At 35.4% G+C, this 118,269-nt stretch overlaps 14 protein-coding genes across 14 annotated transcripts; all 14 read left to right on the forward strand.

The window, feature by feature from the left end:
- Positions 1-1,064: 1,064 nt before the first annotated feature.
- LOC119254423 (olfactory receptor 10AG1-like) lies at positions 1,065-2,019 on the forward strand. The gene is given in 2 exon segments (XM_037521523.1): positions 1,065-1,870; positions 1,872-2,019. Coding segments are annotated over 2 exon segments (954 nt in total).
- A 7,955-nt stretch (positions 2,020-9,974) lies between these two features.
- On the forward strand, positions 9,975-10,964 carry LOC119254252 (olfactory receptor 10AG1-like). Its single transcript, XM_037521367.1, has one exon. The coding sequence runs from the start codon at positions 9,975-9,977 to the stop codon at positions 10,962-10,964; it is 990 nt and encodes a 329-aa protein (XP_037377264.1).
- Positions 10,965-18,224: 7,260 nt separating this feature from the next.
- Positions 18,225-19,181, forward strand: LOC119254253 (olfactory receptor 10AG1-like). The gene has a single exon (XM_037521369.1). It carries the CDS (start codon positions 18,225-18,227, stop codon positions 19,179-19,181), a length of 957 nt encoding a protein of 318 aa, XP_037377266.1.
- A 7,197-nt stretch (positions 19,182-26,378) lies between these two features.
- Positions 26,379-26,963, forward strand: LOC119254254 (olfactory receptor 10AG1-like). The gene has a single exon (XM_037521370.1). It carries the CDS (start codon positions 26,379-26,381, stop codon positions 26,961-26,963), a length of 585 nt encoding a protein of 194 aa, XP_037377267.1.
- A 10,100-nt stretch (positions 26,964-37,063) lies between these two features.
- Positions 37,064-38,020, forward strand: LOC119254255 (olfactory receptor 10AG1-like). Its single transcript, XM_037521371.1, has one exon. It carries the CDS (start codon positions 37,064-37,066, stop codon positions 38,018-38,020), a length of 957 nt encoding a protein of 318 aa, XP_037377268.1.
- A 2,711-nt stretch (positions 38,021-40,731) lies between these two features.
- On the forward strand, positions 40,732-45,294 carry LOC119254256 (olfactory receptor 10AG1-like). The gene is made up of 3 exons (XM_037521372.1): positions 40,732-40,740; positions 43,986-44,054; positions 44,377-45,294. Exons 1-3 carry the CDS (start codon positions 40,732-40,734, stop codon positions 45,292-45,294), a joined length of 996 nt encoding a protein of 331 aa, XP_037377269.1.
- Positions 45,295-53,071: 7,777 nt separating this feature from the next.
- LOC119254257 (olfactory receptor 10AG1-like) lies at positions 53,072-54,030 on the forward strand. The gene is given in 3 exon segments (XM_037521373.1): positions 53,072-53,344; positions 53,346-53,486; positions 53,488-54,030. Coding segments are annotated over 3 exon segments (957 nt in total).
- An 8,457-nt stretch (positions 54,031-62,487) lies between these two features.
- LOC119254258 (olfactory receptor 10AG1-like) lies at positions 62,488-63,444 on the forward strand. The gene has a single exon (XM_037521374.1). The coding sequence runs from the start codon at positions 62,488-62,490 to the stop codon at positions 63,442-63,444; it is 957 nt and encodes a 318-aa protein (XP_037377271.1).
- An 11,604-nt stretch (positions 63,445-75,048) lies between these two features.
- Positions 75,049-76,005, forward strand: LOC119254259 (olfactory receptor 10AG1-like). The gene has a single exon (XM_037521375.1). The coding sequence runs from the start codon at positions 75,049-75,051 to the stop codon at positions 76,003-76,005; it is 957 nt and encodes a 318-aa protein (XP_037377272.1).
- Positions 76,006-82,480: 6,475 nt separating this feature from the next.
- LOC119254261 (olfactory receptor 10AG1-like) lies at positions 82,481-83,437 on the forward strand. Its single transcript, XM_037521376.1, has one exon. The coding sequence runs from the start codon at positions 82,481-82,483 to the stop codon at positions 83,435-83,437; it is 957 nt and encodes a 318-aa protein (XP_037377273.1).
- A 7,100-nt stretch (positions 83,438-90,537) lies between these two features.
- LOC119254262 (olfactory receptor 10AG1-like) lies at positions 90,538-91,494 on the forward strand. The gene has a single exon (XM_037521377.1). It carries the CDS (start codon positions 90,538-90,540, stop codon positions 91,492-91,494), a length of 957 nt encoding a protein of 318 aa, XP_037377274.1.
- A 6,264-nt stretch (positions 91,495-97,758) lies between these two features.
- LOC119254263 (olfactory receptor 10AG1-like) lies at positions 97,759-98,715 on the forward strand. The gene has a single exon (XM_037521378.1). It carries the CDS (start codon positions 97,759-97,761, stop codon positions 98,713-98,715), a length of 957 nt encoding a protein of 318 aa, XP_037377275.1.
- A 5,333-nt stretch (positions 98,716-104,048) lies between these two features.
- Positions 104,049-105,005, forward strand: LOC119254264 (olfactory receptor 10AG1-like). Its single transcript, XM_037521380.1, has one exon. The coding sequence runs from the start codon at positions 104,049-104,051 to the stop codon at positions 105,003-105,005; it is 957 nt and encodes a 318-aa protein (XP_037377277.1).
- A 7,366-nt stretch (positions 105,006-112,371) lies between these two features.
- LOC119254265 (olfactory receptor 10AG1-like) lies at positions 112,372-113,328 on the forward strand. Its single transcript, XM_037521381.1, has one exon. It carries the CDS (start codon positions 112,372-112,374, stop codon positions 113,326-113,328), a length of 957 nt encoding a protein of 318 aa, XP_037377278.1.
- Positions 113,329-118,269: the final 4,941 nt, after the last annotated feature.

The following is a 118,269-nucleotide window of genomic DNA, read 5'->3' on the forward strand; positions in this document are numbered from 1 at the left end:
CAATCCCAGGCCAGCCAGGGAGCAACCCACATGGCACAGAAGATCTCTCCTGTCTCTCCTGCTGCTCACCTCAGCAGTGTATTTCAGCAGATCTTTCTGTTCTGTTCCCCACTCTGTCTCTGGTGAACCCTCTTACCCACTACACCTTTGACCTACACCCCAGTTTTTACATGCATAAATAAATAAAAATAAATCTTTAAAAAATACATGTAGGGAAGATGATATAAATCTTTGAAGTCTGAGAAGATATAAAATGTGAAAATAACAAATTGTGAAAAAAGGAAAAAATAAAGGACACTAGAGAAACCAAGACAACTAGAAACAAAGCCTAGAAATAATAAATTTATTTCATCGGTATGGATTTATGGGTGGGAAGAGGAACTTGGTATCTTAGACAAAAAAAAGGAAATAATATTCTATAGGCATTTAAGATGAAATTGGTCTGGAAAATGAAGAAAGTTCCAATCTATGACAATGCAATTTGGGACATAGTGACAATTTGTGAGTAAAGTCACTGTTTCACACTGATGGATAATATAAAGACTGGATGGAAACAACAAAAGGTCTAGGGTTCAGCAGAGTGTGGAAAATACTGAACATGATTGATTTAAAAATGTTTAGGTATTGAAGGAGCTGATTAAGTTAAGTCTATACTGCCTTTAGTACTGCATTTATAAATTCAGATATAGGTGATTAGCGACCACATTAATCAGGCAGGAGGAAAATTTCCTATTAGAGAAGATTACATTTTACCTAGAGCTGTTTGAGAATAGGCTCCCTGACATGTTTGCTCTTTTTTCCCCCTTTTTACTGTCGTCTGCTTTGTCTTGTTACTCATATCCCTAATCCTTAATAAGAGCAGGAGGAATACACTTTCTGTTTTTATCCTGGATTTTTAAGATATTGGATTTGAAATATATTAGCAAAAATACAAAACAATCAAGAAAACTGGATATCTCTTCTGTATCAGTGGATTTGAAATCACTGATTTAGTATGTCCCACTTTTCAGCTAGGACCAAAGGAATGAACTGACTTCCAAGTTATGAAATCATTTTGTCCATAAATGGAATTCGCAGGACAAAATTCCCCACAGGGCAATCACATTACTTTGGTGGAATTCATGCTGGTTGGGTTTTCTGATCTTCCCAAACTTCAAGGATTACTTTTTGCTATATTTCTAATACTCTATATTATTATTCTTATGGGAAATAGCCTCATTATCATAATAACTGAGGTTGATCCTTCACTGCAGACCCCCATGTACTTTTTTCTTGGGAATTTTTCCTTTTTGGAAATATGTTATGTGTCAGTTACTCTCCCCAGGTTATTAACAGATCTCTGTGGACAAAATAGAAAAATTTCCTTTCTGGCCTGTGCAATTCAAATGTATTTCTTCCTGATCTTGGGAGCCACTGAGTGCTTTATCCTCACTGCCATGGCTTATGACAGGTATGTTGCTATTTGCAATCCATTACTCTACCCTGTCATCATGAACAACAGGCTGTGTATCCAACTGGCAGCTGTCTGCTGGACCACTTCAATTCCAATACATACAGGTTTCACTTCTGCACTCTTCACAACACCCTTCTGTGGATGTAACCAGTTGAATCACTTTTTCTGTGATGTCCCTCCAGTTGTTCAGCTTGCTTGTGGAGACACGTTAATGTTTCAGATGTTGATTTATATGATTGCTGCATTTGTTGTCACTGTGCCTTTTGCATTGATACTTAGATCTTATGTAAAAATAGTCTCCACCATCCTGAAGCTGCCATCCGCAACTGGGAGAGCCAAGGCCTCCTCAACTTGTTCTTCCCATCTCATGGTTGTGACTTTATTCTTTGGATCAGGCATCATTGTGTATATAAAACCAATCTACTCACTCAACAGGAATGGACAAGTTCTTTTCTCTTTTTTATACCATTTTGATACCCGCATTTAACCCCATTATATATTGTCTGAGAAACAAAGATGTTATGGTGGCTTTGGGAAAATTCCTACAGAAATGGATTGTGTTATGACTCAAAAACATAACTTCTTAAAAATTGTTTTCCTATTTATCACAGTCTCCATTTGGTTTTTCTTCAATTATTTTAAGAAAATGAATTATTCTAAAGAGTGATCTCATATTCTTATGTCTCATAAAATGAACAAAGCAGTTATTTTCATAGACTAAATTATTTCCAAACTTAAACCAAAGATATATCTGATGGAACACAATGAAATCATTAAAGATTGCTTGGGCCATTTAAAATATTTCAGATATTTTCTTCATTCTCTTTTTACAAAAACATGATTCATCTATATATCTCCAGAATCATTGTATATCTGCAAAGTAATAGACATCTAATTAAATCTGTTGGTCTGAAAGAATGACAAATGGCTTGATGTAACTATTGATGTTTTATTTGCTTCCCATCAATATTTCCATTATATCATTTGAAGTTTTATAAAGAAAAGAAGAATCAGATCTTGACAAGCTTAAGGTTATCAGTATGCTAAAGAAGTTGGTATTCCCTCTGTTTTTATTGGTAAATCCTCAATTAATCCTCTTAAGATGAGTTCCCATATGCAAAAGGGGACCACAGTCACTGAGTTCCAGAATTCAGTTTTCCTCTGGAATGCAACTTCATTCCCTCTCCTTTTATAGTATGAACTTAAATAACTTGTTTTTAATTTTCATGTACAGGATTTAAATGTAAGTAACAAATGATAAGTGTTGTGGGGGAGGGGAAGTATTTGAGTAACTGAAGAAAGAATTTTTATATTAAACTATTTGAATGTTAGCTCTGGGTATATGTGTTTTTATTGCCTCCAACTAGCTTCATAAAGTGGAATTTATGAAATTGGTAATTTACTCAATTACCAATTTTAAAGGGAATTTATAAGATTTACTGATAAAATAATAGCTACAGGAATTTAAGAAAGTTAATTTATATGTTAAAGTTGTAAGATTTAAAAGCCCCCCTTGGTCATCAGTTTTTCCACATCATTTCTCTTTTACATGATCTGCATTCTTAGCCCCCATAATGCTATAAAAGAAAACTCTAATAAATAGAATGAGCAATGAGAGTATTTACGAAGGACACTTCAGAAATATAAAGCATCCTAAGATACCACAGTGCACACCTCTTTGCCAACAAACTGGAAAATTGTACAAATTAGTAGAAGCAACAATCTTGTGAGAATGAATCAAAAAGAAATAGAAAACCTGAACAGCCAATTACAAGCCAAAAAAAACCCTGAAAAATAATAAAAATCTCATTCAAAAAACAGAAATCCAAGACGAGATGGATTTACTTGTGAGTTCTACATGTTCAATAAGAAAATAACACCTAGCCTTCGAAACCCCTCCCCCAAGTAGAGGAAGATAGAACGATCCCCTAACACATTCTGTGAGGACATTACTCAGTCATCAAAAGCCGTGAGGACCTCACAAAAGAACACCACAAACCAATATCCCTAATCAACACAGATACCAAATGGAGACAATTTGAGAGAATAATGTAGCTCTTAAGTCAAATGATAAAAAAAAAATACTGGACATTTAAATAACAGACAATTTGATAAAGAAATATATTTTAAAAAAGGGGAAAATCAATAAACACCCTGAGGGCTCAGAATTTAAGCAGGAGAAGGGAGGGAAAGTGACAGGGGTCACAAGATGGTGGGACAGAGGGACATCACCAGAAATAGAGAGGAAACTGTAGAGTAACCATGGGGAAAGACCACACCTCAGACAGAATGCAAGGGAAACATGCCAGCAATCAAAAAAAAAAAACAGAAAATTTAAATATGAAATAGAATCTATTTTAGTATATTAATATATTGCTTTATCTTCTTGCAAGTTGCTTTAATCACATTTTAGGAATATAGCTCTATTTACATCTATAAATCACCGATCATATGCATTCTTTTTATTTAATCCAAACATTTCCCTTATCTTTATAAAATTTACCAAAGACTCATAGCAACAATAAAATTAGCTCTACTTTTTCTTTACTATTAGTTTCAAAACTCATAACTTCATTTTCCCATCCATGCCTTCTAACACAGATAACTGGAGACTAGGTGTACTATATCCCCTTGTGCAAATTATTTTGCTTTCTTCATAAATTTTACTCCTTATTTTACTTCTGCTTATATTATTATAGTATATTTTAACTCAAGAATCAAAGATTAAACATACACACTTTCCTTTCTTGTGATCAAATTCATTTGTGAACTAAATCTTCTGAACTTGAAATATATACTGTAAATCTAGTCCATCTTTCACATGTATAATAGTGATGAAAATGTAAAATTGATAAATGTATATAAAGATAAATTATATCCCTCTTGTGATCAATGGTGTTAAGAACAAATGGAATGGTGTATGAGCCCCAGGGAATTTCCAAGTTATATTCTTTGAGGTAAAGGCATTTACCTCAAAATATTTCAATCACTTGAAATTTAATATTCTCAGATTTCATACATAGATCTAGTCCAGTGTTAGCACTGGGGACTCCTTCTACAGCCTCTCCCTATGGAGACTTCCTTTACTACCCAGAGATGAGAGGGTGGGGAGCCATACAGAGGAGTGGCCAGGGACTAATGCTCCTTATTCCCCAGAAACAGAAACTTCAGTGCATCTAATTCAGCCAGACACAGACATAGTTATCTCCTAATTACCACCAGATTATTGATCTTAAAACAAGTCTTAAAGCAATAATGTCCCCATATTGAGTAGCAGGTTGCTTCCTACCTAAGGTGAACTGTTGATTTAAGAAAATAGGAGATCAAGAAAAAATAATAGTTGAATTTATTACTCAGTAATTAAAACCAGAAATTTATATGATATGGCATTTTATTCTTTATAAAAGACCACACCATGATTTCTCTATTATATGAATAAGGTAAACAGCAATAATTTTACTTCTGCGTATTTTTTGTAGTGTATTTTTAACTCAAATCAAAAGATTAAAATATATGCTTTCCTTTCTTGTGATCAAATTCATTTGTGAGCTAAATCTTCTGAACTTAAACTATATACTGTAAATGTAGTCCATCTTTCATTTTAATAATGGTGAGGAAGATGCAAAATTGGTATGAAATCAACTTGAGTAGTGAAGATTTATATTACAAGTTTTACTTATATTCTCAGGACATTAATTTAAAAAATCATATCTTATTTAATATTTATGAAGCCTATTTATTAAATGTGGAGTTGGCATCACACCGCTAAGTGTTAGGTCATCTGGGTCATGTACTAGATTTTTGACACTGGGCAAGTTTTTTCTTTTTTTTTTTTTTAATATTTATTTATTGATTGATACAAGCACTGGGTACAGTCAGAAGTGCGGGAGGGTGAAAGGATTCACCAGAGCCAGAGCGGGGAGCAGAACAGGCAGACCGACGAAATACACTGCTGAGGGGAGCAGCAGGCCCGGCAGGAGAGGTCTGTCGCACCATGTGGGACTCTCGCCAGAGGCTGAGGATGGAACTGGCACTACAGAGGCTGCAGGCAGCTTCACAGCCCAGCGCTCAACTGCTGCGCCACCAGGGGAGGCCCACTGGGCAAGATTTTTAACCTTTCTATGCATGCTTTTTTTTATGCAAAATGTGAATAATAATGGTAACTTCTTTATTAAAATTGTAACAAATGAGAAAGTGCAAGTAAGGTTATTAACACCATGAATGGCAGGTAACAAATGTTCAAAAATTGTTAATAACAGTAAAAGTTTCTTTTTTTTTTAATAATAAATTTTATTTTTATATTCCCCATACAATTGCAGCCCCCCCATTCTGACCCCAATCCCTCCCCTCCCACCCCCGCCCCCTAAAAGTGTCTCTGGTTCGTAGTTTTTTGTTGATTTTGATTTTCACTTTCTTATAATTATTCGTTTTCCTGGTCCCTTATTTAAGTTTTCTAGATTCCTGCAATGAGTGAGACCATCCGGTATTTTTCTTTTTCTTTTTGGCTTATTTCGCTGAGCATGATCCCTTCCAGTGCCATCCATGTTGCTGCAAATTGCATGTGTTTATCTTTTTTGAATGCTGAGTAATATTCCATGGTATATATGTACCACATCTTCTTGATCCAGTCATCTATTTTTGGGCATTTGGGTTGTTTCCAAAGCTTAGCTATTGTAAACAGTGCTGCTATAAACATAGGGGTGCAGGTGTTCTTTGGAATGGATGTTTCTGTGTCCTTTGGGTAAATACCTAGGAGTGGAATTGCTGGATCATATGGAAGCTCTATGTTTAGTAGGTCCAGAAATCTCCACACAGCTCTCCACAGTGGTTGGACCAGTTTGCACTCCCACCAACAGTGCGGAAGAGTTCCTTTTTCTCCACACCCTCGCCAACATTTGTTGTTGCTAGTTTTTTTAATATGTGCCATTCTCACTGGTGTAAGATGGTATCTCATGGTAGTTTTGATTTGCATTTCCCTGATGACAAGTGATGTTGAACATTTTTTCATATGCCTGTTGGCCATTTGCATTTCCTCTTCAGAGAAGTTTCTTTTTAGCTCTTCTGCCCATTTTTTGACTGGATTCTTTTCTTTGTTGTTGTTAAGTCTCATCAGCTCTTTGCAGATTTTTGTGATCAGTCCTTTATCATTAGTGTTGGGTGCAAAAATGTTCTCCCAGTTGGTGGGGTTTCTCTTTGTTTTTGTTATTGTCTCTTTTGCTGTGCAGAAGCTCTTTAATTTGATGTAGTCCCAGCTGTTTATCTTCGCCTTCACTATCACTGCTTCTTTAACCAGATCTCTCTACACTGCCTAGTCAAGTCAGTTCCTGTTAAAAGTAGAAATGGTAATGGGAAAGTTCAACTTCCCACGTTGAAACTCTCAATGTACCTATAGTTATGAATGGAGAGAAAATGTCAAGTCAGAAAAGAAAACAATCAAAGTTTCCTTGGGATATGCCTTCATATATAAAATAAGATTTGAGTTGGACTTTTAAATATGATTTTATTTGCATTTCTATAAATGTGTATTTTTTTTATGTGCTCGAAATACAAGAAACTGGTACTGATTAGACAGAAAGCTAAAAGTAAAGCCAAATAAGATAAAGCTTTTTTTTTCTTCCAGATATTGTTCTTGGTTTGTATCCAGAAAACATAGAACTGTCTACTAATTTTAAGCTTAGTATTCCTGCAAGATCAATACCCTGTTCTTTCTTTCCTCTGCTAGTTTGAGAAAGGTCCAGTCCATGACTGGATAAAAGATGAGCAAACTTCAAGATGAAAGAAAAAAAAAATTAAATAAATATGAAAATGACCATATACCAATGCCTAATAGAACTATAACTCCATCTTTTAAGCCAAACGTTTAAATTTAGATTATGCTCTTAACTCTCAAAATAATTCCCTGAGTTATATATTACTATGACTGTGTATATTTTCAACAAGGATAACAAAGCTCCATATTTAGTGTAAGGACAGATTACAAAAATATATCCAATTTTCTTTTTTAAAAAAAATATTTTCTTACATCAGTGTTTACTTTTGTACAGTGTCTAATTTTCATTTTAAGTAACTTCACATGACATACTTTGGTCAGTACCAAATGTTAAGTGTGGTGGTAAGTACCCAGGGTGTGCTTGTTAAAATTAGTGGGAAATCATTTCCAATGTCCCATTGGCTAATATTTATAAGCCACTCACACAGGTAAGCACTGGACAATCTTTTGGAATAAGGAATAGAATGAGGGTATGAGGGTCAATATTGTCTGCAGTAATTTTGATTCCCTTTTTTTAAAAGTGAAAATACCAGAATGATTCTGTGATCCCCTCATATCTGACAAAAACCTCAGTGTAATGTCACTTCCTTATGAATGTAACTCTCTAGCAAGACCAGGCAACAATTTCCACACAGAAACTGCACTTTCTAGGGTGACATCTGACTTCCTCATCTATGTGACCACTCTATAAGCTTTGTGAAGACATGACTGAACTCATATTATTCCCCTTTATTATTTTAAATAGCCTAGCTCTTGACACAATTTGCATTGTATGGTTACTTAGTATTCATAATAACTATAACAATTACTATATTGTATACATTACCATAATGTTTGTTGATTATACAATAACCAATTTGTTATAGAATGCAACCAATATACTATTAGTAGTAAAAACTACAGTAATTACTATATTGTATATTGTATATGTAACTATATTGTATCTTGGTTAATGCGTGAGACATCTATGAAATTTTTGGGTTCATGAAAATTTAATTTTCTTTTGCAGTATAGTTTCTGAATGAGAAAGCAAACCTATATAGGGGAGGTGATATAATTTGAAAGTTGAGAAGATGTAAAATGGGAAAACAACGCTGGGTGATAAGAAAAGAAAATAAGTGACACCAAAGAAACAAAGGTAGAGATGGCAAGAGAAGAACAGGGGTGTGCACTCAATTTCAGGATATAGAACATATCACTAAATCAAAAAAGGCCCAGGTTTATGATTCCTCCTATCGATATTTGAGTCATAAACACAGAGAAGACTTAGAGAGATTTCTCTTTAGGGTGTACTGTGAAAAAGTATAATCAGATTGCAGATTTCTGTGAACTGTTTAAGATTAGTGATAAAAAAGAAACTACATTTATAAATTATAAGTTCTATCATTTGTTTGGGATTTATCTGTAGTAAGTAGAATTTGTTGTCTCAGGGGAAGATATGAGGTTGGATTTTAAAGGAAGTTAAGATGAGTTTTTTTTTTTTTTTTTAGGAAACAGAATAAGTTTCAAACACATACAATGTGGATTTAGCAGTATGTGGCAATGTGTGAAAAAGGTGTTTGTTTTTCATTAGTGAGTGGTACAAAGGTTGCATGGAACCAACAAAAGTGAGGTGGAGGATTCATCTCAGTGCAGGACAGACTGTACATACTTGATCTACAAATGCTTAATTATTGAAGAAGCTCATATGACTAAGCCTCCACTGCAGTTCTCACTGTTTCTAAATTCAGATAAGTAGAGTGTGTATTATACACAGTGTATATTACATTCACATAACATTATTTACATTGTATACATTATATATTATGTTTTGATAAAATTAGAATATAGATAGATAGATGATAGCTATTCAGGCCTCATATTAGAGATGGAAGGAGGATATGCATGTAATAACAGACTTTACCTTTAATAGGTGCCATGAGTGAACTAACTGATGAGATTTTCTTAAACTTTTTTTTTCCTTTCTGAGCTGAATTACTGCCTAAAGAGATAATTTTATGCCATTATTCTTGATATCTAAAATTTTCAATATACTTAGAGTTATTAAAATTTGAGGGAATATTATGGAACTGATGATATATTATGCAAAATTCTTATATTAGGCCACATTCTAGACTTTATGTGGACATAGGACTTGCTAAGACAAATTATTCCTAATACAAGTGCCTGGGGAGTGGCCAGGTGGGCTTAAGTGGACCAGTCAGTCAAGACTCACTGACTCACCTTGTTCCAGGGCTGCCGGAGAGTGACTCACAAGAGAAATGCAAGAATGCAAGAATAAAAAGAACAAATTAAAAGGTTCTAGGTAGAAGGGGAAAAAAGCAAATAGAAACCAAATTTATGAGGAAGGAAAACATTTCTCTTTTAGAAAAGGTTCCAGGTTACCTAGAACTGTTTGAGACTAGGCTCCCAGACATGATTTGCTCTGACTTTATTGTTCTCTGCTTTACTTATTACTGATATATCCTTAATCAAAAATATGATCAAGAGGAAAAGGGTTTCTGATTTTATATGCAGGAATTTTCAAATATTGGTATTGAAATATATTATCAAATACATGAAGCAAGGAAACTGGCATGTATCCTGTGTCAGTGGATATAAATCATTCATTTAACTTTAAATCATTATATTTTTAACCATTATACAATAATTTTAAGAAGATTTAATTTTTAAATTAATTTAAATTTCCCACTGTTTAGCCAGGTGGAAAGGATTGAATGACTTCTAAGCCTTGAAATCATTTGTTTGTAAATGGAACACAAAGGACAAACTTCCCCACTGGGGAACCACACAGCATTGGTGGACTTCATCCTGATTGGGTTTTCTGATCTTCCCAAACTTCAAGGATTACTTTTTGGTTTATTTCTGATAATCTATGCCTTTATTCTTATGGGAAATAGCCTCATTATAACGATAACTAAGGTTGATCCTTCCCTTCACACCCCCATGTATTTCTTCCTTAGGAATTTTTCCTTTTTGGAAATATGTTACGTTTCAGTGACTCTCCCCAGATTGTTAGCAGATCTCTGGAGAAAATATGGAAATATTTCCTTTCTGGCCTGTGCTATTCAAATGTATTTCTTTCTGATATTGGCAGACACTGAGTGCTTTATTCTCACTGCCATGGCTTATGACAGGTATGTTGCCATTTGCTACCCATTACTCTTCCCTGTCATCATGAACAACAGGCTGTGTGTTCAACTGGCACTTGTCTGCTGGACCGCTGCAATTCCAATACACATAGGGTCCACCTCCGTGATCTTCACTCTACCCTTCTGTGAAAATAACCAGATGAATCACTTTTTCTGTGATGTTCCTCCAATTGTTCAACTTGTTTGTGGGGACACCTTTGTAATTGAAATGTTGACTTATGTGATTGCTGTATTAGTTGTCACAATTCCCTTTTTGTTGATACTTGTATCTTATGTGAAAATAATCTCCACCATCCTAAAGCTGCCATCAGCAACTGGGAGAACCAAGGCCTTCTCGACTTGTTCTTCCCATCTCATGGTTGTGACTTTATTCTTTGGATCAGGCATCATTGTGTATTTGAGACCTAAGTCCACTCACTCATCAGGAATGGACAAATACTTTTCCCTTTTTTATACTATTTTGACACCTTTGTTTAACCCCATTATATATTGTCTGAGAAACAAGGATGTAATGATGGCATTGGAAAAATTCCTGCAGAAATGGATTATGGTGTGGTTCATAACTTCTAAAAATCCATCATATACATAACATCAATTCTTAAAAACTGTTTCTTCATTTTTTTAATTTTTTTAAATTTTATTTTTATATTCCCCATATAATTGCAACCCCCTTATTTTGACCCCATTCCCTCCTTTTCCCGCCCCCCACCCCCATAGTGTATCTCTGGTTCATAGCTGTTTGTTGATTTTGATATTTTCTTTCTTATAGCTATTCTTTTTCCTGGTCCCTTATTTAAGTATTCTAGATTCCTGCTATGAGTGAGACCATCCGGTATTTTTCTTTTTCTTTCTGGCTTATTTCGCTGAGCATGATCCCTTCCAGCTCCATCCATGTTGCTGCAAATTGCATGTGTTTATCTTTTTTGAATGCTGAGTAATATTCCATGGTATATATGTACCACATCTTCTTGATCCAGTCATCTATGTTTGGGGATTTGGATTGCTTCCATAGCTTAGCTATTGTAAATAGTGCTGATACAAACATAGGGGTGATTTATTTCTCAATAAAACTGGAAAAAAATTGTTTCTTATTTATCATAGTCTCCCTTTGGTTTTTAAATTGCTTTAAAACCCTGAGTTATTCTTACTGAGTGATCTCATATTGTTTTGTCTCATAAAATAAATTCAGCCATCATTTTCATGGAGCAATCTATTCTGAAACTCTATGTAGTATATAGAAACATCTTTAAAACACACTGTACTCATTAAAGGTTGTTACTACTTCTATTGTTGTTAAGATCTCAGAATATCATCATTATATTTGTAATTCATATGTATATTTCCAGAAACAATATATTTTCTGTAAGATAACAGACTTCTGATTAAATGCATTAGGCTGAAAGGATGACTAATATCACAAGTTTAATTATTTTTGTTTTAATCCATTAGATAACTAACATGACCTGAGCCAGAACCAAAGTAATAACAGTAAAAAATATTTTAAAAAGATATGTTCACTGTTTTATCCAAATATAAGTATAATTTCAAAATAAAATATTCCTATTTCTTAACTTTTACTTTTACCTTCAATAATGCATACATGGTATATTTACTCCCAAAAGTTAAGCCAGGTAAGTTCATATTATACTCATAAAATGAGATATTCAATATTGATTTGTTCCAACATTCCATATTTGATGTAAATAATACACATGACCCCTTAAAGCTGTCATGCTTTTGAGAACCTTAATATTCATGTCTGAGTCACTAAGATCAGCTTCAGTCCAAAAAAAAAAGCTGCAATATACATTTAATAACATTTAGTGAGTAGTATGTTCCTCCATTTCACTGTTTTCTCATAATGTAATTTTGATAGAGAATATTCCAGACCCAGTGTACTATATTCACTTGTCCAAATTCATATACATTTCTTATATCAGCCCCTATAACTAAGGATATGTTATTTCTCTGATAAATATTGCACCTTAACAACAAACTAGGTTACGCATAAGTTTAGGGGACCTACCCAGTTTCATTTATTGAAATAAAGAAATTGGTTCTAATAATTTGAAAATTGGTTTGACAGATTTCATACATATAGTCTAACATTGAGACTGTGAATGTCTCCTGCAGCCTTTCCCAATTGGGAACTAACTCCAGTCCCCAGGGATGGAGAGATTGGGGAGAAAGGGACAGAAGAGTGGTCAGGGGACTAATGCCTCTCATCCCTATTCTCCCAGAGAGTGAAGCTTCCATGAATCACTACTCCATCCTGAGACAGACTTGCTATCTCCTACCTACCCCTAATACCAGACTTTTGTGTTTAAAAATTTATACTTGCTGACAAAAGAATAGGTGTAGGATCAAGAAAGTTAAACTTATATATATATAAAGTTGTAAGATTTAAAAATCCCTATTGGTCATTTAGGTTTTCCCACATCATTTGTCTTTTACATTTTCTGCATTTTTAGTCCCCTAATGGGGTAAGAGAAAATTCTAACCAATAGAATCATTAATAAAAGAATTACAAAAGGATAGTTCAGAAATACAAAGCATCATGAGGCTACAGTGCACATCTCTTTGCCAACAAATTGGAAAATTGTGGAAAGTACTGAAAGAATATGACCTTGTGAGGCTTAATTAGGAAGAAATTGAAAACTTGAATAGACCGATTACAAGCAAAACAGTTGTAAGCATCATCAAAAATTTCATAAAAACAGAAGTCCAGGACCAGATGGAATTACTAGTGAGTGCTACACGTTCAGTGTACCTGCTCCCCAAAACAGATGTAGATGGAATGCTCCCCAAAACATTCTGTGATGTGATGGCATTACTCAATCACCGAAAGCAGTGAGGACCTCCCAAAAGAATACGACAAACCCAGTATACCTGCTGAATACAAACACCAAATGGAGGTAACTGGGGAGCATAACATGTAGCAGAGTAAGTAAATGATAAATTAACAAAGACTGGACATCTAAATTGGAGACAATTTGGTAAAGCGAAATATTAAACAAAATAAAAATCAGTGGAAATCAATAAGCACCCTAAGGGCTCAGAATGTGATCAGAATCAGGGAGGGAAAGTGACAGGGGGCACAAGGATGGTGGAGCAGGGGAGGGCACACCACCAGAAATAGGGAGGAGACTGCAGTGTCCTGATGGGAAAAGACCACACCTCAGAGTGCAAGGGAAATATGCCAGCAACCAAAAACCAAAATAAACAGAACATTTGAATATGAAATAAAATCCATTTCGATATATTACTATATTATATTATCCTCTTGCAAGTTGCTTTAATCACATTTTAGAAATATAGCTCTAATGATATCTATTAAACACTGACATTTCCCATTCTTTCTATTCAATCCAAACATTTCTCTTCTTTTTATAAAGTTTACTAAAGGTTCATAGCAGCAGTAAAATTAACTCTACTTTGTCTTTCCTATTAGTTTCAAAACTCTCATAAGGTCATTTTCCCATCCATGCCTTCTTGACTCAGATAACTGGAGACTAGGTGTACTACATCCTCTTGTGCAAATTATTTGCATTCTTAATAAATTTTACTCATGCAGTTTTCTTATAGTGTATTTTTAACTCAAGAATCAAAAGATTAAAAGTACACACTTCCTTCCCTTGTGATCAAGTTCATTTTTGAGCTAAATCTTCTGAACTTGAAATATATATGTAAATGTAGTCCATCTTTCATTTTTATAATAGTAATGAATATGCAAAAGTGATATATGTAAATAAAGATAAATTCCTCATGTGATCAAAAGACCTAAACAGCAGATGAGAGGCCATATGAACTTCAAAGACTTTCCAGGGTATATTCTTTGTGGGAAAGTCATGATGTTCAATCATTTGATCTTTAGTATCCTCAGATTTCATACATAGATCTAGTCTAGTGTTAGCACTAGGAACAACTTCTTCAGCCTCTCCACATAGAGACTTGCTCTACTCCACAGAGATGAGAAGGTGGGGAACCAGGGACAGAGGATTGGCCAGGGGCTAATGCTCCTTTTCCCCACAGACAGAACCTTCACTGCATCTAAGCCAGGCACACAGTCTTGGCTATCTCCTAATTACCATCAGATTATTGAGCTTAAAACAAGTTTTGAAGCAATAATGTCCCCCAGTGAATAAGAGGCTGTTTCCTACCTGAGGTGAACTGTTGATTTAGAGAATAGGAGTTCAAGGAAAAATCATAGTAGTTGAATTTATTACTCAATAGTTAAAACCAGAAGTTTATATGATGTAACACTCTATAAAAGACCACACCATGATTTCTCCATAATATGAAAAAGGTAAGCAGCGATAATTTTACTCCTATTTTATTGTAGTGTATTTTTTACTTGAATCAAAAGATTACAATATACACTTCCTTTTCTTGTGACTAAATTCACTTGTGAGCCAAATCTCCTAAACTTGAAATATATATACTGTAAATGTAGTCCCTAACTCATTTTTATAATACTAAAGAAAATGTAAAATTGGTATTAAAACAACTTGCTGTGGTGAAGAGTTTTATTACTAGCTTTACTATTATTTGCAGGACATTAAATTCAAAAATCCTTTCTTATTTAATATTTATGAAACCCATTGGTTAAGCATGTGGAGTTGGCATCACACTGCTGAGTTTTAGGTCACCTGGGTCAGGGAATAGATTGTTGATACTGAGCAAGTTTTTTAACCTTTCTGTGCATTTGGTTTTTATGCAAAATGTGAATAATAATGGTACCTATTTTAATCAAATTGTAACAATGAGAAAATATGAGTAAGGTTATTAACACCATGAATGGCAGGCAACAAATATTCAAAAATTGTTAATAACAGTGGAAATTTCTAAAAGCAGATCTCTCTATAATGTCTAGTTATGCCAGTTCCTGTTAAAACAGAAAATAGGCAAACTGAGCATTCAAATTTCATTTTTGAAACTGTCATTGTACTCATAGTTCTGAATGGAAAAAATAGATGAAGTCAGAAAAGAACATAAACTTTTCTTGTATATACTCTCATATATTAAATAAGGTATAAGTTAGACTTTAAATATACTTTTATTTGTATTTCTATTAAAATGTATTTATTTTATGTACTCAAAATACATGAGACTGCTACAGATGACAGAGAAAACTAGAAGTAAAGACCAATAAGATAAAGATTTTTTTTTCTTTTTTTCCAGATATTATTCCTGGCTGGTATCCACACAACATACAACGGTCTACTCATTTAAGCTTAGTATTCCTGCCACATTAATACTCTGTAATTTCTTTCCTCTACTAGATTGGGAAACATCTACACCACGACTGGTTAAAGATAAGCAAACTTCAAGATGAAAGAAAAAGAATATCAGTGAAAATAATCATCAGTTCAATAAGTATAACAATCATATAACAATGCCTAATAGAACTACAACTGCATCATATAAGATAACCTGTTAAATACATTATGCTTCTTACCTCTCAAAATAATTCCCTGAGTTATATATTACTATTACTGTATATATTTTCAATAAGGATAACTAAACTCTAATAATTAGAATAAGGACATATTACCAAAATATATCTAATTTTCTTTTTAAAAACTTTTTAAAAATTATTTTCTTACATCTGTGCTCATTTTTGTACAGTGTGCACTTTTCATTTTTAGTAACTCAGTATTAGGTTCTTTGGTCAGTGTGTTGGTTAGTACCGAGGGCGTGCTTGTTGAGTTCAGTGGGAAATCATTTTAAATGCCCATCAGCAAGTTTTCATAAACCACTCACACAGGTAAGCACTGGACAATCTTTTGGGATATGGAACTGAATAAGGATATGAGGGCCAACGTCGTCTGCAATAATTTTTATTCTCTTTCTTTAAAAGTGAAAATACCAGGATGATTCTGTGATCCCCTCATATCTGACAAAATCTGAGTGTTGTCACTTCCTTATGAATGTGACTCTCCAGCAAGACCAGGTAACTCTTTTCACACAGAAACTGCACTTTCTAGGGTGACATCTGACTTCTCCATTTGATATGACCACTCTGTAACCTCTGCAAAGAGATAACTGAACTCATGTTATTCCCCACTATTATTTTAAATACCCTCGCTCTTGACACATTTTGCATTTTATGGTTACTTAGTACATATTCATAAAAACTACAGTGATTACTATATTGTATATTGCATATATTACTATATTTGATATTGTTTATACAATAACCAATTGGTTATACAATATAACCAATATATTATTATTCATAATAAGTTACAGTAATTACTATATTGTATATCATATATATTACTATATTATATATTGGTTACTGCCTGAAACATCTATGAAACATTTTGGGTTAATGAAAATTTAATTTTCCTTTGCAGTATAGTTTCTAAAAGAGAAAGCAAACATATATAGGGAAAGCAATATAACTTGAAAGTTTGTGAAGATATAAAATGGGAAAACAACAAAAATGGGGCATACAATGAGAAAATAAATGACATCAGAGAAACAAAGCTAGAGATGGCAAGAAAAGAACAGGGATGTGCACTCAATTTCCGGTTACAGAAAATGTTATTGAATCGCAAAGGACCCAGGTCTTTGATCCCTTCTGTTGATATTTGAGCCATAAATACAGATAATCCATCATAGGAAGCTTTCTTGTTAGGGTGTGCTGTGAAAAAAAATATAATCAGAATGCATGTTTCCATGTACCGTGAAGAAAGACATTTAAGATTAGTGAGAAATAAGAAACCACATTCAGAAATTATAAATTCTATCATTTGTTGGGGATTTCCCTATAGGAAGTGGAATTTGGTGTCTTAGAGGAAGATGAAGTTTATAAAAGAAGTTAAAATGAGTTTTTCTAGGAAATGGAATGTTTCAAACATATGACGATATGGATTTAGTAGTATGTGACAATATGTGAAAAAAGGTGTTTGTTTTGCATTAGTGAGTGGTATAGAGGGTACATGGAAACAACAAAATTGAGGTGGAGGATTCAGCGCAGTCTGAATATATGTTTATTATTGAAGGACCTCGTGTGTTACTAAGTCTCCATTGCATTTCTCATTTTACTTCTAAATTCAGAAGAGACAATTTTATCCTATTACTGCTAATATCTAAAAATTGGAATATACTTAGAGTTTTTACAATTTGGAGGGACTATTATGGAACTGATGACATATTATGCAAAATTATTTATTATTCCAACTTCTAGAGTTTATGTGCATGCAGCATGTGCTAAGATATATTATTCCTAATATAGTTTCTGGGGAGTGGCCAGGTGGGCTGAAGTGGACCAGGCATTGGAGACTCACTGATCACTTTGTCCTTGGGCTGCCTGAGAGTGACTCACAGAAGAAACATCAAAAATAACATGCAAGAATCCTATGAACAAATTAAATGTTCTGGGCAGAAGGAGAAAAATGTTATGAAAGCAAATAGAGACCAAATTTATGAGGAAGAGAACATTTCTCTATTAGTAAAGGTCCCAGGCTACCCAGAGCTGTTTGAGACTATGTTCCCAGATATGTTTTACTCTGAGTTTATTGTTCTCTGTTTTGTCTTTCACTGACATGTTTGTAATCAAAAATACGATTAAGTGTAAAAGTTTCTGAATTATATTCAGGAATTTTAGAATATTGGTATTGAAATGTATTGTCAAAAACGTGAAGCAAGAAAATTGGTGTTTAACCTATGTCACTGGATATAAAATCATTGACTTAAATTATTAAAACACTTTATCTTAAAACATTTTTTAAAAAAACATTTAAGATGATTAATTTAATGTAAATTAATTTAAATTTCCCGCTTTTCAGCTAGGTGGTCATGATTGAATGACTTCTGAGCCTTGAAATCATTTTGTTTATAAATGGAAAACACAGGACAAAATTCCCCACTGGGAAACCACACTACACTGGTGGAATTCATCCTGATTGGGTTTTCTGATCTTCCCAAGCTTCAAGGATTACTTTTTGGTGTATTTCTGATACTCTATATCTTTATTCTTATGGGAAATAGCCTTATTATCGTGATAACTAAGGTTGATCCTTCACTGCAGACCCCCATGTATTTTTTCCTTAGGAATTTTTCCTTTTTGGAAATATGTTATGTGTCAGTTACTCTCCCCAGATTGTTAGCAGATCTCTGGAGACAATATGGAAATATTTCCTTTCTGGCCTGTGCTATTCAAATGTATTTCTTTCTGATATTGGCAGACACTGAGTGCTTTATTCTCACTGCCATGGCTTATGACAGATATGTTGCCATTTGCAACCCATTACTCTACCCTGTCATCATGAACAATAAGCTGTGTATTCAGCTGGCACTTATTTGCTGGACCACTGCGGTTCCAATGCAGATAGGATTACTCTCCGTGATCTTCTCTTCACCATTCTGTGAAAATAACCAGATGAATCACTTTTTCTGTGATGTTCCTCCAATTGTTCAACTTATTTGTGGGGACACCTTTGTAATTGAGATGTTGGCTTATGTGATTGCTGCGTTTGTTGTCATTATACCTTTTTTGTTGATCTTGGGATCCTATATGAAAATAATCTCCACCATCCTAAAGCTGCCATCAGCAACTGGGAGAACCAAGGCCTTCTCAACTTGTTCTTCCCATCTCATGGTTGTGACTTTATTCTTTGGATCAGGCATCATTGTGTACTTCAGGCCCAAGTCCACTCACTCATCAGGACTGGACAAATACTTTTCTCTTATGTACAGTATCTTGATACCCGTGTTTAACCCCATTATATATTGTCTGAGAAACAAAGATGTTATGGTGGCCTTGGGAAAATTTCTACAGAAATGGATTGTGCTGTGATTCATAACTTCTAATCATTTATAACATTCATAACATCATTTCTTAAAAATTGTTTCTAATTTATTATAGTTTCCATTTGGTTTTTCAATTACTCTAAAAACCTTAATTACTCTGAATGTGTACTCATATTTTTATCTCTTATAAAATAAACTCAAGCCATTATTTTTACAGAATAAATTATTCTGAAACTTTATCCAGGGTATAGAAATATCTTTAAAACAAATTGGACTCATTAACATTTGTTTCTTCTGTTGTTGTTGCTAAGATTTCATTATATTATCAACATTATAATTGTAATTCATCTTTATATGTCCAGAAGCATTATATATTCTGTAAGATAACAGACTTCTAATTAAATGCATTAGACTGAAAGGATGACAAGTTTAAAAGTACATATTTTTAAAAAGAATATTTTCAGTGTTTTCCAAATATAAATAAAATTTCAAAATACACTTCGTACTACTTAATTTTTATTTTTACACTTAATAATGTATACATGATATATTTAACTCCCCCAAAGTTAAGCCAGATAAGTTCATGTTATACTCATAAAATAAGCTACTGTGTATTGATTTGTTCAAACATAATATATTTGATGTAAAAAAATTCACATGTGAATTTTTAAATGTGCCATGCTTTTGAGTACCTTAATATTAACATCTGAGTCACTAAGATGAGCTTTTGTCCAAAAAACTGTGCAATATACATCTAATAACATTTTGTGAGTTGTATAAACATCTAATTATATATGCTAGATTACATGGAATGGGTGACCAAGAGCAAGCACTTAACTATTGATGTTTTGCCTGCTTATGTCCAATGCTTGCATTACAATAATATAAAGGGATATAAAGAAAAGAATAATTCAAGTCCAACAATGTTAAGAATAGGTAACATATTAAAGAAATTGAAAATCCCTCTTCCTTCATTAGGAATTCTTCAGCTAATTCCTTAAAAATGACTTCAAGTATGCAAAAGATCTTAGTTCTAAAATTCAGTAGTTCTCTATCAAGCAATTTTACCTTCACTCTCATTGTATTAGTTTAAATAGCTTTATTATAATTTTCATATAGGCGAAGGAAAAAAAAACACACATAATGTTTTGAGAGATTTTGTAATTAAATAACCTAGCTGTAAATTGTGTTTCCAAATTATGGAATCTCTGGGGGTTCTGTGTCAATGTTTCTGTTAATGTGCAAGATCTTTACAATAAACAAGACAAATGACTTGGAGTCAAAGAGTTGATAACCAGAAAACAGTACAGTGTCTTCAGTCCATCAGCCTGTTCTGTTCCCTGCTCTGTCTCTGGTGAATTATCTTACCCACGGCACCTCTGGCCTGTATCCCAGTTCTTGAATAAATAAATAAATCTTAAAAAAAAAAACTTTAAAAAAAGTATGCAATGGAGTTAAATTGTTGTGTTAGAAAGGTCAAATTGAAGCTATATTGGAGTGACAGAGTGTTGCATTTGAAATATTTTACTTTGTTGCAGGCATATTGGGTAGATGAAGCCAACAATAGATCAAGCCAACTCAGTATAAAAGACCACCAACTTGGAGAACATTTTTGCACCCAACACTAATGATAAAGGACTGATCACAAAAATCTGCAAAGAGCTGATGAGACTCAACAAAAACAAAGAAAATAATCCAGTCAAAAAATGGGCAGAAGAGCTAAAAAGAAACTTCTCTGAAGAGGAAATGCAAATGGCCAACAGGCATATGAAAAAATGTTCAACATCACTTGTCATCAGGGAAATGCAAATCAAAACTACCATGAGATACCATCTTACACCAGTGAGAATGGCACATATTAAAAAAACTAGCAACAACAAATGTTGGCGAGGGTGTGGAGAAAAAGGAACTCTTCTGCACTGTTGGTGGGAGTGCAAACTGGTCCAACCACTGTGGAGAGCTGTGTGGAGATTTCTGGACCTACTAAACATAGAGCTTCCATATGATCCAGCAATTCCACTCCTAGGTATTTACCCAAAGGACACAGAAACATCCATTCCAAAGAACACCTGCACCCTTATGTTTATAGCAGCACTGTTTACAATAGCTAAGCTTTGGAAACAACCCAAATGCCCAAAAATAGATGACTGGATCAAGAAGATGTGGTACATATATACCATGGAATATTACTCAGCATTCAAAAAAGATAAACACATGCAATTTGCAGCAACATGGATGGCACTGGAAGGGATCATGCTCAGCGAAATAAGCCAAAAAGAAAAAGAAAAATACCGGATGGTCTCACTCATAGCAGGAATCTAGAAAACTTAAATAAGGGACCAGGAAAACGAATAACTATGAGAAAGTGAAAATCAAAATCAACAAAAAACTACGAACCAGAGACACTTTTAGGGGGGGGGGGTGGGAGGGGAGGGATTGGGGTCAGAATGGGGGGGCTGCAATTGTATGGGGAATATAAAAATAAAATTTATTATTAAAAAAAAATAAAAAATAATAATTTAAGCAAAAAAAAATAAATAAAGTAAGTCTTTAATGCCTTTGTCCAGTTAAAAAAAAAAAAAAAGAAAAAGATGAGCAGGATTCTAGCAGTCAAACCTTATGACCAACCTTGAGTGTGCAATGTACTTCATGTCTCCTGAACAGCATTATTCATAGTTACATATTTATTGATGCCTAATAAATTAGCAATGAATGCATGAATTAATGATTTACAAAGTTTACCAAAGAGTCACAGCACAATAAAATTTCTTCTGCTTTCTCTCTTAAAACTCTCTTAGAGTTTTTAAAACCGCTTAATGTTATTTTCCCTTTCACTCCTTCTCAACAGAAAAAAATCAAGACTCAGTGAACTATCTTTGTATTAACTTCATTTTTTCCTTATACAAGTCACTGTTAATAAAGATAAATTATATGCTGATTTGAGCAGAGTGCCTTAAAAAAAAAAAAAAACTGTGATTCATGAGCTCAAGAGACTATCCAAGTTATGTTGTCTGAGGCAAGGAAATTTTTTTTTTAATGATTTGAAATTTGGGCAATTTCATGCATAGTTACAGCTTATCATTAACACTGTGAAGCCTTCTACCTTGAGCCAAATGGGGAGTCTCCAGAGATGGAGTGGATGGAGAGACAGGGACAGAGAAATCAGGGGCTTATACTCCACAGCCCATACACCCCAGAGGCAAATCTGAACTGCATCACTGATCCAACTGGACAGCCCTGATGATCTCCTAGTTGCCACCTGATAAACAGGTCAAGGAGTTTAAAATACAACATGTTCTGGAGGAAAACTGTCCTCTCAGTGAACAAGGGACAATTTACCACCTAAGATTCACTGGACTGATGTGAAACATGAGATCAAGAATAATAGTTGTTGAATTTGTTACTTGATAATAAAACCCAGAAATTTACATGACTTGACATCCTGTTTTTAAAACAGCAACAAGGAGATGTCTCCATAATGTGTACCAGGTAGGCAGAGATTATTTGATCATGCTTATTTTATGATAGTGTATTTTTTAATTATAATTTTATTATTTTATAGTATATTTAAAACTCAAAATATAGTCATTAAAATATATTTTCCTTACTTCTCATAAAATTCATTGTTAATATAAAATTTTGAACTTGTAATAATCACTGAAACTGTACCTATAGTAGTATAAAACATATACATTGGACATGAAACACTTGGTTTTTGTAAAAAAATTATGTTATGATTTTATTTATATTTTGCAAAATAACACATTAAAAATCACTTCTTATTGAATGCTTGATGAAAACCATTCAATTTTGATTAAGTATGTGGAGTCAGCATCACCCTGCTGAGTGTTATGTCACCTGGTCAGGTACTAACTTCTTGACATTTGGAATGATACTTAACTCTCTATGCATCAGGTTTTTATTCAAAATGTGAACAATAACAGCATCTACTTTTTCAGAATGTAATAACTAAGAAAATTCAGTATGTTTATTAGCAGTGTGGTTTTAATATAATGAATATTGAAAAACAGTTACTATAAAAATATTTTCAAATAACCAGAACTTTCAATGCAGCATATCTATGACAGTTCCTGTTAAAAAAGAATATTGGTAAAGGGAAAATTGCACAGACAATATTAAATCTGCCAACATACCCCAAATTTTTATGGAGAGAGTAAACAAAATTCAGAAAAGAAAATAATCAAACAATGTTATTCAGGGATATGATGCCAATATTATATAAGACTTGATATAGAAATTTAAATTTAATTTTATTTGTATTTCTATAATATGTGTATGCTCATGTACTCAAAAGACCAGATACTGGTATGGATGAGAGTAAAAATAGCTGTAAAAGTTCCATGAGTTCCAATGATTTCTCTCCGGTTTTTGCTGCTTGTTTGCTTCCTTCAGCATAACTTAGTAATTCTGGCAATGTAATACCTTGTTATTTCTTTCCTCTGATAGGTTGGAAAATGTCTACCCCATGACTGCATGAAAAATGAGCAAACTTCAAAATGAAGAAAAGGGATGTCAGCTAAAATTATAATGATAAATGCAATAAGTACGATAATGATCTTGTAATGATGTCTAATAGAACTACAATTGCATCTTTTAAGTAACCCTGCTAAATAGATATTCTCCTCAATCTCAAAACATCTTGTATTTCTTTATTATTCTTGTGTATGTTTTCAAAAAAGGAAAATTAAGCACTGCTAATTCAAATTTTGTTGTATTACCAGAATAATAACAGATACATTGAATTTTCATTCTAAGTCATTCAGTATCAAGGCCTTTTGTCAGTGAGTTCTTCAGTGACCTAAGACGTGATTGCAGAGTCAGTGGGAATCAATTCCAATGACCCATCAGCAGGTGTTTGTAACCACTCACCTGTGGAATCCTTGGACAATTAATTGGAATCAATACAATGAGGAATCAGAGGGCCTATTTTTCCTGAAATGATTTCTTTTCTGTTTCATAAACCTGAAAAAACCAACATGATTCTGTATCCCCTGATGTCTGAATAATCATAGTGGTTGTCAACTCCTTAGGAATGTGTCTTTCCTGGAGTTCCACAGGTAACTCCACAAATATCTGCACTTTCTAGGGTGATATCTGACTTCCCTGCCTGAATTTACCATTGGTCTATAAGCTCTGTATTACTGTTATTATTATACTTAGCAACATTGAACTAAATACTTTTTTTATTTGTTTATTATAAGGGATAGCTTCTAAAAAAATCCTACATGCAGGCAAGGTGACATAAATCTTGAAAATTTTGAGAAGATTTAAGATGGGAAAATAGTAAAAGGTGGATGGAGGAGACAATAAATGAAACCGTAGAAACCAACAGATATATGCAAGACCAGACATGTGCACTGAATTTCAATTTATAAGACACTTTATTTTTTATAAAACATCCCCTATTTCTTGATCCTTTTGATGTTTGAGAGTCCTAAAAGGAAGTGAGCCATAAGGGAGTGTTATCTGCAGGCTGTGCTGTGAGCAGTCACAGTCAGAACTCAGGATTCCAGGAAGGGATTTAGGACTAGAGAGCACCAAGAAGTATAACATAGAAATTACCATTACCATTTGCTCATCTGTTTGGGACTTGTGGGAGATTAGAAGAACTTGGTGTCCTTGAGAAATAATGGGAAATTGTATTCTCTAGGGAGTTAGGCTGAATTTAGTCTTGGAAGTGGAGCTAGTTTCAAACTAATGGCAATGTGGATTTAGGATTATGTGGCAATCTTTAAAATGGACATTTTTTACATAAATGAATGAAACAAAGGTTAGGTGGAAACTACAAAACTTGAGGTCTACCATTCAGGATAGTGCAGGGCAGACTGAACAAATTTGACCTGAAAACAGGTACTGAACAGATGATTAAACTAACTATAATGCTTTAGTCACTGTGTTCAGAATTCAGATATTTAGAATGCATATTTTAAACAGAATATATTATACACATAATATATCATATATTAACTATATATTAGATGCATATCATGTGTTATGAGTTAACAATATTTTATCACAGAATGATGTTCAAAATACTCATATTAGGAATAAAAACATGATTACAATGACAGACCTTCCATTTAATCTATGATAATGTATGAACTTCCAGATAAATTCCTTTACACTTTTTATTTTTCCTCACCTTTGTCAAACTTACAGTTGGGTAAAATTATTAACGTACTCCTAAATCATTAACATATGGAATATAAGAGTTGTTAATATTTGGGGAGATGATAGTAAAATAATGTTACTACAAAATGATACTTATTTCACATTCTAGACTTTATGTGCTCATAAGACCTGCTAAGGTACATTATTTCCTAGCTAGAGGGTGGCCAGTTTGGCTGAAGTGGACCAGGAAGTAAAAACTTAATGACCACTTGCACCTGGGTTACCTGAAAGAAATTCACAAGGGAAATATCAAACACAATGTAAAAAAACCATAATGATTGGAACTGAGAAGGCACTAGGCAAAATTATAGCAAACTAAGGTAAATAGAGATCACCTGAAAAAGAAATTGGAAGCATTTCTGATTAGAAAAGAGCCTTTGTAACCTAGATCTGTTTGAGAAAAGTCTCCTTGTCATGCTTTGTTTTCATGTTAGGATTATCTATATTTTTATCTTACTCTAAAATCTGATCTCTAATAAATCTAACTATGAGCAGGAAGACTAGTGTAGGGATTTTGCATTCTGGAATTTTAGCATATGGGTTGAGATATATTAGCTAAAATAGTTGATAAACCAGCTGAAAACTGGGGATTTATATTTGCCAATTGGTGTGAAATCACTGATTTAATATGTGGCACTCTTCAGGTGGGCCAAAGGATTGAACAGAGTTCTAAACCGAAAAATATTTGTTCATAGATGGAACACAAGGGACAAAATTTCCCATGGTGGAAACACAGTACACTGGTGGAATTCATCCTGATTGGGTTTTCAGATCTTCCCAAACTTCAAGGATTTCTGTTTGGCATATTTTTGATAATCTATCTTGTTATTCTTATGGGAAACAGTCTCATTATCATGATAACTAAAGTTGATCCTTCACTACAGACTCCCATGTTTTTTTTTTTTTTTTCCCCTTAGGAATTTTTCTTTTTTGGAAATATGTTATGTGTCTACAACAGTACCCAGGTTATTAGCAAGACAGAAGTATTTCCTTTATGACCTGTGCTGTTCAAATGTATATCTTTCTGTCCTTGGGAACCACTGAGTGCTTAATGACTTATGACAGGTATGTTACCATCTGTAATCCATTAATGTACCCTGTCATCATGAACAATATACTGTGTATCCAATTGGCAGCTGCCTCCTTGATCATTGGAATTCAGGTAACCATAGGGCTCATATACAAGATTTTCACTTCACCCTTCTCTAAATCTAATGAGTTGAATCACTTTCTCTGTGATGTATCCCCACTTGTTCAGCTTTGTTGTGGAGACACTTTCATGATTGAGACATTGATCTATGTTTTTGCTACTGTAATAATCGCTGTGCCTTTTGGGTTGGTACTTGGATCTTATGGGAAAATAATCTCCACCATCATGAAACTGCCATCAGCAACTGTGAGAGCCAAGGCGTTCTCGACTTGCTCTTCCCATCTCATGGTTGTGACTTTATTCTTTGGATCCGGCATCATTGTGTACATGGAACCCACATCCACTCACTCATCAGGAATGGACAAATACAGTTCCCTTTTATACTCCATCTTCATACCATTGTTTAATTCTATTATATATTGCCCGAGAAACAGGGATGTTACGGCGGCAATGGGAAAATTCCTACAGAAATGGACTGTGCCTTGACTGGAAAACATCCTTGAAATTGTCTTTTATCAGGTTTTAATTTGTTTTTTCTTCACTTCTGCTGAGCATCTGAATTACTCTGCATCAATTATCTCATATTTATCTCTCATAAAATAAGTCAGTTGTAATTTAAAAAAATAAAGTTATCTGAAACTCAATATTTGGTATAGTGATAACTGAAATATCACATGAAATTTTAATAGTTGTTGTTTTAATGAATCTTGTATATTATCTATACATTCTTTATAAAAATTTTGTTCATTTTATATCTCCAGAATCCATATAGAGTCTGTAAATGATGGACATTTGAATGACTAGGAAATAAGGGTGACTAATATCATAGGTTTAAGAATGATGTTTTATCACCTCCTGATCAATACTTATATTATAAACACATAGATAGATGTAAAGGAAGTAAGGATGAGTGCCCAACAAACTGAAGTATAATAAGCTTATTTAAAAAGTTGAAATCCCAACTGTATTTAAGATGGTGCATCAGCTAGTTACCTAATGATGTGCTAAATGGGGCATACTCTCTTAGTTGCAAAAATCAATTTTCCTCTACAGTGCCACCTATAACCCTTTACATTCATGACATTAATTTAAATAACTTCATTATAATTTTGATATATATGTTATTGGTGCACATAAAAAGATGAAATTTGTGGTATCAGAGTAACTTGAGTAACTGAAAAAATGTTTTATGTAAAATGATTAATGTGTTAAATACATGAGTTGGTCACAGTTATTACCTCACACTATTTTCTCATAGTGTATATCAATAATTACCCTTCCCTCCTTTAAAAATTTTAAAAGGTCTTAATGAGTAAAGAATAGCTGAATAATCTTTAAATGAAAAAAAATGGAATGCATGAAGGATACATATGAATGTTGAAGTTGCAATGTTTGATTAAACCCCCTTGGTCATCTTGTTTTCCAACATAATTTTTCTCTCCATGACCCACTTCGGTAGACTCTCATCACTAGTCTTGCCAGTGTCTGGATTTCTCCTCTGGCTTCCAATGAGGTTCCTTCCAATCAAGAACCTTTACCAAATGACATCCTCTCCATCGCTCCTCTCACACTGTGATTAGGATTCACTATAAGGCAGTTTTAATTTTTATACATAGACAATTTCTGAATGTCTTGTTCTGCAACTAAAATTCTAGTTTAAGATGAAATAAATGGAAGAAAAAACTTAAGAAACAAGTGTAATGTGAAAATAATATCCAACTTTCATAAAATACTGTTCTGCCTTTTATCTCTATGGAAGAGCTCATCAGACCTAAGCTAATAGATCATTGAGATATTATTAAATATCATGCTCAGTGAAATAAGCCAGAAAGAAAAAGAAAAATACCGGATGGTCTCACTCATAGCAGGAATCTAGAAAACTTAAATAAGGGACCAGGAAAAAGAATAACTATAAGAAAGAAAATATCAAAATCAACAAATAACTATGAACAAGAGACACTCTATGGGGGGTGGGGGGCAGGAAAAAGAGGGCTTGGAGTAAAAATAAGGGTGTTGTAATTGTATGGGGAATATAAAAATAAAAAAATTTAAATTAAAAAATAAAATAAAATAAATAAAAATTCACTAACATCAAAAAAATATATATTTGGAGGTTTTTATGTTTTCAGCATCATCACCTCTAGAACTGCCTCCTCCCAATGACATCAGTGCTTCTTTTCACACTGGGATATTGAAGCTATGATGACTCTGTCAAGAGAAGAGAGAGAGAGAGCATTGGTTTACAAATACTCATGAATCCAGTCAGTACATGAGCACCAGGATTTTATTGCATTCTTTAAAAATATTACTGATGCTTTGGTATTGGGTGTGGTATAGTAACATGCATCTAAAGAGGTGTGAACCTAACACCTTAGAAATATGGTATGCTGAGCCTCCCCAGTGGCGCAGCAGTTGAGCACTGGGTTGTGAAGCTGCCCACAACCTCTGCAGCACCAGTTCAATCCATGGCCACTGGGCGAGGGTCCCACATGGTGTGCAGACTTCTACTGCCTTGCCCGCTGCTCCCCTCAGCAGTGTATTTCGTCAGTCTGCTGCTCTCCGCTGTGGCTCTGGCGAATTCTCTCACCCTCCCACACTTCTGACTGTACCCAGTGCTTGTATAAATAAATAAATAAATAAATCTTAAAAAAAAGGAAATATCGTATGCTGAGTAATATTCCATCGTGTGTATGTACCACATCTTCTTGATCCAGTCATCTATTTTTGGGCATTTGGGTTGTTTCCATAGCTTAGCTATAAACTCATGCAAATTGTAGCATCATGGATGGAGATGGAAAGGATCTTGCTCAGTGAAATAAGCCAGAAAGAAAAATAAAAATACAGGATGGTCTCACTAATAGCAGGAATTTAGAAAACCTAAATAAGGTACCAGAAAAAAAAACTAATTATAATAAGATAAAAATCAAAATCAACATGTAACTATAAACCAGAGACACACTATGTGGTGGGGGGAGGGGAGAGGGATTAGGGTCAAAAGAAATACAGTGTGCTAAACCAAGGTTGCGGAAGAAAGAGTACAATTTTTTTAAAAATGAGAAAAAAAGTACAATCTTATATTTTGTATTAGTGTCCCATTATTGGAAGTCCAGTTGGGGAGTTTGTGGGAAATAAGAGCAATCATGCCTTCTGTTTTTAATAGCAAATGGTCAATGTGTGTATATGTGTGTGTGTGTGTGTTTGTCTGTTTGTGTAGGAAGTTGGGGGGTAACACTTAAGATCACTTGGAAGGATGTCAATGACAATAGTGCAGTCCCTGATGTGAGAACAGCTAGATTAACTCACTTCCTCCTGGAGGGTTTTTCTATTTTTCCTACCATATGGCTGTGTATCGATCCAGACATAATGTGTGCTCAAGTTAAGTGAGTCATCTAGTCTTATTACTGAAGTCCTATATTGGCAACTATAAAATATGGAAAATGTGTACTCAGAGGAGAAAGTTCAGCATCTCATTAGTTTTGACCAAACACGAGTAAGCAATTCTTTAGTATTAGTAAGCAAAGTAGATTTCATTAACCATTTTGCTGGGGATAAAAGACAAACTTTGTAAGTTCACCCTCTTCAAAACTAATTTATAAATAAACCATTTATTAGTCATTCAGATTCCTTTGTCCTTAAAATACTTAGGTGCTTTGGTCTCTAACTTTCCCCAAGGAAGTGCTCCGATTCCACCATTTCCCCTGAAAGTCAGAAAACTTTAAAATTGTTTCCATTGTACTATTCAAGTGAATGACTCCAGTGTCAGTATTTAAGTCCAAAAGTTGTAGTTTGGACCCTCAGAAGGACTACAAACAACATTAGCAAATTAGTAGCAGAATACATTGTAAAAGGCAGTCAAATATGTATATAAAATATATTATTTTAGGTGAGAAAATCTGCAGTGTGCTTACAGGAAGCAATGAAATTAATGTCTATAAAATTTGATAAATTTTGAGTGTGAAAGTTGACTTTGATGGAACCATTTTAAATAGGATCTGGGCAACCATTGCAGAGAAACCATTTTAGCTGTATTGTTTTAAATAAGAGGAAGACCTGTGGACTGAACCAAGAGCAATAGTTATTAAACCATCAGACAAACTCTTGGCTTCTCTTCTATAGAGACCATTCATATCAGAGGAATTGATGACTGAAGTCTAAACCAGACAGTAAAATCAATGACCAATGATGTATAGCCACAGATAGTTGAAATTTGTTAACATTAATTCCTTTCTTAATCTGCTTAATTCATCTTGCGCTTTTACATACTATATTAAATTCTCAATATTATTGTCTCCTTTTTGGGAGAGAATTTGGGTAGAATACTCAAAGAATGAAATGAAACTCTTAGGAAGATACCAAACTCCTATGTTTCTTGTAAAATTTTTCCTAAGAGTCAAGATATAGAAACAAACCATCATCAAATGATTCAAGAATAAAGAAGATATGGTATATACTATATGCTTTTATCTGAAGAAAACCCACCCATGCATGACAACATGGGTGAACTCACTGAAATAAGCAATATAGGTGAACTCAAAAACTCAGTGAAATAAACCAGATTCAGAAGACAAGTACTCAGTGGCATCACTTATAAGTGTGATCTAACAAAAAGTCAAACACAAATGTGGTTTGTGGGGCTATAGTATGATGTTGGTCAAAGAGCACAAACTTTCTATTAATAGGGGAGTCATTTCCTTTTTGTTTTTAAAGATTTATTTATTTTTATACAAAAACTGTTGTACAAGGCAAAGGTGCCGGAGGGTGAGAGGATTCACCAGAGACAGAGCGGGATGCAGAACAGGCACACTGACTGAAATAGACTGCTGAGGGGAGCATCAGGCAAGGCAGGAGAGGTCTGCCACACCATGTGGGTAACTCCCTGGAGGGCCGGGAATCAGACCCACGCTGCAGAAGCTGTGGACAGCTTCACAGCACTGTGCTCAACCTGCCCGCCACCAGGGAGCCCCTAAGGGGAGTCAGTTCTGGGAATCTGGTGTACAGAATGGTAACTAACCTAGTAAGACTGTATTGTGTGCCTGAACTTTGCTGGCAGAGTATAGCTTATGAATTCACACACAGAAATTAAGAAAGAAAGCTTGTGAGGTGATAAATATGTGAATTAAACTAATTGTGTAGCTCATCTAATTTATTGTCAAGAACTAATGCACGTAGTCCTGCAAGATGCAACTAAGCTGGGAACATATCCCAAAAACAAGGCAGAAATGAAGACATGAGGGAGGATCAAAGCCTGTGGATGCTTCTCAGTCTCTGGCCTGATGCCCAACACATCTCTGGGACCCAGAGAAGGTGAGTCAAGGAAGTTGGAGGAAAAAAATCAATTACTTTACATAAAAGCATTATTCTTGACTAAGAGATTGTTGAATTTCTTTGAGTAAGAAAGGTTTGAAGCCCTGGCAATAAAGAATATTTCAAAGTCTTCCAGGTTCAGTTCAGTATAATTAAATGATTGATTGAGGCAAGACACTGTGGGTAACGGTTAGGGAGACTGACAAATGTTATATTTTCTATAGTTGTTGGTTTATGTATGGTAATTTTGAGACTGAAAACAGAAGCAAATGTTTGGGCATAGAATCCATGTAAATTACCCAACCACCTCTCACAGGGTAATAACATACAATGTACTCACTACTTCAGGTCTGACCTGGCTTTTATCATCTCCCACATGGATTATAGCAATCACCTCTCAAGTGGCTTTCCTGCTTCTGCTGTTGTCCACACTAAAGTACATTATGTTATTTCATAAATTCCTTTCACTGACAGTTTAGTCCTTTCTAGCAAAGGGAAAAAAATACTACATATTATGAGTGATTTTGGAAAATTAAATAACCTAGCTATAAATTGTTGATTCTCCAAATTATTGTCCCTGACTTTCCTGTGTCAATGTACTATTATCAGAGCAAGATCTTGCAAAAATCAAGACAAATGACTTGCAGTCAAAGAGTTGATAATGAGAAAAGAGTGTCAAAATATGGAATGGGAATTAAAATATTATGTGATAAAAGTCGAATGGATGTTATATTACAGGGATAGAATGTTGCATTTGAAATATTTCACTTAGTTGCAGGAATATTAGGAATATTTCATACAACGGAACAAGACAACTAAATTTAAAAATGAGCAGAATTCTAGCAATCAAACTTTATGACCAACTTAGAGTCTGCAATGTTCTTTACGTCTCCTGATGAGCATTGCTCATAGATACATATTTTTTGATGCCTAATAATTAAGCATTGGATACATGAATTCATAATTTACAAAGTTTATGAAAATTCAAAGTAACAATAAAATTTACCTCTATGTTACTTACAGTTTAAAAAACCACCTAATATCATTTTATTTTTCATGCCTTTCTCATAGAGTGAATTCCAGAATCAGAGTATCATCTCCTTATTAGCTTCATTTTTTTTAATATATGTCCCTGTAACTAAAGAAAAATTATATGCAGATATGAGCAGAAGGTCTAATAATTAAAAAAAAAAAAAAAACAACACTGTATTTCATAAGCTCCAAAGTCTTTCCAAGTTACATTCTTTGAGGTCAAGAAAAGATATTTTAAAGATTTGAATTTTAGTGTCTTCAGATGTCTTGCATAGCTATAGTTCCAAGGAAATGCTGTGAGTGCTTCTAACTCGGTGCCAAATGGGAGCCTCTACTCCCCAGAGCTGGAGTGGATGGAGAGCCAGGGTCACGGAGTGGTCAGGGGCTCAGTCTCCACAGCCCATACTCCCCAGACAGAGAACTGAACTGCATCCTGATCCAACTGGACAGCCCTGCTCATCTCCTAGTTACCACCTGATTAACAGATCAAGGAGTTTAAAATATTAGCAACATGTTCTGGAGAAACACTGTCCTTTCAGTGAAGAAGGCACAATTTCCTACCTAAGTTTCACTGTGTTTTTAAGTGAAGTATGAGATCAAGGAAGAATAATAGTTGTTGAATTTGTTACTTGATAATAAAAACCAGAAATTTATATGACATGACATCCTATTATTAAGAGTGACACAGAGATGTCTCCATAATGTGTACCAGGTAAGCAGAGATTATAGTATCCTGCTTATTTTATGATAGTATATTTTTAATTTTATTTTTATTATTTTATAGTGTATTTTAAAACTCAGAATATATTCATTAAAAGTACATTTTCCTTTCTTCTGATCATATTCATTTGTGATACAGAATGCTGAACTTGAAATACACACTATAAGTAGAGCAGTATAAAAGATAGAAAATGGACATGAAACACCTTATCATAAAAAAATAAATTACATGTTTAGTTATATTTTGAAAAATATTGTACTTAAAAATCAGTGCTAATTGAATGCTTTAAGAAAACCATTCAGTTTTGATTAAGTTTGTAGAGTTGGCATCACCTGGCTGAATATTAGCAGCTACTAGTTTCTTGACACTGGAAAGATACTTAACTCTCTATGTATCTTGTCTTTATTCAAAATGTAAAAAAAGTAACAGTACCTACTTTATTCAGATGTAAAAAATAAGAAAATTTGGGCATGTTTATTAACAGTGTGGTTGTAAATAATGAATATTGAAAAACTATTAATATAAATATATTTTCATATAACCAGACCTTTCGAAGCAGCACAATGTGATGGTCCTATTAAAATAGTGAATTGGTAAAGGGAAAACTCCACAGACCATATTAAAACTGCCAATATACCCCTAATTTTTATGGAGAGGGTCGATCAATTTCAGAGAAGAATATAAACAAAGTTATTGGATATGCTCTCAATATTCTATCAATTTGGGTTAGACATTAAAATTTAATTTTATTTGTATTTCTATAATATGTCTATTCTCTTGTACTCAAAATACCAGATACTGTTACAGATAAGAGAAAAACTAACTATAAAAGTTCAGTAAGTTCAAATGATTTCTCTCCAATTTCTGCTTCTGGTTGGAATCTCCAGCATGGTTTTAGGATTCCTGGCAAATTAATACTCTGGTCTTTTTTCCTCTGATAGGTTGGAAAGTGTCTATTCCATGACTGGATAAAAGATGAGCAAATTTCAATATGAAGAAAAGAAATATCAGTTAAAATCACAATGGTAAATACTATAAGTATGCTAATGATCATATAGCAGAATTACTCCAGGATCTTTTAAATAACCCTGCTAAATAGATTGTGCTCCTAAATCTCAAAACATGTCCATGAGTTACATTCTTAATATTCTTGTGTATGTTTTCAATCAAGGAAATTTATGCACTGCTAATTTAAATTGGGTTACATTACCAGAATATATCAAATTTTCATTTTAAGTCACTTAATATCAAGGTTTTCTTTCAATCAGTGAACTCTTCAGTGACTTAGGGTGAGATTTAAGAGTCAATGGGAATCTTTTTCAATGACCCAAGAGTAGGTGTTTGTAAATCACTCATCTGTGGAAGCCTTGGATAATTGTTTGGAGTAAACAGAAGGAGGATACAAAGGCCTATTATTTCTGGAATGATTTTTTTTTTTTCTGTTTTAATAAACTTGAAAATACCAGCATGATCTGCATCCCCTGATATCTGACAAAAATCTCAGAATGGCTTTTGCATCCTTAACAATGTGTATCCCCTGCAAAACAGGTAACTCTCTCCACCTAGAGCAGCACTTTCTAGGGTGATACCACACTTTCCTGCTTGATGTAACCTCTGGTATGTAAGCTCTGTAAAGATATAACTGAACTCATAGTATAGGCCATTATTATTATCATCATCATCATCATTAGCATTTAACACTTTATATTTAACATACACTTAGCATTTACCCATAAGGAACTATCATGCATATTCTATATTGTCTGATTACCTGATTATTTACCAAACAAACCCATGTCATTACGCTAAATACTCTTTTTAGTTGTTTATCATAAGGGGGAGCTCATAAAGAAAATTCTGCATGCAGGGAAGGCGATGCAAATCTTGACAAATTTGAGAAGCTATAAAATGGGAAAAAAATATCAAAAGGTGAAAGGAGGAAAAAATAAATAACACTGTAGAAACAAAGTTAGAAATGAAAGACCAGGGAAGGCCAGTGCACTGAATTTCAATTTATAGGACACTTGATAAAAAACACCTCCAGTTCCTTGATCCTTCTGTTGATATTTGTGAGCCATAAAATGGAGCTGTTCTCTTGAAGGTGTACAGTGAGAAACTGCAGTCAGAACTCAGGATTCCATGAACTGAGTAGGAAGGGATTTATGACCACAGCACTAAGAAGTAAAACATAGAAATTACAATATGTTCTTCTCTTTGGAACTTTTGGTGATCAGAAGATCTTGACGTCCTACAAAAAGAAAGGGAAACTGTATTCTCTATGAAGTTAAGCTCAATTTGGTCTGAGAAGTGAAGTGGAGCTAGTTCCAAATTCGTGACAATGTGGATTTAGGATTATGTGGTGATCTCTAAAATGGGCATTGTTTCACATAAATGAATGATACAAAGCTTGGAAGGAAAGAACAAGAATTGAGATCTGCATTTAGCATAGTGCAGGGTGGACTGAACATCTTTGATCGGAAAACAATTTTTGAACAAATGATTTAGCAAAGTGTATAGTGTATAAGGCATTGTGTTCAGAATTCAGATGTAGATTATAAAAATATATATTTTAACAGCATATATTATATGCATATATATCATATATTGACTATATATTATATGTACATTATGTGTTATAAGTAACAATATTCTATCATAGGATGATGTTCCAAGTACTCATATAAGAGATAAGATGATCACAATGGTAGGCTTTCCACTTTGTCTAGGGTTATTTTTGAATTTCCAGATGAAATTATCTTACACTTTTTTTCTTTATTTTGGTCAAACTATCTCAGAGATACATAAATATATTAACACATTTTTAAAGCATTAACATTTGGAATATACTTAAATTTGTTAAAATTTGGGGGGGACATGGTAAAATTAAAGTTGTTATTAGCAAATTCTATACATCTTTATTTCACATTCTAGATATTATGTCCCCATAGGACTTGCTAAAGTGCATTATTTCCAGTGGAGAAAGCTGTGGAGTGGTCAGCTTGGCTGAAGTGGACCAGGTAGTGGAGACTTATAGACCACCTGCCCCTGGACTCCCTGAGAAAAATTCACAGAAGAAATATCAAACACAACGTAAAAGAGCCATCATGATTGTACTGAGAATGTGGTAGGCAAATAAGTAGAAAACTAAGGCAAATAGAGATCATATGAAACAGAAAGGGGAAACAATTCTTACTTGAAAAGAGCCTTTGCAATCTAGAGCTGTTTGAGAAAAGGCTCCCTGCCATGCTTTGTTTTCATGTTATGATTAACTATTTTTTTCTCACTGTTAGAAATGATCCCCTAATAATTCTAAATATGACCAAGAAGAATAGAACTTCTGTTTCCACAATCTGGAATTTTAGCATATTGCATTGAACTATCTTAGCAAAAATATAAAATAAACCAGAAAGAAAATTAGGCATTTATCCTGTGCCAATGGATTTGAAATCATTGACTTAATAGGTCACACTTTTCAGGTGGGTTGAAGGATTAAACTGAGCTCTAAACCTTAAAATTATTTTGTTTGTAAATGGAACACATAGGACAAAATTCCCCACTGGGGAACCACACTGCATTGGTGGAATTCATCCTGATTGGTTTTTCTGATGTTCCCAACCTTCAAGGATTTCTGTTTGGTATATTTTTGATAATCTATATTGTTATTCTTACAGGAAATACCCTCATTATCATGATAACTAAGGTTGATCCTTCACTCCAGATCCCCATGTATTTTTTTCTTCAGAATTTTTCTTTTTTGGAAATGTGTTATGTGTCTGTCACGGTACCCAGATTGTTAGCAGATCTTTGCAGACAAAATAGAAGTATTTCCTTTGTGACTTGTGCTTTTCAAATGGATATTTTTGTGTCCTTGGGATCCACTGAGTGCTTAATTCTCACTGCAATGGCTTATGACAGGTATGTTGCCATTTGTAATCCATTAATGTACCCTGTCATCATGAACAATAGACTGTGTATCCAATTGGCAGCTTCATGTTGGATCACTGGAATTCTAGTACCCATAGGGCTCACATACAATGTTTTCTCTTCACCCTTCTGTAAATCTAATGAGTTGAACCACTTTTTCTGTGATGTACCCCCTGTTGTTCAACTTGCTTGTGGGGACACTTTGATGATTGAGACATTGATCTATGTGATTGCTACTTTGAATATCACTGTTCCTTTTGTGTTGATACTTGGATCGTATGTGAATATAATTTCCACCATCATGAAGCTTCCATCAGCAACTGGGAGAGCCAAGGCCTTCTCGACGTGCTCTTCCCATCTCATGGTTGTGACTTTATTCTTTGGATCCGGCATCATTGTGTATATGGAACCTAAGTCCTCTCACTCCTCAGGAATGGACAAATACCTTTCCCTTTTTTACTCCATCTTGATACCAATGTTTAACCCTATTATATATTGTCTGAGAAACAAGGATGTTACGGTGGCCTTGAGAAAGTTCCTACAGAAAGTGAATGTGCCTTGACTCAAAACAATTATAACTCTTTATTTATCAAGATTTCATTTGTTTTTTTCTTCAGTTTTGCTAAGGTTCTAAAATAATCTGAAAGTGTAATCACATATATTTATCTCTCAAATAATAAATAAATTGTAATTTTAAAAATTAAAGTTATCCCAAACTCAATCCAAGGTATAGAAATATATGAAATAACACTTTTAAATTACATTGAAATACACATTGTATATGTATCTCCAGTATCAGTATATTGTCTGAAACTGATGGATATTCAAATATGTTGGAAACAAGGGTGATTAGTGGCACAGGTTTAACTAGTGTTGTTTTACCTGCTTCTGAACAGTATTTGCATTATAAATACACAGATAAGTGTAACATAAAGAAGGATTGAATCCCAACTACCATAGGTGTAGTTAGCTTATTTAGGAAGTTGACATTCCATCTATCCAATGCTTTTATTAATGATTCCTCAGCTACTTACCTAATGGTGAACAAACATATGCAAAATGGCTCACTATCTTAGTTCCAAAATTCAATCTTCCCCTACAATATCACTTAAATCCTTCACATTCATGATATTAATTTAAATAGCTCATCATAATTACATATACAAGTTTTATTTTCTTTTAAAATATTTATTTATTTATACATACAAGAACTTGGGTGTAGGCCAGAGTTGCTGGAGGTGAGAAGATTCACCAGAGACAGAAAGCAGAACAGGCAGATCTACCTAAGTCCATTACTGAGAGAAGCAGCAAGTGAGACAGAAGAGATGTGCTGTGCCATGTAGTTTAGTTCCATGGCCTGGGATCGTATTTAGGCCATTGCAAGGGTAATAGCCCTGAAACTTAAACCATAGGCCACCAGGGAAGCCTCCATATGCAGGTTTTAAATGCACATAAGAGGTATGAAAGTTATGGGTTGAGAGGCATTTGGATAACTGAAATACAGGTTTCTGTAAAACGATTAACTTGTGTGTATTTGCAACTTTTATAGCCTTCTAATATTTTCTTGAGGAAAATATCAGTAATTATTCTTTCACTCTTTTTTTTTAAAGATTTGTTTATTTATAGAAGAACTGGGGTACAGGCCAGAAGCGCAGCAGAGTGAGAGGATTCACCAGAGACAGAGAGGGGAGAAGAACAGGCAGACGACCAAAAACACTGCTGAGGGGAGAAACAGGCAAGACAGGAGAGGTCTGCCCCACCATGTGGGTATCTCCCTGGCCAGCCAGGAATCGAACCCACACTGCAGAGGCTGCAGACAGCTTCACAGCACTGCTCTCAACCCACTGTGCCACTGGGGAGGCCCTCTTTCACTCAATTTTTAAAGAATTTTATAGGTTTGCCATTTATTATATTGAAAAGATGAAGTGCTGCATTTGAAATATTCCACTTGTTTGCAGGCTTATTGTTAGGTCACTTTTCATACAATGTAACAGACCAACTCAATTTAAAGATGAGCAGGATTCTAGCAGTCAAGCTTTGTGACCAACCTAGTGGCTGCAAAGCTCTTGTATCTCCTGAAGAATATTGCTCATAGTTACATATTTATTGATGCCTAATAAATAAGCAATGAATGCATGAATAAATAATTTACAAAGGTTACTAAAGAGTCACAGCAACATCAAAATTTGCTCTACTCTTTCTTTTGCAATTTTATAAACCACCTAATATGTTTTCCCTTTCAAAACTTCTCCATGGAGAAAATTCAAGACTCAATGTACTATCTCCTTGTTAACTTCATTTATTCTTATATAAGACCCAGAACTAAAGATAAATTGTATGCTGATGTTCCTACTCCCATCTCTCTCCCCTAATGTGTGTCCCTGGTTTACAGTTGCTTGTTGATTTTGATTTTTACTTTATTATAATTAGTCTTTTTTCCTGGTCCTTATTTAGGTTTTCTAAATTCCTGCTATGAATGAGACCATCCACTATTTTTCTTTTTCTTTCTGGCTTATTTCACTGAGCATGATCCCTTCTAGCTCCATCCATGTTGCCGCAAATTGCATGTGTATGGGGACTATAACCAAGATGAAAATGTATATATTGTGCAAAAATGAAAAATGATGTAAGAAATATATAAAATCAAAATAAATAAATAGTGGAGATCTGAAAAAAATAAAAGTTGTCTTGAAAACTGATGTAATAAAAAAATTATACGTTGATGTGGGCAGTGAGCCTAAAAACAAAACCACACCCTCTATACGTTGCATGAGCTCTAGAGACTTTCCAAGTTACATTCTTGGAAGAAAAGAAATGGTGTTGTCCTAAATAATGATTTCATACGGAGTTACAGTACAAAGTTAACACTGTGAAGGGGCCAGAAAGGGAATCTCTACTCCCCAGAGGTGGAGTGGATGGAGAGCCAGGGTCAGAGGAGTGGTCAGGAGCTCATGCTCCACAGCCCATACTCCCCAAAGAGAGAAATGAAATGCATCTTGATCCAACTGGTCAGCCTGGCTGATCTCCTAGTTACCACCTGATAAACAGATCAAGGAGTTTAAAATATGAGCAACATGTTCTGGAGAAACACTATCCTCTCAGTGAAGAAGGCACAATTTCCTACCTAAGTTTCACTGTGTTTTTAAGTGAAGTATGAGATCAGGGAAGAATAATAATTATTGATTTTGTTACTTGATAACAAAACCCAGAAATTTATATGGCATAACACATTATTCCTTTTAAATGAGTTAGTGACACAGATTTCTCCATAATATGTACCAGGTAAGCAGAAATAATTTTACCCAGCTTATTTTATGATAGTGTATTTAAAATATTTTTATTTTATTGTTTCATAGTGCATTTTAAAATTTAGAATACAAATTCAATAAAAATAGCTTTCTTCTGATCATATTCACTTGTGTGATAAAACTCTAAACTTGAAATACATGCTGTCACTGTGTATATAGTAGTATAAGAGACATAAAATGGATGTGAAAACATCTTATTTGTGTAAAAAGTTTTGTATGACATGTTTTACTTATATTTTTCAGAATATGACATTCAAAGAATCACATTTCAGTGAATGCTTTAAGAACACCATTCAGTTTGGGTTTTGGATGTGGAGTCAACATCACTCTGCTGAGTGTTAGGTGGCCTGGGTCAGCACTAGCTTCTTGACATTGGGAAAGATATTTAACTGTCTATGCATTAGACATTTTATGCAAAAATGTGGATAATAACTGTACCTACTTTATTCAAATGTAATAAGCGAGATCATTTAGTAGTCTATTAACAGTGTAGTAATAATATAATGAATATTGATAAAATGTTAATATTAAAAAAAAAACCTTTTCTAATAACCAGACATATTCATGCAGCATAGCTGTGACAGCTTCTGTTGAGATAGCCAATTGGTAAAAGGATCACTCCACAGACATATTAAAATTGGCAATATACCCCAAATTTTTATAGAGAGTGTAAGTCCAGTTTAGAGTAGAAAATCATCAAAAAGAGTTATCTTGGGATGTGCTCTTAGTATTATATAAAATTTGCTTAAGATTTTTAAATTTAATTTTATTTGTATTTCTATAATGTCTAATCTCATGTACTCAAAATAAAATATACCAGTACAGATGAGAGAAAAACTAAGAATAATAGCTCATTAAGTTCAAATGGTTTCTCTCCAATTTTTGCCGCTGTTTTACACCAGCATAGAATAATATACTAATTTAAAGATCAGTATTCCTGCCAGATTAATACCTTGTTCTTTCTTTCTTCTGATAGGTTGGAAAATGTCTGCTCCATTACTGGATAAAGATGACTAAATTTCAAAATGCTGAGAAGTGATATTAGTTATAATAATACTGAGAAATAGAATAAGTATGATAATGATCATAGTAGACACCCGATGGAACTTAACTGTGTTTTGAAGTAAACCAACTAAATAGATTGTGCTACTAAATTCTGAAAACTTCTCCTTGAATTACATTATTATTATTATTATTATTACATTGTATGATTTCAAGCATGGAGAATTAAGCACTGATAATTTGAATTGGGTTATATTATCATAACATAACAAACTTTCATTTTAATTCATTCAATATTAAGGCCTTTAGTCAGTGAGCTCTTTATTTACTTAGGGCTTGTTAGTGGAGTCAGGTGGAATTATTTCTCATGTCCTATCTGGAGGTGTTTTTAAACCACTCATGCACTGAAGCCTTGGACAACCATTTGGAATTAACAGAGTGAAGATATGAGGGCCTATTTTTCCTGAAATGATTTTTTTCCTGCTTTCATAAAATGAAAATATCAGCATTATTCTGTGATTCCCCTGTTATCTGACAAAATCTCAGAGTGGCTGTCACTTTCTTAGGAATGTGGCCCTCCTGCAAGAGAGGTAACTCTTTCCACATAGAACTGCAATTTCTAGGGTGACATCTAACTCCCTGCCTGACTTTACCACTGGTCTGTAAACCCTATAAAGACATAAATGAACATCTATTATATGCTAATATGATTATTACTATTATTATTATCTTTGACATTTAACACAATTTGTCTTTAACATGCACTTAGCATTTACCCATAAAGGACTACAAAATATATTTCATATTGCCTGCCTAGCTGATGTATTTATCAAAAAAATCCTTCTCATTATGCTAAATACTCCTTTTTAGTTGTTTAACATTAGGGCTAGCTTGTAAAGAAAATCTTACATGCAGGGAGGGTGATACAAATCCTGACAAATTTGAGGAGACATAAAATGGGAAAAATAAGTACCAAAAGTGAAAGGAGCAGAAAATAAATAACACTGTAGAAACAGTTAGGAATGAAAGACCAGGGAGGGCCGGTGCACTGAAATTCAATTTATAGGACACTTTGTTTGATATAAAACACCCACTTTTCCTTGATCCTTCTGTTGAAATTGAGTCTTAAAAGTAGGTGAGCCATGAAGGAGCTGTTATCTTGAGGGTGAGCAGTGAGAAATTACAATCAGAATTCAGGATTCTGTGCAGTAAGGAGGAACAGATTTATAATTAAGGAGTGCCAAGAACTAAAACATAGACATTATAATTTGTTCATCTATTTGGGACTTGTGGGTGATTTGAAGACCTTGGTATCTTAGAAAAAGAAAGGCAAGTTGTATTCTCTAGGAAGTTAAGCTGAATTTAGTATGGGAGGTGGAGCTAGTTCCAAACTCATGACAATGTGGATTTAGGATTATGTGGCAATCTGTGAAATGGCATCGCTTCAAAGGTTTGGTGGAAACTACAAAAATTGAGTTCTAGCATTCAGCATAGTGCAGGACAGACTAAAAATATTTGATCTAAAAAACATTATTGGACAAATTGTTTTTGTTAACAGTATATTGTATTAGGCACTGTATTCAGAATTCATATATAGGTATTTATAATATTTCTTATTAAAACATGTCATATACAAAATATATCATATATTAACTATATAAAATAGGCACTTTATTTATTATGAGTTAAAATATTTCATCACAGAATGTTATTCAAATACTTATTTTAGAGATAAAAGTTGATTATAATGGTAGATTTTCCATTTAGTCTAGGGATATGTTTGACCACCCAGGTCAAACTCTCTTACAATTTTCTTTTTCTTCTTCTTTGCCAAATTCCTCACAGATGCATAAAACTATTAAAGTACACTTAAGGTGAAGTTAAAATGTGGAATGCACTTAGAGTTGTTAAAATTTAGGGAGATGATGATAGAATTAAGAATATTATTGGCAAAATCATACTTTATTTAACATTCTAGACTTTATGTCCTCTTAGGACATGCTAAGGTGCATTATTTCTAGTACAGATAGCTGGAGGGTGGCCAGGTTGGCTGAAGTGGACCAGGCAGTGGAAACTGACCAACTGCCCCTGGGTTACCTGAGAAAATTGACAGGGGAAAACACAAACACAATTTAAAAGAACCATAAAGATAGTAACTGAGAAGGTAGTAGGCAGAAAACATAGAAGACTAAGACAAATAGAGATTATGTTAAACAGAAAGTGGAAACATTTCTTATTGGAAAGTGCCTGTGCGACCTAGAGATGTTTGAGAAAAGGCTTCTTGTCATACTTTTTTCATGCTATGATTATCTGATTTTTCTTCTTATTGTAAATAAGAGCCCCTAATAATTTTAAATATGGGCAGGTGGAATAGAGTTTCTGTTTTCACATCAGAATTTTAGCATACATGGTTGAGGTATCTTAGCAAAAATTATAAAATAAAACAGCAAGAAAACTGAGTTTTTATCATTTGCCAGGAGATTTGAAATTATTGACTTGATAAGTCACACTTTTCAGGTGGGTGAAGGATTGAACTGAACTCTAAACCTTACAATTATTTTGTTCATAGATGGAACACACAGGACAAAATTCCCCACTGGGGAACCACACTACACTGGTGGAATTCATCCTGATTGGGTTTTCTGATCTTCCCAAACTTCAAGGATTTCTGTTTGGTGTATTCTTGATAATCTATATTGTTATTCTTATGGGAAATAGCCTCATTATCATGATAACTAAGGTTGATCCTTCACTGCAGACTCCCATGTATTTTTTTCTTCGGAATTTTTCTTTTTTGGAAATATGTTATGTGTCTGTCACAGTACCCAGATTGTTAGCAGATCTTTGTAGGCAAAATAAAAGTATTTCTTTTCTGGCCTGTGCTTTTCAAATGGATATTTTTGTGACCTTGGGAGCCACTGAGTGCTTCATTCTCACTGCAATGGCTTATGACAGGTATGTTGCCATTTGTAATCCATTAACGTACCCTGTCATCATGAACAATAGACTGTGTATCCAATTGGCAGCTGCATGTTGGATCACTGGAATTCTTGTACCTATAGGGCTTATCTACAAAATTTTTTCTTCACCCTTCTGTAAATCTAATGAGTTGAATCACTTTTTCTGTGATGTACCCCCTGTTGTTCAACTTGCTTGTGGGGACACATTGATGATTGAGATATTAATCTATGTGATTGCTACTTTAGTTATCAATATTCCTTTTGTGTTGGTACTTGGATCTTATGTGAATATAATCTCCACCATCCTGAAGCTGCCGTCAGCAACTGGGAGAGCCAAGGCCTTCTCGACGTGCTCTTCCCATCTCATGGTTGTGACTTTATTCTTTGGATCCGGTGTCATTGTGTATATGGAACCTACATCCACTCACTCATCAGGAATGGATAAATACCTTTCCCTTTTTTATACCATCTTGATACCATTGTTTAACCCCATTATATATTGTCTGAGAAACAAGGATGTTATGGTGGCTTTGGGAAAATTCCTACAGAAAGTGAATGTGCCTTGACTGAAAAACATTCTTAAAATTGTTTCTTATTTGCCAAGTTTTCATTTGTTTTTTTCCTTCAATTTTGATAAGATTTGAACTTCTTAAATGAGTGATTTCATATATTTATCTCTCAAAAAATAAATAAATTATAAATTAAAAAAATAAAGTTGTCCCAAGCTAGGTATAGAAATTTCCGAAAATACACATTTTAATCATAAGGATTGTTACTGCCTTTTTTTAATGGTTGTTGATATTATCTACACATTCTTTATTAAAAAAAAAGTTATTTATCTATATATCTCCAGAATCAGTATATTGTCTGAAAATGATGGACACTCAATATTTTGGAAATAACGATGTCTAATAACTAGTGATGTTTTATCTGCTTCTGATCAATAGTTGCATTATAAACATACATATAGATGTGAAAGTAGGAAGGCATGGAGCTCAGCTACCTTAAGTGTAGTTAGCTTATTAAAGAAGTTGACATTTCATCTGCTGTTATTGATGATTACTCAGCTAATTACCTAATGATGAACAAACATATGCTAAATTGGGCACACTTTATTAGTTCCAAAATTCAATCTTCCTCTGCAGTGCCCCTTAAATCCCTTCATATTCATGATATTAATTTCAATAGCTTCATTATAATGTTGATATACAGATTTTAAATGCTCATAAAACAGATAAAAGTTATGCAGTGATAAGCATTTGAGTAACTGAAAAACAAGTTTCATGTAAAACGATTAATTTGTTAGTTGTATAGGTTTGTTACTTTCATTGCTTCCCTCTGTTTTCTTGAGGTCAATAGCAATAATTATTCTTCACTCATTTTATAGATTTTAATGAGTAAGAATAGCTGAATATTCTTTTAATGAGAAAAAATAGAAATGCAAGGATACATTTGAATGTTAAAGTCACAAAATTTGATGAAACTCTTCTTTGGTCTATCACTGTTTTCCCACATTGGTTTTCTTCTCCATGATGTGCATTCTGTCAGCCTCCTGTCACCAGCCTTCCCAGTTGCCTGGATTTCTCACCTGGCTTCCCATGAGATCTTGTCCAGTTGTGAAACCTTTACTTACTTCCACCCTCCCCCACACTCACATCCCACTTATGATCATAATTATTCATAAGGTTATGAGAGATCACAAGTAACACAATTGCTGGAAATAAGAATGACTAGTAGCACAGATTTAATTAGTGATGTTTTATCTGCTTCTGACCAACATTAGCATTATAAACATACAGATAGATGTAATGGAAAAAGAGTTTGAGCTCAACAAACTTTTAAGTGTAGTTCACTTACTAAAGAAGTTGACATTCCATTCTAAGTAGAAACCCCAATTTTAGGAGACAAAAAGGAAACCTCAAGAACTAATGTGAAGATCAAAATAAAATCCAGTTTAAAAAAATAGATCTTTGTCTTTTTATTATTTAAAAAGATCAAACATAAAAGTAAAGAGATCAAAAAGGTGTTCTTAACTTTTACGTGAAAAAGCTATTATAACAAATATTACAAGGACATTTAAAATATTTTTTAGTAGTGTCACTTCTAGAAATTCCTGCCCTTCTCAGGAAGGTGTCTGGGCCTTGTGGCCTGAGACAGGTGCATGTGTAAGTAGGGTGGGGGAAGATGGCATCTTCCCTTGGAAGTGTCTGTACTTGGGGTAACAAATATGGTTATTTGGAATGAAGCCAATGTCTTTAGTTTACATCCTACCTTGAGAACAACTAGATCAGGACAGCTCCTCCTGCAGGCTTTTTCTATTCTAGGCTGTAAACTCAAGTCAGAGCATAATGTATGCTGAGGTTAAAATATCCCTCTCGACTCACTGTTTAAGTCCTGTTTTAGCAGCTGCACAATATGGAAAAAATGTGTTCAGATTCGGCAGTTCACATATCTCTTCAGATTTTATCCGGCAGCAGCTAACACATTCTTTGTATTAGTGAACACAGCAGATTTTAATGAATATTTTGTTGGGGATAGAAGGAAAAAGTTTTACACAATTTAACCTCTGAAAAATAATTTTTAAATTCTTCACTGATTTATTTACCCACTCAAATTCCTTTCCCTTTACTGTTCTTTTTTTTTTTTTTCCTGTGACTTTTCACAAGAAAGTCCTCACTTTCCATTGCTATTTTTCCCCCAAAGGTGAAAAAACACTGAAATTACTCTCTCTTTTACTATTCAAATCAACCAATTCTAGTCTCAACATTTAAGCACAAAAGTTGTAGAAATGCAAACAACCTAAATGCCCCCAAACGGATAAATGGATGAAGATGTGGTATATATATATATATATATATATATATATATATAATGGAATACTACTCATCCATTAAAAAAGATAAACTCATGTCATTTGCAGCAACATGTATAGAGTTGGAAAGGATTATATTACATGAAACAAGTCAGGGAAAAAATAAATATCAGATGTTTTTACTATATGGGGACTATAGAGAAACCAAAGAAAATATCAGGAAAAAAGACAAAACTTTCAAGCTGACCATAGATCTGAGTTATAAGCTGGGGAGGTAGAAGAAGAAGAAGGGGAGAGGATGGGAGAATAGGGGAGGGAGAAACACAAGGGACTGTGGTGACAGATCACTAGTGCTGTCATGGTGGGAGAACCATGTCAAGAACCACCCCTGAGTGGAGAACCACAAGTTGAGGTGGGGGATCACACCTGAGGGGAGAAATCAAATACTGTCCAAACAATTACCAAAGATGTTATGAAAATAAAAACAAAACAAAACAAAGTTATTAGCTTTATTGTTTGAACTAAGACAAAGACTTTTGGACTGACCCAAAACCAATTATTTGAAGCAACCGTCCCGCGAGCTGTTGTTTGAGAAGTCGTTCAGATCAGAACTAATGATTATAGACCTTATGGCAGAGAGTAGGTCAGTGAACCATTATGGATAGCGTAATATAATTTCAAGTTACTAACATGAACTTATTTAACCACTGAATTCATTTGCCTTTTTCTTGCCACAAAACCTTCCAATTCACTTTCCCTTTCTGGGGAAGTACTGGACTTTTCTACTTGAATCTTCACTGTGGAATTAAATCTCTTTGATCCAAATAAACATGTTTTGCCTTTTGAATTTATTGCCTCCTATCTTTTTACATTGACATATGTGATGGGTGGAAATAAGGCCATGGCATGGATATGGTCTTGGATGTGGGGGTTGGTGAGTTGGGTTCTTGGGTCCATTTGAGAAAGATTCTGGCTGTTTCCCATTCAGCAGCACACAGTAAGTTTATTAGGGTAAGAGATGTTTGGATAGATACAACCAGCAAAGCCTTCATTTTATAGGTTTATTAGGAAAAAAGAGAAACTTGATAGATGCAGATAAAGAGCTACTTTTAAAAGGGACATAAGGTTTACTAAGGAAAAAAAGGAGAAAAGAGGCACCTTCATAGACAGATGGACAGAGAGCCAGAGTGGATAACAAGAATAATATATCAAAATTCCAAGATTACACAAACACACACACACACACACAGCTATTTGAAAACAAGGAAAGTTGAAATTGCAGGCCTTGAGCAGAGACTGCACCTGCGTATCCTACCGCGGTGACTGTGGTGGTAGCAGCGCCTGCAGCGAGTCCTGTACCAGCCTGGGACTCCGGCCACAACAGCCAGGGACTCACCTGCTTACAGCTTTTCCTCCCCTCCAGGAGAAAGACACCAGCCTGGCTGAAGGCAGCCATTCTCCAGGAACACTGGCTGGCTGATGACATGCTCATCTTCGAGATTGTCGACTTGCTGGAGGCAGTATGAAGTGTGTGTGGTCTGCGGAAACTGTGGAATCGGACAGATAGCTGGTGTTCACTAGATGACAGTAACGGTGTCTAGGTGACCTTGGAAGGGGTTTCCCATGAGTAACTGAGGGGCGGGGGACTCTGCTTCCTTCTATAAAAGCTCCTCTCAACAAAAACTAGCGTTTACCTTGGCACTAACTGTTCCACTGCTGCCTTCCCTATGCCTATGTAAAAAAGAGACCAGCATGTCCAGCTAACATCAGCCGGCTAGTCCCTCGTCCTTACAGCCAGTGCATGCCTCTTGTCAGTTCAATTTGCCTTTCAACATTTCCTAATCTTCCCTTACTCCAGTTTCAGCACACTGGGGCACTTCTACAAATCTGTTCTCTCACTCCTGGCATTCTGGCTGGGCTCCATTTTACTCAGGAGCTCCCTTATTTCATGCTCTAAAAGAACAATATTCAACCTTCAATACTCAGATTGCAGCAACACATGACAAATGACAAAAGAATGAGAATATATTCCAGTTGCTATGAAAATAACACACACTACTTCAAGTCTGATCCTGGCCTTGATCATCTCCCACATAGATTATTGCAATCACCTCCCAAATGGCCTTGCTCTTTCTGCTCTTGTCCCAATTAATATTCATTGTGTTATTTTTTCATACTGCCTTTCACGGACATTTTACTTCTAACAATGAAAAAAGAAAGAAAACACAATACATATGATCAGTGATTTGGCTTCAAGGAGTTTTAACAAGGAAAGAATTGCAAATTGTGGAATTTAAGTTAAAACGTTATACACTAAGGGTTAAAAATGAAGTTACAATGGAAGGGTATGAGAGTATTACAGTTGAAATATTTCACTTTGATTGCAGAAATAATAAATCACTTTCACATAATGTAACATACTAACTCAGTCTGAAAGAGGAACAGAAATTTAGCAGTCAAACATTGTGACCAATTACAGGGTAAATCGCTTTTTATGTCTCCTGAAAAATACAGCACAACACCTTATATAATTAGATATTTATTGATGCTTAATATAGAACTGAATGCATGAATTATTTACACAGTTCACCAAAGATCCATAGCAACAATATTTAAAAATTTGTCTCGCCTATCAATTTAAAAACCCTTATAATGTCATGTTCCTATTCACACCTTCTCAGTATAGAAAACTTGAGATTCAGTGTCTTATATTTCCTTGTCCAAATTCATTTTTCTTTTTCATGTAAATTTCTGCAGTGAGAAATTACATCCCTACATAAACAGAAGGTCTTAACAACAAACTGGATGATACCTGAGCTCTAGAGACTTTCCAAGTTACAGTCTTTGAAGGAAAGAAATGGTACTTTAATAGTTTGAAATTTAGGATCCTCAGATTTCCTGTATAGATCGAGTCCAAGACTCTGAATGACTTCTACAGCCTCTCCCAGTGGAAGACTTGTTCTTCTCTCCAGAGATGGAGCGGATGGGGAGCAGGAGCAGGAGAGCAGCATGAGGTTCCTCAACATTATTCCCCAGAGAGAGAAACTCCAATGCATCACTGATTCAACCAGAGACAGCCTTGGTTATTTCCTAACTACCATCTGATAAACAGGTAACTGAATTTAAAAATGCATTATGTTTCAGAGGAACGACCTCACAGTGAATAAGGGCTTATTTCCTACAGAAGGTGCACTGTTGATTTAAGTGCAGTATGGGTTCAAGAAAGAATAATAATAGCTAAATTTGTAATTGTTAATTAGAAGTAGAAATTCATATGACATAAGATTTCTTTATAAAATAACAGCAGAGTGATCCATCCACAATAAGAAATAGTTAGGCAGTGATTATTTTGTCCTTTTTTATTACAGTGTATTTTTTATCTCAAGAATCAAAACTTATTAAAAATATGCTTCATTTATTATAATAAAAATCATTTGTGAGGTAAATCTTCTGATCTTTAAAAAACACCGTAACTGTAAGTAATCAGTCTTTCGTTTCTCTGACAGTAAAGAAGATATGACCTGAATTCAATTATTTGTCATAAAGTTTTATACTACAAGTTTTATATTTTTCATAATATGGTATTCAAAAATGGGCTTTATGAAGTTGATTGATTTTTTTTTTAGAATGTGGGGTCAGCATTGTGTAAAATCACTTGGGTCAAATACTATTTGACACTAGGTAAGTTATTTAACCTCTCTCTGCATCTGGATCTTTGGCAAAATGTTAACAATAGCATCTACTTCACTCAGAATGCAACAGAAGAGAAATTACAGATAAAGCTATTTACAGTATGGTTCAAATATAATAAATATTCAAAAATTAATAATAATAAAAGTTTCAAACTAGAGCACTCTATACTGGATAACTATGCCAGTTTATGTTAAAATAGGAAATTGATAAAAGGAAACTCTACTTCCCATGTTAAAACTGCTAAAGTTCTTCTAATTTTTAATGGAGTGAGTAGTCAAGTTGAAAAAAGAAAATGATTAAAGAACATTATCTTGGGGTATGTTTTCATATACTAAATAAGATTTGAGTTAGTTTTTAATTTTATTTGTATTTCTAAAATATGTCTACTCTTATGTGCTCAAAATACAAGATACTGCTAAAGATGAGACAAAAATGAACAGTGACAGCCCAGTAAGAGTGGTTTCCCCCAGGCACTGCTGCACTGTGTCACCCAACATGCACTAGATTAAGTATAAAGCTTAGTATTCCTGCCAAATTAACACCCTGTACATTCTCTCCTTTCTAGATTGGGAAACATGTACTCTATGACTGGATAAAAAATGAAAAAAAATCAAAATGAAAGAAAAAAATATCAGTTAAAATAATAATAACAAATACAGTAAGTTGACAATGATCATATAACAATGCCTAAAAGAACTACAACTGCATCTTTGAATTAACCTATAAAATAGATTATGCCACTTATCTCAATATATTTCTGTGTGTTACATATTATTATCACTGTGTATATTTTCAACAAGAAAAAATTTAGCTCTAATAATTTGAATAAGGACCTATTCAAATTACCAGAGTATAGCTATTTTTCATTTTAAATGATTCAATGTCAAGATCTGTGGTCAGTGAATTCTCTAGTTACCTACGCACGATTGTTGAGTCAGTGTGAACCATTTGCAATTGCCCATTAGCAAGTATTTACAAACCACTCATCACAGAATACAAAGCACTTGATAACATTTTGGAACACAGGACTGAATGATGATATAAGAGCCTATTTTTCCTTAAATTCAGTTTATTTGTTTTTCATAAAAGTGAAAATAACATTGTGATTCTGTGATCCCTAATATCTGACAAAATCTCAGGGTGGTGACACTCCTATAAGTCCAGGTAACTTTTCTTCACATAGAACTGCACTTTAGGGTGATTTCTGACCCCTGACTTCCCAGTCTCCTAAGTTTACCACTGGTCTGTAAGCTCTAAAAACGTAACTGAACTTGTATCATTCACTATAATTATTATTATAATTAAAATAGCTGGTGAGTGGCCAGGTTGGCATAATGTAGATAAGGCAGTAAAGGCGTACTGAACACTTGCCCTGGGTTACCTGAGAGTAATATACTGGAGAACATCAATACCCATACAAACAGATTCAAATAGGAAGGTGCTAGGCAGAAAATAATAGAAATATAAAGAAAACAGAGACAAAATTAATGAAGGAGAAACACTGCTCATTAGAGAAGGTCCCAGGTTACCTAGAGCTGTTCAAGAATAGGCTCCCTGAAATGCTTTGATCTAATTTTATTGTTGTCTGCTTTGTACTATAGAGATATATCCATAATCCTTAATATGAGCAGGGGAAATCGAGTATGTTTTTACATCTTATATTATTTGAGGATATTGAGTTTGAAATATAGAATTAAAAATATAAAACAAGCAAACAGGAAAACTGGTTGTTTATCCTGGATTAGTGGATTGGAAATCATTGATTTAATATGTCCCACTTTTCAGCTAGGTCCAAAGGATTCAATTGCCTCTAAGCCTTGAAATCATTTTGTTCATAGATGGAACACACAGGGCAAAATTCCCCACCAGGGAACCACACTACACTGGTGGAATTCATCCTGCTCGGGTTTTCTGATGTTCCAAACCTTCAAGGATTTCTTTTTGCTATATTTCTGATACTCTACCTCATTATTCTTATGGGAAATAGCCTCATTATCATGATAACTAAGGTTGATCCTTCGCTCCAGACCCCCATGTATTTTTTTCTTGGGAATTTTTCCTTTTCGGAAATATGTTACGTGTCAGTTACTCTCCCCAGATTATTAACAGATTATCTGTAGAAAAAGTGGAAACATTTCCTTTCTAGCCTGTGCTATTCAAATGTATTTTTTTGTGACCTTAGGTGCCAATGAGTGTTTAATCCTCACTGCCATGGCTTATGACAGGTATGTTGCCATTTGCAACCCATTACACCTTCCCTGTCATAATGAACACTAGGCTGTGCATTCAACTGGCAGCTGCCAGTTGGACCACTGCAATTCCAATACACATAGGGTTCACCTCCCTGGTCTTCTCTCTACCCTTTTGTGGATCTAACCAGTTGAATCACTTTTTCTGTGATGTCCCTCCTATTGTTCAGCTTGCTTGTGGAGACACTTTGATGATTGATATGTTGATTTATGTGATTGCTGCTTTACTTGTTGCTATACCTTTTTTATTGATTCTTGGATCTTATGTGAAAATAATCTCCACCATTATGAAGCTGCCATCAGCAACTGGGAGAGCCAAGTCCTTCTCGACTTGTTCTTTCCATCGCATGAGTGCGACTTTATTCTTTGGATCAGGCATCATTGTATATTTCAGACCTAAGTCCACTCACTCATCAGGAATGGACAAATTCCTCTCTATTTTTTACACCACAGTGACACCCATATTTAACCCCATTATATATTGTCCGAGAAACAAAGATGTTATGGTGGCCTTGGGAAAATTCCTAAAGAAATGGATTGTGCTGTGACTCAAAATGATGACCTCTTAAAACTTGTTTCTCATCACATTCTACATTAGCTTCTGCAACTTTTCTAAGATTCTGAATTATTCTGAATGAATGAGCTCATGTTTTTATCTCTCATAAAATAAACTTAGTTTATTTAAAGGTTTAAATTAATTCTAAACTCAATAAAAGGTATAGAAATATCTGAAAAACAAACACTTGACTCATGAAAAGTTTTTGTTGCTCTTCAGTGTTTAGAGAATTATCTATATTTTGTTTCTCAAAAGGTATTGATATGTTCATATAGACATTGTATATATTATACTGTATATAGGCATTGTGTATGTAATATATATATAGTCTGAAAAATAATAATAGACATCTAATTAAATTTGTTAGATTGAAATATTGACTAGTAGCAGAACCTTAACTATTGATATCCTGATAAGATTTGGGGGAAATTAATTTGTGTAACTGAAAAAAGAAGCTTTTTTATAAAACTATTCAAATGATAGCGCTGGGTGTGTCTCACTTTTATTGCCCTTGGGCGTCTTCATGAGGTAGAAATGTGTAAGTTTTTACTTTCATCTATAAAGAAGTTTATAGGATTTTGATGACAGGAATGTCTGTGTAAGAATGCAAGTAACATAAATTTGAATGTTAAAGCTGCAAAATTTGATGACCCACATTAGTCACCTTTGTTTTCCACACTGTTCTGCTAGGACATGATTCTGCATTCTGTAAACCTCTGGCACCAACTTTCCCACACTCTTGAATTTCTCACCAGAATCCCCAGGAATTCCCCTCCCATATGAAACCCTGACTCATGTCCCCTCTCTTTATCACTCATGCCACCTCTCTGAGCAGAGATTTTTACAAGGTAATGAGAGGGTATAAATAACACCATTTCTGGATTTGCTTTTCCTGACATAAAACCTGAATTTAAGGGGGAAAATGGGAAAAACCTCAAAAAATAAATTTCAAAATCAAAACAGTATCCAATTTTAATAAAATATAGATTTGACCTTTTATCAGTATAAAAGACATTATCAAAGTAAATAGATCATAGAGATATTCTTAAATTCTGTGTGAAAGACCTATCAAAACAAATACTGGGCCTACCCACATGGTTCAACAGACCTCTACTGTCTCACCTGCTGCTCCCCTCAGCAGTGTATTTCAGTAGATTTTAAAAAGTTTTTAGCAATGTTGTAATGATATCTCTCCCCCTATTTTCCAAAAGAAAAGCTCCCCAAGACTAAAATTAGAAGTAAATAGAGTGAAATGCTAACTATAATGAAATGCTAACTACCCTTTTTTGCCTCTTCCCTCTACCCCTTCCTCATGGTCAACAGTTATCTGGCTCTCCCTGCCTTCCTGTGAACTTGGAAAATTGATTGGGCTAAACCCCCACTAAAATTCTCTGTGCCTCTTTGGGGTTGATAGTGGCTCAGAAACAATGATCTGCTGAGTGCTGAGAAAACCCCCTGCTGGGAACGTCCAACACCTAGACTCATGTCACCTAAATTATCTGGCACATCCTCAGAAGTGGAGACTCAAAGCCTTGCATTTTCCTCACATGCCTTTGACCCTTAGATAATCCCAGCACTCCACCATTAGGGGTCTCAGTTTTTGGGGAGTGTACTCCCTGATGGTCCTCTCAATAAACTACTCTGTGCAAAGTCATTTCTCTCAGTTTAGAGTTTGTCCTTTTGGGTTCATATGGAGGATCCAATTGGATCATTTGCAATATCATATCTGGAGCACCTTTTTCCCTGTAACATTGATCTGTTCATTATGTTTGGAAGCTGTGATAGATCCCTTCAGCTGAAATAGAGAAGGCGTGTATCTGTATATACAATATTTGCATTTCAAATTATGTGTTCAATTGGGATATGAGCATCAAAATTTTATTTCTTCTAAAAAGATCATTGGTGCTTTGGTGGTGGGAGTGGGGTGCTAACATACACCTGAAAAGGTGTGAACCTGTATCCCTAAAAAATATACAGTGTTATAAAGCAGTGGATGGAACTTGAAATGCTAAGTGAAATAAATCAGAAAGAAAAAGATCAATATGGATGGTGTCACTAATATGTGGACTATAAAGTAACTAAATGAATAGTCGCAGAAAGACTAAAAAATATCAATTTGAGGACAACATGAAAGTGCTAATGTCTATAAGGTAGAGGCTAATATTTGATTTTTTTGAATTTAAGTATATTGAAAAATAAAATATATTTTAAAGGAAGAATTCTTCTTGAAAAATAAAGAATCCCATTGCTTGATTTCTTTAGCACTTAAATATCATTTAGGTTATCCTTTTGCAAACATATTGGCCTTGGATTCCTGCTTGAACTAATCAAGCATCCTCCAGCCTCCCTTCCCACCTGTATTGTTCTAAACACAGACATTTACACATTTCACCCACTCACTTCTTTCCTTTTTTAAATTTAATTTTCTGAGTGAGATTTTCCCCAGGCCATTTACCCCAAATCTTCATTCTCCCAGACATTACATTTCTTAAACACATTTCTATTTTATTGTTTCATTATTAGACATGAAAACTCTGTCTATGGGGCCTCCCTGGTGGCGCAGCGGTTGAGCGCTGGGTTGCGAAGCTGCCCGCGGCCTCTGCGGCGCCGGTTCGATCCCCGGCTGCTCCCCGGCCACCGGAGGAGGATCCCACATGGCGCGCAGACCTCTCCTGCCGCCCGCTGCTCCCCTCAGCAGTGTACTTCGGTCCTTCTGCCTGCTCTGCTCCCCGCTCTGGCTCTGGTGAATTCTCTCACCCTCCCGCGCTTCTGACTGTACCCAGTGCATGTATAAACAAAACAAACAAACAAATAAAAAAATAAACATGCCTCTATAAAAAAAAAAAAAAAAGAAAAAGAAAACTCTGTCTATGTAATATACTTCTTATCTTGGGTAAAATCAGTCTATTTCCCAGAGTCTGAATAAACACTGTGAGGACAGTGAGTTGTTTTTTTTTTTTTTTTTCCCCAGCACTTTGTTCCAGTGTTTATAAAGTTCCTGCAATATGGTAAAGGTTGAACAGTATTTTTGAGTAAATGAATAAAATGTATCTATATCTCTAGACAGAATAATAATAATTCAGCCTACATGTAACAATTTAAGCAATAAATTACTAATGTTTTTATGGGCCATTTTGTTTGATAACTAGACTTCACTAAATTAAACAAAATATTCAAAAACAAGCAGAAAAACTATGTCTTGGTGGATGTATCTCTTTGGGGTTTATCTATGTTTCTGATTTTATTGTTGTGATAAAATGAATTAAAGATGACAATAATTTGTGGACATACAGCCTTCACTACACAAGGGCATTACTGATAGTGTTAGTGGTGTTAAGTGCAATAATACTTGATTTTAAATGAGGTTCATCTGATAAATAAAGGAGTGAGAATATAGCAGATGATCATTTTCAAAATATTACTCTATCCAAATGCTGTAGAAGAAAAATAGTCAAGTGCTACTTTACTTTTTTAAGATTTATTTATTTATGCATACAAGAGCTGGGGTACAGGCCAGAGGTATGGGGGGTAAGAGGATTCACCAAAGATAGAGTGGGGAACAGAACAGGCAGATTGACTGAAATACACTGCTGAGGGGAACAGCGGGCAAGACAGGAGAGGTCTGCTGCATCATGTGGGTCACCTCCCTGGCCAGGGATCCAACTAATGCTGCAATGGCTGTGGATAGGATAGCTTCCTAGGTTGCATCTTAACTCCTTGCTCCAACAAGGAGGCCCTCAAGTGCTGTTTTAAAGAAAGCAGTCAATGTTCCGTGGTCAAAAACTAAATTGCACGGTCTTTCAGCTGCAGGAGAACTGGAGACATATCCTGGCCACTATGAAAATAACAAGGAAGACATGAAGGAGAACTGGATTTTGTGGATGCTTCTCAGTCTCTAGCATGGTGCAGAACACAGCTATCAGATGCAAGTGGGGAGAGTGAAGGGAATTAAGGAGAAAAATGCCATCCTTCAATTTACTTTAGAGAAAAGGATAATCCTTGAATGAAGAAAGTGAAGTGAACTAGCACTGAAAAAATAAAGAATATTTTCTAAATTATTCCAGGATAATTTAAGCATAAGTCAGGATGGACTAAACAATGTGGGTAAAGGAGAGGGAGCATAACAAATGTCATATTTTTTAATGAGGTTGATTTTTATCTAGGGTAAATTTGAGAATCAAAGAAGAAGAAAATTCACTCTACCTTGTCTTTCCTTTTAGTTTTTAACTCTCATAATGTCATGTTCCTATTCACATCTTGACATAGAAAATTTGAGACTCAGTGTCCCATATCTCCTTAGAGAAATTATTTTTTCTTTCATATATAAACCCTGTAGCTAATGATGAATTACATTCCTGACATCAACAGAGGGTCTTCGCAACAAACTAAATGATGGGTGCGGTCTAGAGATTTTCCAAGTTATATTCTTTGGGGAGAAAGAAATAGTGTTTTAAAAATTTGAAATTCAGCATTCTCAGAGTTCATACACAGAACTGTGAACCCCTTATATAGATTCTCCCAGTAGAGTCTTCTTGCTCTACACCCCAGAGATGAGAGGATGGGGAGCCAGGGACAGAGGAGTGGCCAGGGGGCTGATGCTCCTCAGCACATATTCCTCAGTAAGAAGCTTCCAGGCATCACTAATCCAACTGGAGACAGCTGTGGTTATTTCCTAGTAGACACCTGATAAACAAATTATTGAGTTTAAGAATGAAGCAAGTCTTGGAGCAACCATGTCCCCAAAGTGGATAAGGGTCTATTTCCACCTAAGGTGCACTGTTCATTTAAGTAAAGTATGAGTTCAAGGAAGAACAATAACAGCTGAATTTGTTGCAGATAATTCAAACCAGAAATGTATACAACTAAAGACTATTATTTTTAAAAGAGCAACACAATGATTTCTTCATCATATAAAAAAGGTATGTGGCCATTATTTTAACCTGATTATTATAAATACACTTAAACTGTAAATAATCAGCCTTTCATTTTTCTAACAGTAAAGAAGATACAAAATGGACATGAAATCAACTTGCTGTTGTGAATAGTTTTATATTGTAAATTTTACTTATTTTTTATATTAAATTTAAAATCATTATTCATTGAATGCTTTATGAAACTCATTGAACTGTGATTGAGAATATGCAGTTGTCATCATGCTGTTGAGTGTTAAGTCACCTGGCTCAGACACAAGCTTCTTGACCTTGGGCAGGTTATTTAGACAAAACATGAATGTATTTAGACAAAACATGAATAATAACATTACCTACTCAATTCAAAATGCAATAAATGAGAAAACACAGGAAAGGTTATTAAGAGTGTGGTTAACATATAATAAATGTTTACAAGTTGTTAATAAAAAAGTTATAAATAACCATAATCTGTACAGGCAACAGCATACCAGTTCTTGTCAAAAAATAAAACTGGTAAATGGAAAACTCAACTTCCCAAGTTGAAATTTCCCAATTTGCTCTATTGGACAGAACAGATCAATTGCAGAAAATAAAATAAAATTATGTTGGGATATGCTTTTATATATTAAATAGGATTTGAGTAGATATTTAATTTTCATATCTATAAAATGTCTACTTATATGTGCTTAAAATAAAAGAAACTGGGGCCTCCCTGGTGGTGCAGGCAGTTGAGTGCAGCACTATGAAGCTGTCCTCAGCCTCTGCAGTGGCAGTTGAATACCCGCCAGCCTCTGAGCAACCCACATGGCACAGCAGACCTCTCCTGTCTTATCCGCTGCTCCCCTCAGCAGTGTATTTTGTCAATCTGCTTGTTCTGTTCCCCACTCTGTCTCTGGTAAATCCTCTCACCCTCCTGCGCATCTGGCCTGTGCCCCGGCTCTTGAGTAAATAAAATAAATCTTAAAAAATAAATAAATAAATAAAAAAAACTGGTACAGATGAGAGAAAAATTAGGGTTCGTTCTGGGTTGTATCCACCAACATAGAATAATCTCCTCATTTAAAGTTCAGCATTACTGCCAAATTGCCACCTTTATATTCTTTCCTCTGCTATATTGGGAAACATCTACTCTATGACTGGAAAAAAAAGATGAATAAACTTCAAGATGAAATAAAAAGACTGTATGTTAAAATAATAAAGACAAATACAGTAAGTATGATAATGATCATATAACAATGCTTAATAAAATTACAACTGCATATATTAAGCTAAACTGTTAAAGAGATTCTACTGCTTACATCTCAAAACATCTTGAGTGGCATATTATTATTGTGTATATTTTCAAGCCAGGAAAATACTCATAATTTGAATAGCAACATATTACCAGACTCTATCTAATTTTCATTTTATTTCATTTAATATCAACTCCTTTGACCAGAGAGGTCTTTGTTTTTTTTTTTTTTTTTTTTTAAATAAAGATTTATTTATTTATTTATACACGCATTGGGTACAGTCAGAAGTGCGGGAGGGTGAGAGAATGTACCAGAGCCAGAGCAGGGGAGCAGAACAGGCACACTGATGAAGTACACTGCTGAGGGGAGCAGTGGGCATGGCAGGAGAGGTCTGTCACGCCGTGTGGGACCCTCGCTAGCAGCTGAGGATTGAACCGGCGCTGCAGAGGCTGCGGGCAGCTTTGCAGCCCAGTGCTCAATCCACTGCACCACCAGGGGAGGCCCCAGAGAGTTCTTTGGATGCCCTTATATCTGACACAATCTCAGAGTGGAGGTCACGTTCTTAGGAATGCGGCCCTCCTGTAAGACCAAGTAGTTCTCTCCACATAGCACTGCACTCTCTAGAGTGGTATCTGACTTTTCCAATGCTCTGTAAGCTCTGTAAATACATAACTGCACTCATATTATTTAACATTAGAGAAGACACACAATAGTTAAATGAAAAAAGGTGTGAAAAGAGGAGAAAATAAGGGACACATGAAACAATGGTACAGATGCAAGAGAACACTGGGGGACTGCACCCACTTTCAGTTGAAAGAACTTATTTGAATCTAAGAAATCCTTAATTCTTGATCCCTTGTTGACATTTGTGAATCATAGCAGAGATGAGCCATGAGACAGCTTTTATCTTTATGGTGGGCTGTGAAAAATGAAAATCTCAATTCAGGATTCAGTTAACAGAAATGGAAGGAATTAAGGACTAGTGAGAACTAAGAAACAAAATGTAGAAATTATAAATTGTTTTACTTGCTAGGAAGTTGGGGAGGGGAAGAGAAACTTGGTGCTTAGAGAAAGAAAGGGATATTGTATTCTTTAGAAAGTCAAGATGAATTTGGTCTGGGAAGTAGAGATATTTCTAAACTCATGACAACGTGGATTTAGGACTATATGACAATTGTGAAAAAGGAAATTGCTTCACATCAATGGATGATACAAAGATTGAATGGAAACAATAAATTGATGTCTAAGATTCAGCACAGTGCAGGAAAGACTGATTAAGCTAAATCTACACTGCTTTTAGCACTGTATTTTTAATTCAGATAGAGATAATTAGAACATCTAGTACACACAATATATATTATATTCATATTGTATGTTATTTATATACAATATGTATTATGTGTTAATTATATTACATGAAAGATGGCAAATAGAAAGATAATGTATGAGAGAGATATATATTCAAAAACTCCTACTAGAGATAGTAGTGTATACAGTAGCAGATTTTATATTTAGTTTGGTGTCATGTGTAAGTGTTATGATTAAATGCTTTTACATATTTTCTTTTTCCTTTGTCAAATTACTTTCGAAATACATCAACTTATTTAATTACTTTTAAAGGGTTAAAATTTGGAATATTCTTAGAGGTATTCAAATTTTTGTTTTCTATGGTAGACATGAGGATGTATTATAACAAATCTTACTTTATTTCACATTCTAGACTTTATGTGCCCATATAACTTGCTATGGAGCATTATTTCTGATACAAATAACTGGTGAGCGGCCCATGTTGGCTGAAGTGGACCAGGTGGTAGAGTCTTACCGACCACCTGTCTCTGGGTTACCTGAGAGTAAGTAGAGGAGAAATATCAAGTGCAGCATGCAAGAATCATACAAACTGATTTTAAATTAAAAGGTGCTTAAGCAGAAAAATTAAAATAAAAAGGAACTAGAGACCAAATTTATTAGGAAAGAGAAACATTTCTTCTTAGAGAAGATCCACTTAGAGCTGTTTGAGAATCTTCCTGACATGCATTGGTTTTATTTTATTGTTGTCTAATTTGCCTTATTTCTATGAATCCATACAGCTAAATACAAATAGGAGGAACAGAGTTTCTGTTTCTACATGCTGGTGTTTCAGGATACTGGTTTGGAAATATGTTGCCAAAAATATAAAACAAACAGTTACAAAAACTGGATGTCTATTCTGGGTCAGTGTATTTGAAATCATTTATATACTATGTCCCCATTTGAACTGGGCCAAAGGGGTTGAATTGACTTTGAACCTTGAAATCATTTTGCTAATAGATGGAATGCATAGGACAAAATTTCCAGCTGGGGAACCACACCGCATTGGTGGAATTCATCCTGATTGGGTTTTCTGATGTCCCCAACCTTCAAGGATTTCTTTTTGGTTTATTTCTGATACTCTATATCTTTATTCTTATGGGAAATAGTCTCATTGTCATAATAACTAAGGTTGATCCCTCACTCCAGACCCCGATGTATTTCTTTCTTGGGAATTTCTCCTTTTTGGAAATATGTTACGTTTCAGTTACTCTCCCCAGGTTATTAGCAGATCTCTATAGACAACATGGGAATATTTCATTTGTGGCCTGTGCTATTCAAACATATTTCTTTCTGATGTTTGGAGACACTGAATGCTTTATTCTCACTGCCATGGCTTATGACAGGTATGTTGCTATCTGTAATCCATTACTCTACCCGGTCATCATGAAGAGTAGACTATGTATACAATTGGCAGCTGCCTGTTGGATCACTTCCATTCCAATACAAATAGGGTTCATCTCTCAGATCTTCTCTTTACCCTTCTGTGAATGTAACCATTTGGATCACTTTTTCTGTGATGCACCTGCAGTTGTTAAGCTTGCTTGTGGGGATGTCTTCATGACTGAGATGTTGATGTATGCAATCACTGCCTTAGTCGCCACTATGCCTTTTTTATTGATTATTGGATCTTATGTGAAAATAATCTCCACCATCCTGAAACTACCATCAGCAACTGGGAGAGCCAAGGCCTTCTCGACTTGTTCTTCCCATCTCATGGTTGTGACTTTATTCTTTGGATCAGGTATCATTGTTTATATGAAACCTAAGTCCACTCACTCAACAGGAATGGACAAATTCCTCTCTCTTTTTTACACCATCTTGATACCAGTGTTTAACCCCATTATATACTGTCTGAGAAACAAAGATGTTATGGTTGCATTGGGAAAATTCCTACAGAATTGGATTGTGCCATGACTCACAAACATAACTTCTTAAAACTTTTATCATAGTCTCTATTTGGTTTTTCTCTAATTTTGCTAAGAATCTGAATTATCCTGAATGAATGATTTCACATTTTTATCTCAAAAAACAAATTCAGTTGTTTATTTTCATAAGAGATTAATCCTAAACTCTATCCAAGATATGGTAATATCTGTACAACATCTGGTTGTTGCTACTTTCAGAACATTTAAGGAATATTATCTACAATTTCATTTTCACTAAAACAATCATTTATCTCTATAACTCCAAAAGCAAAATATTGACTGATAAATAATAGAAAACTAATGTTCATTATTAGACTGTAAAGATGACTAATAGCGCAAGTTTAACTATAGTTGTTATATGTGATTCTGCTCAAAGTCTGCATTTACCCATACAAAACGTAGTAAAGGAAAAGAAGGATTGGAGCCCAACAACATTAAGGTTAGTTAACTTATTAAAGAAGTTGATATTCCATCTGCTTTATATGTGAAAGGGGCCATAGTATTTTAGCTCCAGTATTGAGTCTTTCTACAGAATCCAACTTAAATCCCTTCAATAGGCTCTGCATAGTACTTAACATTTAATCATTATCAAACTTCCAGATGTCAAGGTATATTACAAAGCTATATTAATTAAACAAGTATGGTACTTATAAACATAGGCACTAAGTCCAATGAACAAGAACTCAGAAATAAACCCACACCATGCTTCAATAATATTTGACAATGGAGCCAAGAACATGCAATAAGGAAGAATAGTTTCTTTAATAAATGTGGCATATAAAAAAAGATGAAATTGTATTCCATGTATCTTACATGCTACAAAAGTATCAGTTCCATTTGTGTTAAACATAACATATATACTATAAATATCCTGGAAGAAATCAAGAGGAAAAACTTAATAACTTTGCTTATGGCAAAGTAATTTTGATCTGATACTTAATGCAAGAAGCAATAGCTAACTCAACCAGCAGGGCTATATATATTACAGTAAATTTTTGTTGCACAGCAAAGGGAAGCATCAAGAAAATGAAAATGAAATCTGAAAAAGGGGTGAAATATATTTGCAGGACATATATCCAATAAGAAGTTAATACCCAAACCATAAGATATCATAATTCAATAGCAAAAATAAAATCAATAATCCTAAATAATCCAACAAAAAATAAGCACCCAAATAGAAATTTATTAAAAGACATGCAAAAGACTGACAGATATATTAAAATATGCTTGACATCATTAATCATCTGGGAAATGCAAATCAAAATCCAAGTGTGGTATCTTTACACCTGGAAAGATTTTTATTATCAAAAATACAAGCCAAAACAAATATTGACAAGCTTGTAGAGCAGAGAGATAACTTTTGAAGTCCTGAACACTGTTGGAGGGAATGTAGATTGGTAGAACCAGTAAGAAGAAAAGAATGGAGAGTTCCTCAGAAAATATAAAATGGAACTACCTTATATCCTAACAATCATGCTTCTGGGATATAGTCAAAGGAAATCAAATGAAACTCTTCGAGAAGATATCAAACTCCTATGAATCTTGCAACATTATTCATAATAGCCAAGATTCGGAAACAAAACAGGTGTCCACCAATGGATGAAAGAATAAAGATGATTGGACATATACTACGTACCACGAAAATTTCTCAGTCTGAAGAAAAAAGGGAAATCCTACCATTGTTGACAGCATGGGTGAAAACAGAGGGCAAGAAGATAAGTGAAGTGAACCAGATAGAGAAAAGTGCTATGTGGCATCTATGTGGGATATAAACAGATGTAAACTCACACAGGTCACCTCGCAGGGTGGCAGCATTGGGAGTGGCACCAGATTCAGGAAAAATTACTCAAAGTCCAAGTTTCGAGAGAAAGAGGGATCTAGAAGGGCTACATCTCTGGAGATACAGTGCAACCACCCCAACCCTCACCCCCCAGTCTTACATTTGTTTGGTATCATAATAGTCTGGCACAAACTAGGGGGTAGTGAAAAGGGGCTGTTGCCTGGGAGTTTCCACTGTTGCTGCTGATCAAAACTTTCTCTATCCAATAAATGTTTACACTTAACTTCCTGTCAAGGTGTTCTAGTTTGTTATGCTAATCTGGCCATAAAGTCTGCCTGCTGTTTTCAGCAGGTATCCTCATATCAAGACTTTCGTCCTGGTGAGAGGCCACCTGTCTGACTACATTTTAGCATGACAAACAGAAACTCTGCACACCGAGCAAAATTCCAAGAATAAGGGGGGCTGGGGAATCCACATATACAGAGAACAAAACAGTGGCTGAGAGATGGAGTGGAGTAGGAAGGTGTTTACAAGGCTACAAACTAACTATGACAAGGTGAATGAGTTCTGGCTATCTAATGTGCTACGTGGTGACTATAATTAATTATTCTGCATTGTGAAGGTGAAATCTGCTAGCATTATAGGGCAGCCCCGATATTGAATGGGTTGCCTGGCTGTGGGTCCTCACCCGCACGCTTAAAGGGGACTTATGAATACTCCTCTTCAGGCACACACAAAAGGTTAATAAAAGGTTTATTTACAAGGGAAAAGGAAATAAGGAAAATGTACAACTCAGGGAGAAAATAGGGAAATAAAGTCTTTAATGCGTCCTACCCAATTCGCCGACCTGGAAACCCAAAAAAGCACTCTCAGAGCTGGCCGGACGCTGCGAGCTGGCAGAGAGCCAAAATGGGGGACCCCTCCAAAGCCCAAGTGTCTGGCTTTATCCCAACCTGGCTGCTTAACCCCACCCTCAGGTCCCAGCCACCTTCCCTTTGGTGGTGATGGGATTTGGAGTTCCCAGTGTCTTTGGCTTTGGCCTGAGGTGGGGGTGAAGTCCACAAAGCCTGTATGGGATTAGCTTTAGGACATCCTTTCCCCCCCACCCCCAACACTAGCAGAGGATGGGTTACACATTCTCAATCAAACATTAAAAGAGACAGCTAGGTGAAGTGATCTGTGTGTTAATTAACTTGATTGTGATGATCAACTATTTCAATTACAAGACCTAAATCACATATTAATACTAACAGCAACATGGTTGGAAAATAATCCCAGCTACTATGGCAGCAACAAAAGAAGAAATAAAGGAGAATGAAAGGTTCGGCATGGTAAAGAAAAGGAGAGTCAAGCTAAATTTCTGAAAGGAAGGGAAAATTTTTTTTGCCCCAGGCAGACCTCACAGACCAAAGGCGGGGGTCAGTGAAGCAGTGCCCATTGTGGGGAGAGATGTCCCTTTTATAGGGTGAGGAGAGGTTAGGCAGGAAAATTGGGTTAGCAGGGGGGGAAACAGGTTTAGGTGGAACAAAGTTGTTTTTCATGGAGCCGAGTTGTTTTTCTCCTGTATATGGCTTCAGTTTCGTTTGATGGTATTGTAACAGGGTGGTCCCCAGGAAAGGGGGAGGTTCCAGGTTTCCTGCCCCACCCAAAAGGAGGGTGGAGCTGAGCAGAGAGAGAAGAAGCTGCAGAGGAGACTGAGGAAGGAAGGAAGCAGGATGGAGCCAGAAGGAGACCTGGAGGAGGCACATGGAGCCGAGAGACACGTGATGAAACTGTGTTTGCCTTTTGGTCGTGGACTGGGTAACACAGATGTGGGTGAGAGACCCGTGGGGAGATGACAATGACAGTTTTTGTCTTGATTTTGATTTTGCTCTTTTCCCTCCATACTTGTGTGGTTGTTTCTGATGCTTTTCTGTGGGTCCCCACTGGAAGATACTTTAGACCTGTGTCAGGCTTCGAGGCCTTGCTCTGGGCCAATCCTGCTTGGGTGGACTTTTACCCATGAGGGGACGGGTAACTTTGGGTCCTTGATTTAGAAACTATTCTTTGCCTTTTCTGTATTGTTTCCTAATTGTATTAAAGTTCCTTCCCGTTAAAGTCTCATATGTTTTGTGTTGATGCGGCGGATGGCAGAACCCATTTAGAATAGGCAGGTTTGCAGGGTTTGGGCTGCCCCTCTCCCTGCCCTGTAACAGAATCAGTGGTACTGGTGTCAGGGCCATCTTGTCTTTTTCTACGTGGGCTTCCTCATTCCTGGCCCCTGCATCGACCTTTCAGAAAATTGAATTTTCTAGAAACTTGTCAGTCTCTACCATGGTGCACAACCCAATTATGAGATTCCAGAATAATAAAGAAAATTCAGGGGAAATTGGAATGATTCAATGTACTTTATAGAAAAAATATTATATTTGAATTAGGAAAGTGATCAATAGATGTGATATAGTAGTAAGAATATTTTTAAAAAGAAATTCAGGTTCAATTCAGCATAATTTGATGATTGATTAGATAATGTGGTAAAGGAGAGGGAGAATGATAAATGCACTTTTTAAAGTGGCTGGTTTATGTAAGGTAAATTTGAGACTCAAAACAAAAGAAAATATATGGGTATATATCTATGGAAACCACATGACAAACTCACAGTATAATTGATGGAGGACAAGGATAGAAAAATCTGGAAAGGAAGCACCACAATATCAGAAACCTGGCTCACAATGCCAGAATCTGGAGGTGGGGGTAGAGGTATTAATGCAGCCATTAACCCAGTTATAGGAACTAAGATCCTTAGTTACCAATGCCTAGATCACAAAGGCCAAGACCCAAGCAGGTATCAGACTGCTGTAGGGGGTGTCAGGAGCACAGGCCTGAAGGTGAAAATAGGGAGATTTAGGGCCATTGTAGAAATCTCAGCAGCTTTCAAATTCTACATAATTTATACAAAATCAACAGCAAACAAACCAGTTCACAAAGTAGTGAGCCCCTCCCAAAGAGAAGAAGGCATTATCAGTGCAGTCTCTATACTTGCAGTGGGCAGCAGTCCTTCTGCCCACCTGTGCCTATCCAGAGCCTCCTTTTCGCCAGCTATGTCCCTCTGCAGGGCAGCAGCCTTCATGCCCGCCCATGACCTGTACTATGCCAGGACTTCTCTTCACTGACCTCCCTCAGCAGAGGCAGCTCTCCTCAAGTGCTCCCGCCTGCGACCATGCAGGCCCCTCTCAGCAAACCTGTCCCTTTCGGGGCAGCTCTTCCTCTCGGCTTGTGTCTATGCCCTTTTGGATATAACTAACATCTCTGTCCTGGAGAAACTCACCTTGGAACTAGCTGTATCTGGTGAAAGGGGAGCTCTGGTGAAATCTTTCCCAGAGTGAAACCAAGGACCCCGCTCTCCAAACCTATTAACTCCAAAAGCCACATCATAATGGCACACAGTATATATACTTCTTCATATCTGATCTTGGCCTTTATCTTCTCCCACATAGATTATTACAATCACCTTCCAAGTGTTAGGGGGAAAAGGATGTGCTAAAGCTAGTTCCATACAGGCTTTGTGGGCTCCACACCTGCCCTAGGCCAAAGCCAAAAACACTGGGAACTTCAAATCCCATCACCACCAAAGGGAAGGTGGCTGGGACCTGAGGGTGGGGTTAAGCAGCCAGGTTGGTATAAAGCCAGACACGTGGGCTTTGGAGGGGTTCCCTCATTTTGGCTCTCCGCTGGCTCGCAGCGTCAGGCCACCGCTGAGAGTGCCTTTGGGTTTCCAGGTGGGCAGATCGGGTAGGACGCATTAAAGACTTTATTTCCCTATTTTCTCCCTGAGTTGTACATTTTCCTTATTTCCTTTTCCCTTGTAAATAAACCTTTTATTAACTTTTTGTGTATGCCTGTAGTGGAGTATTAATAAGTCCCTTTTATGCACACGAGTGAGGACCCACAGCCAGGCAACCCGTTCAATATCGGGGCTGCCCTATAACACAAGTAAACTTGCTGCTTCTGCTCTTGTCCAGACTAACTATACTGTGTTCTTATTTCATCCTTTCTTTCACTGACCTTTCACTTCTTTCTAACAATGTGGGAAAAAATACAATATGTGGAATTATTAATTTAATTTGGGGAAATTAAAGAAGTCAAGTGTACATTATTGAGTCTCTAATTATTGAGCCCCAAAATGTACTGTATAGATGATGTCAAATTTAGAGCTAAATGTTTGAAATTAACAAGACAAAGTCAGAGCTGAGAAGTTTCTAATGGGGAGAATGTCAATATGGAAGAAAAGCTAAAATGCCATACAATAATGTCCACAGGAAATTATCCTGGAGGGATATGAGATTGTCACATTGAAAATATTCACCATTTTTGCAGGAATAACAGGTCACTTTTCATACAATGTAATGTGTAGACTCAGTCTAAAGGATGAACAGGAGTCTAACATAAAACATTGTGACCAGACTAGAGGGGCAGTTAGTGTGTCAGATGAAAATATAGAGCACAGTATTTCATATAGTTAGATACTTAATGATGATTAACAAATAGAGAAAAATGAATGCATGAGATTGTTGCAGAAATAAATTATAGCCTTTTACCCAGGCAGGGGAAAAACAAGCGGTACTTCAGGAATGGTGAGGTCAGGAGAAGCTTTATTACTCACGCATGAGGTCTCAGACCTGGGTAGTCCCATAAGGTCTGAGCACCAGTCTGGGGACAAAGGGTCTCTTTTATACACAACCATCTCACATTGCTAACATTGGTTAGTTAGCATACAAATTCTTGACACAGGAAAAGGGGAAAGATACAGATCTTTGAGGATGGCCTGGAAGATCAATCAGCCTAGCAGGCTGTCAGACCTTGTTTAGATACGCTTTTTAAGAAAGCAAACTTGTTATTTACTTTACATTTCCAGGTCTATGACTCTTTAACAGGGAAAGATTTCCTTTTCTTAGCAGTTCCCTTTCAACTTAACGATAAAATTCACTCTATCACTTTTAAAGCCCACACAATGTTATTTTCAGTCATATCTTCTTAGTTAATAAAGCTAGAGACTCTGTACATTTACCTCTTGTCCAAATTCATTTTCCTTTTAATATAAATTCTGTAACTAATGATAAATCATACCCTTATAACAACAAATGGGATGGTGTGTGAGTTCTAGACTTTCCAAGTTACAGTCTATGAAGTAAAGAAATTGTGTCTTAAAAAATTGAAATATAGTCTCCTCAGATTTCACTCATAGTTTTAGTCTTAGGTTAGACTATGTACTCCTACAGCCTCTCCCAATGGAGACTTAGTCTACTCCCCTGAGGAGACAGGATGGGGAGGCAGGGACAGAGAGTGGCCAGGAGTTAATGCTTCTCAATTCATGTCCCCCAGAGGGAGAAACTCCAAAGCTCTGCCTCAGTTATTTCCTAGTTAAAACCTCATAAACAGACCGCTGAGTTGAAAAATACAACATGATTTGAAGCACAAAGTCCTCACAGTGAATGGGACACTATTTCTGACCAAAGATGCACTGTTTTTTTAAGAAAAATATGAATTCAAGGGAGAAAAATGATAGCTGAATTTGTTACTTTATGAATGCAAACTCAAGTTTATATGGCAGAACACTTTATTCTATATAAAAGAGCAGCTCAGTGATTTCTTCACAATATGAAAAAGGTGAGCAGCAATTATTTTACCCTGTTCTATCATAGTGTTATTTTTTTTCTAAAGGTTTGTTTATTTTAGGACCTCCTGGTGGTGCAGGCGGTTGAGCGCAGCGCTGTGAAGCTGTCCGCAGCCTCTGCAGCATGGGTTTTATCCCGGCCAGATAGCGAGAATCGCACATGGTGCAGCAGACCTCTGTTTTCACTCCCGCTGCTTTCCTCAGCAGTATGTTTCATCAGTCTGCCAGTTCTGCTCCCCACTCTGTCTCTGGTGAATCCTCTCACCCTCCCGTACATCTGGCCTGCGCCCCAGTGCTTGTATAAATCGTTTTTTTTTTTTTTTTAATGATTTATTTATTTTATACAAGCACCAGGGTACAAGCCAGAGTAGCGGGAGGGTGAGAGAATTCACTAGAGAAGGAGCAGGGAGCAGAATAGGCAGAAGGACCAAAACACACTGCTGGAGGGAGCAGCAGGCGACAGGAAAGTTCTGCCGTGCCATGTGGGCATCTCCCTGGCCGGCGCGTAATTGACCTGTGCTGCAGAGGCTGTGGACAGCTTCACAAGGCTGTGCTCAACCTGCTGCGCCATTGCAGAGGCCCTCATAGTGTATTTTTTAATAGTGTATTTTTTTAATATCAATAAACAATAGTAACTGAAAACACACTTTCCTTTTGCCAAAAAATTCGTTTGTCAGAATCATCTTTTTAACAAGAAACAGAAATTGTAAGTGATCAACCTTTCATTTTTATAACCGTAAAGAATATATAAAACGCAGATGAAATCAACTTGCTATTGTGAAAAGTCTTATATAATGTAGTTTAACTCATACATTTCAGAATATTGCATTCAAAATATCATTTCTGGTTGAATGTTTCGTGAAAAACAGTGAGTTTTGATTAAAATATGGAGACTTATCACACTGCTCAAATTGAAGTCACTTTGGTCAGAAACCAGGTTCCTGACACTCTGTGTCTTGGGTACTTATGCAAAATGGGAATGCTAACAGTGCCTACAGAATTCAGGTGCATTAATGAGGGAAAACAGGTAAAATATTAACAGCATGGCTTTAATATAATAAATGTTCAAAAATGAATAATAATAATAATAATAATAATAAACTTTCAAATAACCAGGCTTTCTACATTTCACAGGTATGCCCGGTTCTGTTACAAGAAAATTGTTAGAGGGAAAGCTCAACCTCCCATTTTAAAACTACCAAATGTTGTGATTTTTAATGGAGAGTGTCGATCAAATTCAGAAAAAGAAATTTTTAGAAAGTTATTTCAAGATATGCTTTCATATATTAAATAATATTTGAGTTAGTCTTTTTAAATTTTGTTTGTATTTTTATAATATGTGTACTACTATCATGTGCTCAGAATTCAGAAAATCTGCTGCAGTTCAGAGTAAAACCAAATGTAAAATACTAATATGTTAAAGTGGTTTCTCCAGGCATTGCTAGTGGTTTGTATCACTGAACATAGTATTTTTAAACACAGTATTGTAACAAATTACTCCCCTGTACATTTTTTCCTCCTAGATTGGGAAACATCTAATCCAGGACTTGATAAAAAAAAGAGCAAACTTCAAGATAAAACAAAAAGAATATGTAAAAATAACAATGACAAATACAGTAAGAATGATAATGATTAATTAACAATACTGAGTAGTACTACAAGTGCATCTTTTAAACCGGTCTAATAAATAGATTATGCTTCCTGCATAACAAAATACACCATTAGATATTATTATTACTGTGTATATTTTCAACAAGGAAAATGAAGCTGACAATTAAAAGGATGTATAACATAGAATTTAGATAAAAATATATCTAAATTTCATTTTAAGTCACTGAATTTCAAGTTCTTTGTTGGTGGGGAGTCATCTGGGCATGATTGTTGAATCAGTGTGAATCATTTCCAACTACCCATCAGCAGCTTGCCTTGTAAGCACCGGAGAGTTTGATTTATAGATATGTATTTGGTTTATAGACATGAGTGAGGATATGCGGGCAGATTTTTTGCAAAATAATTTTTATCCTCTTTCTTTAAAATTGAAAATACCAACATAATTCTGTAATGCCTTAATATCTGACAAAAATCTCAGAGTATTGAGTATTGTCACTTCCCTTGGAATGTGACACTCCTGTAAGGCCAGGTAACTCTCTCCACTTAGAACTGCACTTTCTAGGGTGACATCTGACTTCCCCAACTGACTTCACCACTGTAGGCTCTCTAAAGACATAACACAGCTCATGTTAAGCACCATTATATTTCAATATCCTTAAAACTTTCAACACTTTGTATTTTATAGTTACTTAGTATTTATCCACAATAAACTACAGTCATTGGTTGGCTACCTGAAACATTTATGAAACATTTTGGGTCACTGAAAATCCAATTATTTTCCTTATCTTTGTATTTCATTCAGTGTAGCTTCTAAAGGAAAACAAAATATTTAGGTAAGTTACCATAAATCTTCAAAGTTTGAGAAGATTTAATGCAGAAAATTTAATACAGAAAATTTTGAAAGACCTAGAAAATGAAGGTACAGATAAATGTAAACATTCAAGAGCAGACTATGGGGACTGCCTTAATTTCCGGCTATAGAACATTTATTTTTTGTTTAAGACATCCCAGGTCCTTGATTCTTCTGTTTAACGTTGTGAGTAACAAACACAGATGTGTCCAAGACACATTTACCTTGAGGGTGGGTGCTCCATGAGAAGTAAAAGTCAGGATTCAGGATTTGACAAATAAAGGAGGAAAGAATTTAACATTAGAGAACCAAGAAACAAAATGTAGAGATTATAATAGTTTCATTGATTTGCTATATGGGCAGAAAGAGGAACTTATCTTAGAAGGAGAGAGTCGTATTCTACAGAAATTTAAGATGAAGTAGATTCGGAAAATGGCAGTAGTTCCAAACACATGACAATGAATTTAGGAATAGGTGACAATCTATGAAAAAGATCACTGTTGCATATTAATAAATATACCAAGACTGGATGGAAACAATAAAAATTAAAGTCTAAGACTCAGCACAGTGTAGGATTACAGAACATAACTTGATTTAAAGATGCTTTTTTTTTTTTAAGAAAAAGATTTATTTATGCATACAAGAACAGGGGTATAGGCTAGAAGTGAAGGGAGTGAGAGGATTCACCAGAAAGAGTGGGGAGAATACAGGTAGATCTACTGAAATACACAACTGAGTGGAGCAGTAGGTGAGACAGGAGAGGTCTGCGGCACCAAGTGGGTTAGCTCCCTGCATGGGGATTGAACTCACGTCATAGTGGCCAGCAATAGCTTGACAGCGCTGAGACTTTAACCCCTGACCCACCAGGGAGGCCCCTAAAGATGTTTTTATTAGAGCTGATTAGGGTAAGTCTACGCTGCATTTAGCAGTATGATTCTAAATTGAGATATAGGCATTCAGAGTGTGTTTTATACACAGCATATGTATATCTATTAGATAATATATATCATGTGTTATTATTTGAGGTAGATAGATTTTCAAAATTCCTACTAAAGATAGTAGAAAGCTATAAAATGGCAGATTTTACACCTAGCCTAGTATAATATGTGAATTGTATGATCAAATTTTCTGACATCCTTCATTTTCCCTTTTTTGGTCTAATTTGGCCCTAACAGGATAAACTTATTAAATTATTATTAAAGCCTAAGATTTGAAATCTTCTTAGAATTATTAAAATTTTGGGGGAGTATGGCAGATGAATATATATATATATATATATGTATTATGCCAAAATCTTACTTTATTTCACTTTCTGTACTTCATGTGCGCATAGGACTTGCTAAGATGCAATATTTCTAATACTAATAGCTGGTGAGTGGCCAGGTTGGCTGAAGTGGACCAAGCAGTGGAGTCACCTGATCACCTTGACCCTGGTCTGCCTGAGAGTACCTCACAGTTGAAACATCAACATCAATGTGTAAGAATCATAAAAATGGATTATAAATTAGAAGGTGTTAGTGAGAAAAAAAAGTAGAAATAAAATTAAAATGACCAGATTAGTAAAGAGGAAGAAACACTTCTCATTGCAGACGATCGTAGTTTACCTAGAGCTATTTGATAATAGGCTTTCTGTCATGCTTTGCTCTTATTTTATAAAGTCTGTTTTGTGTGTAGTCTTATATCCATAATTTGTTCATAGATGGAATGCACAGGACAAAATTCCCCTCTGGGGAACCACACTGCACTGGTGGAATTCATCCTGATTGGGTTTTCTGATCTTCCGAACCTTCAAGGATTTCTTATTGGTGTATTTCTGATAATTTATATCATTATTCTTATGGGAAATAGCCTCATTATCATGATAACTAAGATTGACCCCACTCTCCAGACCCCCATGTATTTTTTCCTTGGGAATTTTTCCTTTTTGGAAATATGTTATGTGTCAGTTACTGTCCCCAGAGTGTTAGCAGATCTCTGTAGACAATATGGAAATATTTCACTGCTAGCCTGTGCTATTCAAATGTATTTCTTTCTGATCTTGGCAGATACTGAGTGCTTTATCCTCACTGCCATGGCTTATGACAGGTATGTTGCCATTTGCAACCCATTACTCTACCCTGTCATCATGAACAATAAGCTATGTGTTCAACTGGCAGTTGCCTGTTGGACCACTGCAATTCCAATACATACAATGTTCATCTCTGTGCTATTCTCCTCAACCTTTTGTGGATGTAACCAGTTGAATCACTTTTTCTGTGATGTTCCTCCAGTTGTCCAGCTTGTTTGTGGGGACACTTTCATGATTGAGATGCTGATTTATGTGATTGCTACTATTGTTATCACTCTGCCTTTTGTGTTGATACTTGTATCTTATGGGAAAATAATCTCCACCATCATGAAGCTGCCATCAGCAACAGGGAGAGCCAAAGCCTTCTCGACTTGTTCTTCCCATCTCATGGTTGTGACTTTGTTCTTTGGATCAGGCATCATTGTGTATTTCAGACCTAAATCCACTCACTCATCAGGAATGGACAAATTCTTTTCTCTTTTTTATACTATATTGACACCTGTTTTTAACCCCATTATCTATTGTCTGAGAAATAAAGATGTTAATGTGGCATTGGCAAAATTCCTACAGAAATGGATTGTGCTGTGACTCTAATATATAGATTTTAAAACAGTGTCTTAATTATCACAATTACCACTTAATTATCTTCAATTTTTCTAAGAATCTGAATTATTCTGGGTGAGTGTTTTCACATTTTTATCTTACATAAAATAAACTCAGCTGTAATTTCTAAGTCAAATATATTTTAAGTCAAATATATTTAATTAAAGGTGTAATAATATTGTTAATAACACATAGGAGTCATTTAAGCTTGTTGTTGGTGTTAAATTTTAAAGTTTTGGACTATTATTTTCTTTTTCTTTTCACAATAATTATTTGTCATGCATCTCCAGACCCAGTATTTTTTTGTGGGGAAAAAAAAAAGGACATTTAATTACATTTGATGGAAAGGATGAGAAAATAGCACTGGTTTAACCATTGATGTATTTTCTTTTTCTGCTCATTATTTGCATTATAATCATGTGACATGACTCTCTGGGCCTGATAACTTACCTGCAGAACCTGATCTAACCAGGTGCTTCTCTCATTGTGCCCTTAAGCCAGCCTTTGATTGTGTGCAGGTCATCCCCACACTTCCTCACCTGTCTGAGACAGTTATGGAAATTGAAAGGACCCATTTTCCCATGATGTTAAAAGGAAAATATGAAATTTGCAAATATGTCTAAAGGAAAACTAATATAACTGTTAATTGAAATTTCTCTACAATATAAAGACAAGAAGTTAAACATAGACTGCAATTTGCAGCAGGAATCCAGAGTATCTGACTACTGGATGAATTATAAATGGCTGTTTAGAAGCAAGGTGATCCATTAGATGTTTGTTTCATAATTGATTCTAACAAAGGTCAGTGGTGTTGGGATTTGAAACACAAAAGAAAAAAAAAGATTTCTGAACATCACAAAACTGGACTGATTTTCAACTTAATTTGGCAATGAAAATTCTATTTTCCTAAAAATTTGTATGTGTTGTTTCTGTTTTTTTCCCAAGAAAAACATTGAAATTCTTCTCTCTTATTATTCAAGCTATCAATTCTATTCTCGACATTTAATATGAAAACGTTTGTTTCCATCTCCCTCACATGGATTCTGATATAACTAATTAATCAGTTATAGAAAGGACCCATTTTGCAGGCAGTAAAATATGTATATAAAAATTGTTTAAGTAAGAAAATCTTATTGTGCTTTTGCAGGGAATGATAAAATTAATATGCATAGAACATTTCATAATTTGGAATATGAAAAGCTGACATTGATTGGAACAAATTTAAATGGAACCAGGCTGCCTAGCTTACAAAACACACACACACACACACACACACACATTAGCTATATTAACAATGAGAATGATCTTTAGCTTAAGCTCAAGATAAATCACATGACCACCACTTACAGTATAATAATCCACTGTGTAAACACTACTTGAAGTGTGACCCTGGCCTTATCATCACCTTCATATATTACTGCAATCATCTCCCAAGTGACCTTTCTGCTATGCTCTTGTCCATTGTGCTCTTATTTCATACTGCCTTTCTCTGACATCTTCTTTCTAACAATGGAAAAAATACACATATTATATGCTCTTAGTGATTTAATTTGGGGAAAGTAAATAACACAGATGCAATTATTGAGTTTCTAAATTATTGAACCCTAGAATGTTCTGTGTAGATGACATAATGTATGTTTGCAATTAACAACTTAAATGAGTCAGAGCTAGTGTTTATAAAAAGGAAAGAACGCCAAAATGGAAGAAAAAGCTAAAATCCCATATAATAAGGAAAAAGGGGAAATTATACTGGAGGGATATGAGAATGTCACACTTGAAATATTTAACTTTTTTTGCAGAAATAACAGGTCACTTTCCATCCAATGTAAGAAGCAGGCTCAGTCTCAGGGGTGAACAGGAGTCTAACATCAAACATTGTGACCAGCCTACAAGGGGCAGTTATAGTTAGATATTTACTGATTATTAATTAGTAGAAAATTTTGAATGAATGAATTAACAATAAAATTCACTCTACCTTATCTCTCCTATCACTTTAAACCCACGTAATGTCATTTTCATGTTCATACTTTCTCAATGTATAAAACTCAAAATGCAGTGTCCAATATCTCCTTGTCCAGATTCGTTTTTCTTTTTTATATAAATCCCTGTAACTAATGATAAATAATAACCTTCTATAATCAGAAGATCATAACAACAATCTGGATGAAATATGAACTCTAGAGACTATGCAAGTTACATTTTTTGAAGTAAAGTGATTTAATAATTTGAAATTTAGTATCCTCAGTTTCTATACATAGATCTAGCCCAATATGAAGACTGGGAATGTCTTCTATACCCTCTCCCAATGGAGACTTGCTCTACTCCCCAGAGATGAGAGGATGGGGAGCCAGGGACAGAGGAGTGGTCAGGGGGCTAATGCTTCTCAAGCCTTATTCCCCACAGAGAAAGAACCTTCCAAACATCATTAATCTACCCTGAGACAGCCTTGGTTACCACCTGATGAACAGATCATTGAGTTTAAAAATGCAATAAGAATTGAAGTACAAAGTCCCCATTGTGATTAAGACACCATTTCCTATGAAGCTATCGTGTTGATTTAAGTAAAACATGAATCCAAGGAAGAAATACTATAGTTGATTTGTTATTTTGTAACTAAAACCACAAGTTTATGTGACATAACACCCTATTCTATATAAAAGAGCAGCTCAGCAATTTCTCAACAATATGAAAAAGGTGAGCAGCAATTATTTTACCTTGTTTATTATAGTGTATTTTTTAATCTCAATAATCAATAGTCATTGAAAACACAATTTCCATTGCCAATCAATTTCATTTGTCAGAATCACCTTCTGAGCATGAAATATATACTGTAAGTAATCAGCCTTTCATTTTTAAAACAGTAAAGAATATATAAAATGGAGATGATACCAACTTGCTGTTGTGAAGAGTTTTATATAACTGAATTTTACTCATATTTTTCAGAATATTGCATTCGAAATCATTTTTCATTGAATGCTTTATGACAACCACTGAGTTGAGATTGAAAATGCGGAGTCTGCATTGTGCTGCTGAGTTTGAAGCCACCAGGGTCAGATAATAGCATCCTGACACTGGGCAGGTTATTTAAGCTCTCTGTGCATCTGTGTTATCTAAACTCTCTATGCAAAATGTGAATACTACCAGTGCCTACAGAAGTCAAAATGCATTAATGAGGAAAGACAGGTAAAGCATTAACAGCACAGTTATACTAAATGTTCAAAAAATGTTAATATTAATAAAAAAAAAACCTTCAAATAACCAGGCCTGTCTACATTTCACAGCTATGCCAGTTCCTGTTAAGACAGAAAATTGTTGAAGGGAAATTCACCTCCCATTTTAAAACTGCCAAAGTTCCTCTGATATTTGATGGAGAAAGTAGATAAATTTTAGAAAAGAAAATAAATAATGTAATCTTGGGATATGCTTTCATATATAAAATGAGAATTGAGTTAGATTTTATTTCTGTTTCTGTAATATGTGTAATACTCTCATATGCTCAAAATCCAAGAAACTGGTACAGATGTGAGTAAAACTAAACGTAAAAGCCCAGTAAGTTAGGAGTGTTTCCTCCAGGTGTTGGTGCTGGTTTGTTTCACCAAACATAGAACTGTCAATATCTTTAAGTATCCCTGCCAAATTACTACCTGCGCATTCTGACCTCTGCTAGACTTTTAAACATCTACTCCATGATTGGTTAAAAGATTGGCAAACTTTAAGATAAAATGGATAGGATATAAGTTAAAATAATAATGAGAAATGCAATAAGTATGATAACGATCATATAACAGTGCTGAGTAGAAGTAAAACTGCATTTTTTAAGCCAGCCTGTTTAGATTATGCTTCTTACCTCTCAAAATAACTGCCTAAATTACATGTTTTTGTCACTGTGTATGTTGTCCGCAATAAAAAAAATCAAGCTCTGATAATTAGAAGAAGGGCATAATGCCAAACTATATCTAATTTTCATTTAGGTAGCTCAATATCAAAGATTCAGTCAGTGAGGTCCTTAGCTACCAAGGACATGATTGTGGAGTCAGTAAAAAATGATTTTCCATTGCCCATCAGCAGGTGTTTATAAACCATTCACCTTGGAATATGAACATTTGTGTTCTAGGATTGAATGAGGATATGAGGTCTGTTTTTTGTAAGTAATTTTTATTCTCTTGCCTTAAAATTGAAAATAACAGTATAATTCTGGATACGCTGATATCTGACAAAATCTCAAATTGGGTGTCTTTTCCTTAGGAACATGAAACTGCTATGAGACCAGGTAATTCCCTCCGCATAGAACTGCATTTTTTAGGATGACATCTGACTTATCCATCTGACTTTACCATCAGTCTGTCAGCTCTGTGAAGGCATAACTGAAGTAATATTATTTATAATCATGATCCTTGGCATTTGACACACTCGTATTTATCACACACTTAATATTTATCCATAACAAACTACTGTAATAGCTACAAATATATATTGGTTGCCTGATATATTATGAAATATTTTGGGTCATTCAAAAATTCAATTCTCTTTTTATTCAGGTTTCTCTCATAAGGTATAGTTTTTGAAAGAAAAACAACAACATATTTAGGAAAGTGATATAAGTCTTTGAAGTTTGAGAAGATACAGTATGGGAAAATAACCACCAAATTGGAATTCAGAGAAAATAAAGGCACAGAGATGCAAATGTAGGCCTCCGAGAGCAGACTATGGAACCAACTCAATTTCAGGTTATAGAGCATAATTTTTGAATCTAAATCATCCTAGGTCCTTGATCTCTTATGTTCAGAATTGTGAGTCATAACACAGATAAGCTATGAGGGAGCTTTTGTCTTGAGCGTGTGCTGTGAAAAACTAAAGACAGAATTTAAGATTCTTTAAACTGAGAAGGAAGGAATTTAGGATTAAAGTGAATTAAGAAACAAAAATTGGAAATTATGGATTGTTTCATTGGCTTGGATTTGTGGGCAGTAAGAGGAGTTTAGAGAAAGAAAGGGAAATTGTATTCCACAGAAATTTAAGGTGAAGATGGTCAGGAAAATGACTATAGTTCTAAACACATGACGATATAGATTTAGTATTATATGACAATCTATGAAAAATGCCACTGTTGCATACTAATAAATACATTGGTACTGGATGGAAATAACGAAAATTAAAATCTAGGTTTCAGGCCTCCCTGGTGGTGCAGGTGTGCCGCACTGTGAAGCTGTCTGCAGCCTCTGCACCACGGGTTCGATCCTGGCCAGCCGGTGAGAATCCCACATGACGAAGCAGACCTCTCCTGTCTTGCCCTCTCCTGTCTGCTCCCCTCAACAGTGTATTTCTTCAGTCTGACTGTTCTGTTCCCCACTCTGTCTGATGAATCCTCTCACCCTCCTGTGCATCTGGCCTGTACCCCAGTTCTTGTATAAAAATAAATAAATCTTTAAAAAAAGAAAATAAAATCTAGGTTTCAGAACAGTGCAGGAATTACTGAACATAATTTGATTTAAAGATGCTTGTATTTTAGATCTGATTAGGTTAAGTTTGCACTGCATTTAGCAGTGTTTATAAATTCAGATAAAGATATTTAAAGTGTGTATTTTACACAGCATATATTTTTATGTAACATATATTATGTATCATGTGTTAATATTAGATGGTAGAAAGAGATCCAAAGTTTAAGTTATAAGATTTTACACTTAGTCTGGTGTCATTTGTGTAATCTCTGATCAAATTTCCTGACATACCTTCATCTTCTTTTTCTTGTCTAATTTTTCCCTAAAAGGATAAGCTTATCTAATATCTACTGAAGTCTAAAATTTGGTATGTACTTATTTATGAAAACTGTTGGGTACAATGTAGAATTAAGGAAATATAACAAAATCTTACTTCACATTCTAGATTTATGGTCTCACATGACTTACTAAGGTGTGTTATTTCTGAGACAAGTTTCTGGGGAGTGGCCAGATTGGCTGATGTGGACCTGACAGCAGAGTCTTAGTGACCACCTTGCCCCTGGGATGCCTGAGAGTAACTCACAGGAGAAACATCAAAAGTAATGTGCAAGAATCATAAGATTCTAAATTAGAAGGTATTACTGAGGGAAAAAAATGACCAAATTAACCAGAATTAATAACCTGAATCTTCAAATTAGAGAATATCTCAGGTTATCTAGAGCTTTTTGAGAATAGGCTTCCTGGCATGAATTGTTCTTATTTTATTGTCATCTGTTTTGTAGTGCTAGTGACACATCTGTAATTCCTAACATGAGCAGGAGGAAAAGAGTATCTCCTTTTACATCTTGGAATTTTAGGATATTGGATTTAAAATGTATTCCCCAAAATATAAAGCAAACAAGAAAACTGGATATCTATCCTGTGCCAGTGGATTTGAAAGCAATCATTTAATCCATTCCAGATTTAAGCTTGAACCAAAGGATTGACTTTACTTTTAATCCTTGAAAATACTGTATTTATAGATGGACTGCACAGGACAAAATCCCCCTCTGGGGAACCACACTGCATTGGTAGAATTCATCCTGATTGGGTTTTCTGATCTTCCCAACCTTCAAGGTTTACTTTTTGGTGTATTTCTGATTCTCTACATCATTATTCTTATGGGAAATAGCCTCATTATCATGATAACTAAGGTTGATCCTTCCCTCCAGACCCCCATGTATTTCTTCCTTGGGAATTTTTCCCTTTTGGAAATATGTTATGTGTCAGTTACTGTTCCCAGATTATTAACTGATCTCTGTAGACAATATGGAAATATTTCTTTTCTGACCTGTGCTATTCAAATGTATTTCTTTCTGGTTCTGGGAGACACTGAATGCTTTATCCTCACTGCAATGGCTTATGACAGGTATGTTGCCATTTGCAATCCATTGCTCTACCCTGTCATCATGAACAGTAGGTTCTGTATACAACTAGTACTTGTCTGCTGGACCACTGCAATTCCAATACATATAGGGTTCACGTCTGTGCTCTTCACATCACCCTTCTGTGAATGTAACCAATTGAATCACTTTTTCTGTGATGTACCTCCAGTTGTTCAGCTTGTTTGTGGGGACACTTTCATGCTTGAGTTGTTGACTTATGTGATTTCTAGTCTAGCTGTTGCTGTGCCCTTTATGTTGATACTTGTATCTTACGTAAATATAATCTCCACCATTCTGAAGCTGCCATCAGCAACCGGGAGAGCCAAAGCCTTCTCGACTTGTTCTTCCCATCTTATGGTTGTGATTTTATTCTTTGGATCAGGCATCATTGTGTATTTGAGACCTAAGTCCAGCCAGTTAATAGGAATGGACAAATACCTTTCCCTTTTTTATGCCATCTTGATACCAGTGTTTAACCCCATTATTTATTGTCTGAGAAACAAAGATGTTATGGTGGCTTTGGGAAAATGCCTACAGAAATGGATTGTGCTGTGAAAAAAAAAATTAAAATTGTTTCTTATTTATCACAATTTCCATTTGGTTTTTCTTCCATTTTGTTAAGAATCTTGAATTAGGGCCTCCCCGGTGGCGCAGCGGTTGAGCGCTGGGTTGTGAAGCTGCCTGCGACCTCTGCGGTGCCGGTTCCATCCCCAGCTGCTCCCCGGCCACCGGAGGAGGGTCCCACATGGCGCGCAGACCTCTCCTGCCGCCCTCTGCTCCCTTCAGCAGTGTACTTCGGTCCTTCTGCCTGCTCTGCTCCCCGCTCTGGCTCTGGTGAATTCTCTCACCCTCCCGCGCTTCTGACTGTACCCAGTGCATGTATAAACAAACAAACAAACAAATAAATAAATAACATGCCTCTAAATAAAAAAAAATTAAAAAAAAAATCTTGAATTACTCTGAGTGAGTGTTTTCATATTTTTATCTCTCATAAAATAAACTCAGCCTTTTTTATTAAGTCAAATAAAACCACAATTCAAAGGTATAGAAATATCTTTCAAAACACACTGGAATTTAATGTTTGTTGCTGATTCAGTTGTTTTCAAGATTATAGAATATTAGCTCCTTTATATCCAGAAAAAAAATATTGTCTGATAAATGAGACAATTAATTTAATTTGTGGACTGATAGGATGAATACTAAATGATTAACTATTGATTTTTATCTGCTTCTGCTCAATGTTCCCATTAGAGTCATAGAAAGTGAAGGCAAGAAAAGAAGGCTTGGTGACAAACAACATTTTTTTGTAGCTAATTTATTAAAGAAGGTGTAGAATTATTGAGTCTCTAAATCATTGAGCTCCAGAATGGTCTGTGTAAATGATGCCAATTTGGAGCTAAATGTTTTCAATTAAAATGATAAATGAGTAAGTGATGAAGCATTTATAAAGTGGAAACAATGTCAAAATGGAAGAAAAGTTAAAATATCATACAATAGTGACCTCCCTGGTGGCATAGGGGTTAAGTCTCAGTGCTACCACTGAAAAGGCCCAAGTTCAATCCCCAGTCAGGGAGCTAACCCACATATGGCACAGCAGGCCTCTCCTGTTTTGCTTGCTGCTCCCCTCAGCAGTGTATTTCAGTAGAGCTGCTTGTTTTGCTCCCCATTCTGTCACAGGTGAATTCTTTCAAATCCCCCTCTGGCCTACACCCAGGTCTACACAAAAATAAATAAATAAATAAAATATTTTATTAAAGTTTCATACAATAAGGGTCAAAAATTATATAGGAGAAATATGAGAATGCCACACTTGAAATATTTAACTTTTTTGGTAGGAATAATAGGTCACTTTCTTTTACATTGTGGTATTCCTACTCAGCCTAAAAGAAGAACAGGAGTATAACATCAAACGTTGTGAACAGCCAACAGGGGAAAGTTTTTGTCTTCTGAAAAACAGAGAACAATTTTTCAGTTAGATATTTATTGATGAATATTAAAGAAAATAAATTGGATGCATGAATTCACAACAAAATTCACTTTATTTTCTTTCTTAATACTCGTAAAACCCACATGGGTCATTTTTACATTCATACCTTCTCAGTATATAAAACTGAAGACTAAGTGTACTTTATCCTCTTGTTGAAATTCATTTTTCTTTCTTATATACATTCCTGTACTAATGAAAAATACTATCCTGATATGAGCAGAGTCCATAACAACAGGATGATGCATGAGCTCTGGAGGCTATACAAATTACACTTTTTGGGGTAAAGAAATGGTGTCTTAATAATTTGAAATGTAGTATCCTCATATTTCATTCATAGTTTTAGTACAATGTTAAGTGTGTAAACATCTTCTATAGCTTCTCCCAAAGGAAACTTGCTCTACTCCCCAGAGATGAAAGAATGGGAGCCAGGGACAGAGGAATGGACATGGGGTTCATACTCCTCAACTTATATTCCCAGTGAGAGAAATTTCCAGGCATTGCTAACCCAACAAGGGACAGCCTTGGTTATTTCGTAGTTAACACCTGATGAACAGATTAGTAGTTTAAAAATGAGGCAAATCTTGGAACACAAAGTTCCCACTGTGAATGAGACCTGATATCTTCAAAGGTGTCCTTTTGATTTAAGTAAACTCTGAGCTTAAGGAAGAAAAATGATAGTTGAATTTATTACTTTATAATTAAAGCCACATGTTTATGTGTCATCACACATTATTCTAAACAAAAGAGCACATCAGTGATTTCTCCACAATATGAAAAAGGTAGGCAAAGATTATTTTACCCTGCTTATTTTATTAGTGTTTTTTAATCTCGTTCATTAAAAGTCACTGAAAATACACTTTCCTTTTTTATTTTTTTTTATGTATGTCATCTGCTAAACCTGAAATATATACAGTAACCACATTTAATCAACCGTTCATTTTTTCAGCAGTGTGGAAGATATAAATTGGAGTTGAAGTCAACTGCTATTTTGAAGTTTATGTAACTTATTTTCACTGTTATTTCTCAGAATTTTGCATTCAAGAATCTCTTTTCATTGAATCTTTATGAAAACCACTGAGTTTTTATTAAGAATGTGGAGTCTGGAGCCTCCCCGGTGGCGCAGCAGTTGAGCACTGGGTTGCGAAGCTGCCCGCAGCCTCTGTATCGCCGGTTTGATCCCCGGCTGCCCCCCCCACCCCCCCACCCCCGCCACAGGAGGAGGGTCGCAGACCTCTCCTGCCGCCCGCTTCCCCCCTCAGCAGTGTACTTCAGTCCTTCTGCCTGCTCTGCTCCCCGCTCTGGCTCTGGTGAATTCTCTCACCCTCCCGCGCTTCTGACTGTACCCAGTGCTTGTATAAATAAATAAATAATCTAAAAAAAATTTAAATTAAAAAATAAAATAAAATATTAAAAAAAAAAGAATGTGGAGTCTGATCACACTGGTGAGTTTGAAGTCACCTGGATCAGACACCAGCTTCCTGACACTGGGCAGGTTATTTACATCTCTGTGCATTGGGTTCTTATGCATCATGTGAATAATGAGTTCCTATAGAATTCAAAATGCATTAATGAGGGAATGCAGGTAAAGTATTAACAGAAAGGTCATCATATAATCAATGTTCAAAATGTATTAATAATAAAAAAAAAATCAAATAACTAGACCTCTCTATATATCACAGCTATGCCAGTTCCTATTAAGACAAAATTGTTGAAGGGAAATTCAACACCCATTTTAAAATTGCCAAAGTTACTCTGTTATTTAATGGAGAAAGTAGATTAATTTTAGAAAAGAAAATAATTAAAAAATGTTAATTTGGGAGCCTTCCTGGTGGCACAAGGGGTTAAGACACAACCTATGAAGCTATCTGCAGCCACTGCAGCATGAGTTTCATCCCCGGCCAGGAAGCTACCCCCATGGCACAGTCGACCTCGCCAGACTAGCCCACTGCTCCCCTCAGCAGTGTACTTCAGTTAATCTGCCTATTCTGTTTCCACTCTGTCTCTGGTGAATCCTCTCACCCCCCACACCTCTGGCCTGAACCCCAGTTCTTTTATGCATAAATAAATAAATTTTTAAGAAAAAGAAGTAATTGTCACTAAAATGAAAAGATATCCCACCAAATGGGAGAAAATATTTGTGTATCATACATCCAGCAAAGAGCTAATATCCAAGATTTACAACTTGAATACATACAACTCTATTAAAATAACACAGAGAACCCAGTTAAAAAAAAAAAAAAAAAATGGGAAGAAGAACTAAATAGGCACTTCTCCAAGGAAGACACAGAGAACAGGCACATGAAAAAATGTTCAACATCACTATTGTCAGGGAAGTGCAACTCAAAACCACATTGAGATACCACCTCCCTCTTGTGAGAAGGGTCCACATCAAAAACAAAGAAAAAAAAAAACAGGCAGCAGTCCCTCTGCCCACCCGTGACTCTGCGGGTGCTTCCTTTCACCAACTCTCTCCCTCTGCAGGGCAGTAGCCTTCCTGCCAGCCCGTGACCTGTACCACCCTGGGGGCTTCTCCTCACTGATGTCCCTCAGCAGAGGCAGCTCTCCTCAAGGATGCCCGCCTGCAACGATGCAGGCCTCTCTTAGGAAACCTGTCCCTTTGGGGGCAGCTCTTTCTGCACGCATGTGTCTATGCAAGTGTCTTTTACTCTTCTGTCCCTTTCTCTAATAAGTCTGCTCTTTAAAACAGAAACCAGTATTGCTGAAGGTGGGAAGAAAAAGGAACCCTTTACCCTTGAGGGGACGTAAACCGGTCCAACCCCTGTCCTCTATCCCAGTTCTTACATGCATAAATAAATAAATCTTTAAAAAAAGAATATTAATTTGGGATATGCTTTCATATATTAAATAAGATGTGAGTTAGGCTTTTGAGTTAAATTTTATTTGTATTTCTGTAATATGTCTACTTCTCTCTTGTGTTGAAAATTCAGGAACCCATACAGATGTGTGTAAAACTAACATGAAGTCCCAGGAAGTTGAGTTGTTTCTCCAGGCATTGCTGCTGGTTTGTACAGCTGAGCACAGAACAGTCTACTAATTTTAAGCTCATTATTCTTGCCAAGTTACTACCCTCTACTTTCTTTCCTGCTAGATCAGGAAACATCTACTTCATGACTGGTTAAAAGGTGAGAAAATTCAAGATAAAGAAAAAAGATACATGACTAAACAATACTGATGAATATAATATGTATGATCATGATCCTATAACGATGCTAAATAGAACTAAAATGGCGTCTTTTAATTCAGTCTGTCAAATAGATTATGTCCCTTACCTCTTAAAATAATTCCCTGAGTTACATATTATTATCACTGTGTATATTATATTTTCAACAACAACAACAAAATAAGCTATGATAATTACTATAAGGATATATTACCAAAATATCTCTAATTTTATTTCAGGTAATCCAATATCAAGTTATCTGTTCAGTGAATTCTTTAGTTAAATGGGGCATGATTGTTGAGTCAATGGGAAATCATTTCCTATTACTCATCAGAAGATATTTATAAACCACTCACCTTGTAAACACCAGACATTTTGGGTTATAGAACTGAGTGAGTATGAGAGCCTATTTTTCTTAAAATAATTTTTATTCTCTTTCCTTAAAGTTGATAATACCAGGATGGTTTTGTGATCTGACAAAATCTCAATGTAAATGTCACTTTCTTTGGAATGTGGCTCTCCTGCAAGACCAGGTAACTCTCCCCACATAGACTTTACTCTAGGGTAACATCTGACTTCCCCATCTGACTTCACCACTGTAAGACCTGTAAAGATATAACTGAACTCATATTATTCATCAGTATTATTATTATTGCCGTCAGCAATTGACACACTCTATTTAACCTGCACATAATATTTAATCAATAATAAACTACATTAATTACTATGAAATGTACAGGAGTTCGCTGTCTGATACATTTGAAACATCTTGGGTCAATGGAAATTCAATTCTATTTTTGCTGTAACTACAGCATGAGGTATAGAATCCCATGAGGTATAGAATCTCAAAGAAAAACACAACATAATTTAGGAAGGTGATATAAATCTTGAATGTTTAAGAAGTTATAATATGGGAAAATCATGACCAAATTGTGAATTAGGAGAAAATAAAGCCACAGAGAAACAAACATAGAGATCCAAGAGCAGACTATGGGGAGTGACTAATTTTCAGCATTTTCAGCATGTTCTTTGAATCTAAAGCATCCCAGGTATTAGATCCTTTCTGTTCAGAAATGTGAGTCATAAATTCAGATGAGCCATGGGGGAGCTTCTTCTATCTTGAGGGTATGCATTGAACAAATGAAGACAGAATTCAAGATTCCTTGAAATGAAAAGGAAGGGATTTCGGGTTAGAAAGAACTAAGAAACAAAATGTAGAAATTACGAATTATTTCATTGTGGGAAGAATAAGAAATTAGTGACTTAGAGAAAGAAGGGGAAGCTGAATTTTACAGAAGTTTAAGATGAAATTGGTCTGGAAAACGACTATAGTTTCAAACACATGACAGTGTTCATTTAGGACTATATGCCAATGTGTGGAAAGGTCATCGTTTTACATGAATAAATGATACAAAGACTGGATGGAAATAACAAAAATTAAGCCTAGGATTTAGCATAGCAGAGCAATTACTGAATATAATCTGATCTAAAAATGCTTGTATTTTAGATGATTTAGGGTAAGTCTAAACTGCATGTATCAGTGTGTTTTTAAATTCAGATATAGATATTCTAAGTATGGATTAAGCACAGCATATACTTATCATATTATATAGCACATGAAGTATACATTATATATTATGTGGTTAAAATATTAGGTGATAGATAGATGGAAAGATATTCAAAACTCCAATTAAACATAGAAATAAGGGATACAATGGCAGATTTCACATATATCTGGTTTCATGTGTGAACTCTCTGCTCAAATTCTGACCATCTTCATTTTCCTTTTCTTTATCCTATTACCCCCCAAAAGGATGAGTTTATCTAATTATTTCTAAAATCCTAAAGTTTGGAATATGCTTAATTAAGGATGTGTTTTTAAAAAAATCTTACTTTATCCTAGACACTATGTGCTCATAGGACTTGCTATGCTGCATTATTTCTAGGACAAATGCTGGTGAGTGGCCAGGTGGGCTGAAGTGGACCAGGCAATGGAGACTCACTGACCAGTTTGCCCCTGAGCTGAATGAGAGTACCTCACAGGTGAAACATCAAAATAAATGCACAAGAATTACATAAACGGATTATAAATTTGATGGTGCTAGATAGAAAAAAAAAAGAAATAAATACCAAATAGGACCAAATGAAACGTTTGTCAAAGAAGGTCCCAGGTTACCTAGAGCTGTTTGAGAAGAGGTATCTGACATGTTCGCCCTTATTTTAATGTCATCTATATTTAGTGTTAATAATATATCTATAATTTTAAATGTGATCATGAAAATAGATTATCTCTTTTAATATTCTGCAATTTAGGACCTTGAATTTGAAATGCATTCCCCAAAGTGTAATGCAAACAAGGAAACTGGATATCTGTTCTGTGTCAGTGGATCTGAAACCAGTGATATAATGTGTCCCAAACCATTGGTCTTTCAGCCCAAACCAAAGATTTGAAATGACTTCCAAGGTTTGAAATCATTTTGTTCATAGATGGAATGCACAGGACAAAATTCCCCACTGGGGAACTTCACTACATTGGTGGAATTCATCCTGATTGGGTTTTCTGATGTTCCCAACCTTCAAGGATTTCTTTTTGGTCTAATTTTTATAATCTATGTATTTATTCTTATGGGAAATAGTCTCATTATCATGATAACTAAGGTTGATCCTTCCCTACAGACCCCCATGTATTTCTTCCTTAGGAATTTTTCTTTTTTGGAAATTTGTTATGTGTCAGTTACTGTTCCCAGATTATTAACAGATCTCTGTAGACACTATGGAAAAATTCCCTTTCTGGCCTGTGCTATTCAAATGTTTTTCTTTCAGATCTTTGTAGATACTGAGTGTTTTATTCTCACTGCCATGGCTTATGACAGGTATGTTGCCATTTGCAACCCATTACTCTACCCTGTCATCATGAACAATAGGCTGTCTGTTCAACTGGCAGTTGCCTGCTGGACCATTGCTATTCCAATACACATAGGGTTCATCTCTGTGGTCTTCTCTTCACCCTTCTGTGGATGTAACCAGTTGAATCACTTTTTCTGTGATTCACCTCCAGTCATACAGCTTATTTGTGGGGATGCCGTCATGGTTGAAATGCTAAGTTATGTGCTTGCTGCATTAGTTGGCAGTATACTTTCTTTTCTGATACTTGGATCTTATGTGAAAATAATCTCCACCATCCTGAAGCTGCCATCAGCAACTGGGAGAGCCAAGGCCTTCTCGACTTGTTGTTCCCATCTCACAGTTGTGACTTTATTCTTTTTATCAGGCATCATTGTGTATATGAAACCCAAGTCCAGCCACTCAACAGGAGTAGACAAATTCCTCTCTCTTTTTTATACCATCTTCATACCAATGTTAAACCCCATTATTTATTGTCTGCGAAACAAAGATGTTATGGTGGCGTTGGAGAAATTCCTACAAAAATGTATTGTGCTGTGACTCAGAAACATAACACCCTTAAAATTGTTTCTATTTTTCATACCTTCATTTGCTTATCGTCAATTATGCTAAAATCTGAGTTATTCTGAAGGAATGATCTCATATTTTCATCTCTCACAAAATAAGCTCAGCTGTTTTTTAAGAAAAATAAATACCCAGGGCCTCCCCGGTGGCTCAGCGGTTGAGCGCTGGGTTGCACAGCTGCCCGCAGCCTCTGCAACACTGGTTCGATCCCCGGCTGCTCCCTGGCCACCGCAGGTGGGTCCCGCATGGCGTGCAGACCTCTCCTGCCGCCCGCTGCTCCCCTCAGCAGTGTACATCGGTCCTTCTGCCTGCTCTGCTCCCCGCTCTGGCTCTGGTGAATTCTCTCACCCTCCCGTGCTTCTGACTGTACCCAGTGCTTGTATAAATAAATAAATAAATAAATAAATAAATAAATAAATAAATCTTAAAAAAAATAAAATAAAATAAATACCCAACTCGATATAAAGTTTAGAAATACCATTAATAACTCATTGGAATTATTAAAGTTTGTTGATTCTATTGTTATTTTAAAAACAATAGAATATATCTATTTTCTTTTCACAAAAATATTTATGTATCTCTAGAACCAATGTATTGTCAGGAAAACAGACATTTTATTAAATTTGTTAATCTAAAAGGATGGCTAATAGCACAACTTTAATAATCATTTTTTTATTCTTCTGTCCAACTTGCATTATAATCATATAAAATCAAGTACAGAGTAACAGTTTGGAGTCTAAGAGACTGATCTGCAAGTTAACACGTTAAAAAGTCAAAATTCCTTCTGCTCTTACTGCTGATTCATCAGTAATTCCCTACAGGTGAATCACACATGCAACAGGCCTCATAATATCTTAATTCCAGAATCCAGTCTTTCCCTAGATTGTGACATAACTCCATTCACTTCCATTCATTCACTTCAAACGGTCAATCAAATTTTGTTATACAGGTATGAAGTGTACATAAAGAATGAGAAAACTGAAGGGAAAAAATATTTGAGTAATGGAATAAAGAAATAAGCTCTGGTTGTGTCTTACTTTTTATACTGTCTTATTGATGTGGAAAAAATGCTTTATTTTTAAGCATTTTGTAGGTCTTACTGAAAAAGGATAGCTGTGTAGGTTTCAAGAAAGATTAATTCTATTTTTAATTTTGTAAGAATATTAGTCATGTGTTTCCCACATCGTTTTTCTTCTCTGTGATCTACATTCTCTAAGTCTCTCATCACAACCATCCCAGGCTCTTGCATTGACTTTCCATGAAGTTCCTTCCAATACAGAAACCTTAAGTCACCTCCCTTTTCCCATCACTCATGTCACGTTTATATCAGAGATCTCCATAAGTTTGTACACACAACACAATATCTGAATAAATATTTCCTGACATAAAATTCCATGTTAAGTAGAATTAAAATGGAGGAATAAACATTAAAAATTTATTTATAATGCCAAAAAAGCATTCAATTTTTACAAAATATAGCTTTGTTCATTGAGCACTGTCAAAGAAGGTATCAAATATAAATGACTAGGTTGTAATTATGTTCTTAAATTATTCATGAAGGAGCTATTATATTAAAAAAAATACTAGGGGGATTTTTAAAACATTGCCAGTAATTGACCTGTAGCGCTACCTCTTTCCCCTAACATCAAAACTACCTGTTGTGTTGAAAACATTGAAGATAACAAAGCAAATCTCACGGTACTTTTGCAGTGAGTCATAAAATTATAGTGGATAGAAAATTTGATTGCTTTCAAGTATTAATAGTTGACATGGTTTAGATTTGTGTTATGGAACCACAATTAATTAAAAAAAAAAACACATTAGCTGTGTTGTTTATCAAGACAAAGAACTTTGCACAATTGCAATGTAAATCATGTGAACTCCTCTCACAATTAATTACACACAGGATAGACACAACTTCAAGTCTGATCTTGGCCTATATCATCTCCTACCTAGAGTCCCAAGAGGCTGTTCTGCTTCTGCTCTTGTCCAGTCTAACTACATTGTGTTCTGATTTCATACTGCCTTTCACTGACATTTTACTCCTTTCCAATAATGGAAAATTTCACATAATACATGCTGATAGTGATTTAATTTGGGGAAATTCAATAACCCAGATGTAATTATTGAGTCTCTAATTACTGAGCCCTATAATACACTGTGTGGATGATGCCAAAATTGGAGCTAAATGTTTACAATTAACAAGACAAATGAATCAGAGTTGAGGATTTTATAAAAAGATAAGAATGTCAGAAGGGAAGAAAAGCTAAATTGTCATACAATAAGGGCCAAAAGGAAATTATATTGGAGGGATATGAGAATGGCACACTTGAAATATTTACCTTTTCTTGGCAATAATAACAGGTCACTTTTCATCCAATGTAACAGTCTAAAGGATGAACAGGAGTCTAACATCAAACATTATGACTAGCCTGCAGGGGGTAACTATTGTGTCTGATGAAAAATAGAGCACAGCACTTTATATATTTAGATATTTAACGATGATTAATAAATAGAAAATTGAATGAATGTATTAACAATAAAATTCACTCTACTTTGTCTCTCCTGTCACTTTTAAAACCCACATAATTTTCACGTTCATACCTTCTCAAGCCTCAGTGTACTGTATCTTCTTATCCAAATCCTTTTTTCTTTTTTATATAAATCCTGTAACTGATATTAAATGATACCCTTATATGATCAGAAGCCATAACAATAAAAGGGATGCTACATGAGTTCTAGGGACTTTCCAAATAACATTATTTGAGCTGAAGAAATAATGTTTAATGATTTGAAATTTAGCATCCCCAGATTTCATACATAGATCCAGTCCAACATTAAGAGTTTGAACACCTACAGCCTCTCCCAAAGGAGACTTACTCTACTCCCAGGAGATAAGAGGATGGGGAGCCAGAGGCAGAGGAGTGGTCATGGGGCTCATGCTCCTCAACCCTTATTCCCAGTGGGAGAAACTTCCAGGCATTGCTAATCCAACAAGGACAGCCTTGGTTATTTCCTAGTTACCAAATGATAAACATCTTTGAATTAAAAAATTCAACATTATTTGAAGCATAAATTCCCCATGGCAAATAAGATGCTCTTTACTCTAAGATGCCCTTTTGATTTAAGCAAAGTGTGAGTTTAAGGGAGAAAAATAATAGCTGAATTTGTTACTTCATAATTAAAACCACAAGTTTATATGCCATTAACACCTTATTCTGTATAAAAGCAGATCAGTGATTTCTCCACAATATGAAAAAGGTGAGCAGAGATTATTTTACCATGCTTATTTTATCATAGTGTATTTTTTTTTATAGTTTCTTTTTTTTTTTATAGAGGCATGTTTTTATTTATTTATTTATTATATTTGTTTGTTTTGTTTATACATGCACTGGGTACAGTCAGAAGCGCGGGAGGGTGAGAGAATTCACCAGAGCCAGAGTGGGGAGCAGAGCAGGCAGAAGGACTGAAGTACACTGCTGAGGGGAGCAGCGGGTGGCAGGAGAGGTTTGCGCACCATGTGGGACCCTCCTCTGGTGGCCGGGGAGCAGCCGGGGATCGAACCGGTGCCGCAGAGGCAGCGGGCAGCTTCGCAACCCAGCGCTCAACCGCTGCACCACCGGGGAGGCCCCATAGTGTATTTTTTAATCTCAGTAATTAAGTTGTTGAAATTACACTTTCCTTTTGTAAATTTTTTGAGCATAATCTGCTAAATATGAAATAACATTGGAAATATATGTTCAGCCATTCATTTTTATAGCCATATAAAAGATATAAAATGGAGTTGAAATTAACTTGCTATTGTAGAGAATTTTAAATAACTTAGTTTTACTCATATTTTTCAGAATATTGCATTCAAAAATCATTTCTTATTGAATGTTTCATGAAAAACTCTGAGTTTTGATCAAGAAAATAGAGTCTTTTCACACTGCTCAGCTTGAAGTCACCTAGATCAGACACCAGCTTCTTAACTCTGGGCATGTTATTTAACCTCTCTATGCATCTGGGTCTTTATGCAAAATATGAATAATAAGTGCCCAAAGAATGCAAAATGCACAATGAGCAACTCCAGGTAAAATATTAACAGCATGATTATCACATTATCAATGTTCAAAAATTATTAATAATAAAAAAATTTCAAATAACCATTCCTCTCTAGATATCACAGCTATGCCATTTCCTGTCAAGACAGAAAATTGTTGGGGTCTCCCTGGTGGTACAAGGGGTTAAGCACCGCACTATGAAGCAATTTGCAGCCTCTGCAGCATGAGTTTGATGCCTGGCCAGGGAGCAACCCAAATGGCCCAGCAGACCTCTCCTGTCTCACCCGCAGCTCCCCTCAGCAGTGTGTTTCAGTCAGTCTGCCTGTTCTGTTCCCCCCTCTGTCTCTGATGAATCCTCTCACACCCCCGTATCTCTGCCCTGTGACCCAGCTCTTGTATGCACAAATAAATCTTTAAAAAAAAAAAGACAGAAAATTGTTGAAGGGAAAGTCAATGTCTCATTTTAAAACTGCCAAATACCTCTCATAGTGATGCAAGAGCAGACTATGGACTGACCCAATTACAATTTATAGAGCAAATTCTTCGAATCTAAAACATCCCAATATTTGATCTCTTCAGAAATATGAGTCATAAACACAGATGAACCATGAGGAAGTTTTTGTCTTAAGGGTGTGCTGTGAGAAATTTAAGACAGAATTTGGGATTCCTTGAACTATGAAACAAAATGTAAAAATTATAAATTGTTTCATTGGTTTGGCTGTGTGGGAGGAAGAGGAACTTCGTGTCTTCCAGAAAGAAAGGGGATTGTACAGAAATGGAAAATGGCTGTATTTCGAAACACATGACAATGTGGATTTAGGACAATGTAACAATCTGTGAAAAGGTCATTATGTCACATGAATAAATGATACAAAAAGTGGATGGAAATAACAAAAATTAACAGCACAGGAATTACTCAAACAATCGGATCAAAAAACATTTTTATTTCAGGAGATGTCTAGGATAAGTCTACATACATAGTTTATGAAGTATACGTTATGTGTTAATAATGTTAGATGATAGAAGGATGGATAGATAGATATTCAAAACTTCTATTAAAAATAGAAATAAGGGATACAGTGGCAGATTTTACAGATAGCTGGCTTCATGTGTGAACTCTTTGATGAAATTTTCTTACACTTCATTTTCCATTTCTTTTTCTAATTACCCACTAAAGGATAAGCTTAACTAATTATTACTGAAAGCCTAAAGTGTGTAAATTCCCTAGAATTTTTAAAACTGTGGGGGCTACAATAGAATTAAGGATGTATTATAACAGAATCTTATTGTATTTCACATTCTAGACTTGATGTACACGCAGAACCTGCTATGGTGCATTATTTCTTCTACAAGAAGCTGGGGAGTGACCAGCTTGTCTGAAGTGGACCAGGCAGTGGAGTCTTAGTGACCAGTTTGCCCCTGGGCTGCCTGCAAGTGGTTCACAGGAGAAACATCAAAATTTATGTGCAAGAACCATGTAAATAAATTGTAATTCTGTGGTGCTAGACAGGAAAAAAAAAGACGTAAATACCAAATAGAGACTAAACTAACCAGACGGTGAAACATTTGTTATTAGAGAATGTCCCAGTTTACCTAGAGCTATTTGAGAAGAGGTTCCCTAATGCTTTTCTCTTATTTACTTGGTAGTATAGTGATATAAACATAATTTTAAATAGGATCATGAAAATAGATTATCTCTTTTTATATCTTTCAATTTTAGGATATCAGATTTGATATGTATTATTGAAAAAAATAAAAACAAGGGGCCTCCCCGGTGGTGCAGCGGTAGAGCCCTGGGTTGCGAAGCTGCCCGCGGCCTCTGCGGTGCTGGTTCAATCCCCGGCTGCTCCCCGGCCACCGGAGGAGGGTCCCACATGGCGCGCAGACCTCTCCTGCCGCCCGCTGCTCCCCTCAGCAGTGTACTTCGGTCCTTCTGCCTGCTCTACTCCCTGCTCTGGCTCTGGTGAATTCTCTCACCCTCCTGCGCTTCTGACTGTACCCAGTGCATGTATAAACAAAACAAACAAATAAATAAATAAATAAAACATGCCTCTATTTAAAAAAAAATAAATAAATAAAAACAAGAAAACTAGATATTTATTCTAGTCAATGGGCTTGAAATCTATAATTTATTTTCTAATTTTTAGCTTGTCCCATACTGAATCAACTTTAAGGTTTGAAATTGTTTTGTTCATAGATGGATTGCACAGGACATAATTCCCCACCAGGGAACCACACTGCATTAGTGGAATTCATCCTGATTGGGTTTTCTGATGTTCCCCACATTCATGGATTTCTTTTTGGTGTATTTCTGATAATCTATGTCTTTATACTTACGGGAAATAGCCTCATTATCATAATAACTAAGGTTGACTCCTCTCTCCACTCTCCCATGTATTTTTTCCTTCGGAATTTTTCATTTCTGGAAATTTGTTTTGTATCAGTTACTGTCCCCAGATTATTAACAGATCTCTGTAGACAATATGGAAATATTTCCTTTCCAGCTTGTGCAATTCAAATGTACTTCTTTCTGATCCTGGGAGACACTGAGTGCTTTATTCTCACTGCCATGGCTTATGACAGGTATGTTGCCATTTGCAACCCATTACTCTATCCTGTCATTATGAATGATACCGTATGTATTCAATTGGCACTTGTCTGCTGGACCACTGCAATTCCTGTACATATAGGGTTCATCTCTGTGGTGTTCACTTCAACTTTCTGTGGATGTAACCATTTGAATCACTTTTTCTGTGATGCACCTCCAGTTGTTCAACTTATTTGTGGGGATGCTTTCATGGTGGAAGTGTTGCTGTATGGGCTGGCTGCATTGATCACCAGTATACCTTCTTTCCTGATTCTTAGATCTTATATGAAAATAGTCTCCGCCATCCTGAAGCTGCCATCAGCAATTGGCAGAGCCAAGGCCTTCTCGACTTGTTGTTCCCATCTCATGGTTGTGACTTTATTCTTTGGCTCAGCCATCATTGTGTATTTGAGATCTATGACCAACCACTTAACAGGAATGGACAAATTCCTCTCTCTTTTTTATACTATCTTCATACCAATGTTAAACCCCATTATTTATTGTCTGAGAAACAAAGATGTTATGGTGGCCTTGGAGAAATTCCTACAGAAATCGATTGTGTTGTGACTCAGAAATATAGCATCCTTAAAATTATTCCTTGTTTTACACAAGCTAATTGTTTATCATCTATTATGCTAAAATAATTTATCACTCATGTAGTTAACACAGCTGTTATTTTTAAATCAAATAAGTAACCCAATTCAACATAAAGTTTAACAATGCCATTAATAAGTCATTGGATTCATTGAATTTGTTGACCTTATTGGTATTTTAAAAACAATGGAATAAAAGAAATAAAAAAATAAAAACAATGGAATATATTTTTCTTTTCACAAAAAAAAAATTATTTATATATCTCTAGATCCAATATATTCTCTGGACTACAAAGACATTTAATTTATTGGTCCAAAAAGATGACTAATAGCATAGTTACAACAATTGATTTTTCCTGCTTCTGCCCAACTTGCTTTATAATCATACAAAATGAAATACAGACATAAAGGCTTAGAGTGCAAGAAACTTAACTGTAATTATCATGTTAAAAAATCAAAATTCCATCTGCTCTTACTGCTGATTTGGTAGCTCATTCCCTAAATATGAACCACAAATGCAAAAAGTTTTAAAATAACTTTGTTCCAGAATCCAGTCTTCTTCTAGAATGTGACTTGCCTCCATTAACCTCATTGTATTCATTTCAAAAGCTGAATTATTTTTTTTATATAGCTTTTATTTTTATGTTATTTTATTTTATTTTTTACTTTCCTTGTTCAAACTTTATTTTTTTTTTAAGGTTTATTTATTTATTTATACAAGCACTGGGTACAGTCAGAAGCACGGAAGGGTGAGAGAATTCACCAGAGCCAGAGCCGGGAGCAGAACAGGCAGAAGGACCGAGGTATACTGCTGAGGGGAGCAGTGGGCGGCAGGAGAGTTCTGCGCCAAGTGGGACCCTCCTCAGGTGGCCGGGGAGCAGCCGGGGATCAAACCAGCGCTGCAGAGGCCGCGGGCAGCTTCACAACCCAGCGCTCAACCGCTGCGCCACCGGGGAGGCTCAATTTTTTTATATAGCTTTTAAATGCATAAGAAGAATGAGAAAACTTTGGGGGAATAGTATTTGAATAAATAAATTAGCTCTGGTTCTGTGTTACTTTTTCCATCTTATTGAAGTAGATATAACCAATTATGCTTATTTTTTAAATAATTTTATAGGTCTACTGAAATAGAATAGTTGTGCAGGTTTCAAGAATATTAAATTCTAATTTTGATTTTGTAAGATGTGATTATTAGTCACGTGTTTTTTGAAATTGTTTTCCTCTCCATGACCCACATTCTGTAAATCTCTAATCACCAACCCTTTAGGCTGTTGCATTGTTCACCTGACTTCCTATGAGTTTCCTTCTAATACAGAAACTCTCACTTACTTCCCCTCTCCCATCACTCATGTCACATTTGTGATGAGAGATCTCTATAAGGTAATGAGATTGAACACATAAAATAATATCTGTATAAATATTTCCTAACATAAAATTCCATGTTAAGTAGAAAGAATTGTGGGAAAAAAACTTAAAAAAAATTATTTTCAATACAAAAGTTACTCAATTTTTACAAAATATAGCTTTGTTTTTGAAAATTGTGAAAAATTTATAAACATAGATAACTAAATCATAGAGAATTTCTTAAATTATTTGTGAAAGAGCTATTAAAAATATCTGGGATATTTTTAAATCATTGCCAGCAATGCTACCTCTAGAGCTATTTCCACTCCATTAACATCAGAGCTACCTGTCATGTCGACACATTGAAGCTAACAAAGAAAATCTCACATACATTTGCAGTGAGTCATAAAATTAAAGTGTATGGAAAATTTGATAAATTTAAAGCTAGAAGTTCACATTGGTGGAAATGTGTATATTGGAGCCACAATTAATAAACACACATTAGCAGTGTTGTTTAACAAGACAAAGAGCTTCTTACAGTCTTAATGTAATTCAAGTGACCTTCTCTCCCAAATACTTACACACAGTAAGGACACAACTTCAAGTCTGATTCTGGCCTATATCTTCTCCCACATAAAGTATTGCAATCACTTCCCAAGAGGTGATTCTGCTTCTTTTCAATCTAAATTAACCACATTGTGTTCTGATTTCATACTGCCTTTCACTGACATTTTACTCCTTTCCAACAATGGAAAAATACACACAATACATATTATTAGTGGCTTAATTTGGGGAAATTAAATAACCCAGATGTAATTACTGAGTCTCTGACTTATTGAGCCCTAGAATGTACTGTGTAGATGATGCTACAATTGGAGCTAAGTATTTAGAGTTAACAAGACAAATGAGTTGGAGCTGAGTTGTTTATAAAACAACGAAAATATCAAAATGGAAGAAAAGTCAAAATGTCATATAAGGGCCAAAAGGAAATTATATTAGAGGGATATGAGAGTGTCAGAGTTGAAATATTTACCTTTTTGGCAGGAATTAACAGGTCATTATTCATCCAATGTAACCATCAGTTTCCCTCTAAAGGATGAACAGGAGTTTAACAGCAAACACAGTGACCAGCCTACAGGGGGTAACTACTGTATATGATGAAACATAGAGCATAGCACTTTATATGTTTAGATATTTAAAGATGTTTAATAAATAGAAAATTGAATGAATATATTAATAATAAAATTTACTCTACTCTGTCACTCTTATCACTTTAAAAACCACATAATTTCATTTTCACAGTCATACCTTCTCAGTATATAAAACTCAAGACTCAATGTCCTATATCTTCTTGTATGAACTCATTTTTCTTTCTTATAAAATTCTCTGTAACTAATGATAAATGATACTGAAATAACAATTGGGATGATACATGAGCTCTAGAGACCTTCCAAGTTACATTATTTGAAGTAAAGAAATTGTGTTTGCAATTTGAAATTTAGTATCCTCAGATTTCATTTGTAGTTGTAGTCTAATAAAAATGAAAATAATTTTATTTTTAATAAAATAAATAAATATAAAATGATAAATATAAAAATACTGCGAATGCCTTCTGTGACCTCTCCCAATGGAGATTTGCTCTATGCCCCAGAGGTGGGAAGCCAGGGACAGAGGTCTGGTCAAGGGTTAATGCTCCTCAACCTCTATCCCCAGAGACAGAGCTGCCAGGCATTGTTAATCCAACTCAACACAGCCTTAGCTATTTCCTAGTTTCCACTTGATAAACAGATCATTGAGTTTAAAAATGCAACAAGAATTGGAGCACAAATTCCCCACGGCAAATAAGACTCTTTACTATAAAGGTGTCCTCATTTAAGTAAAGTATGAGTTCAAGGAAGAAAAATAATAGATGAATTCGTTACTTCATAATTAAAACCAAAAGTTTATATGGCATAATATCTTATTCTTTGCAATAAGAGCAGTTCAACGGTTTCTGTATAATATGAAAAGGGTAGGCATCATTATTTTACCCTGCTTAGTTTATCATAGTGTATTTTTTAAACTCAATAGTCAAAAGTCCTTGAAAAGGCACTTTCTTTTTTCTAATCAAATTCATTTTTGAGAATGATCTTCTGAACTCAAAATATAAACTGAAACTGTGAGTAATCAGCTATTCATTTTTATAATAGTAAAATAGATATAAATGGACATGAAATAAACTTGGTTGTGAATAAATAGTTTTACTTACACCTTCAACATATTGCATTAAAAATTACTTATCATTGAATGCTTTACGACAACCATGACTTTTGATTAAGAATGTGGAGTCTGCATTGTGCTGCTGAGTTTGAAGCCCCTGGGTCAGATAGTCACTTCCTGACATTGGGCAGGTTATTTAAACTTTCTATACATCTGGATCTTTTTCAAAGTATAAATATAATAGTGCTCACAAAATTCAGGATGCATTAATGAGAAAACACATGTAAAATATTAACAGCATGGTTATAATAATAAATGTTATTAATAATTAAATTGTTAATAATAAAAAGTGTCAAATAACCAGACCTCTCTATATTTCACAGCTATGCCAATCCCATGTTAAAACTGCTTAGTTCCTCTAATTCTTCATGGAGAGAGTAGACCAATTTCAGAAGAGAAAATATTTAAAGAAAGTTATCTTGGGATATGCTCTCAGATATTAAATAAAATTTGAGATAGATTGTTAGGTTTAATTTATTTGTATTTTTATAATATCTTCTTCTCTTATGTGCTCAAAATTCAAAAAACTGGTACATAAAAGCCAATGAGTTAAAGTGGTTATCTCCAGGCATTAATGCTGGTTTGTATCACTGAGCATAGAACTGTCTATTATTTTTAAACTCAGTATTCCTGCCAAATTACTACTATGTGCATTCTCTCCCTTCTAGATTGGGAAATATCTACTCCATGATTGGATTAAAGATGAACAAACTTCAAGATAAAAAATGATATCCAACATATATCACTTATGCTGTGTGTATTTATCATAATATAACCACTTATATCATGATATATCATTTATGAATTATATTCTATGTATTATGTGTTAGTAATAGTAGATGATAGAAAATAAATGAATTGATAGATTTTCAGAACTCCTATTAAACACAGAAGATATAAAATGGCAGACTTTATACACATAGATATGGTGTCATGTGTGAACTGTCTGATCAAATTCTCTGAAAACCTTCAATTTCCTTTACTTTTTCTAACTATTCTCTAAAAGGGCAAGCTTAACAAATTATTACTAAAAGTCTAAAGTTTGTAAATTGCTTAGAGTTTTAAGACTGTGGTGACTATGGTAGAAGTGATGGTGTCTTATAACAAAAATCAGACTTTATGTGCACATAGGACCTCGTATGGTGCATTATTTCTTGTACAAGAAGCTGATGAGTGACCAGGTATGCTGAAATGGACCAGGCAGTGGAGACTTACTGATCACCTTCTCCTGGGCTGCCTGAGAATACCTCACAGGAGAAACATCAAAATCAACGTACAAGAATCATATAAACAGATTATAAATTTCACGGTGCTAGACAGAAAAATATAGACTTAGGCACCGAATAGAGAATAAATTAATGAGGAAGGCGGAACATTTCTTATTAGAGAAGGTTTCAGGTTACCTGAAGCTGTTTGAGAAGAGGCTTCCTATCATGTTCTCTCTAATTTTATTTCATCTACTTTTTAGTGTTAGTAATATACCTATAGTCTTTAATATGATCAGAAAACAGATTATCTTTTTAAATTTCCTGGAATTTTATTATATTACATTTTAAATGTATGACCTAAAATAGAAAGCAAACAAAAAATTGGTATCTATTCTGTGTCAATGAGCTTGAAATCTGTAATTTAATTTGTCCCAAATTTCAGCTTGAACCAAAGAATTGAATTGACTTCTAAGCATTGAAATCATTTTGTTCATAGATGGAATGCACAGGACAAAATTCCCCTCTGGGGAACCACACTGCATTGGTGGAATTCATCCTGATTGGGTTCTCTGATGTTCCCAACCTTCAAGGATTCCTTTTTGGTATATTTCTGATAATCTATGTCTTTATTCTTACAGGAAATAGCCTCATTATCATAATAACTAAGGCTGATCCTTCCCTACAGACCCCCATGTATTTCTTTCTTAGGAATTTTTCCCTTTTGGAAATATGTTATGTGTCAGTTACTGTCCCCAGATTATTAGCAGATCTCTATAGACAATATGGGAATATTTCACTGCTGGCTTGTGCTATTCAAATGTTTTTCTTTTTGATCTTGGTAGACACTGAGTGCTTTATTCTCACTGCCATGGCTTATGACAGGTATGTTGCCATTTGCAAACCATTACTCTACCCTGTCATCATGAACAACAGGCTGTGTATGCAGCTGGCAGTTGTCTGCTGGACCGCTGCAATTCCGGTACATACAATATTCATCTCTGTTGTCTTCTCCTCAACCTTCTGTGGATGTAACCAGTTGAATCACTTTTTCTGTGATGCACCTCCAGTTGTTCAGCTTGTTTGTGGGGATACTTTCATGTTTGAAATGTTAACTTATGCAGTTGCTGCATTCGGCGCCAGTATACCTTCTTTTATGATTCTTGGATCGTATGTGAAAATAATCTCCACCATCCTGAAGCTGCCATCAGCAACTGGGAGAGCCAAGGCCTTCTCTACTTGTTCTTCCCATCTCATGGTTGTGACTTTATTCTTTGCATCAGGCATCATTGTATATATGAAACCTAAGTCCACTTACTCAACAGGAATAGACAAATTCCTTTCTCTTTTTTACACCGTTTTGGTACCCATGTTCAACCCTATTATCTACTGTCTGAGGAACAAAGATGTTATAGTCGCATTGAGAAAATTCCTGCAGAAATGGACTGTGCTGTGACTCACAAACATAACTTCTTAAAACTCGCTTCATATTTTTGACATTCTCCATTTGGTTTTTCTTTAATTTTGCAAAAACCTGAACTATTATGAATGGTCTCATATATTTATCTCTCATAAATAAACTCACCTATTACTGTTAAGCCAAGTAAATACCCAACTCAATATAAAGTTTAGAAACATTGTTAATATCTCATTGGAGTCATTAAAGTTTGTTGATTTAAGTGTTGTTTTGAAAAGTATAGAATATTATCTTTTCACAAAAAATATTAACTTATATATCTGCAGAACCAATAGTTTCTGAACATAAATTTGTTGGTCTAAAGGGATGATTACCACACATGTGTAACAATTTATTTTTTTCTGCTTCAGCCAAATTATATTGTAATTATCCAAAGTGAAGTACAGAAATAAAGGCTTGGAGTCCAAGAAACTTAACTATAATTCAATCTACTAGAAAGTCAAATCCCATCTGCTCTTATGCCAAATGAGTAGCTCAGTCTTTAATGAGGAATCACACAAGAACAGTGCTCACACTGTCTTGGTGATAGGATCCAGTCTTTCTCTTGAATGTGACTTAACTCCATTCAACTTTTATTGCATTCATTTCAACAGCTAAATTAAATTTTGTTATACAGGTCTTAAATGCACATAAGGAATGCTAAAACTATAGAGGAATAGTATTTGAGTGATTCAATAAAAAATTAAACTATGGTTGTGTGTTACTTTTACTGACTCTCTTATTGAGGTACAAATGTCCTGTTATGCTTACACTTTTCTTTACATAATTGTATAGGTTTTACTGAAAAAGAATAGCTTTGTAGGTTTCAAGAGATAAATTCTAATTTTAATTTTGTAAGATGTGTTTATTAATGTTTTTCCCACATTGTTTTCCTTCTCCATGAAACACATTCTGTAAGTCTCTTATCATCAACCCTCCCAGACTCTTGAGTTGTTCATGTTGACTTCCCATGAGTTTCCTTCCAATACAGAAACCATCACTCACTTCCTCTGTCCCATCGTTCATGTCACCTTTATGATTAGAGATCTCTATAAGGTAATGAGATTGCACATATAACACAATGACTGCATAAATATTCCTGACATAAAATTTCAGTTAAGGAGAAAAAAAAATGGGGGAAAACGCTTTAAACCATTATTTTCAATGCTAAATTTATTCCATTCTAACAAAATGTAGCTTTGTTCTTGGAGCACTGTTAAAGAAATTATCAAATATAAATAACTAAATCATAGAGATGTTCTTCCATTGTTTGTGAAGGTGCTATTAAAAAAATAGAAGGGGGGTTTCAAACATGACCAGTATGTTCTCTTTAGAGCTGTCCCCTGCCCACAAACATCAGCTACCTCTCATTTGAGAACAGTGAAGCAATCAAAGACCTCAAGCAGAAGTAGAGAGGGTGAATACTGGCAAACACATTATGTGTGGAGAAATTACATATCCAGTCAACAGCAACATGTCAGAATTTCATGTTTTTTTTTAACATAATTAATTATGCTTTGATGGTGGATGTAGTGTGGTAATATACATTTAAACTTTATGAAACTACATCCATAAGAAAACTATAGTGTTCTAAATGGATGTTGTTAATATAAAAATCATACTTTTTTTAAAAAGGATATTAAGATGTGTTGCCTTAGAATTTTGTGCTAGCAATTCTATGTTGGAAATCCAGCTTGAGGAGGATGAAGGAAAGAAGAATATTCATAGGGCTACGTAGAACATCAAACCCTAGTGTGATCCAGAGCATGGCCCAACGCATGTGGGCACGTAGAGAAGGGCAGACCTTAGGTCAGCTGGACTTCTCAGAGGAGGACAACACCCTGGCAAAGGTGGGTCCCCTGTGAGGATGAGAGCTTTAGTTACTAAATACTCCATAGTCTATAGATAGAAAGGACCCACTGATCACCAGTTTTAACTCCTCAAACACCATAGAACATTGAAAGAGGCATAATGGCTGGCTGCATTTGTTGAGGAAGACATTCTAGAAATTCTAGCTAGACTGTGTCAAGCCTGGTCAGGAAAATTTTCTTTACCTTTAGCACAAATCTCATGAAGGCAACATTTGCAACAGCTTGCTGCAGAGAAGAATATAGATGTTGTTGGGACATGTGTTCTCTAAAGTATAAGGTTTGACGACAGTAATACCAAGAGGTGGCAGCTGCATTATTACCAAATAATTTTGATGGGATTTTATGTGTGCTTCTAGACAGTAGCGAGTGCTGTGATGCAGAATGCATGATGTTCAATCCATATTCCTGTCTTCTAACAAGAGTCAGGGAAGGTATACTCTAGTATCCAACATTTATCCTGGCAAAGCATCCCATTATTGGGTCCTGAATTTAACATTAGTTCGAGGCACATTGCCTGTGTGTGGATCCTTGTGTATATTCCTGTGGGTACAAGTTCATTCCTGCAAGGACTTGTTTCAACAGGACCTGTGGAGCAGTAAAACTTCCCACATGTGAGTCTCTGCACCAGATCCTGACCTGCAGAACCCGGGTGCGGCAGGTGCCCCCGCCCTGAATGTGCCCTTAACACTGCATTTGATTGAGTGCTCAAGTCATCTTCACACTTCCTCACATGAAAATTTTGAAAAGTGAAAAGGTCCATTAGCCTATGATGTTAAAGTCAAAATTTGAATGTTGTGAAAATGACCTAAAGGGAAAATATCATGACTACTAAAAGATATTTCACTGCAATACAAAGATAAGTAAAAAACAGGTTATAATTCACAGCAGGAATCCAGAGCCTTTGAGGAATGGAGGAATTATAAAGTAGACCTTAAGCAGCAAGGTGATTATTAAGTTTTGTTTCATAATGAACTCTAACAAAGGTCAGCAGTGATGGGATTTGTGACAAAAGAAATTCAAAGGACTTCCACATAAAATTGAATGGATTTTGAATTTCATTTGGCAATGAAATTTCATTCTCAGGTATCAATCTTGTATTCTTAAAACACACACACATGGGCACACACACAAACACGCAGGAGGGCTTTGGAGTATCACATAAGATTATTTGTAGAAAGTCATTCAATTTAGATTCGACCCTTGAGAAAAATAGAGCAGGGTCAGCATCTCCTGCAGGGTTTTTCTTGTTCCCCCCAACCCCCACATAATCCTATATGCTCAATCCAGACCAAAAAGTATGTTGAGGCTCATTTGGCAGCTACAAAAATATAGAAAATGTACACTCAGATGTGGCAGTTCATATGGTGAGAGGGCCATAAAAACCAAAAAGAGCTCTGGAATTTTTCCAAGTGACATTTATTCCGCAGAAGAAATAATATCTTAATCATTCAAAATTTAATATCCTCAGATTATTCATAGATCTAAACCAAAATTAAGACTGGGAATGCCTTCTACAACCTCTGCCAACAGAGACTTGCTCTAACCCCAGAGACAGGAGGCTGGGAGGGGAGCATGGGACAGAGAGGTCATGGGGCTAATGCTCCTAACCCATTTTCCCCATGAGAAAACAAGCCATCATTGCTAATCCAATAAGGGACAGCCTTGGTTATTTCCTAGTTACCAACTGATAAACATCTTTGAATTTAAAAATGCAACAGTATTCGGAACACACATTCCCCATGGCAATTGAGACACTCTATTATAAAGGTGCCATGTTGATCAAGTAAAGTATGAATTCAAGGAAGAAGAACAATGGTTAATTTGTTACTCATTATAAAAGCACAAGTTCATGTGACATACACCCTATTCAGTATAAAAGAGCAGCTTGGGGATTTCTTCACAGTATGAAAAAGGTGAGCAGCAATCACTTTACCCTGGTTCTTCCATTATAGTGTGTTTTTTGATCTCAATAAACAAAGCTCATTGAAAATATATTTTCTTTTGCTATTCCGATTCATTTGTCTTATATTTGTCTGTCCTTCAAATATACATTACATGAGTAATGAGCCTCTAATTTTTGGAGCACCATAGAATATATAAAATGGGGGTGAAATCAACTTGCTCTTATGAAAGTTTTATGCAACTTAGTTTTACTCATATTTTTCAGAATATTGCATTCAAAAATCACTTTTCACTGAATACCTTATGACAGCCATTGAGTGCTGATTAGGAATGTGAATTCTGATCACACTCCTGAGTGTGAAATCACCAGGGTCAGACATCCGCTTCCTGCCACTGGGCAGGTTCTTTATCTCTCTGCATTAGGTACTTATGCAAAATGGGAATATTAACAGTGCCTACAGATCAGATGCATTCATGAGGAAATCTGGATAAAGTGGACTGAATTTAAGATAAGCAAACTTTAAAATAAAGAGGGTATAAGGTAATAATGATAAATACAATATCTATGATGAGCATCAAAACAATGCTGAACAGAACTACAACTGTGTATTTTATTTTTATTTTTTAAATTATTTTTTTATAGAGGCATGTTTATTTATTTATTTGTTTGTTTGTTTGTTTATGCATGCACTGGGTACAGTCAGAAGCGCGGGAGGGTGAGAGAATTCACCAGAGCCAGAGTGGGGAGCAGAGCAGGCAGAAGGACCAAAATACACTGCTGAGGCGAGCAGCAGGCGGCAGGAGAGGTCTGCGCGCCATGTGGGACCCTCATCCGGTGGCTGGGGAGCAGCCGGGGATCGAACCGGCACCGCAGAGGCCGCGGGCAGCTTCGCAACCCAGCGCTCAACCGCTGCGCCACCGGGGAGGCCCAACTGTGTATTTTAAATAAGGCTCTTATATGGATTAAATCTCTTACTTCTCAAAAGAAGTCTCACTCGTTACTTATTATTATGACTCTATATTTTCAACAAGGAAAATTAAGCTTTGATAATTTAGATAACTACATATTATCAAATTATTTCTGATTTTGTATGTAATGGAATACAAAGTTCTTTGCTCAGTGAACTTTTTTGTTACCCTGGCAATATTGTGAGTCATTGGGAAATCATTTCCAATTACCATCAGCAGGTATTTCTAAAACACTCACATTGCAAAGACTAGTTATTTGGGTTACAAAGTTGAATGAGTATGCGGACCTATTTTCTGGAAATAATGTTTATTTTCTTTCCTTTTAGGTGATAATCCCAGCATGACTCTGTGATCTGACAAAATCTCAGAGTTATGTCACTTTCTTAGGAATGTGTCCCTCCTGCAAGACCAGGTAACTCTCCCCATACAGATCTGCACTTTCTAGGGTGACATCTGACTTCCCTGCCTGACCTTACCAGTGGCCAGTAAGCTCTGTAAAGATGACTGAATTCATGCAATTCACCACCATAATTTTTACTATCCTTTTCAATGGACATAGGTGTATTTAACATGCACTTAATATTTATCCACAATAAACAACAGTAATTCTTATTAAATATATATTGCTTGACTGTGATACATTTGAAACATTTTGGGTCAATGAAAATTCATTTCTCTGAATGCTGTAGTTGTTTTTCAAAGGTATAGCCTATATATATAAAAAAAAATTAAGGTGGTGTTATATTCATTTGAGAGATACAATATGGAAAATTAATTATTGAATTGTGAAATCAGAGAAAATAAAGGCACAGACTCAAACATAGAGATCCAAGAGAAGACTATGGTTTCTGTTTAGAGAGCATATTTTTTGAATCTCAAACATCCTTGGTTCTTGATGCCACCTGTTCAGAAAGTGAGTCATAAACACAGAAGAGACATGAGCTTTATCTTGACGGTGTGATTTGAAATACTAAAGACAGAATGCAGGATTCCTTGAACCGAGAAGGAAGGGATTAAAGGTTTGAAGAAATTAGGTACAAAATGTAGAAATTATAAATTGTTCCCTTGGTTTCAATTTGTTGAAAAGGAGGAGGTTGGTGTCAGAGAGGAAGAAAGGAGAGTTGTACAGAAATGGAAACTGCTGCACTTCCAAACACATGACAATATGGATTTCAGACTATGTGACAATGTGTGAATAGGTCATTCTTCACATGAATAAATGCCACAGAGACTGAAGGGAAATAGGGCCTCCCCTGTTGGCACAGAGGTTGAGGGCTGGACTATGAAGCTGTCCTCAGCCTCTGCAGCGCTAGTTCGTTCCCTGCCAGCGAGCGAGGGTCCCACATGGAGTGCAGACCTCTCCTGTCTTGCCCACTGCTCCCCTCAGCAGTGCATTTCCTCAGTCTGCCTGTTTGTTCCCCACTGTGTCTCTGGTGAATCCTCTTAACCCCCACACCTCTGGCCTGTACCCGGTTCTTGTATAAATGAATAAATAAATATTTTTTAAAAAAGAATATTATAAAAAAAAGACTGAATGGAAATAAGAAAAATTAAGATTTAGGATTCAGTGCAGTGCAGGAATTACTAAACATATTCTGATGTAAAAATAGTATTTTAGGAGACGACTAGAATAAGTTGCACTGCAATTAGCTGTGTGTTCCCAATTTTAAATGGGATCAGCAAAGTTTGTATTATGCACAGCACCTATTAATCATAATGTATAATTTGTGATATATATTATATATTATATTGTAATAAGATGGATGGATAGATAAATATTCAAAATTCCTATTAAACATAGAAGTAACAGATACTACAGCAAGTTTTTCACATATCTGGTCTCATGTTTGAACTCTCTGCTCACATATCTGATATGCCTTCATTTTCCTTTTCTTTGTCTAATTGCTATCTTAAAGGATAAGCTTATCTAATTATTACTAAGAGCCTAAAGTTTTGATTATGTTTGAATTTTTATTTCTGTGGAGATGTGTTAGAATTAAAGAGATAATATAGCAAAATGTTAATTTATTTCCTATTTTGTATTTATGTTCACATAGGGCTTGCTAAGATGCAACATTTCCAATACTAATAGCTGGTGGGTGACCAGGTTGGTTGGAGTGGACCAGGCAGAGGAGACCTACTGACCAACTTGCCCCTGAGTTGCCTGAGAGTAGCGAACAGAAGAAATATCAAAATCAATGTACAAGATCATATCAATAGACATAAATTCAATGGTGCTAAACAGAAATTAAAATAGACAGGAAAAATGAAGAGATCAAATTAATCAGAAAGGAGAATCATTTCTCATTAGAGATGGTTCCAGGTTACCTAGAGCATTTTGAGAAGAGGCTCCCTAATGCTTTGCTCTTAATTTGTTGTTACCTATTTCATAGTGTTAGTGACAAAGCATATATTTCAATATGATTGTGAAAATAGATTATCTCTTTTAATATCTTGGACTTTTAGGATATTCAATTTGAAATGTATTCCCCAAAATATAAAACAAACAAGAAAAAAACATCTATCCCATGCCAATTGATTTGAAATCAGTCATGATACATCCACTATTCAACTCAAGCCAAAGGATTGCTGACCAGTAAGACCTGAAATCATTTTGATCATAGATGGAATGCACAGGACAAAATTCCTCCCTGTGGAACCACACTGCATTGGTGGAATTCATCCTGATTGGGTTTTCTGATGTTCCCAACCTTCAAGGATTCCTTTTTGGTATATTTCTGATAATCTATGTCTTTATTCTTATGGGAAATAGCCTCATCATCATGATAACTAAGGTTGATCCTTCACTGCAGACTCCCATGTATTTTTTCCTTAGGAATTTTTCTTTTTCAGAAATATGTTATGTATCATTTACTGTCCCCAGATTATTAACAGATCTCTGTAGGCAACATGGAAATATTTCATTGCTGGCCTGTGCTATTCAAATGTATTTCTTCCTAATCTTGTCAGCCACTGAGTGCTTTATTCTCAGTGCCATGGCTTATGACAGGTATGTTGCCATTTGCAACCCATTACTCTACTCTGTCATCATGAATGATAGGCTGTGTATGCAGCTGGCAGTTGCCTGTTGGTCTACTGCAATTCCAATACATACATTGTTGATCTCTGTGGTCTTCTCTTCAACCTTCTGTGGATGTAACCAGTTGAATCACTTTTTCTGTGATGCACCTCCAGTGGTTCAGCTTATTTGTGGGGATGCTTTCAGGGTTGAAATGTTGCTGTATATGATTTCTGCACTACTTGCTAGTATACCTTCTTCTCTGATAGTTGGATCTTATGTGAAAATAGTCTCCACCATTCTGAAGCTTCCATCAGCAACTGGCAGAGCCAAGGCCTTCTCGACCTGTTTTTCCCATCTCACGGTTGTCACTTTATTCTTTGGCTCAGCCATCATTGTGTATTTCAAATCTACGACCAGTCGCTCAACAGGAGTGGACAAATTCCTTTCTCTCTTTTATACTATCTTGACACCAATGTTAAACCCAATTATATATTGTCTGAGAAACAAAGATGTTAAGGTGGCCTTGGAGAAGTTACTACAAAAATGCATTGTGCTGTGACTCAGACACATAACAGTTCAAAGTTGTTCCTTTTTTACATAATATTCATTTGCTTTTTATCAATTTTGCTATAAGCCAGAATTTTTCTGAATGATGTCACATTTTTATATCTCACAAAATAAGCTATCTGTTATTTTTAAGTCAAATACCAACTCAATATAAGGTTTAGAAATATTAATATCTCATGAAGTCATTAAAGTTTGTTTATCCAATTGTTTTAAATACTATAAACATTGTCTATTCATTCTTTTCATGAAAAATATTTATATATGTCTTGAACCAATATATTGTTTGTAAAACAAATACATTTAATTAAATTTGTTGCTCCAAAAGGGTAACTAATAGCACAGATGTAGCTATTGATTTTTTCCCCAAGTTTACATTATAATCATATAAAGTGTTATAGATATAAAGGTTTGGAGTCCAAGAACCATATTGTGATTAACATGTTAAAAAAAGGTGAAATTGCCATCTGCTTTTACTGCAGATTCATCAGTAACTCCCTAAAGATGCAGCACACATGCAATTGAGTTAAAGTGAAAAATATGAAAGTTGCAAATATGACTTTTAGGGAAAATATCATGACTACTAAATGAGATTTCTCTGCAATATAAAGACTGAAGTTAAACACAGATTATGATTCACAGAAGGAATACAATTTTTTTTTATTTTTTTAAATAAATTTTATTTTTATATTCCCCATACAATTGCAACCCCCTTATTTTGACCCCAATCTCTCCCCTCCCCGCCCCCCACCTCCCATAGAGTGTCTCTGGTTCATAGTTTTTTGTTGATTTTGATTTTCACTTTCTTATAGCTATTCATTTTCCTGGTCCCTTATTTAAGTTTTCTAGATTCCTGCTATGAGTGAGACCTCTCCCATCACTCATGTCACATTATGATCAGAGATCTCTATGAGGTAATTAGTTGTACACATGATACAATATCTGCATAAATATTTCTTGACATAAAATTCCATGTTCAGTAGAAATAAGATGGGGGAATAAACTTTCCAAAATATTTCCAATGCAAATAGTATTCATTTTTTACAAAATGTATGTTTGTTCTTTGAGCACTCTCAAAGAATTTATCAAATATAAGTGACTAGGTTGTAATGCTGTTCTTAAATTTTTGTGCAGTCATTATATTAAAAAATGATTAGGGCAATTTTTAAAACATTGCCAGTAATTGACCTGTCTGGCTGCCTCCTCCCCTATACATCAGAGATACCTGTTATGTTGACAACAATGAAGTGATCAAAGATATCTCAGCAAAAGTAGGGGGTTGAATATTGGCAAACTCAGCACATGGGCACAAATTATATATCCAGTTAACATCAAGAAGTCAATTTTTATCTTTTTATAACATAATTAATTGGGGCTTGATGGTGGATGTAGTGTGGTAATATACATCTAACTTTATGAAACTAAAGCCCGAAAAAAATATAGCTTCTAAACTCTTATTGCCACAGTAAAAAGATACATTTTTTTAAAAACAGATACCAACACATGTGAATTTTGTACAAACAATTCCATGTCGGAAATCCACCTGGAGGATAAAGGAAAGATGAATAGGCATAAGGCTATGATAAGCATCCAACCCTAGTGTGATCCAGAGCATGGCCCAACTCATGTGAGCACATGGAGAAGGGCAGACACTAGGTCATCTGGACTTCTCAGAGTCTTTGCACCATGGCAAAGGCAGGTGCTCTGTGAGGATGAGAGCTTAAGCTACCACATACTCTATAGTCTGTAGATAGAAAGGAGCAACTGATCACCAGTTTTAACTCTTCAAACACCACAGAACATTGGAAGAGGCATAATGACTGGCTGCATTTGATGAGGAAGACTTTCTAGAAATTCTAGCTAGAATGTGTCAAGTCTGGTAGGGAAGATGTTCTTCACATCTAGCACAGATCTCATAAGGCAACATTTGCAACAGCCTGCTGCAGAGAAGAATCTAGATGTTGTTGGGGCATGTGTTCTCTTAAGTTGTTTATAAGGTTTGACCACAGTAATACCAGAGGCGGCAGCTGCATATCACTAAATAATTTAGATGGGATTTTATGTGTGCTCACAGACAGCAGTGAGTGCTGTGACACAGAGTGTGTGATGGTCAACCCACATTCCTGTCTTCTAGCAAGACAAGACTCAGGGAAGGTAGAGTGAGGAATGTAACAATCAAGCTGGCAAAGCATCCCATTATTGGGTCCTGAATTTAACATTATTTTGATGCACATTGCCTGAGTGTGGATCCTGTTGTATATTCCTGTGGGTACAAGTTCATTCCTGCAAGGACTTGTTTCAACAGGACCTGTGGAGCAGTAAAACTTCCCACATGTGAGTCTCTGCACCAGATCCTGACCTGCAGAACCCGGGTGCGGCAGGCGCCCCCGCCCTGAATGTGCCCTTAACACTGCATTTGATTGAGTGCTCAAGTCATCTTCACACTTCTTCACATGACAATTTTGAAAAGTGAAAAGGCCCATTAGCCTATGAGGTTAAAGTCAAAATTTGAATGTTGCGAAAATGACCTAAAGGGAAAATATCATGACAGCTAAAAGAGGTTTCTCTGCAATATAAAGACAAGTTAAAAACAGGTTATGATTCACAGCAGGAATCCAGAGCCTTTGAGGAATGGAGGGATTATAAAGTAGACCTTAAGCAGCAAGGCGATTATTAAGTTTTGTTTCATAATGGATGCTAACAAAGGTCAGCAGTGCTGGGATTTTTGACATAAAAGAGAATCAAAGGATTTCAGCATAAAATTGAACGGATTTTGAATTTCATTTGGCAATGAAATTTCATTCTCAGGTATCAACCTTGTATTCTTAAAACACACACACAGGGGCACGCACACACACGCAGGAGGGCTTTGGAGTATCACATAAGATTATTTCTAGAAAGTCATTGAATTTAGGGCCTCCCCTGGTGGCGCAGTGGTTGAGCGCTGGGTTGCGAGGCTGCTGTAGCCTCTGCAGGGCCAGTTTGATCCCAGGCTACTGGCGAGGGTCGCACAAAAAAAAAAAAAAAAAAAAAGGAAAGTCATTGAATTTAGATTCTAGATTCAACCCTTGAGAAAACTAGAGCAGGGTCCGCTCCTCCTGCAGTGGTTTTCTATTTCTCCCCCAACCCCCATAATCCTATATGCTCAATCCAGACCAGAAAGTATGTTGAGGCTCATTTGGCAGCTATGAAAATATAGAAAATGTACACTCAGATGTGGCAGTTCACACATAGCAAGTCAGAGACCAATTTCTCATTTTCACATTTACACCTTCTCAATATATAAAATGTAAGACTTAGTGTACTATATCCTCTTGACCAAATCAAATTTTCATTCTTATATAAATGCTTGTTACTAATGCTACATGCTATCCTCCTATGATGAGAGGGCCATAAGAACCAACAGATGATGCTAGAGCTCTGGAGTCTTTCCAAGTGACATTTATTCCGCAGAAGAAATAATATTTTAATCATTCAGAATTTAATATCCTCAGATTATTCATAGATCTTGACCAAAGTTAAGACTGTGAACACCTTCTACAGCCTCTCCCAACAGAGACTTGCTCTAACCCCAGAGACTAGAGGCTGGGAGGAGAGTGTGGGACAGAGGAGAGGTCATGGGGCTAACACTCCTAACCCATATTCCCTGTGAGAGAACATGCCAGGCATTGCTAATCCAACAAGGGACAGCCTTGGTTTTTCCCTAGTTACCAACTGATAAACATCTTTGCATTTAAAAATGCAACAATATTCAGAGCACACAATCCCCACGGCAAATGAGAGACTCTTTACTATAAAGGTGCCATGTTGATCAAGTAAAGTATGAATTCAAGGAAGAAAAACAATGATTAATTTGTTACTCATTATAAAAGCACAAGTTCATGTGACATACACCTTATTTAGTATAAAAGAGCAGCTCGGGATTTCTTCACAATATGAAAAAGGTGAGCAGCAATCACTTTACCCTGGTTCTTCCATTATAGTGTGTTTTTTGATCTCAATAAACAAAGCTCATTGAAAATATATTTTCTTTTGCTATTCCGATTCATTTGCCAGTATAGTTGTCTGTCCTTCAAATATACATTACATGAGTAATTAGCCTCCAATTTTTAGAGCACCATAGAATATATAAAATGGGGATAAATCAACTTGCTCTTATAAAAGTTTTATGTAACTTTGTTTTACTCATATTTTTCAGAATATTGCATTAAAAAATCACTTTTCATTGAATACCTTCTGGCAGCCATTAAGTGTTGATTAGGAATGTGGATGTTGATCACACTATTGAGTTTGAAGTCACCTGGGTCAGACATCAGCTTCTTGCCACTGGGCAGATTCTTTATCTCTGTGCATTAGGTACTTATGCAAAATGGGAATATTAACAGTGCCTACAGAAATCAGATGCATCCATGAGGAAATCTGGGTAAAGTGGATTGAATTTAAGATAAGCAAACTTTAAAGAAAAAGTATATGAGATAAAGTAATAATGATAAATACAGTAGCTATGATAAGCATCAGAACAATGCTGAACAGAACTACAACTGTGTATTTTAAGCCAGGTTCTTATATAGATTCAATCCCTTACTTCTCAAAAGAACTCTTACTTAGTTACATGTTGTTATGACTCTGTATATTTTCAGCAAGGAGACTTAAGCCTTGATATTTAAATAAACACATATTACCAAAATATTTCTGATTTTGTGTGAAATTGAATATAGTTCTTTGCTCAGTGAACTTTTTAGTTACCTTGACAATATTGTGAGTCAGTGGGAAATTAATTTCAATTACCCATCAGCAGTTATTTGTAAAACACATTGCAAAGACTAGACATTTGGGTTATAGAATTGAATGAGTATAAGGACCTATTTTTCTGGAAATAACGTGTATTCTCTTTCCTTGTAGATGATAATACCAACATGATTCTGTGATCTGACAA

Source organism: Talpa occidentalis, unplaced genomic scaffold (genome assembly GCF_014898055.3).
Source record: "Talpa occidentalis isolate TD23 unplaced genomic scaffold, MPIMG_talOcc4v2.1 talOcc4.3, whole genome shotgun sequence".
Taxonomy (NCBI): domain Eukaryota; kingdom Metazoa; phylum Chordata; class Mammalia; order Eulipotyphla; family Talpidae; genus Talpa; species Talpa occidentalis.

What these genes read in the sequence shown, in the direction of transcription:
- LOC119254262 (XM_037521377.1), top strand. Translation starts at nt 90,538, where the DNA reads ATGGAATGCACAGGACAAAATTCCCCACTGGGGAACTTCACTACATTG.
- LOC119254252 (XM_037521367.1), top strand. Translation starts at nt 9,975, where the DNA reads ATGGAACACAAAGGACAAACTTCCCCACTGGGGAACCACACAGCATTG.
- LOC119254263 (XM_037521378.1), top strand. Translation starts at nt 97,759, where the DNA reads ATGGATTGCACAGGACATAATTCCCCACCAGGGAACCACACTGCATTA.
- LOC119254255 (XM_037521371.1), top strand. Translation starts at nt 37,064, where the DNA reads ATGGAACACATAGGACAAAATTCCCCACTGGGGAACCACACTGCATTG.
- LOC119254265 (XM_037521381.1), top strand. Translation starts at nt 112,372, where the DNA reads ATGGAATGCACAGGACAAAATTCCTCCCTGTGGAACCACACTGCATTG.
- LOC119254253 (XM_037521369.1), top strand. Translation starts at nt 18,225, where the DNA reads ATGGAAAACACAGGACAAAATTCCCCACTGGGAAACCACACTACACTG.
- LOC119254258 (XM_037521374.1), top strand. Translation starts at nt 62,488, where the DNA reads ATGGAATGCATAGGACAAAATTTCCAGCTGGGGAACCACACCGCATTG.
- LOC119254254 (XM_037521370.1), top strand. Translation starts at nt 26,379, where the DNA reads ATGACTTATGACAGGTATGTTACCATCTGTAATCCATTAATGTACCCT.
- LOC119254256 (XM_037521372.1), top strand. An exon ending in TTGAGAAAAGGCTTCTTGTC is followed by an intron (nt 44,055 to 44,376) that starts ATACTTTTTTCA and finishes CTGGGGAACCAC; the next exon opens with ACTACACTGGTGGAATTCAT.
- LOC119254261 (XM_037521376.1), top strand. Translation starts at nt 82,481, where the DNA reads ATGGACTGCACAGGACAAAATCCCCCTCTGGGGAACCACACTGCATTG.
- LOC119254259 (XM_037521375.1), top strand. Translation starts at nt 75,049, where the DNA reads ATGGAATGCACAGGACAAAATTCCCCTCTGGGGAACCACACTGCACTG.
- LOC119254264 (XM_037521380.1), top strand. Translation starts at nt 104,049, where the DNA reads ATGGAATGCACAGGACAAAATTCCCCTCTGGGGAACCACACTGCATTG.